At 46.7% G+C, this 121,896-nt stretch overlaps 1 protein-coding gene and 1 long non-coding RNA gene across 3 annotated transcripts; one reads left to right on the top strand and one right to left on the bottom strand.

The window, feature by feature from the left end:
* Positions 1-1,408: 1,408 nt before the first annotated feature.
* LOC140429200 (uncharacterized) lies at positions 1,409-13,872 on the bottom strand. Its single transcript, XR_011949013.1, has 2 exons — positions 13,196-13,872; positions 1,409-1,744 (listed from the first exon to the last, which is right to left on the bottom strand). It is a non-coding gene; the product is annotated as an uncharacterized lncRNA (long non-coding RNA).
* Positions 13,873-13,926: 54 nt separating this feature from the next.
* Positions 13,927-81,925, top strand: cfap97 (cilia and flagella associated protein 97). 2 transcript variants are annotated; one of them, XM_072515883.1, is made up of 4 exons: positions 13,927-14,879; positions 20,717-20,976; positions 67,134-67,263; positions 80,003-81,925. In XM_072515883.1, the coding sequence occupies exons 1-4, from the start codon at positions 14,093-14,095 to the stop codon at positions 80,056-80,058; spliced, it is 1,233 nt and encodes a 410-aa protein (XP_072371984.1). In that variant the 5' UTR covers positions 13,927-14,092; the 3' UTR covers positions 80,059-81,925. The 2 variants fall into 2 exon arrangements, with proteins under 2 accessions (XP_072371984.1, XP_072371983.1); XM_072515882.1 differs by having other exon boundaries at positions 13,927-15,143.
* The last annotated feature ends 39,971 nt before the right edge of the window (positions 81,926-121,896 follow it).

Below are 121,896 nucleotides of genomic sequence, written 5' to 3'. Positions count from 1 at the left end.
TTCATATAATCTTATCACATCAACTGAACATCAAAACGTTTATACGGTGACACGTTACTCCATTGATGGAGTCATCGAGGGTCTACTTATTTTGTGGTCAGGAATCATTATGCTTGATTTAAACAGCTTTCTCTATATAAGATTTTATAATTTTGTAACATCTTTTAAAATACTCTAAAATTCAAACGTCAGTTTGAACATGTAATATTCATCACATGGATACCAAAACTTGTAAATAAGTGCAATTCTATGAAAAACTACACAGCAAGTACAAACATTTGTTAACTCATATATGTGAAATAAAACCCTCTGATTTCAAGATACCTCAAGTTGTAACATAAAATTTACATTCAGCATAAATGTGCCATGCATCGTGTGTAATGAATTTAAAGAAAAAAATCCAAAGTAACTACAGTACAAGGACTGCTCCATTAGTGAAGGCCAGCTGGTCCCAGGCCCAGACAAAAAGGGAGGAAATACAAGAATAAATGTTCAATAAGGCAAATGGTATACTGGCCTTCATAGTGAGATGATTTGAATAGAAATGTTTTACTGCAATTGTATAGGGCATTGGTGAGGCCACGCCTGGAGTATTGTGTAGTTTTGGTGTCCTCAGCTGAGAAAGGATGTTCTTGCTATGGAGTGCAGCAAAGGTTTACCAGGCTGATTCCTGGGATAACGGGACTGTCATACGAGGAGAGACTAAGTTGGTTTGGGTTATATTCGTTGGGTTTTCGAAGAACGAGAGGGGATCTCATAGAAACTTATAAAATTCCAATTGGATTAGACAGGTTAGATTCAGAAAGAATGTTCCCGATGGTGGAGGAGTCCAGAACCAGGCCAGGGGTCATAGTTTGAGGATAAGGGGTAAACCTTTTAGGACTGAGGTGAGGAGAAATGTCTTCACCCAGATGGTGACTATGAATTCACTACCACTAAAAGTAGTTGAGACCAAAACGTTGTGTAATTTCAAGAAATTAGATATTGCTCTTGGGAGTAAAAGTATCAAGGGTGGGGGGGGGGGGGGGGGGGACTGGGTCAGGGCATTGAACTTGATAGCCATCCATGAGCATAATGAATGGGGGAGCCTGCTTCTATTTTCTATGTACCCGGCTATGAAAGTGCTATCCTAGCGTTAGAAAAAACAGAAAGATCGAGAGTCTGGAAGGCACTTCTTGCCATTTTGCATGTTCATTGCAGAAAAGTTAAATTGTTATTTTTTTTGAGCACTCTGGGTTGTTCACTGTGTACACAATACTACTCATGGCTTCCCATGACGAACCTTCCAAAGATTATCAGGTCGTATAATTCATCGCCAAATTTCTTTCTGTACTTCAAATGTATGTCCTGTCACAAGACTTCAAGGAACGGCAATTGGAGAAGGAAAAATTGAACAGCAGTATAAGCCTTATTGACAAGGTTTTTTTTGCTTTTATTAACTGCACAGCATTCATTACATCACTAGTAACACAGATAATTTGATGAATTCAGTTAATTCACAAAAGAATAAAAAGATATGCAGCAATTAACAGTCAAGCATATTTTGGTTCAGGCTAAGAATACTTGTTTTGCTGCTTCAGTCTTGGTATTTGGGCCAAAAGTGCTTCATTAGCTTCCTTCAGTCTTTACAAATGAATTTATAGTTATACTGCAGAAACTATTGCACGCCTCTGCCATGAAGATGTTGTACGATTGCTTGCTTTATGCTTCACTGCAACAAACTATCCTTCCTGGATGTCATGTCCTGAAAGTAAAAAAGGAGAAACCTAAAGATACAATGATGGGGGAAAACATTATCTTCAGGGCATTTGTGCACTCCATGAAATATTATCAGTTACTCCGCTTCACTATGCAAACATCAATTGAGGAAGAAAACATACATGGTTCCTTTTCAAATCTTCAAATAGTGTTTTAAAATTGCAGCTAATTGTAATACTTCTTAGTGTTCTATTTCATTTTAACTTAAATTAATTATTGCATTTTTAAAATAAATATAAATAAAAATTATGAGGGAAAAATACCTCACGAGATCTTCTCTTACATGGTGCAGCAATTCTTCTGGTTGCAACTTCAGTGTAAGAGACTTTCTTGTTATTTCCTTTGTTCCCATTTCTTATGTTTTATTATTTTTGGTCCATGGACCCATAATCAGAATGTGCCGTTAAGCAGAGGACTCAAGCTGAAGCACCCTGCTAATTAGGACAGTGTTTTGCAGGTTTTGTATTTTGGCAAGGAGACTCATTGGCACTGAGTAGAGCTTAAGAACCAGCTTTGGAAGAAATTGGTTTGATTGGCTGGCTGGCAACCTGTAGGTTGGCCAGGGACAATGTTCTGTTGACAACAGTAAGTGATTGGTTCCTATGCAATGCGTCTGAGAGAGCTGCGTAAAGTGATAACACCTTTAAAGGAGAAGGAACAGTCTCTCTCTCTCTGTTATTGCTGAAGTAAAGAACTGCTTTATTGTACTATAACCAGTGAGTGCATGGCACATATTTACTATGAAATACTATGAAATTTACATATTTATTTGAAATGATATTGAATTTACAGAGAAAGTAGACAACCTTTCCAGAGAAAATCATGTCAAGCTATGAAAGCTTGAACTCCAGAAGGACATTAACTGGAAGCCATCCTAGTGCAAAGATCCTTTATCCTTTTATTTTTATTAATATGTTCTTGACCTTTCAGCCACCCTTTCCCTCTGTGTGGTTTGTCTGTGTAGAGAATGTGTTTTCTTCAAGAAGAACAGGAAGGCTTCTCTTCAAATGCATTAACAAAAATGAAATCAGCATTGCCATATTATTTGATATTATGAAGTACTCATTGCGACTTCCAAAAGTATTATTATGGCTGCGTGGAGCATACACAATAAGGCTGTTGAATTAACGGCGCAAATTGGTAAATGGATAAGATATGATTGCGATGACAGAGACATGGCTGCTGGGTGACCAAGGTTGGGAATTGAATATCCAAGGGTATTCAATATTTAGGAAGGACAGGCAAAAAACGGAAAGGATTTTGGGTGGTGTTGTAAGTTAAGGATGAAATCAGTGCAATAGTAGGAGAAATATTGTTCAGAAAATCTAGATGTAGAATCAGATTGGATGTGAGTTGGCGAAGATTGGTTGGGGACTTCATTAAAAGACATGATGGTGGCTAGGCAATAGCTGACACTTAAGGAGAGTAGGCACTGCAACAGTTACACATTACTTTCTGGAGCAAAAACACAACACGAAAAGCAGCCCAATCATGGCTTACAAAATAAATTATTAATAATAATAATAATACTCGCTTCTTGTCACAAGTAGGCTTCAATTAAGTTACTGTGAAAAGCCCCTAGTCGCCACACTCCGGCGCCTGTTCGGGGAGGCCGGGAATTGAACCCATGCTGCTCGCCTTCTTCTGCATTACAAGCCAGCTGTTTAGCCTACTGTGCTAAACCAGCCCCTCAGACAGCATTAGACCCAAAGAGGAGTCATATAAAGTTTCTAGGAAAAGTAGTAAGCCTGAGAATTGGGAGCGGTTCAGAATTCAGCAAAGGAGGACAAAGAAATTAATCAAGGGTAGAAAATAAGTATGAAAGTAAACTGGCAAGCAGCATAAAAGTGGACTGGAAAAGTTTCGATAAACATAGAATTTACAGTGCAGAAGGAGGCCATTCGGCCCATCGAGTCTGCACCGGCTCTTGGAAAGAGCACCCTACCCAAGTTCAGCACCTCCACCCTATCCCCATAACCCAACACGAAGGGCAATTTTGGACACGAAGGGCAATTTATCATGACCAATCCACCTAACCCGCACATCTTTGCACTGTGGGAGGAAACCGGAGCACCCGGAGGAAACCCACGCACACACGGGGAGGATGCGCAGACTCCGCACAGACAGTGACCCAAGCCGGAATCGAACCTGGGACCCTGGAGCTGTGAAGCAATTGTGCTATCCACAATGCTACCGTGCTGCCCTAAAACTGGTACCCGTAAAAGTGGCCATGAAGCTATCACATTGTTGTGAAAAAGCCACCAGTTCAACAATATTCTTTCGGGAAGGAAACCTGCCATTCTTACCCAGCATGGCCGCCACGTAATAATATAATTATATAATAATCACTTATTGTCACAAGTAGGCTTCAATGAAGTTACTGTGAAAAGCCCCTAGTCGCCACATTCCAGCGCCTGTTCGGGGAGGCCGGTACGGGAATTGAACCCGTATTTATAAGTATATAAATAGGAAAAGACAAATGTCCTTATAGTCTGAAACAGGTGAATTTGTAATAGAGAACTAGGAAATGGCACAGCAATTAAACAACTGCTTCAGCGGGCAAGGCCCCGGGACCGGACGGTTACCCTGGGGAATTTTACAAGAAGTTCTCTGAGGTACTGGGCCCGCTGCTGGTGAGGGCATTTAATGAGGCTAGGGAGCGAGGTGTCCTTCCCCCAACAATGTCGCAGGCTTCGATATCACTGATCCTGAAGCGGGAGAAGGACCTAGAGCAATGTGGGTCATGCAGACCAATCTCCCTACTGAATGTCAATGCCAAATTGCTGGCCAAGGTTTTGGCCTCAAGGATAGAGGACTCTGTTCCGGAGGTGATAGGGGAAGACCTAATGGGGTTTGTTAAAGGCAGGCAGCTAACGGCCAATGTTAGAAGGCTTCTGAAGTGATCATGATGCCCTCCGAGGGGAGGGAGGCGGAGGTAGTGGTCACTATGGATGCGGAAAAGGCTTTTGACCGGGTGGAATGGAATTATTTGTGGGAGGTGCTGGTACGGTTTGGGTTTGGGCTGGGCTTTATTGGCTGGGTTTGGTTGCTATACCAGGCACCGGTGGCGAGTGTGCGGATGAGTGGGCTGAGTTTGCACTACTTTAAATTCCACCGAGGGTCAAGCAAGGGTGTCCTCTCTCCCCACTGTTGTTTGCCTTGGCCATAGGCGATGGCGCTGAGAGCATCAAAGGACTGGAAGGGGCTAGTCCGGGGGGATGAAACTCAAGGTCTCGTTATATGCAGACGACCTACTCCTATATATTTTCGACACGGTAGGGGGTTGGGGGAGATTATGCGGATCTTAGGGAATTTGGCAGTTCTCGGGGTACAAATTGAATGTGGGTAAAAGTGAGGTTTTTGTGATCCAGGCGAGGTGGCAGGAGAGGAGACTGGGGCAGCTGCCATTTGAAGTGGTGGGAGGGAGCTTCCGTTATTTGGGAATTCAGGTGGCACAGGGATGGGAGAAGTTACATTAATTGAATTTGACCCGGCTAGTTGAGCAAATGAGGGAGGACCTTTGGAGGTGGGACATGCTCCCGCTGTCACTGGAGGGTACAAACCGTACAATTGATGGTCCTCCCGAGATTTCTGTTTGTTTTTCAGTGCCTCCCTATTTTTATACCAAAGGCCTTTTTTAAGCGGGTGAATAGGGTGATCCCTGGTTTTGTGGGGGAGGGTAAAACCCCGCGAGTAACGAAAGTGTTGCTGGAGCGAAGCCGTGGGGTGGGGGTGGGTTGGCGCTGCCGAACTACTGGGCGGCAAATATAGCCATGATCAGGAAGTGGATAGTGGGGGGGGGGGGGGGGGGGGGGGGGGGGGGGGTGGGGGGGGTAGCGGCCCTGAGAGTCTGGGGGCAATGGTGGAAGCACATGGGAGTGGAGGGAATGTCGGTGTGGCCGCCAATTTGTGGTAATCACCTCTTTGTCCCGGGGAGGCTGGATGGGGGGTTTCAGAGGTAGCAGGGATTGAGAGGCTGGGGGATCTATTTATTGATGGGAGATTTCCATGTTCAGAGGATTTGAAGGAGGAGTTTGAATTGCTAGGAGGGAATGGGTTTCGATATCTACAGCTGAGGGATTTTGTGCAAAGGCAGGTTGCGACCTTTCCGCTTCTACCGCCACAGGAGATACAGGACAAGGTAGTTTCTAAAATGGGGGTGTGGGAGAGGAAGGTTTCAGATAGCTATAAAGAACTCATGGAACGGGAGGAAACACAGATAGGTGAGCTAAAGCGTAAATGGGAAGATGAGCTGGGAGGGGAGGTAGAGGCAGGTCTGTGGGAGGATGCTCTGAGACCATAAGACCATAAGACATAGGAGCGGAAGTAAGGCCATTCGGCCCATCGAGTCCACTCCACCATTCAATCATGGCTGATTTCAACTCCATTTACCCGCTCTCTCTCCATAGCCCTTAATTCCTCGAGAAATCAAGAATTTATCAATTTCTGTCTTAAAGGCACTCAACGTCCCGGCCTCCACCGCCCTCTGTGGCAATGAATTCCACAGACCCACCACTCTCTGGCTGAAGAAATTTCTCCTCATCTCTGTTCTAAAGTGACTCCCTTTTATTCTAAGGCTGTGCCCCGGGTCCTAGTCTCCCCTGCTAATGGAAACAACTTCCCTACATCCACCCTATCTAAGCCATTCATTATCTTGTAAGTTTCTATTTGATCTCCCCTCAATCTCCTAAACTCCAATGAATATAATCCCAGGATCCTCAGACGTTCATCCTATGTTAGGCCTACCATTCCTGGGATCATCCGTGTGAATCTCCGCTGGACCCGCTCCAGTGCCAGTATGTCCTTCCGGAGGTGTGGGGCCCAAAATTGCTCACAGTATTCTAAATGGGGGCTAACTAATGCTTTATAAAGCTTCAGAAGTACATCCCTGCTTTTATATTCCAAGCCTCTTGAGATGAATGACAACATTGCATTTGCTTTCTTAATTACGGACTCAACCTGCAAGTTTACCTTTAGAGAATCCTGGACTAGGACTCCCAAGTCCCTTTGCACTTCAGCATTATGAATTTTGTCACCGTTTACAAAATAGTCCATGCCTCTATTCTTTTTTCCAAAGTGCAAGACATCGCACTTGCCCACGTTGAATTTCATCAGCCATTTCTTGGACCACTCTCCTAAACTGTCTAATTCTTTCTGCAGCCCCCCACCTCCTCCATACTACCTGCCCCTCCACCTATCTTTGTATCATCGGCAAACTTAGCCAGAATGCCCCCAGTCCCGTCATCTAGATCGTTAATATATAAAGAGAACAGCTGTGGCCCCAACACTGAACCCTGCGGGACACCACTCGTCACCGGTTGCCATTCCGAAAAAGAACCTTTTATCCCAACTCTCTGCCTTCTGCCTGACAGCCAAACGTCAATCCATGTTAGTACCTTGCTTCGAATACCATGGGCCCTTATTTTACTCAGCAGTCTCCCGTGAGGCACCTTATCAAAGGCCTTTTGGAAGTCAAAATAGATAACATCCATTGGCTCTCCGTGGTCTAACCTATTTGTTTTCTCTTCAAAGAACTCTAACAGGTTTGTCAGGCACGACCTCCCCTTACTAAATCCATGTTGACTTGTCCTAATCCGACCCTGCACTTCCAAGAATTTAGAAATCTCATCCTTAACAATGGATTCTAGAATCTTGCCAACAACCGAGGTTAGGCTAATTGGCCTATATTTTTCCTTGTTCCCTTCTTGAACAGGGGGGTTACAACAGCGATTTTCCAATCCTCTGGGACTTTCATTGACTCCAGTGACTTTTGAAAGATCATAACTAATGCCTCCACTATTTCTTCAGCTATCTCCTTTAGAACTCTAGGATGTAGCCCATCTGGGCCCGGAGATTTATCAATTTTTAGACCTCTTAGTTTCTCTAGCACTTTCTCCTTTGTGATGGCTACCATATTCAACTCTGCCCCCTGACTCTCCGGAATTGTTGGGATATTACTCATGTCTTCTACTGTGAAGACTGACATAAAGTACTTATTTAGTTCCTCGGCTATTTCCTTGTCTCCCATCACTAAATTACCAGCGTCATTTTGGAGCGGCCCAATGTCAACTTTTGCCTCCCGTTTGTTTTTAATGTATTTAAAGAAACTTTTACTATCATTCCTAATGTTACTGGCTAGCCTACCTTCATATTTGATCCTCTCTTTCCTTATTTCTCTCTTTGTTATCCTCTGTTTGTTTTTGTAGCCTTCCCAATCTTCTGACTTCCCACTACTCTTTGCCACATTATAGGCTTTCTCTTTTGCTTTGATGCATTCCCTAACTTCCTTTGTCAGCCATGGCTGCCTAATCCCCCCTCTGATAACCTTTCTTTTCTTTGGGATGAACCTCTGCACTGTGTCCTCAATTACTCCCAGAAACTCCTGCCATTGCTGTTCTACTGTCTTTCCCACTAGGCTCTGCTCACAGTCTATTTTCGTCAGTTCCTCCCTCATGCCCCTGTAGTTACCTTTATTTAACTGTAACACCTTTACATCTGATTCTACCTTCTTTCTTTCAAATTGGAGATTGAATTCTACCATATTATGATCACTGCCTCCTAAGTGCTCCCTTACTTTCAGATCTTTAATCAAGTCTGGCTCATTACATAACACTAAGTCCAGAATGGCCTGTCCCCTCGTGGGCTCCATCACAAGGCTGTTCCAAAAAGCCCTCCTGTAAACATTCAATTAATTCCCTTTCCTTGGGTCCACTGGCAGCATTATTTACCCAGTCCACCTGCATATTGAAGTCCCCCATGATCACTGTGACCTTCCCTTTATGACATGCACTTTCTATTTCGTGGTGCATTTTGTGCCCCCGGTCCTGACCACTGTTAGGAGGCCTGTACATAACTCCCATTATGTTTTTTTTGCCTTTGTGGTTCCTCAACTCAACCCACACAGACTCCACATCATCTGACCCTATGTCGTTTAGTGCTATTGATTTAATTTAATTCCTAATTAACAAGGCAACCCCGCCCCCTCTGCCCTCCTCTCTGTCTTTTCGATAGGTTGTGAATCCCTGGATGTTTAAATGCCAGTCCTGAACCCCCTGCAACCACGTCTCTGTGATGCCTACCACATCATACCTGCCAGTCACAATCTGGCCATAAGCTCATCTACCTTGTTCCGTACACTGCACGCATTTAAATATAGCACCTTTAATTCTCTATTGACCATCCCTTTTTGTTTTCTTAGTGTGGTGGACCTTGGTTTACTGAGCCTTTCCATACACTGTGTCATATTTTGTGGGATGGGGACTATCGTAACCTCTCCTGAGTTTTGTCTTTTCGTGCTTTTTTGTATTCCTAAGCAGCTACGCTTCCCACTGATTACTTCACCTCTTGGTTCCCTGACTTTCCCTCCCCCCCCCCCCAATTTGAGCAGAGTCAACACGTCCTCATCATGTGCCAGGCTCAGCCTGATACAATTCAAGATGGTTCACCAGGCACACATGACGGTGGCCCGGATGAGCAAGTTTTGGGGGATTGAGGACAAGTGTGTGAGGCGTACAGGAGGGCCAGCAAACCATGTCCATATGTTTTGGCCATGCCCAAAACTTAGGGGGACACTGGCAGGAATTTGGGAATGTCATGTCCATGGTACTAAAAACAAGGGTAGCGCCGAGTCCAGAGATAGTGATTTTCGGAGTGTCGGAAGATCCGTGAGTCCAGGGGGCGAGAGAGGCTGACGTTTTGGCCATTGCCTCCTTGGTAGCGTGGAGGGACTCGAAATCCCCAAAAATCAGGGGTTTGGGTTAGTGACATGGCTGGGTTTCTCAGACTTGAGAAAATTAAGTTCGCCCTGAGAGGATCAACGTTAGGGTTCGTCCGGAGGTAGCAGCCGTTTATCGACTTCCTCGGAGAAAACTAAACTGTCAGCAGATTCAATAAGGCGGGGGGGGGGGGGTTATGGGGGAGTTAGGTTATTTTGTGTTTAGTGTAGGCGGGAACAATGGGAAATGGAGGGATGTTACGCACTGAACTATGTGTACATTTGTATTTGTATTGTTTATTGCTATAAAATCATAAATGCCTTAATAAAATGTTTTTACATTTTTTTTTTAAACTGCTTCAGTTCTACCTTCACAAAGGAAGACACAATAAATTCCCAGAAATGCTAAGGACTCAATGGTCTTGTGGGAAGGTGGAATTGAAGGAAACTAGTATTACCAGAAAAATTGTGCTAGAGAAATTAACAGACTGAAAGCTGATAAATCCCAACGGTCTGATAATCTACATCCCAGGGTACGAAAGGATGTGGTTATAGAAATGGTGGATGTGTTGATTGTCATCTTCCAAAGTTCTGTAAATTCTGGAACATCCATGGCAGATTGGAGGGTGGCAAATGTAACCCCACTATTTAACAAAGGAGGGAGAGAGAAAACGGAATTACAAGTAGGGAAAATGCTAGCGTCTATTATAAAAGGACACTTAGAAGACATCATGGTATTGGACAAAGTCAGCTTGGATTCATGAAAGAGAAATCATGTTTAACAAACCAACTGGAGTTTTTTGAGGACGTAATTAGATAGATAAGGGTGTATTTGGATTATCAGAAAGTTTATGATAAAGCCCCACTAAAGAGGTTAGTATGTAAAAGTAAAGCGGATGGGATTGGGGGTAATTCTCATGTATTGAGAATTGGTTAGTAGACAGGAAACAGAGAGTAGGAATAAATGGGTCTTTTTGAAGTGGCAGAAAGTGACATGTGGAGTCCCGCAAGGATCAGTGGTTGTAGTCCCAGCTATTCACAATATACATCAATGGTTTGGATTGGATAACCAAAGTAATATTTCCAAGTTTGCTGATAACGTAAACTTGGTGGGAATGCGAGTGGTGAGGAGGATGTTAAGAAGCTTCAAGATGATTTAGACAAGTTGAGTGAGTGGACAAATACATACCAGATGTAGAACGTGGATAAATGTGAGGTCATCCACATCAAAAAGAGAACTGAATGTCAGAGTATTATTTAAATAGTGGTAGATTGGGAATGTTGACCTACTAAGGAACTTGGGTGTCCTAGTACACCAGTCACTGAAAGCAAGTGTGCAAGTATAACAAGCAGTTAGAAGAAAAATTGTATGCCGGCCTTCATTGTAAGAAACCTTATTGCAACTGTTCAGGGCTTTGGTGAAACCACACCTGGGTACTATGTACAGTTTTGGTCTCCTTATAGAAGAAAAGATATACTTACCATAAAGGGAGTTCAATGAATGTTCACCATACTGATCCCTGGGATGATAAGATTGTCGTTTGAGGGGAGAATAGGTCGATTAGGCCTAGATTCACGAACGTTTAGAAGAATGAGAGGGGATCTCACTGAAATGTATAAAATTCTGGTAGGGTTGGACATTGTTTCCTATTGGCTGGGGGATCTAGAACTGGGGGTCAGTCTCAGGATATGGGTTAGGCCATTTAGGATTGAGACTAAGAGAAAGTTCTCAATCAGAGTGGTGAACTTGTGGAATTCTCTACCACAGAAGGCTGTGAAATCCAAGTCAGTGAATATATTTAAGAAGAAAATATATGGGATTTGCGGAGAGTGTGGGGGTATGGTGTTGAGATAGAGGATCAGCCATGACCATATTCAATCGCGGAGCAAGTTCAAAGAGCTGAATGGCCTACTCCTGCTCCTATGTTCAGTGTTGTCTAATTTTTTTGCCAATTTAAGCATCAAATAGATTGCAGTGCAATATTTGTCATGATGGGTAAAATAATGGACACCAAACTTTATAGTACACACAAAGTGCATGTGCTAACTTTCCAGAAAAATATGCATTGCCAGTTTAATGATTAATTCCTTAAACTAAGCTCAAAATTTGGGATGAAAATGTTAAATTATGCAACAGGAATATTTGTGACCTTCAGGACACCATGCAAAGAATATGAAATAAGCTGAACTTTAATTATAATTCCCATTATAATCATCTGAATAGAAATGCCAACAAAAGGATCATCAGACACGGTATATCAAAAGGGAAATAAATAGGAACAGCTGGAATTCACTTTCATTTTAGCCGATCCTGATAACGGTCATAACGGACACCAGCCCCAAGAATTGTTACCATGGTTTTACTCGTCTTGTATCTTGCCAGCCCTTTGTGACAAATTCATATCTTTTTTCAGGGCTGTTGACTGACTTACAGGCTGATCACATTGTTTTCTTATCAGATTGCTTGTTGCAATGCCTTCTAATATCTTAATGGCACTGAAGTTCTTTATTAAATGTCACACATTGGTGTCCATCTTTGATGAAAACTAGAGTGTAATTGAAACATCATGAAGAAAATAGTGTTTCAATATGCACAATATTCTCTCCATTGTACCTTTCATATATATTGTATCAATTGGTAAAACAATCATAATGTCTTATACTTTAACTTTTATATCAGGTCAGTTTTAAATGTAACCACTGGATTCTGTATTGAAAAATACAGTACTCATAGACTTGTCTGGAGGCAGCACAGCAAAGGCACACTAGAATTTGATTTGTGGTACAAGAGGGTTGTCCTATAACGAGAGGCTGAGTAAATTGGGTCTATATTATCTGGATGGGCAGCACAGTGGTTAGCATTGCTGCCTCACAGCGCCAGAGACCTGGGGTTCAATTCCGGCCTGGGGTGACTGTCTGTGTGGAGTTTGTATGTTCTCCCCATGTTTGCGTGAGTTTCCTCTGGGTGCTCCGGTTTCCTCCCACTGTCCAAATATGTTAAGGTTAGGTGGAATGGCCATGCTAAATTGTCCCTCAAGTATCCAAAAAGATGTGTAGGTTAGATTAAGGGGTTTATGGGATAAGGCGGGGGAAGTGAGCTTGGGTGAAGTCCTCTTTCAGAAATTTGGTGCAGATTTGATGACCTAATGGCCTCCCTTCAGAACTGTAGGGATTCTGAGAGTTTAGAAAAATGAGAGGTCATCTCATTGAAAGATACAAGATTCTGAAAGGGCTCGACAAGGTGGACTCTAAGAGGTTGCTTCCCCTGGCTGGGAATCTAGAACAAGGGGGGGTAAAACCTTAGGATAAGGGGTCAATTATATGGGATTCAGGTGAGGAGAAATTTCTTCACTCAAAGGTTTGTGAATCTTTGAAATTCTCTACCTCAGAGTGTTGTGGAATAGATTCAAGGCAAGGATAGATATATTTTTGATCTCTCAGGCAATCATGGAAAAGGAGGAGCGGGCTGGAAGGATGGAGTTCAGGCAGCTCAGCCATGACCATACTGAAATTGGAGCAGGTTCAAAGGGTCATATGGTGTACTCCTTGCAGCTGCAAGTAGGCACTATCTGTCCTCACATTGAGTGATTCACCACTGGGCTTACCTTCGTGGTTGGCTCAGCCTAGGGCCCATAAAGTTGCAATGTGGCTTAGGTACGTACATTTTCTGTGAAGTGATGGCAGCAAAGCGAGTCACAAGAAGCCTGCGACAACTTAACTTACCTGTTGCCATGAACCAGGAGGAACAGGACGGCCACCTCCTGATCGAGGAGCCAAGTGGCAGGGAGGAAAATGGTCATCAGCTCTGAAGAGGAGTCCAGCAGTGATTAATCTCCGAGGGAAACGTCTGGGGTCGCCAATACAACATTGCCACCCTTGAGATTCCCGATTTCAGTGCAATCATATTAAAATATAGGGGTTGGTTTAGCACAGTGGGCTAAACTGCTGGCTCGTAATGCAGAACAAGGCAGCAGCACGGTTCAATTCCTGTACCGGCCTCCCCGAACAGGCGCCGGAATGTGGCGACTAGGGGCTTTTCACAGTAACTTCATGGAAGCCTACTTGTGACAATAAGCGATTATTATTAAACACAACGACGAAACTCAGTGGCATCGGCCATTCGCACCCTCAGAAAAATACAGACACCAATAATCAGGCCATTAAACAAATCCACCAAACCGAGTGAAGCGAATTTCATAGAAGCGAGCTTCCGGGAATTGGCCGCGTTATATACTCTACTTCATGAGTCCAGGTGCGGAAAGTGGCTGCTGGAAATGGTCTCAGGGCGGACTGTTTCTTTCCACTCTCCGCCTCCTCTTATCGCCATTGAGGCGCCGCAGAGCCGAAGCGGAACGGTCGGCCTCCGCTCCCCCACTCGGGGGCAGACTGGGCGCGACGCACGGCGGAAAGGGAAGTGACGTCGCTAGCAGCGTTCCTAAGGAACCGAAGCGAAGCCGAAAACCATTAAAATAGAGAGAAGAGAGTGAAAGCCCAGCCCGGCCAGGCCCAGTGAGGCAGTGACGGGGTCAGAGAGGGAGTGACGGCGGGGTCAGATTGTGAGGCCTACGGACGGCGGTTGCCACAGAGAAGTCGGAGCGGCGGCACTGAGCGGCCGCCCCCATGGATAGCGACACGAACCTGGACGAGGAGGTGGATCACTCCTTCTTCGACAGCGACTGCGAGGGGCAGCCGGCCGGGGGCGTGAAGCGCAGCAGCCCCGGGCCCGCCGGCTCCGGGAAGCCGGGCAGCGCGCCTGGCGAGGGCCGTGTCGGTCGGAGCCGGCGGGGAAGCGGAGCGGCGGGCACCGACCCCGAAGACGCGGCCGGGGAGCCGGCTGGGCCGAGGAGCTCCGCCTCGTCAGCCCCGGCCTCCACGTCCCCCTCGCCCCTGGCCTCCCCGTCCCCCTCGTCGCCAGCTTCCCACTCGCCCTCGCCCCCCGTTTCCGTCTCTCCCTCGCCGCCGGCCTCCCCGTCCACCTCGTCCTCATCCAGTGGAAAAGGCGCCAACTTCCCAGAGGAGCCCCTGCTGAAAACCACGGGCTCCGCCAACAGTTCAGCAGATGAAGCGGGGAATGATGAAGAGAGGAAAGGGGATATTGGAGTTAGACCCAGTTCCCAGAGGACTGTTCCCGGGAGCCACCTCAGTTCTAATGAAGCTGCTGATTCCGATCCAGATTTGGACGTTGACGGGTCCAAGTTGGATTGTTTCTCCTCGTCTTCGTCGGAAAAACAGTCTTTATGTGTTCCCACATCCCATCGCAAACCCAAATCTTCCTCAAAGTCAAGAAAAGGGCAATTCAATGACTCCCGCCAGACCAAGAACCAGGGGGAAGACGCCGAGGGTACAGTAACTGACGTGATCGCTCTCTCGAGTCCAGATAGCAGCCCTATTTCTACTGTTCGCCGATGTAAGCAGTCAAAGGCAAAATGCCGTAGAAAGAAGTGCCACAATAAACAGGAAAATATTAGTCAGGAAATCTACAGCAGCCTGGACACGTTAAGCTTTGATAGGGAAAGGGGTCAAGGGAGGGAAAAGTCACGAAGGCAGAGGGAAGCCAAGTCTAGCAATCTGTCTTCAAAGTCAGATTCATTGGAGCCCAAGAGGTTTTGGAGCCCAAGACATAGCCAGAAGATCCTCAATGATGCTACTGACCTAAACCAGCTTCTGAAAGGTGAAACTTAAATGTTCCCTTTTGTAAAATGAAGGGTAGCTCTTTGCTATTAATAGTCTTTATTTCAGTTGTGGCATAGATTTGATGGGCCGAATGGCTGCCTCCTGTATCATAATGAGTTTTGAGAAATAGGAGCAGAAATAAGCTGTAATACCATGGCTGATCTTTGACCTCAAATCCACTTTATTGCCTGATCCCCATATCCCTTGATTCCCTTAAGTCTGAAATCTACCTCACTTTTAAATATACTCAACAATGGAGCATCATGTGGCACAGTGGTTAGCACTGGGATTGCGGTGCAGAGGACCCCGGCCCTGATTCACAGTCCATGTGGAGTTTGCACATTCTCCCCATGTCTATGCGAGCTTCAACCCCACAACCTAAAGATGTGCAGGTTAGGTGGATTGGCCATGCTAAATTGCCCCTTAATTGGAAAAAAAATAATAATTGGGTACTCTAAATTTATATTTAAAAAACAGTGGAGCATCCACAGCCCTCTGGAGTAGGGAATTCCAAAGATTCACAACCCTGTGAGTTAAGAAATGTCACCTCGTCTCAACCCTAAATGGCTGACCTCATCCAGAAGTTGTCAACCCCCCCCCCCCAATCATGGGAAAGAGCCTCTCAGCATTTACTCTGTCATGCTCACCATTTAAAAAAAAAAATGTTTCAATGCGATTACCTCTTAATTCTTCCCAACTCTAGGAAGATAGGCCCATTTTATTAAATTCTCCAAGAATGAGAGAGTTCTCCAAGTGAAATCTAATGAAGAATGAGAGGGTTCTCCAAGTGAAATCTAATGAATCTTTGCTGTGCTCCTTGTACGGCAAGTATATCCTTCTTTAGGTATGGAGACCAGAACGGTACACAGTGGTCCAGGTATAATCTTCCCTTTACAATTGCAGCAAGACTTACTTACTTTAGTACTCCAACCCTGGCAATAAAGGCTAACGCATTATTTGTCTTTCTAATTTCATATCGTACCTGCAAATTAACTGCATTTCTTGCACAAGGACTCCTAAATCCCTCTGAACACTAACATTGAATAGTTCCTCATTATTTAAGAAATATGCTGCTTCACTATTCTTTCAACCAAGTGAATAAATAACATTGCGTTTCTCTGCGTTATTGTGTTTCTCTGCATTATATTCCTCCTGCCACCTTGTGCAGTCACTTCACCTGACTATACCAACAGTAACAACTTGTATTTATATAGTGTCTTTAATCAGATGTCTGAGGGCTCTTCACTGACATTGTAATGCAAAATTGAACTCAGCCATGTTAGCTCCTATTGGGGAACATGGCCAGAAACTTCAGCAGTGGTAGATTTTAAGGAGTATCTTAAAGTAGGAAAGAGAGGTAGGAATGGGACATTAGGGAGGGAAATATTTACTCCTCACTGTTTGCATTTCCACTTAGCTCTGTATCGTCAATAAATTTGGATTTGTTATGCTCAATGCCTTCATTTAAGGTATTAATATAGATTTGAAAAAGCTGAGTCCCCAGCACTGATCTTTGTCTCCCTTCACGAATAACAACCTGCCAATCTGAAAATTACCCATTTATTCCTTAACAGCAGAACAATACTCGTCATCAGCCAACTGTGAACCCTGGGCATACAATATTGGCTGGTTTAGCACAGTGGGCTAAACAGCTGACTTGTAATGCAGAACAAGACCAGCAGCGCGGGTTCAAATCCTGTACCGGCCTTCCTGACCAAGCGCCGGAATGTGGCGACTAGGGGCTTTTCACAGTAACTTAATTGAAGCCTACTTGTGACAATAAGCGATTATTATTATTATCTGGGACTTGCAATCTGCAAAACCGTACTTTCTTGTGCAACAGTCTTGAGGAAATGTGATGTGCACCATTTGTACCCTTCTGCCAGTGATGCTACTGGATGGAGCACCTCAGTTTTGGATTCTCCAACTCCTTATCCTATACTGTAGAAAAACCCAGATGTTCCAACCAACTATACTTCACTGATTCCCAAAGTTTAATATTTTACTGTAATATCAAATCCAGGTGTTAAACTAAATTGGGTCACAATATACCATTGTCTTTAAATTAGGAACAGAAGTATATCTCTGTTTTGGTCCAATTAACCGTGTCTCAAATCGTTCCCTTATTCGTAAACATATTGTCACTGCAAAATGTTAAGAACAAAAATAGGAGCAGGAGAAGACCATAGGGCCTGTGGAGCCTGATCGGCCATTAAATATAGTGATGAATGATGTTGGATTTCCACTCCACTTTCCCACCACTCCCCATACCCCTTCATTCCCTGAGACCAATAGTCTGTGTATCTTGGCCTTAAATATGTCCAACACTGGATGATGCCACATCCACAATCTTCTGGAAAAGAAAATTCAGAAGATTTACAACCCTTTGAATGAAGACATTTCACTCAAATTACCCAATTTCAAACTGTCACCAGCTGTGTTGGGCTTATTACAATCAATACCTTATAAGGGGCAGGAAAGCCAGTATACTTTAATGATGTGCCAATGTTGTTTGTGATGTTTATTTAATGCCATAAAATGTTCCCACCGTTATCACCACCGATGCTGATGTACTGTGTTACCTTGTTCGAATACCCTCCTGACGTGCAGCAACATTTGTTGGGACAGAATCCAATTGTGCTGGTTAGTGGATAGTTTTAAGGTTTGAAATGAGCATATGAAATTTAATATGCTCGCTATTACAATGTGCTAAAATCTTGGTGATGTTAAATCCATCGATTAAACTTTTGCACTCACCATTTCATTTTACTAAAATTCTTATGGAAGCAGTGTCTAATTTTGCATTTGAGCATTTTACTTGGTAACCCAGATTGGCTGTGAAACATTTTAAATTGTGAATTTCAAGTAACATCAACTCTATTGCGTAGGGAGCTCGAAAGGAAACTAATGAGCAGCAACTCTAAGGTCTCTGGATTGCTCTCAATGCCACATGCTGCTGAGTAGAGAAATAGGAGGTTAGAACAGATAAATGTGTGGTTGGACAGATGGTCGAAGAGAGTGTGCTTTAGATTTGTGGGACATTAGAACCAGTTCTGTTGAAATAGGAATTGTACAGGCTGATGAGTTGCATCTCAACATATCTTTCACAAAAGTTTGATTGTGCTGTTGGGAATGTTTCAACTAATTTGGCAAGGGGGATCAGCACAAGGATATGGCATTAGAAAGGAGCAATGAAGTGCACAGGCCTGGGCGAGCCAGATAGCAGTAGAGAAACACATATTCAGTTCAGGTCTTGGGTGGGGTGAAACTAGGGCAGAATTCAAGATGGTCTAAATTAGGTTCACAGTGCTGAAACAAAGAAATATGGTTTATAAAAAAAAAAAAGTTGGTGAGCTACATGCCAATAGTCACTTGGCAATATCATGTTGTGGGGGTAAGAAGAGACCTGGCTCAAAAAAGGGCAGGACTGAGTACACTATATTGGCTTCAGGTGTTCAGGAAAGGAAGATAATATTACAGTTGGTGGGTGGGGGTCAAGGACAACATTTATCAGGTCAGAATTGAGAAACAAAAAAGGTGCCATAATACTACTGACTGCGTTCTATAGGCTGCCAGCTAGTGGGAAAGATATAGAGGAGCATATTTTTGAGGAAATTGGAGAGAGGTGTAAGAATGTGTGGAGTAGTGATAATGAAATGAAATGAAAATGAACTTCAGTTACCCTAATATGGACTGGGATAGTAATGTAAAGAGTAGAGGAGGGGGGGGGGGGGGGGAAGAGAGTGTCTGAACTGTGTTCAGGAGAATATTCTTGACCATTACATTTTCAGCCTAGTCAGGAATGAAGCATTGCTGTATCTGGTTCTGGGGAATGAGGTGGATCAAGTGTCAGTAGAGGAAAATTTAAGAAACTATAATTCGCGATAAATAGGTTTCGGTTCGCTATGGAAAAAGAATGAATGATATTGATTAAAAACAAGTTCAGTGGGTTGAGAGCTGATCTGCCCCGAGTAAATTGGAATCTAATATGGCAAAACAATAATTGGAAAATGGGCTGTCTTTGAGGAGCTGGTTTAGGTGCAGTTGATGAACATTCCCAGGAGGAGGAAAGATAGAGTGACTAAAACCAGAGCATAAAGAGGGAGTGCGTATGACAGATGTTAGGTTGATAATACAAGAGATCGAGGCTGAATACAGAAATCTCAGAGAGGAAGTGACAAAGAAAACAAGATGCAAATAGATGATTATGATTATAAGAGACTGGTAACTAACAAAAAGAGGAATCCTGAAGTCTTCTGTAGGCATATACCTAGCGTGGGTCAGTCATATCCATGGCCCATGATAGAGTAAAGTAAAAATGATCATAGCTGATCTGATTATGTCCTGAACTCCACTTTCTTGCCTGTGCCCACTGGCCCCACCAATCCTTGACTCCCTTGTCAATCAGAAATCTGACTAACTTAACTTTGAATATGTTCAATGACCCAGCCTCCACTACTGTCTGGGGAAGAGAATTCTGAACACCACCAACCCTCTTGAGAGAAGAAATTCCTCTTCATCTGTCTTTAATGGGCCCCCTCTCCCCATGAGAGGAGATGTCCTCAGCATCTGCCCTGATGAAACCCACTCAACCTTGTGTTTCAATATGTCTCATTCTTCTAAACTCCAATGAATATAGGCCCAACCTGCTCAACCTTTTCTCAGAATAGGCTTGTTAGCAATGTTAAAGCATGTACAGCAAAGGGACAGGAAACAGTCGTGGCAAATTATTGTTTTTTTGGACCGAAGGACAGGAGTGAGGACTAGGACCGCTGCAAGGCGCAATTTTTATCATTTGCAGGTGACACAAAACTTAACACGAGTGATAGACTTCAAGACAAGCTGGTGAAATGGCAGACCCAAGGCAAATTTAATTTAATGCAGTGAAGTATGAAGTGATTAATTTTGGTAGGAAGAATGAGTCAATTTAAAATACAGGGTACAATTCTAAAGGGGGTGCAGGAACAAAGAGACCTGGAGACATACGTGTACAAATCGTTGAAGGTGTCATAACAGGTTGAAAAAGCGGTTATGAAGGCCGATGGGATCCTGGATTTTATAACTTGAGGATTAAAGTACAATAGCAAGGTGACGTGGTGAACCTGTATCAAATACTGCGCTTCAATTAGGGCATTGTGTCCAGTTCTGGGTATCACAATTTAGGAAGGATGTGACTGCATCAAAGATGGTTTGAGGAACAAGGGCCTTCAGCTACATGGATAAATTGAAGAAGCTGGGGTTCTCCTTTTGAGCCGAGAAGGTTGAGAGGAAATTTGCTGGAGGTTATCAAAATTGTGAGGTCGGAACAGAGTAGATAGCATGAAATGTTGCTGGAAGGGTTGAGAACCAGAGGATGTAGATTTAAGGTGATTATCAAAAGATGAGAAATCTTTTTTTATACAGCACATGATTAGGATTTGGACTGCGCAATCCAGATTCAATTGTGGTTTCATGAGGGAATTATGGAAATAAAATTACAGCACCACAGGTAAAGGTGACATGGGAGTTGGGAGCACAGACTCAATGGGCATTATGGCTTCCTGTGCTGTAATCATTCTATGTTTCTTTCAGCTATGATGCATTTGGAAAGGCGAGAACTGCGAAAAATAGTAGCTGAATTTCCTGCACGGAAGCACAAGAAAAACTACACCTTCAGTAGTGAAGAAGCGAAGCGAATTGATCGTGAAAATCAGAGATTGTTACAAGAATTGACCCGAAAAGCCACAAAACCAGCAGCTATCACTTCAAAGTCAACCGAGCCTTCAGTCCGAGTCTATCACAGCACTCTGAACAGGCAACGGGAGCAGGAGAGAATCGAACGTGAAAACCTGGTGAGTTTTTGATTCCTAGTTATCATTAGACTTCTAATTCCAGATTTTTTGTATTCCAATTTCATGATCTGTCATATGGTATTCGATCCGTGACCCCAGAGCATTGCTCTGGGTCTCTGGATTGCTGCTCAATTTCTACACAATACCACCATGCCACTGCCTTCCTGATAGGTGTTCTACGTAGCCCAGAGGCAGAGAAGCAAGAATGCCCAGAAAATTTGAGACATTGCTAAAGGTCTCTGTTGAGATAGCTGGTCTTGGAAAGAGCGATGCTGTGAAGGGGCAGCACGTTAGCACAGTGGTTAGCACAGTGGCTTCACAGTGCCAGGGTCCCACGTTCAATTTCCCGCTGGGTCACTGTCTGTGCGTTCTCCCCGTGTCTGAATGGGTTTCCTTCGGGTGCTCCGGTTTCCTCCCACAGTCCAAAGATGTGCAGGTTAGGTGGATTGGCCATGCTAAATTGCCCTTAGTGTCCAAAAAGGTTAGGAGGGGTTATTGGGTTACAGGGAGGGCTTAAGTGGGTCGGTGCAGACTCGGTGGGCTGAATGGTCTCCTGCACTGTATGTTGGCCTCCTGCACTGTATGTTCTATGATTCAGTCAGTCAGTTTCAGCTGATCAGCGTACACGGAGTCTCCACTCACTGTGGTTGAATACTACACTGACACTCCATTTGGGCTTGTGTATGTGGAGTGATTGCTTGACTAAAACAACAGGGAAATGCTGTTGTGCAGAGCCCTGGTGTGGAATATGCAGGAAGATAAAGACAGGATGGTCAAATGGGCGGAACTTGTCAGATGGGGTGTAATTTAACAAGGAAATATACTATGAAATGTCTGACACTGTGATGTTCCTTCTTCTAGAGTACCCAATTCTTTATTTTCCAATTAAGGGGCAATTTAGCGTGGACAATCTACCTACGCCGTACATCTTTGAGACCCACGCAGACACAGGGAGAATGTTCAAACTCCACGTGATTAGTGACCCAGGGCCGGGATCAAACCCGGGTGATCAGCACCGTGAGGCAGCAGTGCTAACCACTCCACCAACGTGCTGACCCTGGGAAGTTGCGAAGAACAAAGGGCCCATGGAGTGTTTGTCCATAGATCTCTGAAGGCAGAAGGCAGGTTAAAAGGGTGGTGAAAAAGGTATTTGGGACACTCGCTTTTAGCAATCGGGGCACAGATTACAAAAGCAGGGAGGTCACATTGGAGCTATATAGAACTTTGGTGAGGCCACAGCTGGAGTACTGTGTGCAATTCTGGTTGCCACATTATAGGAAGGATGTAATTACACAGGAGGGGTTGCAGAGAAGATTCATCAGAATGTTGCCTGGAATGCAACATTTAAGTTATAAAGAGAGGTTGTATAAGCTTGGGTTGTTTTCTCTGGAGCAGAGAAGATTGACCTGATTGAGATGCATAAGATTATGAGGTTATGATGCGTTTCTGGAACATACCTCTTCATTCACCTGAGGAAGGAGCAGCGCTCCGAAAGCTAGTGACATCGAAACAAACCTGTTGGACTTTAACCTGGTGTTGTAAGACTTCGTACTAAGATTATGAGGGGCGTGGATAGGGAGCAGCTTTCTCCTTAGTTGAAGGGTCAGTTACGAGGGGACACAAGTTCAAGGTGAGGGGTGGGAGGTTTAGGGGGAATTTGAGGAAAAACTTTTTTACCCAGAGAGTGGTGATGGTCTGGAACACACTGCCTGGGAGGGTGGTAGAGTCAGGATGCCTTACATCCTTTAAAAAGTACCCGGAGGAGTATTTGGCACTCCATAACATTCAAGGCTATGGGCCAAATGCTGGCAAGTGGGATTAGGTGGCAGGTCAGGGCCTTTCATGCGTCAGTGCAGACTCAATAGGCCGAAGGACCTCTTCTGCACTGTAGTACTCTGTGATTCTGGGATGGTGTGGGGATCCTGAAGCAGTATGGGTACGGATGGAGTTGGGGTCATGTAGGGGGTCAGGGTTAAGGGCATTAGTAACGACCTCGCTGTCGTTTTCTCGGGGGAAGTATTCAGTGAACCCGGTGGTGGTCTCCACACTGAAGATATAGAAACATAGGGCAGCACAGTGGCGCAGTGGTTAGCACCGCTGTCGCACAACGCTGAGGACCCGGGTTCCATCCTGGCCCCGGGTCACTGTCTGTGTAGAGTTTGCACATTCTCCCTGTGTCTGGGTGGGTCTCACCCCCACAACCCAAAAGATGTGCAGGGTAGGACAATTGGTCACACTAAATTGTCCCTTAATTTGGAAAAAAAAACACATAGAAAATAGGAGCAGGAGGAGGCCATTCAGCTCTTCGAGCCTGCTCCACCATTCATTATGATCATGGCTGGTCATCCAACTCAATAGTCTAATCCCATTTTCCCTTCGTATCCTTTGATCCCCTTCACCCTAAGTGCTAAATCTAACTGCTTTTTGAAAACATGCAACGTTTTGGCTTCAACTACTTCCTGTGGTAATGAATTCCACAGGTCGACCACTCTGGGTGAAGAAATGTCTCCTCATCTCTGTCCTAAATGGTCTACCCTGTAACCTCAGACTGTGATCCCTGGTTCTGGACACGCCCATGATCGGGAACATCCTTCCGACATCTACCCTGTCTTGTTCTGTTCGAATTTTATAGATTTCTATGAGAATCCCCCTCATTCTTCCGAACTCCAGCAAATACAATCCTAACTGATTCAATCTCTCCTTATTTGTCAGTCCTGCCATATAGAAATCAACCTGGTAACCCTTCGCTACATCCCCTCTAGAGCAAGAACATTCTTCCTCCGATAAGGAGACCAAAACTGCACATAATATTCCAGGTGTGACCTCACCAAGGCCCTGTATAATTGCCATGATGTGGAGATGCCAGTGTTGGACTGGTGTGAGCACAGTAAGAAGTCTTACAACACCAGGATAAAGTCCAACAGGTTTGTTTTGAAACCAACCTGTTGGACTTTAACCTGGTGTTGTAAGACTTCTTACTGTATAATTGCAGCAAGACATCCCTACTCCTGTACTCATCCTCTCTCAATGAAGGCCAACATGCCATTTGCCTTCCACCGCCTACTCTACCGTCTGCTATACGTGCATGCTTACCATGAGCGGCTGTGTACGAGGACACCCAGGTCTTGTTGCGCATTCCCCTCCTAATTTATTGCCATTCAGATAATTGTCTGTCTGCTCTTTTTTTGCTACCAAAATGGATAACCTTGCATTTATTTAAATTATACTGCATCTGCCTTTTATTTGCCCACTCAACTTGTCCAAATAACACTGAAGGATCTCTGCATCCTCCTCGCAGCTCACTCTCCCACATGACTTGGCAGCAGGGTGGTATTATGGATAGCACAATTGCTTCACAGCTCCAGGGTCCCAGGTTCGATTCCAGCTTGTGTCACTCTGTGCGGAGTCTGCACATCCTCCCCATGTGTGCGTGGGTTTCCTCCGGGTGCTCCGGTTTCCTCCCACAGTCCAAAGATGTGCAGGTTAGTTGGATTGGCCATGATAAATTGCCCTTAGTGTCCAAAATTGTCCTTAGTGTTGGGTGGGGTCATTGGGTTATGGGGATAGGGTGGAGGTGTTGACCTTGGGTAGGATGCTCTTTCCGAGAGCCAGTGCAGACTCGATGGGCCGAATGGCCTCCTTCTGCACTGTAAATTCTATGATCTGCAAATTTGCAAATATTACATTTTGTTCCCTCATCTAAATAATTATTATATATTGTGAATAGCTGGGGTCCAACAAGTACCACTCCCTCTGGTACCCCACTAGTCTCTGCCTGATAATTTGAAAAAGACCTGTTAATTCCTACTTTGTTTCCTGTCTGCCAATCAGTTTTCTATCCAGCTGAATACACTACCCCCAATCTCCCTGCCCTTTAATTTTACACACTAATCTCTAGTCAAAAGCCTTCTGAATGTCCAAATATACCACATCCACTGGCTCCCCCTCGTCAATTCTACTAGTTACATCCTTGAAGAATTTCAGTAGATTTATCAAGCATGATTTCCTCTTCGTAAATCAATGCTGACTCTGTCGCCACTATTTTCTAAGTTCGCTGCTATAAAATCTTTGATAATGGATTCTAGAATTTCCCCCGTGACTGAGGTTGAACTTACTGGTCTATAAGAACATAAGAACTAGGAGCAGGAGTAGGCCATCTGGCCCCTCGAGCCTGCTCCACCATTCAATGAGATCATGGCTGATCTTTTTTGGACTCGGCTCCACTTTCCGGCCCCAACACCATAACCCTTAATCCCCTTATTCTTCAAAAAACTATCGATCTTTATCTTAAAAACTTTTAATGAAGGAGCCTCTACTGCTTCACTGGGCAAGGAATTCCATAGATTCACAACCCTTTGGGTGAAGAAGTTCCTCCTAAACTCAGTCTTAAATCTACTTCCCCTTATTTTGAGGCTATGCCCCCTAGTTCTGCTTTCACCCGCCAGTGGAAACAACCTACCCGCATCTATCCTATATTATGGGTCAGGGTTTAGAGAATAGGTTCCCTATCACTTGACATGATTGACAAAATTTAACTACATCTTTATGTAGTCCAGGCCAATAAAAATGTTTCTGGATTTTAGCTTGAGTTTTCCTTATTCCCAAATGACCTCCCACTGGTACCTCGTGCAACTCGCAACACCTCCTTTCTATACCCTACTGGCAATACTACTTGATGAACCTCTGCCCACTTTTCATCTGCCTGAATATGTAAAGGTCTCCATTTTCCTATCAAGACTTTTCCCATCACTTTTACGGTGATAACACTCTGGTATACTCTCAGATTCCTCTTCCGTGTATGCTTTCTGATACATCCGTTTTATTTTTATATCTTTCTGTTGTAACTCCGCCAATTTTCATGAACTAAAAATATCCGCATCATCCTCCACCTGTTCTTGTTCTTTTTCAACCATCTGGTCAAAAATTGTTTCTGATAATTGCACTTCAACTTCATCTTCACTCTTTGATTTCTCCTCTTGTCTTAACCTGTGACTTTGCGACCTTGTTACGACACAATCCGGAAAAATCCCAGGATATTCGTCCTTCAACACTTCAGTTGTCTGATTTTCCACTGGCTTATCAACCACAGTAGACATCACTCCCACCTGCGATCCAGCTATATCATTACCCAAGATAAACTGTATTCTTGGACAAGATAATTTCTCTTACTCCTTCACCACCTTCACTGGACTTTCCAACCTTACCTTGTATAATGGAACGCTACTCCTCTCACCCTGAATTCCACATATTACCACCTTTTCTGGCAACATTCTTCCCAAACTACGTAACGCCTCATCTCTTACCATTAAAGATTGACTAGCTCCCGTATAGCTCAAAATTGTGACTTCTTTACCTGCTCCTCCTGATACACATAGGTAAACTTTACCCACACAAGTAATTTCTGTAAAGACACCTGGCACCTTCTTATCAATCACCTCTTGATCAGGCTGTGTTTTTTGCACCTCGTTCGCTTCCCTTGGGTTTTCCTTTACCACTCTAACAAACCCCACTGTCTTATGCTGTTTTACCACATCAGCCTTCCCAGTGCTTTTCTTCAACCACCAACACTGTGACTTTACATGGCCTAATTTATTACAGTGAAAACATTTGAAACTTTTCATGTCTCTTCTACCCTCCTGGATTTCTTATTTAATCTGAGGGTACACTCTCCTTATTATCTCCCATCAGATCACCTTTACTTTTACCACTTGAGTATTTCTCATGTCCCCAGTTTCTATCCCTCACAGGCTGAAACTGATGTCGGAAACCAAGCTTTGATTTATGAACTAATTCATAATCATCTGCCATTTCTGCTGCTCACCTCGCAGTTTTAACCCTCTGCTCTTCCACATGAGTTTTCACTACATCAGGAATTGAATTTTTAATCTCCTCCAAAAGTATAATTTCTCTGAGAGCTTCATACGTTTGGTCTATTTTCAAAGCCCTTATCCACCTATCAAAATTACTCTGTTTGATCCTTTCAAACTCCATGTATGTTTGCCCAAATTCCTTCCTTAAATTTCGAAACCTTTGTCTGGAAACTTCAGGCACTAGTTCATATGCACCTAAGATGGATTTTTTCACCTCTTCATATGTCTCAGATACCTCCTCCGGTAGTGATGCAAACACTTCACTAGCCCTACCTACCAGCTTTGTTTGAATCAGTAATACCCACATTTCCTGCGGCCATTTCATTTGTTTAGCCACCTTCTCAAATGAAATAAAATACACCCCCCCCAAAAAAATACAACACTAAGTAACCTTGTAAGCTGTCCTTTTAACATCCAAAATAATTAACAATCCTTCAAACAGGAGCACATTAGGTTTACATTCAATAATGAGACCGTTTACAATTCTGGGTTCACCAAATGATCCATAGATAGTCTTTGGATGGCAGAGATCAACAGTATAGCTCACTGAAAAACACAGACACACCCAAGCTTTTTCTCAAACTGAAGCTAAAAAGCAGAAGTAGAGCTCCGCTCCACCCACACTCTGACATCACTCCAGTAACTTGAGCAGCTCCATTTCCTAAAGGTACATTTCTTAAATACCCATTTCTTAAAGGTGCTCTCACATGACACTATCTATTCCCTTCATAATTTTATGTTTCCATAAGATCCCTCCCACATCCTTCTGAATTCCAACGAGTACAGTCCCAGTCTACTCAACTTCTCCTCGTGATCAAACCCCTTCAGCTCTGGGATTAACCTAGTGAATCTCCTCTGCACACCCTCCAGCGCCAGTGTGTCCTTTCTCAGGTAAGGAGACCAAAACTGAACACACTACTCCAGGTGTGGCCTCACTAACACCATATACAATTGCAGCATAACCTCCCTAGTCTTAAACTCCATCCCTCTAGCAATGAAGGACAAAATTCCATTTGCCTTCTTAATCACCTGTTGCACCTGTAAACCAACTTTTTGCGACTCATGCACTAGCACACCCAGGTCACTCTGCACAGCAGCATGTTTTAATATTTGATCATTTAAATAATAATCCCTTTTGCTGTTATTCCTACCAAAATGGATAACCTCACATTTGTCAACATTGTATTCCATCAGCCAGACCCTAGCCCATTCACTTAACCTATCTAAATCTCTCTGCAAACTTCCAGTATCCTCTGCACTTTTTATTTACCACTCATCTTAGTGTTGCCTGGAAACTTGGACACATTGCACTTGGTCCCCAACTCCAAATCATCCATGTAAATTGTGAACAATTGTGGGCCCAACACTGAACCCTGAGGGACACCACTAACGACTGATTGCCAACCAGAGAAACACCCATTAATCCCCACTCTTTTTGCTTTCTATTAATTTACCAATCCTCTATCCATGCTACTTCTTTACCCTTAATGCTATGCATCTTTATCTTATGCAGCAATCTTTTGTGTGGCAGCTTGTCAGAAGCTTTCTGGAAATCCAGATATACCACATCCATTGTCTCCCCGTTATCTGCCACACTGGTAATGCCCTCAAAAAAATTCCACGAAATTAGTTGGGCACGACCTGCCCTTTATGAACCCATGCTGCGTCCGCCCAATGGGACAGGATCCATCCAGGTGCCTCGCTATTTCTTCCTTGATGATAGATTCTAGCATCTTCCCTACTACCGAAGTTAAGCTCACTGGCCTATAATTACCTGCTTTCTGCCTACCTCCTTTTTTAAACAGTGGTGTCACGTTTGCTAATTTCCAATCCACCGGGACCACCCCAGAGTCTAGTAAAATTTGGTAAATTATCACCAGTGCATTTGCAATTTCCCTAGCCATCTCTTTTAGCACTCTGGGATGCATTCCATCAGGGCCAGGAGACTTGTCTACCTTTAGCCCCATTAGCTTGCCCATCACTACTTCCTTAGTGATAACAATCATCTCAAGGTCCTCAGCTGTCATAGTCTCATTTCCATCAGTCACTGGCATGTTATTCGTGTCTTCCACTGTGAAGACCGACACACAAAACCTGTTCAGTTCCTCAGCCATTTCCCATTATTAAATCTCCCTTCTCATCCTCTAAAGGACCAATATTTACCTTAGCCACTCTTTTTTGTTTTTATGTATTTGTAGAAACTTTTACTATCTGTTTTTATATTCTGAGCAAGTTTACTCGCATAATCTATCTTACTCTTCTTTATAGCTTTTTTAGTAGCTTTCTGTTGCCCCCGAAAGATTTCCCAGTCCTCTAGTCTCCCACTAATTTTGCCACTTTGTATGCTTTTTCCTTCAATTTGATACTCTCCCTTATTTCCTTAAATATCCACGGTCGATTTTCCCTCTTTCTACCGTCCTTCCTTTTTGTTGGTATAAACCTTTGCTGAGCATTGTGAAAAATCGCTTGGAAGGTTCTCCACTGTTCCTCAACTGTTTCACCATAAAGTCTTTGCTCCCAGTCTACCTTAGCTAGCTCTTCTCTCATCCCATTGTAATATCCTTTGTTTAAGCACAAAACACTAGTGTTTGATTTTACCTTCTCATCCTCCATCTGTATTTTAAATTCCACCATATTATGATCACTCCTTCCGAGAGGATCCCTAACTATGAGATCATTAATCTGTCTCATTACACAGGACCAGATCTAGGACCTCTTGTTCCCTCGTAGGTTCCATTACATACTGTTCTAGGAAACTATCGCAGATACATTCTATAAACTCCTCCTCAAGGCTGCCTTGACCGACCTATAATTCCCTGTTTTCTCGCGATCTAATTTATGGCCATTCAGATGCAGTATAATTTGGAGAAATGCAAGGTTATCCATTTTGGTAGCAAAAAATGAGAAGACAGATGATTAATAATAATCTTTATTGTCACAAGTAGCCACTTCCTTTTAAGCACCCTGGGATGTAGATTATTGGGCCCTGGAGATTTATCAGCCTTCAATCCCATCAATTTCCCCAAAACCATTTCTCTACTAATATTGATCTCCTTCAGTTCCTCCCTCCTGTTAAACTCTGCATTCCCCAATCTGGTTTCTTATTTGTGTCCTAGTTTGTGAAGACAAAACCAAAGTATATGTTTAGTTGCTCAGCCATTTCGTTGTTCCCTATTATACATTCCCCTGTTTCTGAGTGTAAGGGACCTAAATTTGTCTTCACCAATCTTTTTCTTTTCACATACCTAGAGAAAAGTCAGTTTTTATGTTCCCTGCAAGCTTACTCTCGTACTCTGTTTACCCCTTCTAAATCAATCCCATGGTCCTCCTTTGCTGAATTCTTATCTGCTCCCAATCCTCAGACCTGTTGTTTTTTCTGGCCAATTTGTATGTCTTTTCCTTGGATCGAATGCTATCTCCAATTACCCTTGTAAGCCATGGATTGCCACCTTTCCTGTTTTACTTTTGTACCAGACAGGAATAAACAATTGTTGCAGTTCGCCCATGTGCTCGTTGAATGCTTGCCATTGCTTCTTCACTGTCACCCCTTTAGGTAATGCTTCCCAATCTATCATATCCAACTTGTGCCTCATACCATTGTAGTTTCCTTTATTAAGATTCATCAGGATCCTAGTCTCAGAATCAACTACGTCACTTGCCACCTTGATGTAAAATCCTACCATATGGTCGCTCAACCCCAAGAGGTCTCGCACAACAAGATTGCCAATGATTCCATTCTCATTGCACAGTATTCAGTTTGGGATGGCCTGCTCTCCAGTTGGTTCCTCAACGTATTGGTCCAGAAAACCATCCCATATACATTCCAAGAATTCCTCCTCTACGAATTCCTACTCTACTGCATTGTGGCTAATTTGATTTTTCCCAATCTATATGCAGATTAAAATCACCCATAATTGCAGATGTTCCTTTATTGCATGCGTCTCTAATTTCCTGTTTAATGCCATTCCCAACATCACCACTGCAGTTTGGGGGGTCTATATACGACACCCACTAATGTTTTTTGCCCCACGGTGTTTCCCAGCTCTTCTCATACAGATTCCATATTGCCAGTACTAATATCCTTCCTCACCATTGCTTTAATTTCCTCTTTAACCAGCACAGCCACTCCACTGCCTTTTCCTTTTTTGTCTGTTGTTCCTAAATACTCATAACCCTTGGACATTTAGTTCCCATCCCTGGTCACTCTGCAGCCATGTCTCCGAAATCCTGATTATATCATACTCGTTTACGTATTTTTGGTCAATGTGCTTTATTGCAAATGCTCCATGCGTTACGGCGCAAAGCCTTTAAGCTTGTCTTTTTAACATTACTTGTCTCGCTCCCAATATTATTGGCCCTGTTTGAATCTGGCCCTTGGTTTCTTTACCTATCACTTTTCTTATTCATCTTTCTGTCCTTTGTTTTTGGCCTTGTTTCCTGATCCTCTGACTCCTTGCATAGGCTCCCATACCCCTTCCATTTTAGTTTAAACCCTCCCCAACCACTCGAGCCAATACGTCCCCTAGGATATCAGTCCCTGTCCGGATGTGACCTGTCCAGTTTGTACTCGTTCCGAGTCGGTCCCAATGCCCCAGGAATCTGAAACCCTCCCCCTCACACCATCTCTTCAGCCACGTATTCATCCAATGTATCCTGTTATTTCTACTCTGACTAGCACGTGGCACTGGTAGTAATTCTGAGGTCACTACCTTTTGAGGTCCGACTTATCAGCTTTCTTCCTAACTCCTTATATTCTGCTTTTAGGACACATCCCTTTTTTTTAACCAATGCCGTTGGTACCGATGTGGCACCACCACAACTGGCTGTTAATCCTCCCTCCAGAATGTCCTGCAACGGCTCTGAGACATCCTTGCCCCTCGTACCAGGGAGGCAACATACCTTCCTGAAGTCATGTTTGCGGCCAAAGAAATGGCTATCTATTCTCCCCTTACAGTTGAATCACCAAAACTATTACATTCCCACACTTTTTGCTCCACTCCTCTGCAGCAGTCCCAGTTGTTGTTGCTTTCCCTTGAGAGGTCATTCCCCTCAACAGTATCCTAAGCGGTATCTCTTTTTTGCAGGGGAACAGCCACAGATAATTCCTGCGTAGTCTCAGCCTCAACAGGCAGGAAGGGAATGCGTGACCACCAGGCAGAGCAAGAGAGCTATGCAGGCAGTAGCTCTCATGCTCTGCCTGGTGGTCGCACATTCCCTTCCTGCCTGTGGAGGCTGAACCTGTGGTGTGACCACCTCTCTATATGTGCTAGCCACGATATTCTCTGTCTCACGGATGCTCCACAGTGTCCCCACTGTCTCTCCAGCTCCGAAACCCGGCCTTCCAGGAGCTGTAGCTGGAGACCGTTTCGGCAGCACTTTAAATTGGGAGTAGTATTGAAATTGGCGCCGATTTGTGCGAACCACTTGTTTGAGCTGGCGAGGTTGGATGCTAGGTTTAGGGGATGGGAGGAGAAGAGGGTGGAAGGGATGAGGGATTTGTTTTGGTGGGGTGATTTGCGAGCTTGGAGGAATTGTCAGAGAAATTTGGACTTTCACATGAGGATGTTTTTAGGTTCCTACAGGTTTGCAACTTCGCAAAGAAGGTCTTTCCGGCGTTCCCTGTGGTGCCTTTTTCCTCATTGTTGAAGAGGGTTTTGTCACTGGCAGGGATGGAGGAGGGGACCCCTTTGGGGATTTATGGTGGAAGAGGCGTCTGGAAGGGATCAGAGCTAAATGGGAGGAGGAGGAGTTGGAGGATGGGGTGTGGTGCGAGGCTCTGCGTCGGGTAAATGCAACTTTGTCCTGTGCGTGGCTAGGGTTGAGACAATTTGAAGGTGATGCATAGGGCCCATTTGACCAAATTCAGGATGAGCAGGTTATTTGTGGGTGTGGAGGATGAGTGTGAGCATTGTAGGAGGGGCTTAGCTAATCCTGTGCACAGGATTCTGGTTGTGTCTTCAGCACGTGGGGTTCTGGGTCTCCTTCAGCACCAAGTTGGTGATTCTACAGATTGAACTAAAGTCCTGTCCCTTGGGGGCCATATTTGGGGTGTCAGATCAGTCCGCGCTACAGACTGGGGCGGGGGGCTAAAGTTCTGGCCTTCGCCTCGCTGATTGCTTGAATGAGTGTACTGTGTACTGTTGAGGTGGAGGTCAGCTTCTGTTCGTGAGGGGGGGCCTTTCTGTCAGGGGGGGGGTCATGATTTCTTGTTTTATTGTATTAAAAATGAAATGAAAATCGCTTATTGTCACAAGTAGGCTTCAAACAAAGTTACTGTGAAAAGCCCCTAGTCGCCACATTCCGGCGCCTGTTCGGGGAGGCTGGTACGGGAATTGAACCGTGCTTCTGGCCTGCCTTGGTCTGCTTTCAAAGCCAGCGATTTAGCCCTGTGCTAAACCATTGTTTATGTATTAAATTTGAAAACTGAATAAAAGTGTATGTATATATTTTTAAATATATAACATTATTTGAAAATTTAATTAAATTGGTTTGCTAGCACATAAGTAGTTTCATTTTGATCAGCTAACTTGGAATTTTTTTATCGTGTTCCATGTCTTGTATGAAAACAAACTCAGTTACAAATCAAATGTATGTGATGGTTCATAATTTGGATTACTTACATTAACGTGTAGGGTAACTGTAGAAATGGTTGTTTGAATGTTTTTATACGCAGTAATAACATTGGCCTAAATTAAACCCAGAAGTTAAAAGGTAATCAGGTATATTATACTTGACGTTGGAAACTTCATCACTATAACCAGTATCACTACAGTGGCAGTGGCACTGTTGGAGTGTCTTAAACTTGCTACTTGTTTTAAGAATTAGCTTGACACCTCTGAATAGTGGATTATTCTCTGCCAATGTATTAAAAATGCATATAAAGCAGCATTTAAAAATTATATTCTTGTCTTAAGGTACAAATATGTTCAAGAGTATAATCATAGAGATGAACTAAAAACTATTGTTGAGGTATTTTAGACAATACGGCTGAGTGCTATATTCTTGGTTAGCAATAAGGGGTGCTAATATTAGACAAGCCAACGCTGTTTATATAAGTCTCTATGGAAGAGTATACAAGGATCAGTCATCTTTAGATTGCTGAGTGGAGGGAGGAGGTGAGAAAAATTCTTGGAGGTGGCAGAAATAGTGGGAAGACAAATTGTCGACCATGGAGTTCAGTGGAGTGGTAAGTGAGGAAATGGCAGTGGGGGAGAACCCCATAACATTCCTGAGAAGAGGGTGAGGACCAAAATACAGGAAATGGGATGACCAAGGGTCCTATCACCAATCTCTTTATTTCCTTCCACAGGAAGCCTCGTAGATAGAACCTGCTTTACTTCACCTGTTGCTCATACACCCTATTCCAATTACCTACCCATTTTGTTTTTCTCTCATTCTCTGTATCTTGTATGTATATTTTATTTCTCTAATGCCTCCTTGTCTCCAAGGCATATTATTTCTGTATTTTCTGGTCCCCACGATAGCACGCTATAGGTTTTTCTGTGAGTTTTCCTGTGGGTACGTTGACATTGGTCTGGATTTCTTCCCCTTATTCTGTTCCTCCTTAAATGCTTCCATATTTATCACTAGTGCAGAATGAGGCCATTCAGCCCATCGAGTCTGTACTGACCCTCTGAAAGAGCACCCTATTGAGGCCCACACCCTTGCCCTATCCGTAACCCTACCTAATCTACAAGATTAGAGAGGTAACGCTGCAAGATACAGAGAATGTGAGAAAAACAAAATTGATAGGTATGGGGGGCACGGTTGCACAGTGGTTAGAATTGTTGCTTCACAGCTCCAGGGCCCTGGTTCGATTCCTGACCTGGATCACTCACTGTGCAGAGTCTCCACGTTCTTCCTCTGTCTGCATGGTTTTTCTCCAGGTGCTCCGGTTTCCTCCCACAAGTGCCAAAAGACATGCTGCTAGGTAATTTGGACATTCTGAATTCTCCCTCCGTGTACCCGAACAGACACCACAATGTGCCGACTAGGGGCTTTTCACAGTAACTTCATTGCAGTGTTAATGTATGCCTACTTGTGACAATAAAGATTATTATTAATCTTTTAGACACTTAAGGGCAATTTAGCATGGCCAATCAACCTAACCTGCGCATCTTTGGACTGAGAGGGGCAATCGGAGCACCCGGAGGAAACTCGCGCAGAAACGGGACAAACCTACAAACTCCACACAGATGGTCACCCAAGGCTGGAATTGAACTCTGGCCCCTGATCTGATGAGGCAGCAGTGCTAACCACTGTGCCACCACACCACCAAATGGAAAATGCTGTTTGTACTGATTTTGTACTTCAAAAGTTAACTCAAGGGGCTGGTTTAGCACAGTGGGCTAATCAGCTGGCTTGTAATGCAGAACAAGGCCAGCAGCGCGGGTACAATTCCCGTACTGGCCTCCCGAACAGGCGCCGGAATGTGGCGACTAGGGGCTTTTCACAGTAACTTCATTGAAGCCTACTTGTGACTATAAATGATTATTATTATTCCTTCATGGGATGCAGGCATCGCTGACCAGGTCAGCAGTTATTTCCCATCTGATAGAAATCTAGTTTTAATATATGATAAGTTTAAAAAGAAGAAATGGTTCAACATCAAAATGGCTTATTAAAGTGGTTCAGGATTAAAATGATTCACTAAGATCACACAGTTCAAACAGACAAACAGTGAAAACTGCTGAATAGCATGAGCATGATCAGATTAAAACTCCAGACAGACACATACTTTAGTATGTGAATCTGGGCAAAGTTCCTAGTTCAGTGTTCATGAGAACTGATAAAAGTGTGGCGAGAACGGGATGTTACAGGCACCCCATACTAAAAATTTGATGGACAGCCATTTCTATCGAATAGAATGAACTATAATTATTCTGACTCAATCAGAGACAGAAAGGGGACAGAACAATAGCAATTACCTTAAAAATGGGTGCCGATTTGAGCAAATTATTCCGGAATCATCTTACTTCCTGTCTTTAACTATTTCCTGGGCTTTGCTCTGAAAGCCGCTATTTTGTTTATTTTCAACTTCTCTGTATTGTGTATTTTAACTTGAAGAAATCATCAAGAACCAGAATTTGTATTGAATTTGACTCGGTCATCTGTATTTGCTTGGACAAAACAAACTTTTAAAAACTCTGTATTTGCAAGCAAACTGACTTGAGCAAGAGACATCTGAAAACTGATTGAATAAAGCTTGAATTTACTTCACGCATGAAGCTCGGATTTAAGTTCTGTCGAGTAATATATAGTGCGGCGACACATAAGATATATTGACCAAAGTACAGATCTATCAACATCACTAATTTCCCTTGAAGATATGGATTGTCTTCTTGCACCACTGCAGCCCATATGTTGTTAGGGAGAGAGTTCCACGTTTTGACCCAGTGACACTGAAGGAACGGCGAAAAAGTTCAAAGATGGGGTGATGTGTGATTTGAAGGGGAACTTACAGGTGGTGATGTTCCCATATATCTGTAGTAGAGGTCACAAGTTTGGAAGATGCTGTTGAAAAATCCTTGGTTGGTTGCTGCAGTGCACCTTGCAGATGATACACACTGCCTCCACTGTGCGCCTGTGCATAGTGAATGAATGTTTAAAGTGGACACTGGGGTGCCAGTCAAGTGGCCTGTTTTGCCCTGGATGGTGTAAAGCTTCCCGAGTGTTGTTGATCGGATTATACAAAATCAGAGCAGGGAGAGATCACTTGGCCCATCAAATCTGCTCTACCATTCCAAACGATCACAGCTAGTCTGATTATGGTGTTAACTTTACTTTTCTGCCTTTCCCCTTTGAGCCTTAATTTTCTTGTCAATCAAAAATCAAACTCTGCCATGAATATACTCCATGAACCAGCCTCCATTACTGTCTGTGGAAGAGAGTTCCAAAGACTAATGAACCTCCTTATCTTAAACTGCAGACCCCTTATTTTTAAACCGTGTCCCCTAGTTCAAGATTCCCCCATGAGGGGGAAACAGTCTCTCAGCATCTAACCTGTCAAACCCCCTCAGAATGTTACATGTTACAATAAGATTAACCTTCATTCTTTTGGAGCTACACTCATTCCAGAAGGTAGAATATTCTATCATGCTCCCAACTTGCGCTTATAAATGATGGAGAGGCTTTGGGTGGTCAGGAGGTGAAGTACTCACCACAGAATATCCAGCCTCTGTCCTGGTGTTGTATTTATGGGGCTGGTCTAGTTCAGTTTCTGGACAATGCCAATCCCCACATGTTGATAGTGGGAGACTCATGAGGAGATATTAGATTATCTCTTGTTGAAGATCAGTGTTTTTCAAACTTTTTTTCTTGGTGCCCAAATTTGACCAACTGGCTGACCTTCACGACCTACCGTTGTTTCTTACCTTTAACGTGACAGCTGAGCCTGCTTGGTCCTCACAATCTCACTTGCTTTGTTATTCAATGTTACATTTCTGCTAAGGACTTCCGCTGACAATTTTGCCATGCTTAATCATTAAATGCCTTTAGGGTTTTGAGGGTTTTAAACTTTCATTCACCAGCATTTCCCCGCATATAACACACATGGGCTTTCCATTCTGATTTGCATTGTCACATTAACAAAGACATGCCTCAAGAAAGCATTTTTTTCCTGCTTTATTCCTGATATTATTTTTTTCTTTGTTGTGTGTTCATCAGAGGCCTTGGAGCTCTGCATACAGCTCACCCCAGCCCTACATTGTCCTGCCATGGACTCTCCTTCCAAGCTCTCTCCAGATTCAGTTCTGAGATCGTGGCCTGTTTGTCTCTGGTTCTCTCTACCTTATTACGAAATGACCTATCTTCAGTTCTTTACATCTTGATGCTTGCTTGCTGGCAACTACAAAATAAAGATTATTATTATTATAAAATGGAGGAATCTCTCCTGTGATTTTGTGCCCAAAGCACAGACGTATAGGGCGTGTGATGTCAGTGTACATGCCAGGCGCATGACCTGCTCACTGCCGTCGTTTCTGATGGGAAGACTCCCAACGTTTGTATTTAAAGACCGATCGCGGACAGCATTCTCAACTTAAAAGCTGGTCGCAGCTGGCATTCTTAAAAATGCTTCACAGTCGGGGACTTGCGGTTGCGGAGATGACCAGCTAAGCCGCACGTTTCGGCACCTCCCGTTTCAACGGACTTTTGGGCTCTTATCGCGAGCCCCAACGGAAATTTTTTACGGCCAAACCCAGTGTGAGGCGACAAAGGAAGGAGTCCCCCCCGGGTGTGGATGGAAAGAAGCGATAGTAGTGGCCAGATTGCAGAGGATCCTCTGGAGCAACGGCAGAGAAGAGAAGGGAGAAGCAAGATGGCGGCTGAGGGAGCCCAGATGGTCTGGGGCCGGAACAGCAGGAGTTCCTCCGACGATGTGTGAAGGAGTTCAAGAAGGAGGTGCTGGCGCCGATGTTGCTGGCGATTGAGGGATTGAAGGAGACGCAAAAGACCCAGACGATGGAGCTCCGTGGAGTGAAGGCAAAGGCAGCCGAGAATGAAGACGAGATACAGGGCTTGGTGGTGAAGACGGAGACGCACGAGGCACTACATAAGAGGTGCGTAGAAAGGCTGGAAGCCCTGGAAAATAGCTCTAGGAGAAAGAATCTAAGGATTTTGGGTCTTCCCGAAGGGACAGAGGGAGCTGATGTTGGGGCGTATGTGAGTACGATGCTCCATACTTTAATAGGAGCTGAGGCCCCGACGGGCCCCCTGGAAGTGGAGGGAGCATACCGGGTCCTTGTGAGAAGACCAAAGGCAGGGGAAATACCGCGAGCAATAGTGGTGAGGTTCCACCGCTACAAGGACAGGGAGATGGTCCTGAGATGGGCTAAGAAGACACAGAGTAACAGGTGGGAGAATGCAGTGATCCGTGTGTATCCAGATTGGAGTGCGGAGGTGGCGAGAAGGAGGGCGAGTTTCAATCGGGCCAAGGCGGTGCTCCACAGGACTAAAGTAAAATTTGGAATGCTGCAGCCGGCAAGACTGTGGGTTACACACCAGGGCAAACACCACTACTTTGAGACGGCAGAGGAGGCGTGGACATTTATTCAAAAAGAGAAGTTGGACTAGATTTGAGGAATTCATGTTTGGAAAGAAGTAGCGAGGTGGTGGCAAAGAAATGCAGAGAGGGGAGGGTTTATCTGTAAAACTGTTAGACGGGAGAAATTTTTTTTCTCTCCCCCCCCCCCCCCCCCCCCCCCCCATTGAGGGGACACACACGAAGAAATGTGGGCGCCGGTGGGGAAGGGGACAGGGAAGGGGAGAGGGAGCTGCGCCACTAGGGGCGGGGCCGAGAGGGAAGCGCATTTTTTTTTCCCGCGCTATGGAAATTGCGGCGGGAAAAGTGGCCGCAGGAAGGAAGGGGGCCTCACACGCAGGGAGGCCAAGGGTAAACTGGAGAAGCCGAGGTCAGCCAGAGTTTGCTGACTTCTGGAAGCAATATGGGGGGAGCAATAAAGCTAGAAGGGAATCTAGAGGGGGGGGGGGGGGGGGGACTAACTGGGTTGCTGCTGCTGAGGGTAAGGGGGAGCTGATACGGGATGGGATGGTCGGGACGGGAGGGTGCCGTCTGGGGGACAAACGGGAGCGTGGGACCCGGGTGAGGAGCTGGTTTAAAAAAGGGGATGGCTAGTCGACGATGGGGGGGGGGGTAAAGGGCCCCCCAACCCAGTTGATCACGTGGAACGTGTGAGGGCTGAATGGGCCGATTAAGAGGGCAAGGGTATTTGCGCACCTAAAGAGACTGAAGGCGGATGTGGTTATGCTTCAGGAGACGCACCTGAATTGGCGGATCAGGCCAGATTAAGGAAAGGATGGGTGGGACAGGTATTCCACTCCGGCTTAGATACGAAAAATAGAGGGGTGGCAATACTGGTGGGGAACCGGGTATCGTTTGAGGCTAAGACCATAGTGGTGGACAGTGGGGGCAGGTACGTGATGGTGAGTGGCAGATTGCAAGGTGAGGCGGTGGTGCTGGTGAACGTATACGCCCTGAACTGGGATGACGCGGGTTTTATGAAGCGTATGTTGGGGCGCGTCCCGGACCTAGAGATCGGAAATTTGGTAATGGGGGGGGACTTCAACACGGTGCTGGACCCAGGGCTGGACCGGTCCAGATCTAGGACCGGGTGGAGGCCGGCAGCGGCCAAGGTGCTTAAGGGGTTTATTGAGCAGATGGGAGGAGTAGATCCCTGGAGATTTGCTAGACCGAGGAGTAAAGAGTTTTCCTTCTTCTCCCACGTCCATAAAGTATACTCCCGGATAGACCTTTTTGTCCTAGGAAGGGCGCTGATCCCGAAAGTGGTAGGAACGGAATATTCGGCTATAGCCGTTTCAGATCACGCCCCACATTGGGTGGATCTGGATCTAGGAGAGGAGAAGGAGCAGCGCCCACTTTGGAGATTAGACATGGGACTGTTGGCGGACGAGGGGGTATGTGGAAGGGTGAGGGGATGTATTGAAAGATACCTAGAGGTCAATGATGATGGAGCGGTCCAGGTGGGAGTAGTATGGGAGACGCTGAAGGCGGTGGTTAGGGGGGGGAGCTGATTTCCATAAGAGCCCACAGGGGGAAACAAGAGGGTAAAGAAAGGGCGAGACTGATTGGGGAGATTCTGAGGGTGGATAGGCAATATGCGGAGGCCCTGGATGAAGGGCTATACAGGGAAAGACGGAGACTACAGACGGAGTTTGACCTGCTGACCACGGGTAAGGCGGAGACGCAGTGGAGGAAGGCACAGGGAATACAATACGAATATGGGGAAAAGGCGAGCCGACTGCTGGCCCAACAACTTAGGAAGATGGGGGCGGCGAGAGAGATCTGAGGAGTTAGGGAAGGATGGAGCAGAGAGCGGGGAGGGTGAACGGGGTGTTTAAGTCATTTTATGAGAGGCTGTATAAGTCCCAACCCCCCGAGGGGAAAGAGGGAATGATACACTTCCTGGACCAGCTGGAGTTCCCGAGGGTTGAGGAGCAGGAGGTGGCAGGTTTGGGAGTGCAGATTGAGGTGGAGGAGGTGATTAAAGGAATTGGGAACATGCAGGCAGGAAAGGCCCCGGGACCAGATGGGTTACCGGTTGAATTTTACAGGAAATATGTGGACCTAATGGCCCCACTCCTGATGAGAACCTTCAATGAGGCTAAGGAAAGGGGGACACTACCCCCGACAATGTCGGAGGCGACGATATCGTTGATCCTGAAACGAGACAAAGATCCGCTGCAGTGCGGGTCATACAGGCCCATCTCCCTCCTAAATGTAGATGCCAAGTTACTAGCCAAAGTGATGGCGACAAGGATAGAGGACTGTGTCCCAGGGGTGGTACATGACGACCAGACAGGGTTTGTTAAAGGGAGGCAATTGAATGCCAATATACGAAGGTTGCTGGGGGTGATGATGATGCCCCCACCGGAGGGGGAGACGGAGATAGTGGTGGCAATGGATGCAGAGAAGGCATTTGATAGAGTGGAGTGGGACTACCTGTGGGAGGTACTGAAGAGATTTGGATTTGGAGAGGGGTTCATCAGATGGGTTCAGCTCCTATACGGGGCCCCGGTGGCAAACGTGGTTACAAACAGGGAACGATCCGACTATTTCCGATTACATAGGGGCACAAGACAGGGGTGCCCCCTGTCCCCGTTACTGTTCGCGTTGGCAATCGAGCCATTGGCCATAGCGCTGAGGGGCTCTAAGAAGTGGAGGGGGGTGCTCAGAGGAGGAGAGGAACATCGGGTGTCATTATACGCGGATGATTTGCTGCTATATGTGGCGGACCCAGTGGAGGGGATGCCAGAGATAATGCAGACACTCAGGGAGTTTGGAGAGTTCTCGGGATATAAATTGAATATGGGAAAGAGTGAACTTTCTGTGATGTACCCCGGGGAACAGGGCAGGGGGATAGACGATCTGCCGCTGAGGAGAGTAGCAAGGGATTTTCTATATCTAGGGGTCCAGGTGGCCAGGAACTGGGGAACCTTGCATAAACTTAACTTGACGCGACTGGTAGAGCAGATGGAGGAGGACTTTAAGAGGTGGGACATGGTGCCCCTGTCATTGGCGGACAGAGTACAGGCGGTTAAAATGGTGGTCCTCCCGAGGTTTCTTTTCGTGTTTCAGTGCCTCCCCATACTGATTACAAAGGCCTTTTTCAAGAAAGTGGACAGGAGTATTATGAGCTTTGTGTGGGCTGGAAAGACCCCGAGGGTAAAGAGGGGGTTCCTGCTGCGCAGTAGGGACAGAGGGGGACTGGCACTGCCGAGTCTGAGTGACTATTATTGGGCCGCCAACGTGTCCATGATATGTAAGTGGATGAGGGAAGAAGAAGGGGCAGCGTGGAAAAGGCTGGAGATGGCGTCCTGTAAGGGAACAAGTTTAAAAGCACTGGCGACGGCGCCATTACCGTTTCCCCCCCCCCCCCCCCCCCCCTCCCCGAAAAAATACACCACAAACCCAGTAGTGGGGGCGACTTTGAAGATTTGGGGGCAGTGGAGATGACATAGGGGAGTGACGGGTGCCTCGGTGTGCTCCCCAATAAGGAACAATCACAGGTTTGTCCCGGGGAGGATAGATGGGGGATTCCAATCTTGGCAGCGAGCAGGAATTGGGAAGTCGAAGGACTTGTTCTTGGATGGGACGTTTGCGAGTTTGGGAGCATTGGTAGAAAAATACGGGTTGCCACCTGGGAATGCCTTCCGATATATGCAAGTGAGGGCATTTGTGAGGCAACAGGTGAGGGAATTTCCGCAGATCCAGGACAGAGTGATTTCGGGGGCATGGGTCGGTGAAGATAAAGTGTCCGATATATATAGGGAAATGAGAGACGCGGGGGAGACAATGGTAGAGGAGCTGAAGGGTAAATGGGCGGAGGAGCTGGGGGAAGAGATTGAGGAGGGGCTGTGGGCAGATGCCCTAAGTAGGGTGAATTCCTCGTCCTCGTGTGCCAGGCTTAGCCTGATCCAATTCAAGGTTCTACACAGGGCGCATATGACTGGAGCAAGGCTGAGTAGATTTTTTGGAGTGGAGGATAGGTGCGGGAGGTGCGCGCGAAGCCCGGCGAACCACACTCACATGTTTTGGTCATGTCCGGTATTGCATGGGTTCTGGGTGGGTGTGGCAAGAGTGATCTCAAAGGTGGTGGGGGTCCGGATCGAACCGAGCTGGGGGTTAGCTATATTTGGGGTTGCAGAAGAGCCGGGAGTGCAGGAGGCAAGAGAGGCCGATGTTTTGGCCTTTGCGTCCCTAGTAGCCCTGCGAAGGATTCTACTTATGTGGAAAGAAGCCAAACCCCCGGACGTGGAGGCCTGGACAAACGACATGGCAGGGTTTATAAAATTGGAGCGAATCAAATACGCACTAAGAGGTTCGGCTCAAGGGTTCACCAGGCGGTGGCAACCGTTCCTTGACTATCTCGCAGAGCGATAAGGGAAAACAGGAAAGACAGCAGCAGCAACCCAGGGGGGGGGGGGGGGGGGGGGGGGGGGGGTGTATTCGGTGTTTGGGTTTTTTTTTTTCCTTTCCATCCTAGTTGTTTATATTTATTATTCAGTATTATTTCTCTTTTCTTGTTCCTTTTCTGCACTTGTTGTTAGTTTAATATATTGTTTAAATAACAGTCAATATACATTTTGTTACAAAGTTGTAAAAATGGAAAATTCTTTTTGATCGAAAAACTTTAATGAAATATATTTCAAAAAAAAAAAAAAATGCTTCAGTCTTTGGGCGCTTCTCTCTTGATCGGGAACACTGCGGCGATCGCTCCCCAATCCTCCTGACACCCGCCTGCATCCCTGTGTTTGAAAAACCCTATTGTAGATGGTCATTTCCTGGTTGCACCGTGGCGCATTGGTTAGCACTGCTGCCTCACTGCATTGAGAACCCGGGTTCAATCCCGGCCCCGGTCACTGTCCGTGTGGAGTTTGCACATTCTCAGTGTTGCGTGGGTTTCACCCCCACAACCCAAAAGATGTCCAGGCTAGGTGGATTGGCTACACTAAATTGACCTTAATTGGGGGAAAAAAAGAATTGGGCACTCGAAATCTATTTTTAAAAATAGATGGTCATTTCCTGGCAGTTGCATGGCATGAATCTTACTCGCCATGTCAGCACAGGTCTTGCTGAATGTGAGCACTGGCTGCTTCACTTCAGAATGGTACTGAACATTGTGCAATCATCAGCCAACATCCCCACTTCTTATGGTGGGAAGATCATTGTTAAAGCAATGATTGAAGATATTGGGCTTAGAACGTTACTCTGGGGGGTCTCCTACAATAATGCTTAGGGCTGAAATGAATGTTCTTCAGCAACCACAACCATCACCCTCTGTGCTGGGTATGCCCCCAACCATTGGAGACTTTCCTTCTGATTCCTGTTGACTCCAATTTTACCAGGCCCACACTTGATCAGATACTTGATGTCAAAAGTGGTCACTTTCACCTGACCTCCGAAATTCAACTCTTTTGTCCGTATTTGGGCCAACACTCTAATGGGGTTTGGAGGAGAGTCACACTCATACACTCAGCTGCAGTCCTGGCAGAACCCAACTGAACGCAAGTGTGTTTATTTAATCCTTCTTAATAGAACTGTTGATGCCACCTTCCAACATTGTGCTGATGATTACGAATAGTGTATTTGGCTGGCTTGGATTTGTCCTGTTTATTTTAGACCAAACATATCTGGGCCATGGAATCCCTACAGTTCAGAAGGAGGCCATTTGGCCCCTCTAGTCTGTGCCAACCCTCTAAAAGAACACCCTACCTAGGCCCACTGCCCCATCCTATCCCTAACCCGCCTAACCTGCACATTCCTGGACACTAAGGGTCAATTTTATCACAGCTAATCCACCTAATCTGCACATTCTTGGACCGTGGGAGGAAACTGGCGCAGACACAGGGAGAAAGTGCAAACTCCACAGAGACAGTTACCCAAGGCCAGAATTTAACCTGGGTCCCTGGTGCTGTGAGGCAGCAGTGCTAGCCACCGTGCCGCCCAGTTTTCACATTGTGGGGTAGATTCCAGTGTTGTAAATTTACTGAAGCACTCGGTTAGAGGAATGACTAGTTCTGGTGCACAAAATAGCTGGTATGTTTTCAGGGTCTGCAGCTTTTGTTGTATCCAGTCTGCTCAGCCATTTCTTGTGATCATATGGAATGAATCAAATTGAGTGAAGGCTGTCATCTGCAATGCTTAGAGCATCAGGAGACGTGGATAGATCATCTAGTCAGCACTTTTAGCTGATGTTCGCTGCAAATGTACAAGATTATGTAGGGTTTAGAATAAATAGAAAGCAGCTGTTCCCCTTGGTTGAGGGGTCATTCACAAGAGGGCAGAGTTTTAGGGTGAGGGGCAGGAGATTCTGAGGGGATTTGAGAGAAACAAAATTCACTGAGGGTGGTGAGAATCTGGAATGCACTGTCCGGGAAGGTAATGGAGGTGTTTAAGGAGCACTTGAAGTACCATCACATTCAAGGATTTGGGACAAGTTTTGGTAAGTGGGAGATTAGCACGAGTTTAGGGGTAATTATTGTTGGTGCATACTTGATGGGCCGAAGGGCCTTTTCTGCACTGTCCGACACTGACTCTAGGAATGCTTTAGCCTTATCTTTTGTTCTCACATGATGGGATCTGCCATCATTTGAGAATGAGCATGTTCATGGAGCTGCCTCCCGTTAATTGTTTCATCGTCCACCAATAGTCCTGACTGAATGTGACAGCACTGCAGGGTTTTGATATCTTTTGGCTGTGGGATTGCTTAGCTCTGACTATGGCACCCTGTTTTCACTGTTTACTATGCATGTAGCTCTGTGGTACAGCTTCAGCAAGTTGACACCTCATTTTTAGGTATGTTTGGGACTGCTCCTGGCTTTTTATTGATCTAAGGTTGGCCCAATGATTTGATTCCAATGATAGATTGAGGAATATTCTGGGCCTTGAGGTTACAGATTGTGGTTGTATCCAATTCTGCTGATAGCTCACAACGCCTCATGGATGCCCAGTTTTGAGCTACTAAATCTCCTCTTGCATCTATCCCATTTAGCATGGCAGTAGCGACACACAATGAGGGTATTTTCACTGTGGGACTATATTTTCATCAGAACTGTCTGATGGTTCTCTTACCAATGCTATCATGGATAAGTACACCTGTGATAGGTGCTTTGAATAAACAAGGTCAAGAAGGTTTTTTCTTTTGTGTTGGTTTTCTCACCACCTGTGCAAGGCAGTGTCTGGCAGATATGTTCTTCAGTACTCAGCTAGCTTAGTCAGTCTTGGTGCTACCAAGCCAATCTTGGTGATAAACACTGAAGACCCCCACCCACACTGCATTCTGTGTCCTTGCAAATCTCAGTGCTTCTTCCAAGTTGTGTTCAGAATGGAGCACTGATTCATCGGCACATGTGGGGTTGTTGGTGGAGTATTTGATCAGATACAATGAAACGTCACGCAACCCAGGGGCAATATTGAGGATTCCCTTGCAACTATATACCACTATGCTGCCAGTTCTGGTGGTTCATCCTGCTCCAGGATGGTAACGGAGGATTCCAGAGAACGTGGCTGAAAAAGATATAATTTGGTAAGTTTGACTGTTCGGTGATTATTTGACTGGTCTATCTCTCCCAACTTTGACCCAAGTCCCTGGATGTTGGTTGGCACTTTGTAGTGTTGGCTGGGCAGGGCGTGTGCCTTTGTTGTGTCTGGCGCCTGAGATGTTGCTGGGTTTGCTGGTCCATCCAGTTTTATTTATATTGCACTTTACTGTTGCAGTTTGATACAACTGTGTGGCTTGCTAGGCCATTTCAGAGAGTCAACAACATTGCTGTGACTTTAGATCAGAATGAGTAAGGAGGTTAGATTTTCTTCTCTAAAGGAGATAATGAAACAGATGGATTTTCATGACAATCTGGTAGATTTCATGGTCACTGTTGCTAGGACTTGCTTCTTATTCCAGATTATTTTTTCACTGAATTTAAATTCCCCAGCTGCCATGGTGGGATTTGAATGTGTTTCTGTTCACTACTCTAAGCCTACTAGCTCAATAGAGTACTAACCGTTCTACCGCCAGGTTCTGTTTTCTCAATTCCTAAATGGCCAGCGTTCCTGGGGAGGACAAAGAAAACGCTTCAATGCCTCTCTAAAACTGTCATTAAAGCGCAGCTGCATTAACATTAATGACTGGTAGGAACTTGCTACCAATCGTTCACCATGGACGCACAGTAGCAGCAATGCACACCATCTACGAGATACACTGCAGCGTCTCGGCAAGGCTCCTTCAGCGGCACCTTCCAAACCTCTACCACCTAGAAGGGCAAGGACAGCAGATGCATGGGAACACCCCACCTGCAAATTCCCATGCAAGCCACACACCCTGACTTGGAAATATATCGCTGTTGCTGGGTCAAAACCCTGGAACTCCCTTCCTAACAGCACTGTGTGTACCTACACAATGTGGACTGCAGTGGTTCAAGAAGGCAACTCACCACCACAATTTCGAGGACAATTAGCGATGGGCAATAAAATTGCTGGCCTAACCAATGATACCCCATGTCATGTAAAATAATAATAAAAAAGGCAGCAACTTGTCCATGAATCTGAATCATGTTTTGGTTAATTAACTTAATGATGAGGCAGAGCAGTGGAAGAAAAGGAAGCAAATCCTGCATTCCAACTCCACTACGTCATTGCATATCCTGCCCCATGTGCCGAAAGATCTGTGGGGTCGAGAATTGGCCTGTTCATTACATGAAGACTTACAGCAGAAATTTGCAACCGTGAATAAATGTCATGCTCTAACTGAGGGGCAACTGATGACAACTGACGCACGTTTTCATTAAGGACGCCCAGTGTCTCCAGTGTTGTTCTTTATTTTCTGAAAATTGTAAATTCATAATGGTTTCCTAAGATAATATTCATGCACATCAAATTGACTGGAGCAAAATCCCTTACAATACTATGTATAAATTGAGAGGGGTTCATAACTTATGGACATCTGTTTTTTTAATATATTATGGAAATTTTTAAAACATCGCAGCAAAACCAGGAAAAAGTGAAAAAAGCCGTAGGTATCAATGTAAAACAGGTACAACAAACAGCAGGAGTCATTACAAACATGCAAAACATGTGCCCGTGACGGTACAAGACCCGTCTTCACCAAACTTGGACACTACCTACCGAATTACATCATACCCATCATTTCAAAGAAAAACACCAGAAGAAGAAAAAGAAACACGAGAGCCCCAGTGCTCATGGGAATTACACTCCATTGATACCCCACAATGCAAACCAACCCTTGCCCACGACAGAACAGACAATCATATGACTACAGTACCACAGAGAGGACTGATTACCACATGCCCAAACAAACCTCAGATCTAAAACCCCAGCCTGACCCAAGGTCTCCCTTCAAGAATCACGAAAAGAGCAAAGAGCGAGAAACAGAGAGTCAAACCACCAGCCACAACCCATCGGGCAAAACTGACAGAGGGATTGCTACATCAGGAGAAAAGGTAAATGTGACCCGAGGGAAGAGTCAGACCAACCCAGTCCTCATCAGGATAACATGCAGTCTGCCTGGGCCCAAAACAAATTAGAGTTAAAAGAGAAAAAAGAAAACCCAAAACTGATTAGCTCTAACTGGGGGTAAGGTCAGTCAGTGAGGACAAACTAACCCTTTCAACCCCAACCTTACACCCTTCACCCTGATCCGCCTCTGCTCACATTACTTTTATACAATTAAGATAAAGACTGTGCACAGAATTCCACATTCATAATATGAACTTGTAAATCAGGATAACCAATGGTACAGGCCATCTCACCCACGTTATATACTTCCCTGCAAAAAGAAAAAAATCAACAACAACATTATCGACAGAGAACAAAGTACAGTAAATCAACTGACCTGCACTGCAGAGCTGGGACTTTCAGCAACAACTGTGTCTTCGTTGAACACCACCATCCGTCGATGCACACCACACCCTCAGAGCAGGCGCCCCCTCACAAGCAACTACACCATCAAAAGCAGGGCCCTACCCCAACTCTTTCCAGCTGTAACAAGCGAGCAAGGATTCAAAAGATCTGTCTTGGTTCTATCCTGCAGGAATATCAGCCAACAATTCTCGGGACTTAGTACAGGCCATGTACACCAAGAAAAGACAAAATGAAATGTGCACAAGGATTAAAAGATGAGCAGAGCAGGAGCTCGCAAAAACACAACCACTCCTTTATTAATGTCACAAGTAGGATCACGTTAACACTGCAATGAAGTTACTGTGATTATCATAGAATTTACAGTGCAGAAGGAGGCCATTCGGCCCATCGAGTCTGCGCCGGCTCTTGGAAAGAGCGCCCTACCCAAGGTCAACACCTCCACCCTATCCCCATAACCCAGTAACCCCACCCAACACTAAGGGCAATTTTGGACACAAGGGAAATTTATCATGGCCAATCCACCTAACCTGCACATATTTGGACTTTGGGAGGAAACCGGAGCACCCGGAGGAAACCCACGCACACACTGGGAGGATGTGCAGACTCCGCACAGACAGTGAACCAAGCCGAAATCGAACCTGGGACCCTGGAGCTGTGAAGAAATTGTGCTATCCACAATGCTACCGTGCTGCCCTTTTGAAATAATTCCCTAGTCGCCAAATTCCGGCGTCTGTTCGGGTACACTGAGGGAGCATTCAGAAGGTCCAATTCACCTTAACAGGCGCGTTTTTCGGGACTTGGAGGAAACCGGAGGGCCCGGAGGAAACCACGCAGACACATGGAGAACGTGCAGACTGCACCCAGACAGTAACCCAAGCCGGGAATGGAATCCGGTACCTGGCGCTGTGAAGCAACAATGATAACCACTGTGCTACCGTGCCGCGCTCACATGGCTCCCATGGACATCTGGTTTTTAAAGAGCTTGTTACATGCATCGTTAAACTGTGTTCGACATGTCTCCATTGATGACGCTCTTGACTCTGGTCTTAAGTTTCCAGATGCAAGTTCCAGTCCAAGACTTGAGCTCTGAAATGGAGGCTGACACTCGTGTGGTACTGAGGGAAGCCCCTTTTGCCTGCTTGCGTGGATGTCGAAGATCTCATGGCATTATTCCGAAGTAGAGCAGGGGAGTTACCCTTGGTTTCCTGGCCAATATTTATCCCTCAATCACAAAACAGATAATCTGGTCATTAACACGTTGTTGTTAGTGGGAGTTTGCTGTGTGCATATTGGCTGCTGCATTTCCTACATTACAACAGTGACTACTTCAGAAAGTACTTCAGTGGCTGTGAAGCACTTCAGGCTGCCTGGTGGTCATGAAAAGTGCTATTTAAATGCTTGTCTGTCTTTTAACCCACTTTGTATGCAATGCTTGTGGATTTTAGTTGTAAGTTTAATTGCTGCTTGTTGCTGCAGATTTTTGTCATGCAGTCCTTTTAGATGACAGCAAGATGGCATGTTTTACAACACATGGTGATAATTCAGGGAAATAGTAAAATCAGGTGACATAATTGTTGCTTCAAATACTGAATCATTTTAGAGGGCTTAAATTGTGTGTGTTTTAAAATATAAATTTAACATTTTTTGATTTATAAAAAAAAAAAATCAGACACAACAGACCAAGTGCTATTTGTTGTGTTGGTCTTTTTATTTTGCAGTTGGAACTCAATTTCTTTGGTCTTCTCCATTGAATTGCTGCTTATGATTTGCCACCATACCCTGCAAGATCCTTCCCCTGCCTCTAACAGCAGGTTTTGTAGTTAATGCTGATGAGAGGTACACAACTGTGTAATTGAGCGGTGTGGAATTGGATCTAGTGTACAACAACGAGCAGGGAGTTGTGAAAATCTAAGCAACCTGACAATTCATTTATCTCCAGTTACTTCGATTTGTTTAACTTATAATGAAGCGGTTATAAATCTGATGAAGGTTTGTTTTGAGGAAGCTGTGACCTCGACCTCTGATATTTTTGAGCAAATGTTCACAACCAAATATTCTCGCGGTATGCTATTAGATATGAGAAATTTTTTTCCGTTTGCATTTTGAAATCTGAAATGTTAGTCCTAAAGATTGAAAAGAAATGAGTGACATTTGCCAAAATTGCATTTTGCTGTTGTATTTTGTAGTACCGTGGACAGCACAAGGATTATTTTAACACCTGTTTGTCTGAAGGTTGTCATGACCTTCAACAGACATGCCATACAGTGAGAGTTGATTTTGATTGGTCCATGTGACTTCAGACCTTTAAGGCTCGGTCATTATGGTCATAGCTTACAAACGGGTCACAAGATCCTTTCTATCAGGCGCACACATAAATCCTTTCAGGCCTGTTTTTGTGGTCTTCTGTTGAGGTCTGCTGAAAATTTTGGAAATTAATTTAGGCAAAAGATTTGTGTGAGATATAAGTGTATGAGAGTTGCATGCAAGTTTTTGGCTCTGATAGTACCACTCAATGTTATGTGGTATGAGTGCTACATTATAGAGGAAGTAGAGTCAACAACTGAAAGTATTATTAACTAACAACAGGAGTTGCAGTATTAAAATCTAAAATCTGCTTGATCAAACAAAACTGCCTTGTGTGTGTGTGTGTGATATATATATATCGAGGGGGAAACTGTCTACAACTATATAGGGTTGAATAACAGAATGGGAATTTTAATGCATTTAATCTTCATTTTATTCATTAGAATTAGGATTTGTTCTTGCTACAGCAATATATCTTTATTGTCACAAGTAGGCTTACATTAACACTGCAATGACGTTACTGTGAAAAGCCCCTAGTCCCTACATTCCGGCGCCTGTTCGGGTACACGGAAGGAGAATTCAGAATGCCCAAATTACCTAACAGCACGTCTTTCAGGACTTGTGTGAGGAAACCGGAGAACCCAGAGGAAACCCACGCACACACAGGGAGAACGTGCAGGCTCCACACAGACAGTGACCCAAGCTGTGAATCAAACCTGGGACCCTGGAGCTGTGAAGCAACAGTGCTAACCACTGCTACCGTGCCGCCCACGTTTAAGTGCCACCACCTACAGTTGATCTAGGAAAATAGCTTCGTACCAGAGTTTTGGTTCACTGACAATGTTGCTGTCATTTACACAGACCTTTCCACATTGTATATGTCATGGAAACAATTGCCACAGTACCTTGCAGCAATTATAGAAATCTACAACCAGGGAGCGTAGGTAGAGGGGAAATGATGAAAAAACCTTTTCACCCAGTGTGGTGAGGGTCTGGAATTATTAGTTGAGTCTGAAACACTCAACTCATCTAAAAGGTACCTGGTTCTGCACCTGAAGTGCTGTAACCTGCAAGACCATGGAGCGGGTGCTGGAAAGTGGGACTAAAATGAGAAGCTACATACTTTGGTCCCTCTCTTTGGCCAGTGCAGATAGGATGAGTTAAAAGGCCTCTTTCTGCTCTGTAAATTTTATGTGCTTCTAACCGAAACAAATCACTCAGTATGATGAGTGTACTGTGTGTCAGTGCTTCTCCTCCATATGAACCATCTCCAACTCTAATTACCTGTTCCCACTCCGCCCCATATATTCCACTAATCCCGTTTCCATTTATTTCTTCTTCCCTCATGTTGGACATCCGGGATAGTACTGAAGTTGCTCAAACAGATCTAATGTAACAGCACTGTGCTGCTGATCAAAAAATGAGAGTTGTGCTACAGCGTGGATATCAAATTTTAAACACATTTTAGTTAATGATGCAAACATCATTTGGCATTATGATTTATACAGGGTGGATATCAAATTTCAAACACATTTTAGTTAATTATGCAAACATAAGGTGGCATTATAATTTAGTATTAGTGCTCTTGAATAAAAACTAAATTTTTGCTTGGAGCAACAATGTGAATGAAGATCTCTGATCAAGTGAGTAATTTAAATGGTAATCTCAAATTGAATTGAAAGCAATTTTTATACGTAATACTTAACCCATTGCGTTTTGGGTCCCCGATTTCTGATGCAGCCTTAGAAGCATGATTTTACGTCAAACCTGACAGTTTGCTGGTTCTTTTAATCAATGAAAAAAAACATAGCTCTGCAACTGGAATGTTTAAAGAGAAAATTGACATAGCCAAATTATAAACTTATCATAAAGTCCATTACTTTATATAAAGGATATGATGACCTCATCGAAGGGGAGTGCCATGAATTTAGGTATTATGTAGGAGAGGAATTTCAGGCTATTAAATAGTCCCTATTACATTTTATGACCGAGAACAACTGGTGAGGAAAGCAAGGGAGGAGAATGTATTAGTTATCAGTGATATACAAAAAAAAAATGTTACAATTCGCAACACTAAACTACCATTGAAACTAAAATTTTTAATCCTTACTGAATACACAGAAAATTTCATTTGCATTGCTGTTCATGGCTCTGTTCTAAGATTAGTGAAACAGAATACGTGTGTTGGCCATCCTATGCAGACCCATGTGAATGCGATATGTCGTAATAATGTAACCAAGGCTGTTGCCTAAAATAAGACTGAAATTGCTGTTCAGTAAGAGCCTGATGGTGTATGAACAGCACTGTTCACTCTTGCTGGATTATATATCTTCTTTCCTATGCATATTTTGAAGTACAATGTGGAGTATGTTAGGATACTAGACCAGTCCTCAACGTTTGTTAGGATATGGTACAAGAACCCCAAACAATTTTTTAATTTGTAAAACTGTGGGGAAAGGATACTTCACTCCAGGAGTGATGACTTTGACCAATATGTTTATGTTAAAATAAACTTTAATTTAAACACAGAATTAACCACATCAAAGAAATAGCTTTACACTTATCAGTTAAACAGTTCTTAAATGAAAGTAAAAACTTGAATGAAAGAAAAAACTTGAACTTACTATTTACACCTGCGACTAATTCCAATTAAGCAACCCAATACAGTTCAAATGCAACTTATAACAAAACAAGTTACTTAGAGGGCAGCACTGTAGCATAGTGGTTAGCACAATTCCTTCACAGCTCCGGGGTCCCAGGTTTGATTCCCGGCTTGGGTCACTCTCTGTGCGGAGTCTGCACGTTCTCCCCGTGTCTGAGTGGGTTTCCTCCGGGTGCTCCGGTTTCCTCCCACTGTCCAAAGATGTGCAGTTTAGGTGGATTGGCTATGCTAAATTGCCCTTGGGTTAGATGGGGTTGCTGGGTTACGGGGATAGGGTGGAGGTGTGGGCTTGGGTAGGGTGCTCTTTCAAAGAGCCGCTGCAGACTCGATGGGCTGAATGGCCTCTTGCACTGTAAATTCTATGAAATCTGTGTAGATACTTTGAGAGAGACCTTTGCAAGAGCAGATTCTGTCTCGCCAGACTCAAATGCTATGGCAACCTGCTGTTCAACTTAAAATCCTATAACATACTGCGATTCTACAGTCAGACCTGGCTCCTCCCATTAATTACATTTGTATTCCACTAAGTTAAATGACCCGCTTAGCTTGGCAAAATACCATTCCTCAAATTATCCACACTCCAGCGAACGATCCAAAATATATAATGTTCTATTAGCCTTTATCTGTAACCAATTACGTGACTGGAATGAATGATTACCTTACCTTTTATGAATCTTTAATTACAGCTTTAGTAGACACGCTGCCTATATGTATTTTAAACCAGTGTTTTAATAACACTATTGCCACAAATAGTAAATATAACACAAGACCATTTCTACATTCATCACTTGTACCAGGTGCTCCTGACAATGGGATTTTTTTGCTTTTTTAAAATATAAATTTAGAGTATCCAATTATTTTTTTCTCCAATTTAGTGTGACCAATTCACCTGACCTGCACATCTTTGGGTTGTGAGGGTGAAATCCACGCAGACACGGGGAGAATGTGTAAACTCCGCACTGACTGACCCAGGGCCGGGATCGAACTTGGATCCGCAGCGCCGTAGGCAGCAGTGCTAACCACTGCGCCACCGTGACACCCAACGGTTTGTTTTGTTGGGAAGAAGGCAGGAACACATTTCTTCAGAAGAACAGGAGGAGGAGAGTGCTTGAACAAAGTCAATTTTGACCATATTTATTTTATTCAGAGAAGCAAATGAATTTTTAAGAAATTTTGATTCTAAAAATACAGTTTTCATTCAAGAAAAATAGAAACCAGAAGATTGTTTACTCTGTATTCTCTCTACACCAGGGTTTTTCAAAGTACGGGTTGCAGGAGTATAACGGAGCGATTGGCCATGGCATTCCCGTGGTGGTCCAGATCGCTGGAGAAGCGGCCAACGACCGCTACCGGCATTTAAATTGAGAACGGCGGGCACTAACTGCTTTTGAATAGGGAAAAAAATTAAGCTGTGTGCAGTTTTCCGACCATAAGTGGTAGCAGTGTGCAGGTTGCGTGCCCTGCACATACACTTGACATAAAGCACTCTGAATGGGAATGCTTTTGGAACCAAACCAGTGAGGAGAGCTTCTTCCATTTTCTAGCTGCTGGCAAGCAAGGCAAGAGGACTGTGAAGATGGATCATTTTGTTGCAAGAACGAGACGGTCAAAGACACAAATAGGCAGTATACCTAAAGGCCAGGATCTCATATCTGACTCTGCTGGAGAGAGCTGTTCAGGAGAATCTACAACAGGCAGTGCTAGTGTTAGCTCTGTACAGCGCTTCAGGGCCTCTGGTTAACCACCTTCAAAGAAGAAACTTAACTCTGGAATCAAGCAGTATAAAGATGATTTCTTGAGATATGGTTTTGCCAATTGTTCCAATGCAAATAAAGATGCAATTCTTGTATGTTTTCAAGAAACTGTTAGATATAGCACTTGGGGTGAAGGGGATCAAATGATAATGGTGGGAAAGCGGAATTAGGCTATTGAGTTGTATGATCAGCCATGATCATAATGAATGGTGGAGCAGGCTCAAAGGGTCGAATGGCCTCCTCCTATTTTCTATATTTCTATGTCCTGGTTTCCTAGCAGCCATGGCATACCAACACCATTTGGCTTCAGATTATAAACTCCAGAAAATATCACACTGGGCTTCATACAAGAGGAAATAAAAACATTTTTGGTTTGCAAGGCAGCATATTTGACTCCCTTCTGCTGCCTAGATAGCATGCAATAACAAATGAAATGAAGAAAAACAAACACTGGGACCAAACAGCACTGACTTGCAATTATATAATGCCGTTAATGTACAAAAACATTCTAAGCTGCTTCTCAGAGGCATAGAGAAATTATGAATCCTGAGCCGAAGGAAGAGTGATGGCCAAAGGAGTGATGAAAGAGGAGATGGTGTTTAAGGAGCTTCTTATTTAAGGAGAGGGAAGCAGAGAGAGAGGCTTGGGGACAATGAGGTTTAAGTGAAGCCATAGATTAGTGAGGTAAAGTGAATTGACTGCCTCAGACCTTGTTGGATGCCGGGACATTGAGTAAATTTGAGGAAATACACAAATTTTTCATTAGTAGTGGTTTGAAGGATTATGGAGAATGGGCAGGAAAGTAGAGTTGAGGGAGGAGTGGCTGAAGGCAGAGGGAGAGAGTTTGGTGAATTATAGCTCTGGAGGAGCTTATAGAAATGGAGTGGGATGAAGGCATATACAGCAATTTAAATACAAGAATGAGAATTTGAAATTTAGGGCATGAGAGAATCAGGAGCCAGTATAGATCAGCAAGGATATATGAGTGATGAATAAGCAGGATTTACAGGACCGTATAAAAGCAACAAAGTTTTGGATAGGTGGAAGTTTGTTGGAGGCTGGTTCAAGCCTAGGATTTTGGATTGAGTATAGTTGCGGAGGTCATTATAATTGACAGCAGAGGGCAGCACGGTGGCGCAGTGGTTTGCATTGCTGCCTCACGGCGCCGAGGTCCCAGGTTCGATCCCAGCTCTGGGTCACTGTCCGTGTGGAGTTTGCACATTCTCCCCGTGTTTGCATGGGTTTCGCCCCCACAACCCAAAGATGAGTAGGTAAGTGGATTGGCCACGCTAAATTGCCCCTTAATTGGATAAAATGAATTGGGTACACTAAATTTAAAAAAGAAATAATTGACAGCAGTTAACCAGGATTTGTCTTTTGCACATGCATTCCTAGTTCTCATAGCCTCTTGTGGCTTGGAAGTGCATATAAAATGCATCTTGTATTATAAGACCACAAGACATAGGAGCAGAATTAAGCCATTCGGCCTGTCGAGTCTGCTCCTCCATTCAATCATGGCTGCTATTTTCTCATCTGCTTTCTCTCCATAACCCCTGATCCCCTTATTAATCAAGAACCTATCTATCTCTGACTTAAAGACACAGTGATTTGGTCTCCACAGCCTTCTGCGGCAAAGAATTCCACAGATTCACCACCCTATGGCTGAAGAAATTCCTCCTCATCTCTATTTTAAAGGATGTCCCTTTAGTCTGAAATGGTGTCCTCTGGTTCTAGTTTTTCCTACAAGTGGAAACATCCTATCCACGTCCACTCTATCCAGGCCTCGCAGTATCCTGTAAGTTTCAACAAGATCTCCCCTCATCCTTCCAAACTCCAACGAGTACAGACCCAGAGTCCTCAACCATTCCTCATACGACAAGTTCTTCATTCCAAGGATCATTCTTGTGAACATCCTCTGGACCCTTTCCAAGGCCAGCACATCCTTCCTTAGATAAGGGGCCCCAAAACTGCTCACAATACACCAAATGGTCTGACCAGAGTCTTACACAGATTCAGAAGTACATCCCTGGTCTTGTATTCTCGTCCTCTTGACATGAATGCTAACATTGCATTTGCCTTCTTAACTGCCGACTGAGCCTGCATGTTAACCTTAAGAGAATCACAAGGTCAAATTTGAACTGATGGGAAGGATGGAGGTGTTCTACAATTCGTGGGCGTCATTCATTATGCACTTTCAAGAATTGGATCACATCGAATGTTAGTGGGTGCTGGGAGGGTTGGGGGGAGGGAGACTGTATGTATTAATGGTGACCATGGGTGATTCATGATTCCTTTTTGTCATTTGTTTATGTTAACATGCGGGCTAATGTTTGGGGTTTGGGGGGAGGATGGGATCGTTGTTATTGATATGGGGATTGACATTACATTCGTTGCTGATTATTGCTTATTGTTGGGTGTAAATTTGGGAGAAAATGTGAAAAAGTAGGAGAATTTTAAAAATATTTAAAATAAAAAAGCCTTAAGAGAATTGTGAACAAGACTCCCAAGTCCCTTTGTGCTTCTGATTTCCTAAGCATTTCCTCATTTAGAAAATAGTCTATGCCTAAATTCCTCCTTCCAAAGTGCAAAACGTCACACTTTTCCACATTGTATTTCATTTGCCACTTCACTGCCCACTCTCCTAGCTTGTTCAAATCCTTCTGCAGCCCCCTTGCTTCCTCAATACTAACTGTCCCTCTACAGATCTTTGTATCATCTGCAAACTTAGCATCAGTTCATTAATATTGTGAAAAGTTGTGGTCCCAGCACAGACCCCTGAGGCACACCGCTAGTCACCGGCTGCCATCCTGAAAAAGACCCCTTTATCCCCACTCTCTGCCTTCTGCCAGTCAGCCAATCCTTTATCCATGCCAGGATCTTACCCTTGACACCATGGGGCCTTAACTTATTCAACAGTCTCCTACGCGGCACCTTGTTAAAGGCCTTCTGGAAATCTAAATAAATCATGTCCACTGGTTCTCCTTTGTCTAACTTCCTTGTTACCTCCTCAAAGAACATGACTTCCCTTTGACAAAGCCGTGCTGACTCAATCCTATTTTACCATGCACTTGAAAATGAAACTCGCTTATTGTCACCAGTAGGCTTCAATGAAGTTACTGTGAAAAGCCCCTAGTCGCCACATTCCGGCGCCTGTTCGGGGAGGCTGTTACGGGAATTGAACCGTGCTGCTGGCCTGCCTTGGTCTGCTTTAAAAGCCAGCGATTTAGCCCAGTGTGCCAAATACTTCGCAATTTCATCTTTAATAACAGACTCTAAAGTCTTACCAATGACCAAAGTCAGGCTAACCGGCCTATAATTTCCCATCTTCTGCCTCCCTCCCTTAAACAGTGGTGTTACATTAGCCACTTTCCACTCCTCTGGGACCCTTCCTGTCTCCAGTGATTCCTGAAAGATCACCACCAATGCTTCCACAATGTCCTCAGCTATCTATTTTCAGACCCTGGGGTGTAGTCCATCCGGTCCAGGTGACTTATCCACCTTCAGATCTTTCAGTTTCCACAGAACCTTCTCGTTCGTGATGGCCACTGCACTCACCTCTGCCCCCTGATTCTCCTGGAGCTCTGGCACGTGCCGATTGGTGTTTTCCACCGTGAAGACTGATGCAAGATTCAGTTCGTCTGCCATTTCTTTGTTTCCTATTATTACTTCTCCAGCCACGTTTTCCAGTGGTCCAATGTCTATTTTTGACTCTCTCTTACCTTTTATATATTGAAAGAAACTCTTCCTATCTTCTTTTATATTACTAGCTAACTTACACTCGTATTTCATCTTCTAGGTCTTACGAGGAAAGGTTAGGTCTTACGAGGAAAGGTTAGATCTTACGAGGAAAGGTTTTGGGTCTTACGAGGAAAGGTTGAGGGTGCTAGGCCTTTTCTCATTAGAACGGAGAAGGATGAGGGGCGACTTGATAGAGGTTTATAAGATGATCAGGGTAATAGATAGAGTAGACAGACAGAGACTTTTTCCCCGGGTGGAACAAACCATTACAAGGGGACATAAATTTAAGGTGAAAGGTGGAAGATATAGGAGGGATATCAGAGGTAGGTTCTTTACCCAGAGAGTAGTGGGGGCATGGAATGCACTGCCTGTGGAAGTAGTTGAGTCGGAAACATTAGGGAACTTCAAGCAGCTATTGGATAGGTACGTGGATTACGGTAAAATGATATAGTGTAGATTTATTTGTTCTTAAGGGCAGCACGGTAGCATTGTGGATAGCACAATTGCTTCACAGCTCCAGGGTCCAGGGTTCGATTCCGGCTTGGGTCACTGTCTGTGCGGAGTCTGCACGTCCTCCCCGTGTCTGCGTGGGTTTCCTCCGGGTGCTCCGGTTTCCTCCCACAGTCCAAAGATGTGCAGGGTAGGTGGATTGGCCATGATAAATTGCCTTCGTGTCCAAAATTGCCCTTGGTGTTGGGTGGAGGTGTTGAGTTTGGGTAGGGGGCTCTTTCCAAGAGCCGGTGCAGACTCAGGGGGCCAAATGGCCTCCTTCTGCACTGTAAATTCAATGATAATCTATGATTAATCTAGGACAAAGGTTCGGCACAATATCGTGGGCCGAAGGGCCTGTTCTGTGCTGTATTTTCTATGTTTTCTTCTCTCCCCTTATTTCTTTTTTAGTTGTCCTCTGCTCGCTTTTAAATGATTCCAAATCCTCAGGCTTCCCACTAATCCTTGCTACTTTGTATGCTTTTTCTTTTGCTTTTATGTTGTCCTTGACTTCCCTCGTCAACCATGGATGCCTTGTCCTGCTCTTAGCCTGTTTTCTCCTTGGGATGAATTTCTGCAGTGCCACCCGACCCCCAAAAACTGCTGCCATTGTATTCGTCTTTCTCCTCACTCCTGTTCCCGATGCCACTAGCACATTATTCAAATACCATGCCATTAATATCATTACACATTTCTTCAGACTTTCCACTACTTTGTGCTTGATGTGACCACATCCCTCGTTTAAAACCCTGCAACTGCGGAAAGAGTCCTATGGACAAGGGACTCATTTCGTGCTTGCTATAGGTGTGGGAGACTGTGGCATAGTGGTAATATCACTGAACTAGTAATCCAGATCCTCCGGCTAATGCTCTGGGGACACTGGTTCCAATCTCACCACAGCAACTGGTGGAATTTAAATTCAATTAATAAATCTTAAATATAAAGCTAGTCTCCGTAATTGTTAAATTATAGATTTTTTAAAAACCCATCTGGTTCACTAGTGGCTTTTATCTGTCAATCTAACCTGTCTGGCCCACATGTGACTCTTGACCAGCAATGTGATCTTCGATGCCAAGGGGTATTAGGCCTTGCCAGTGATGTACATGTCCCATCAAAGAATAAAGTAAAAAATTGAAGGTGTCGCTGGATATGGTGGTATAATGGTTATGGTGTTGCTTTGACAACTTGTGCAACTAAATCCAATTAATTTGTGGGCAAACCACAAAAGCTGGTGATAGCTCAGATAGGTCAGTAACGTCCTTACTGGTCTAGCTGTAACCGTGATTAGTCCAAACTATGCGTTTTACTTTTAATGCCATTTGAGATAGTGCAAATAATGGGAGTGCCATTCTGACAGCAGCTGACATCACCATTTTAGGGTAACAAGGGATGGGCAATGGATGCAGCTTTTCCAGTGCCCCCACATTCTGAAAACAAAATTTAAAAATGTATAACCTGTGTTCCTGTGTGGTGATTGGGGATATTAATCTTGTGAAAGGCCTATAGATCAACTACATCTGTAATTTTTGAAATGGAGCATCTTGTCCTTATCCAGTCAGCCTACTTAGTGGTGGTTTGAATTGTGTTCAGACCAAGCAATAGCTATCTTCTCTTTGTTGCTTCATGGATGCCAATAAATAATGCTTAGGATACGCTTAATAATTCTCCCAGAACTTTTAGCATGTCCCTAGAAATTGGAATTAAGATGCTACCTTGTCAATTAAGAATTATTTACAGATTGTGCCTCAAGTCCATCCACCCTGTAATTGAAACAATTTCTGGTGTTTTAACTTTTGGTGTAACAACACAAAGTTCATTGTTCTCTTGTTGCTCAGTTTGAGATTCACTAAAAGATAATTAGTTGCTTGAGAGTTGGGATGTGTGCACAAGCGTTTAAAGCTTACTACAGTAGAGTAAGTCACATTTTCAATGTGTTCTAAGATTTCACATTCTGGAATGCACCACCTCCCTGTGCAGCCTATTTCAGGCAACAGCGCTTCCTCTGGCTTGTGCTTAGCTAGTTATTTCCATTTGACGCCAAAAGATCTGGCAGCAGACATGAGCACTTGTGACATGTACCTTCAGATCCAAAGTGATTTTAACTCTTGGTGTGCTGAGCACTTCTGAATTAAGAATGTGGCTTTTTAAGAATTAAGCACAATTTGTTTGTAGTTCTAGAATTAATTTATTGAATGTTCAATGAAATGTAGACCATAATTGTGTGTGGGGTGTGGGTCAGGGTATGTGGATGTCAGGGTGCTCACTCATGCAGCCGCCTACGAGCCATCACTAGGGCAGCATTTCTGCCACTTTGTGCTACCATTATCTGCGCAAAGTACATGAAATCAGCTGAAACAGCGCAAAAAATTGAGTAGTTTTAAACTTAACTTCCTTCAAGTTTCAGTGATCTTTTATGCTGGTCGAATCTAAAAGTCATTTTACTTGAAGCCCGCCCCAATACAAAATGGTCCCATCTCAGATAGAAATAGGCATGACAAGTTTCCACCAATTACGCCTTTACACTGATCCTCTTCAAATTGAACTTGTTTTTGAGGGAGGATAGGCACTAGTTGGAACGCTTCAAAGGTTTTCACAAATTAAGAAATATATAATTTACTAAAAAAGCTAACTTGTACACATCAGTGAAATTAATTAAATTGTCCAGCTTAAATATTTTGTCATTTTCTCATTAAAATCAACCAGACATTCGTATGAAAAAATCCTTTTAATTATTCAATCCATTATCTGCAGATTTAATAATCTTTATTAGTGTCACAAGTAGGCTTACAGTAACACTAATGAAGTTACTGCGAAAATCCCCTAGTTGCCACACTCCGGTGCCTGTTCGGGTACACAGAGGGAGAATTCAGAATGTCCAATTCGCCTAACAAGCACATCTTCGGGACTTGTGGGAGGAAACCGGAGGAAACCCACGCAGACACTGGGAAAACGTGCAGACTCTGCACAGACAGTGACCCAAGTCGGGAATCAAACCCGGGTCCCTGACGCTGTAAAGCAACAGTGCTAAGCACTGTGCTGCCCTGCTGCCCAATAAGACTGAACCAGGTTACCACTCTGAACTAAATGAGTATTTTTAATGCAAAGAGAATAAACTGTTACATTCTATTGCACTGACCGATTGTGTTGGTGGTTATCCAAAAATTGATACAAGTGTCTTTGTGAAAGAGTTTAAGCAGAAACTTGAACCTTAACTTCATTTCGGAAAAACAGCACAATTTCAAGCACAACTGTGCCTGTTTGCCAATTGCACGTACGGCAGAGACTTTCCCAAATAATTAAGTTTACTTTCTATTTAAATCTATGTGCATGCATGATTGACCTGCACAGAGTGTACTAAGTGGGGGCAGGATAGACTAGGGTTGTGCTTTTGAAGCTCACAAATACATTAATATATATAATAGTTCAGAACGTTACAGCCTCACTGTAATGGTTGAAGCGTCAACGTGTACAACCTTCCCTTCAGTGCATTATGACCCTGGGGTAAATTTGAAATATTTAGCTGAGAATTTAGAATATTGACAAACCCATAAGTCTGCCCAAACGTAACATGTAAATAAAAGCGAAGCTCTTATCAAGAGACTATATTTCTTCATTACAGTCAGCTCTGTCCCAATTTATTTTTTGAAACAAAAGAATCAATAATCCTGACCCAGATTTAGAGCATCACTCAGATAGTTGTTTTTCATTTTTAAATGGTCGAATTGAATTGTACATCCAATAATCAATTTGAGAAGTACCATCTAATCATAATTGCACCATAACTCAATGTAATGATAGTTGTGTTGATGGTTTTAAATTATCAATGCACTTAGACAAGTACAAGCGAATAAAAATCGACTTGAGGAGAAGACCCTTTATGAGAATATAAATACTCCTTAATTAGATGCTGTTCATTTGAATCACAAAACTACTGGTGTCAATGTTAAAGACAAACAGTTTTACTAATGGATAACATAAAAGTTTTTCTACAACCCACTAATTGGGGGCAGCACGGTAGCCTTGTGGATAGCACAATTGCTTCACAGCTCCAGGGTCCCAGGTTCGATTCCGGCTTGGTTCTCTGTCTGTGCGGAGTCTGCACGTCCTCCCCGTGTGTGCGTGGGTTTCCTCCGGGTGCTCCGGTTTCCTCCCACAGTCCAAAGATGTGCAGGGTAGGTGGATTGGCCATGAGAAATTGCCCTTAGTGTCCAAAATTGCCCTGAGTGTTGGGTGGGGTTACTGGGTTATGGGGATAGGGTGGAGGTGCTTATCTTGGGTAGGGTGCTCTTTCCAAGAGCCGGTGCAGACTCGATGGGCCGAATGGCCTCCTTCTGCACTGTAAATTCTACGAAAAAAAGTCTACGAAATTAAAATGCAAGGAAAACAGATGAGTAATTTAACTAAATCTTATTTTTACTTTAAGGTACTTCGAAGGAAGTTGCTTTACGAGTATTAAGTGCTACAGCCATGTCCCTTTTCCACAGTTTGAGTAATATTGTTTGGCATTTAACATCTCTGTTTATTTTGGTTTGGCTTGCATGTAGAAAATGAATTCATTTAAAAAAAAAAAAATCTACATTTATTTACCAGTTGATGAAATTGGCTGTTGTGTTAAATCGTTAATAGCATTGCACTCCACAGATACCAGATTATTTTTGGATATACCAAAACCTCTCTACACAGTCATGGGACCTAATTCTGCTACTTTCTCAATGGCAGCTACTGGATGTCCTCCAATCTGCAGCAAACATCTTCTGTTATAAGATTTGAATAATCATAACTTGACCATGAGCATCTGTAGCATAGTGTTTGTGATTACATGATATATTTTTTTTAATGTGTGCCTCCTTGCAGAAATTATTACGTTTCTTACTCAAATTCTTGGGTAACTACCTAAAATGAAACCAGATAAATGAACACCGTCATGGATGCGTATGAATGAATATGCTATAGCCGTCTCTCCAGTGAATAATTTATGTACTGTATGTTGTCCCTTCTAATAGCATGACACTGCATGTATCAAAATTAAATGCTATTTCCATTGTGTGGGCCTCTAAATCCTTTAGAATTTGATTGCCTTCCTCCTACTGTCGGAACCCTGGACAGATTTTCGATTGACCTCCTACTCCCAATACCACCTTCTCGGCCATTAATAAACACCTTGAAGGATAGCAGGCCCAGAACCTGGGACACTGCTGGTAACATGTCACCAAGCTGAGCCATTTTCATTAACTGCGTCTTTCTGATTGTGGAAAAGGAGCCAATTCCTGATTCTGCATTTCAAGTTTCCACTAATACCACAAGACTGTGAGAACATAAGAAATAGGCGTAACCCACAGGGCCCATCGAGCCTGCTCTGCCGCCTTGTAAGATCAAAGCTCATTCCAGACCTCAGACTCATTTTCCCATTCAATCCTTGATTCCTCTACAAATCGAAAAATACATCCATCTCCACCTTGAGTATATTCAACCACAACCCTCTTGAGATAGAGAATTCCAAAAGAATCATCACTCTGAGTGAAAAGATTGATCCTCATCTTGGCCCAAAATGGCAGTTCTTCCTTTTCAGAGATTACATCCCCTAGAATCTCCAGTCAGATGAAACCATTTCTTTGCATCTAAATTGTCAAGCCCTCTTAGTATCTTGCATTTCAATGCGATCACTTCTTATGCTTCTCAATTCCAGAGAGTATTGACCCATTTACTCCATCTCTCCTCATAGGACAACCCTCTCATACCTCTAATGAACCACTCCCTCTAATAGCAAGTATATCCTACTTTGGATGTGGACACTAAGACTGTACATAGTCAAGACCTTACATAGTGCTCCAGGTGTAGCCTCACCAAAGCCCTGTACAATTACAGCAATATTTCCTTACTTTTGTACTCCAACTCCCTTGCAATAATGATTACCATTTGCCACCTTAATTGTTTTATATCCAAATCCCTCTGAATATCAACATTTAAATCTTTTTGGAAACTATGGTTCCGACCCTGATCAGACAAATAAATGCACACTTACCTGCTTCTGGATTTTTCTGAACGATTTTCCGATGGAGGATCCTTGAAATTCGACCCGTGCCGCCAACCTGGTAGAGAGCAGCACACAAAATCCGCACATAAGCAATGATCCTTTTTTTTACAGCACTATGTCATATTTTGGTAAGCAGAAAGTTTGAATATCCCAATACTGCTTTGAAAACAGCAATGGAGAGAGGTTAAGGGGGTAGGGTAGCGGGTGGGTGAGGTGGTGCAACTGGATATGGTGGCAGATGGTTGAACCAGGTGGGTAATCGGGTTGGGTTGGGAGTGGAGTTGTGGGGTTAAGGGGAGTTGGGTGCGTCCAAGCCTAGTCAGGTTGGGATGGTCGGGGCTCGGGATGGGGTCAGTGGGAGTGATTTGGGTTGTGTTTTTTTTCCTGTTTAACATTTCATGTGGAACATTGGAAATAAGTTGGAACCGTCCAAACTTAATGCCGAGTTGGAGACTTTTTCAGAGCGTCCCAGGGAGCAAGGTAATTGTCCATTGGAAGTTTAAACTTGCCGGGCAACTCTTACAGAGCCCTTGAGTTGGGGTTCCTGAGCGTATCTTCTGGCTTATGTCCAGTCTCTTGACTAACCGGAGACCGGAGGATCAGGGTCATTCTTTTTTTATTCTTTCTTTTAAATATAAATTTAGAGTACCCAATTATTCTTTCCACTTAAGAGGCAAATTTAGCGTGGCCAATCCACCTACCCTACATATCTTTTGGGGGTGAGACCCACACCGACACCGGGAGAATGTGCAAACTCCACACAGACAGTGACCCGGGGCAGGGATCGAATTTTTAAAAATTCTACTTGCCAAAGTGAATAACCTCACAATACCCTTCATTTTACTCAACCTATCATCTTGTCCACTTACTGTCATTCCCTTTGCAAACTCAGCGTCTTCCTCACAGCTTACTATCCCCACCAGTTTTGTTTTACTAATTCTTTATGATTAATCTTTGTTTTCTTGAGACTATTAACCTCGTCTTTACAGTTGTTTCCACGAGACAAGACAAACCACAGGAAGCAATATGTGTATGGGCTCTTCTATTGTTGTTATCTGATTATTGTGGTAATTCAAGAGCTAGCCCTCGAGTGCGCATTCTAATGTACGCCATAAACTGTTGTCAGAAATGTTTCACTTTTTGTTCTTTGTTAAGATTTAAATACAGCTTAACTGATGTCAGTTCTATCAAAATTATTACATTGAATTCTCAAGAATGAATATAGGTGGAATTGAAGGTCACAGCAAAAATATTAACATTTCAATGATTTTTGTTTTGTGCACTCTAGTAATTCTAATCAGTAGTATGATGGAACAATATGTTGCATGCTCTGCATGTAAAATGACAAGTGCATTTGTATTAAACTTAGTTACCCTTATGAAAACTGCAGGCTTTCCTGAAGAGATTGGAGTCAGTGAAGCCAACTATGGAGCTGAGGCGCTCAAATCAACTGATGGATTACCAGCGGCAAATGTCATTCATGGAGTCATCCTATTCACAGCGAAGCAGGCCATCAACAAGTGGGTGCATGTTACGTTTGTACATTTACCCCACGCACACTAGAGTAGTAGCATTCCATAGACATTTAGCCATTCTTTGACAATTGATAATGAGTGATGATGAAAAGAGGGATATATTGCCAAAGCTTTTTGCCTTGCACACATCAGGACAAAGGCAAGAATACCAACTTTCAAATGATCACAACAATTTATACTACAGAAGAAAAGGGTGCTGATTGTTTGGCAAGCCAATTCTGATTGGCTGAGGTATTGCCATGGAGAATGCAACAGGGAACTAAAGGCTCCCCAATATTCCAGGAATTGTTTGCGGAGAACGTGTACCTGCGTATCAATGCATGTCTCTTTCTAATAAATATTAATAAGCAATGTTCCGAGCTCAATTGATTATCTTAAATTGATTCTTAGTGTAGCTGTTGGACATTCGGATTTGTTTAACAAATGCTGCCTAATCGGGGAAATTCATCTAACAGCAGTAGTTTTATTTTGGGTATTGGTTAGAATAAGCACAGTCTTGTCTATTACGAACAACTGAAGAAACGTGCTATTTAATTCAATCAGCCAATTGTTGGGACATATGGCCTATGTACCTCTCATCACACTGGCACTGAAATTCATACACGACGTTGCTCAATTGTGTGGTAGGCAGAATGTCATTTTGAACTGATGGCAGCATCCAGTTAGTGGAAAATACCACTCGCATAAGCACTGCATAGTAACAACGTGATGTTCAAGTTTTTGAGATATGTAACCATTCCAGGGTAATTTTAGGCAGACAGGACACTTTTCATGTCTGGAAGTGGCAGCCTTTGGCCCGTTTGCAAGTTTGTGCATTCAATGATACATGGAATACTCACTAGCAACTGGCTAAAGTAATTCACTCAACACATGTATGGGCTCCTGGAGACGCACATAAGAAATGCCCAATTGTGCACTATTTTATCAATGATTGGTTCAGTACAGCAGGAATTTGTTATTCGTTTGTTTGTTATTTGCAGCACAGAGGAGGCCATTCAGCCCATCGTATCTGCTCCGGCTCCCAGAAGAGCAACCTAGCTAGTCCAGTCGCAGCCCTATCTCCGTAGCACACTCAATCCATCACTTTCAAATATATATCCAGCTCTCTTTTGAAACCTATGGAATTCACCTCCACCACTCTCCTTTGCAAACCCCAACAACTCTCTGAATAACGAAGTTTCTCCTCATCTCACTCCTAACTCTCTCTCATCATAGAACACTTGGACACTGAGGGCAATTTAGCATGGTCAATCCGCCTAACCTGCACATCTTTGGACTGTGGAGGGCAACATGGTGGCACAGTGGATAACACTGCTGCCTCATGGCGCCGAGGTCCCAGGTTCGATCCCGGCTCTGGGTCATTGTCTGTGTGGAGTTTGCACATTCTTCCCATGTTTGCATGGGTTTCGCCTCCACAACCCAAAGATGTGCAGGCTAGGTGGATTGGCCACGCTAAATTGCCCCTTAATTAGGAGAAAATTAATTGGGTACTCTAAATTTATTTTTAAAATTTTTAAAAAAATCTTTGGACTGTGGGAGGAAACCGGAGCACCCGGAGGAAACGCACGCAGACATGGGGCGAAAGTGAGAACTCTGCACAGACAGTGACCCAAGCCGGGAATGGAACCTGGGATCCTGGAGCTGTGAGCAACTGTGCTAACCACTGTTCTACCGTGCCCCGTGGTCTTACTGACCTTGAAATTGTGACCCCCTAGTCACTGACATATCAATTAATGGAAACAGAATATCCTGCTTTGAACACCTCATTAAGGTCGCCTCTTAATCTTCCCTGCTGCAAGGAGAACAAGCCCAATTTCTCCATCTTTTCTTGTATCTAAAATTACTCATTCCTAGTATTCCAGTAAATCTCCTCTGCACTCTATCCAAGCCTTTAACGTCATTCCTTAAATAAAGTTTCCAGAACTGTGCACACTACTCCAAATGTGATCTGACCAATGATTTGTAGAGGTGCAGCCTCACCTTTTTGCTTATGCCTCTATTTATAAACCCAAGAATACTATAAGCCTTCTTAACAACTGTTTCAACTTGTATGGCCACCTTCAGAGAATTATGCACTTGACCGTCTGATCCTGAACTCCCCTCAAAAGGTGTACCATTGAACCTATATATGTCTCCCCATGTTTCTTCTACCAAAATGCATTACCTCACAGGGTAGTACAGTGGTTAGCACTGTTGCATCACAGCGCCAGGGACCCTGGCTTAATTCCGGCCTTGGGTCACTCTCTGTGTGGAGTTTGCACTTTCTCACCATGTTTCCTCCCACAGTCCAAAGATGTGCAGGTTAGGTGGATTGCCCAATATAAATTACCCCTTTGTGTCCAAAAGATTAGGTGGGTTATGGGGATTGGGTGGGGAATGGGCCTAGGTAGGACGCTCTTCCCAAGGATCAGTGCAGTCCCGATGGGCCGAATGGCTTCCTTCTGCACTGAGATTTTATGACTCGCATTTCGCTGCATTGAAGTTCATCTGCTAGGTGTCTGCCAATTTGGCCAACTTGGCAATGTCCCTCTGAAGTCACTCAGTGCCATCCTCATGATTCCTTATTCTCTCTAGCTTAGTACCATCTGCAAATCTAGAGATTTTGTCCTCAACACCCACTTCTAAATCATTTATATAAATCAGAAAAAGCAAGGGTCCCAACACTGAGCCCTGGGGAACACCACTTTCAACTAGTCTCCAGTCTTGAGAAATGTTCATTCATACCTACCCTCTGTTTCCTGTCTCTTAGCCAACTCCTAACCCATGGCCATTTCTTAGCAGGTTTTCTACTTGCAGTGAAGAATTTCACTTTTGCAAAGGCTATCAGTAGCCTACATAGCAATGCTCATTCGACATTGTGGGCTTATTTGCAGGTACGCTCCTGAAGGAAGCCACTGACACTTGCACCAGATCATTAGATTGCAACAATATAGATATGGCACCATTTCCTGAATTTTTATTAATTGAACTTATGAACTTCGCAACTCATGCAGTTGAGTTCAGTTTTAATAAGACCATATATGTCCAAGAAGGCGATATAGCCATGGGATTTCCTCTAGCTCCAGTGCTGCGTTGCATTTTTGTCAGTCTTGTAAGCCTTCTCTGCTCTCCCTCTATAGCAAGAACATCCTTCTTCAAATAAGGACACCAAAACTGCACACAATATTCCAGGTGTGGCCTCACCAAGGCCCCTGCATAATTGCCACAAGACATCCCTGCTCCTGTACTCTAATCCTCTCGCTATAAAGGCCAACATACCATTTGCTTTCTTTACTCCCTGCTACAGCTGCGTGCTTACCTTAGCGATTGGTGTACCCAGATCCTGAGCGAAGGACACCCAGATTTCACTGCACATTCCCCAGATTTCATTGCACATTCCTTTTAATTTTAATTTATAGCCATTCAGATAACCTACTTTCTTGTTTTCGCTACCAAAGTGGATAATTTCACATTTATCCATACTATACTGCATCTGCCATGCATTTGCCTACTCTCACAACTTGTCCACATCACACTGAAGCATCTCTGCATCCTCCTCACAGTTCTCCCTCTCACCCAACTTTGTGTCATTGCAAATGTTACATTTAGTTCCTTCATCTAAATCATTAATATCTTGTTACAACACCCTGGGCAAGTGCGCCATCAATTCCATCCCCCCTGGACCCGTAGTCAAATCACAAGTGAATTAACCAATAATTCTTGAAAAAATACCCTTAGTCTTTGGCCCTTGGCTGCCCAATGAATACAGTCACCAGGTTTGTAAGTTTAAACACAACTACTGTTTATTTACAACAAGAAGTATAGTGCAAAAATGCAGTAAGTACAACTGGCTAACTATCACCCACTGCCTACCCCCACACACAACACAGACAAGCACAGGGTGGGGGAGGTGAGAAATAATAAGAATGAACGTCAATAGATAAGAGTCTGTTTCAGATGGTGGTTCTTTAGCACACTTTCTTCACAGCATGCTTGTAGATTAAAGTCCTTTGTTCGCAGCCTGTAATCTTTTCTGTAGTTTAAAATGTCTTACTCAGCTTTTCCTGGAGAGGCCCTTTGCTTCACATCACTTTGCTTTCAGTTCATGTTTTATTTCCAGGCCTCTGCCTTTTCCGGAGTGAGAGTTGATCGGTTCACATCAGCCTTTGTGAGAGGTGGTCGGTTCTGGACTCTGCTGGCACAGTCTGTAATAATTCACCGGCACATATTTTCAGCCAGGCTCCCTGCCAGCTCAGAAACACAACCTTACTAGAAAAAAACTGAGGGGAGAGGGCAGCAGTCCTTCCTCTGGGCTGCCAGGAGTCAAACTGAAACTAAACTCAGCTCTTGAAGCTCTGAAAAACATTCCAATGGGATCAGATCCAATCACCACCTGTTACCAAGTAGAGCACGGCCAATTAATCGGCCACCAGCCATTCAATCAAACTGTGTCCCAGCCAATCTGTCATTAGTGCCGGTCAGTCTACAGCTCCAGTTTGAACCAGCACAGTGATCTCTCGTGCTGCTGAAATCCTCTACTTTAATTAAATGCAAAGTCTGCCTTAAAGACACATGTCCATTAAAACATCCATGGATCCAAAATGTTTCGGCAAAAATAAAAGGGGAAATAAGAGAATAAACCAGAAAGACCCTTGCAATATATAGTGAATAGCTGGGGTCCCAGCACCGATCCCTGCGATACCCCACTAGTCATCAGTATTCACCAAAGAGAAGGAATTGGTGGATGTTGAGTCTGGAGAAGGGTGTGTACATAGCATGGGTCACATTGAGATCCAAAAAGACGAGGTGTTCGGCATCTTGAAAAATATTACGGTAGGTAAGTCCCCAGGGCCTGATGGGATCTACCCCAGAATACTGAAGGAGGCTAGAGAGGAAATTGCTGAGGCCTTGACAGAAATCTTTGGATCCTCTCTGGCTTCAGGCGATGTCCCGGAGGACTGGATTACAGCCAATGTTGTTCCTTTGTTTAAGAAGAGTAGCAAGGATAAGCCAGGGAACTACAGGCCGGTGAGCCTTACGTCAGTGGTAGGGAAATTACTGGAGAGAATTCTTCGAGACAAGATCTACTCCCATTTGGAAGCAAATGGACGTATTAGCGAGAGGCAGCATGGTTTTGTGAAGGGGAAGTCGTGTCTCACTAACTTGATAAGAGTTTTTCGAAGAGGTCACAAAGATGATTGATGCAGGTAGGGCAGTGGATGTGGTCTATATGGACTTCAGTAAGGCCTTTGACAAGGTCCCTCATGGTAGACTGGTCCAAAAGGTGAAGTCACACGGGATCAGGGTGAGCTGGCATGATGGATACAGAACTGGCTAGGTCATAGAAGGCAGAGAGTAGCAATGGAAGGGTGCTTTTCTAATCGGAGGGCTGTGACTAGTGGTGTACCGCAGGGATCAGTGCTGGGACCTTTGCTGTTCGTAGTATATATAAATGATTTGGAGGAAAATGTAACTGGTCTGATTGGTAAGTTTGCACACGACACAAAGGTTGGTGGAATTGCGGATAGCGATGAGGACTGTCAGAGGATACAGCAGGATTTAGATTGTTTGGAGACTTGGGCGGAGAGATGGCAGATGGAGTTTAATCCGGACAAATGTGAGGTAATGCATTTTGGAAGATCTAATGCAAGTAGGGAATATACAGTGAATGGTAGAACCCTCAAGAGTATTGAAAGTCAGAAAGATCTAAGTGTACAGGTCCACGGTCTTGAAAGGGGTAACACAGGTGGAGAAGGTAGTCAAGAAGGCATATGGCATGCTTGCCTTCATTGGCCGGGGCATTGAGTATAAGAATTGGCAAGTCATGTTGCAGCTGTATAGAACCTTAGTTAGGCCACACTTGGAGTATAGTGTTCAATTCTGGTTGCCACACTACCAGAAGGGTGTGGAGGCTTTAGAGAGGGTGCAGAAGAGATTTACCAGAATGTTGCCTGGTATGGAGGGCATTAGCTATGAGGAGCGGTTGAATAAACTCTGTTTGTTCTCAGTGGAACGACGGAGGTTGAGGGGTGACCTGATAGAGGTCTACAAAATTATAAGGGGCATAGACAGAGTGGATAGTCAGAGGCTTTTTCCCAGGGTAGAGGGATCAATTACTAAGGGGCATAGGTTTACCGTGCGATGGGTAAAGTTTAGAGGAGATGTTTGAGGCAAGTTTTTTTTACACCGAGGGTAGTGGGTGCCTGGAACTCGCTGCAGGAGGAGGTGGTGGAAGGAGGAACGATGGTGACATTTAAGGGGCATCTTGACAAATACATGAATAGGATGGGAATAGAGGGATACGGACCCAGGAAGTGCAGAAGATTTTAGTTTAGACGGGCAGCATGGTCGGCACAGGCTTGGAGGGCCGAAGGGCCTGTTCCTGTGCTGTACTTTTCTTTGTTCCTTTTATCACTGCCTGCCAATTTGGAAAAAGACCCATTTATTCCCAGTTTGTTTCCTTTTTTTTTATTAAGTATTTTATTGAAAATTTTTGGTCAACCAACACAGTACATTGTGCATCCTTGACACAATATTATAACAACACAAATAACAATGACCTATTTTATAAACAAAAAAAAAAAATGAATAAATAATAAATAACAAAAATGAAAACTAGCCCTAATTGGCAACTGCCTTGTCACAAGTAACACTCTCCAAAAATATAATTTAACAGTCCAATATATAATTATCTGTAGCAACGACCTATACATACTATACAGTATATATTAACAACCCTGAGAGTCCTTCTGGTTCCTCCCCCCCCCCCCCGATCCTGGGCTGCTGCTGCTGCCTTCTTTTTCCCATTCCGTCTATCTTTCTGCGAGGTATTCGACGAACGGTTGCCACCGCCTGGTGAACCCTTGAGCCGACCCCCTTAGGACGAACTTAATCTGCTCTAGCTTTATAAACCCCGCCATGTCATTTATCCAGGTCTCCACCCCCGGGGGCTTGGCTTCTTTCCACATTAGCAATATCCTGCGCCGGGCTACTAGGGACGCAAAGGCCAAAACATCGGCCTCTCTCGCCTCCTGCACTCCCGGCTCTTGTGCAACCCCAAATATAGCCAACCCCCAGCTTGGTTCGACCCGGACTCCTACTACTTTTGAAAGCACCTTTGTCACCCCCATCCAAAACCTCTGTAGTGCCGGGCATGACCAAAACATATGGGTATGATTCGCTGGGCTTCTCGAGCACCTCGCACACCTATCCTCCACCCCAAAAAATTTACTGAGCCGTGCTCCAGTCATATGTGCCCTGTGTAATACCTTAAACTGAATCAGGCTTAGCCTGGCACACGAGGACGACGAGTTTACCCTGCTTAGGGCATCTGCCCACAGCCCCTCCTCGATCTCCTCCCCCAGCTCTTCTTCCCATTTCCCTTTTAGTTCATCTACCATAGTCTCCCCTTCGTCCCTCATTTCCCTATATATATCTGACACCTTACCATCCCCCACCCATGTCTTTGAGATCACTCTGTCCTGCACCTCTTGTGTCGGGAGCTGCGGGAATTCCCTCACCTGTTGCCTCGCAAAAGCCCTCAGTTGCATATACCTGAATGCATTCCCTTGGGGCAACCCATATTTCTCGGTCAGCGCTCCCAGACTCGCGAACTTCCCATCCACAAACAGATCTTTCAGTTGCGTTATTCCTGCTCTTTGCCACATTCCATATCCCCCATCCATTCCCCCCGGGGCAAACCTATGGTTGTTTCTTATCGGGGACCCCCCCAAGGCTCCAGTCTTTCCCCTATGCCGTCTCCACTGTCCCCAAATCTTCAGTGTAGCCACCACCACCGGGCTTGTGGTGTAGTTCCTCGGTGAGAACGGCAATGGGGCTGTCACCATAGCCTGTAGGCTAGTCCCCCTACAGGACGCCCTCTCTAATCTCTTCCACGCCGCTCCCTCCTCCTCTCCCATCCACTTACTCACCATTGAAATATTAGCGGCCCAATAATACTCACTTAGGCTCGGTAGTGCCAGCCCCCCCCTATCCCTGCTACGCTGTAAGAATCCCTTCCTCACTCTCGGGGTCTTCCCGGCCCACACAAAACCCATGATGCTCTTTTCAATCCTTTTAAAAAAAGCCTTCGTGATCACCACCGGGAGGCACTGAAACACAAAGAGGAATCTCGGGAGGACCACCATCTTAACCGCCTGCACCCTCCCTGCCATTGACAGGGATACCATATCCCATCTCTTGAAATCCTCCTCCATCTGTTCCACCAACCGCGTTAAATTTAACCTATGCAATGTGCCCCAATTCTTAGCTATCTGGATCCCCAACGAAAGTCCCTTGTTACCTTCCTCAACGGTAGGTCCTCTATTTCTCTACTCTGCTCCCCTGGATGCACCACAAACAACTCACTTTTCCCCATGTTCAATTTATACCCTGAAAAATCCCCAAACTCCCCAAGTATCCGCATTATTTCTGGCATCCCCTCCGCCGGGTCCACCACGTATAGTAGCAAATCGTCCGCATACAAAGATACCCGGTGCTCTTCTCCTCCCCTAAGTACTCCCCTCCACTTCTTGGAACCCCTCAACGCTATCGCCAGGGGCTCAATCGCCAGTGCAAACAATAATGGGGACAGAGGGCATCCCTGCCTTGTCCCTCTATGGAGCCGATAATATGCAGATCCCCGTCCATTCGTGACCACGCTCGCCACTGGGGCCCTATACAACAGCTGCACCCATCTAACATACCCCTCTCCAAAACCAAATCTCCTCAACACCTCCCACAAATAATCCCACTCCACTCTATCAAATGCTTTCTCGGCATCCATCGCCACTACTATCTCCGTTTCTCCCTCTGGTGGGGCCATCATCATTACCCCTAACAACCTGCGTATATTCGTGTTCAGCTGTCTCCCCTTCACAAACCCAGTTTGGTCCTCGTGGACCACCCCCGGGACACATTCCTCTATTCTCATTGCCATTACCTTGGCCAGGACCTTGGCATCTACATTTAGGAGGGAAATAGGTCTATAGGACCCGCATTGTAGCGGGTCCTTTTCCTTCTTTAAGAGAAGCGATATCGTTGCTTCAGACATAGTCGGGGGCAGTTGTCCCCTTTCCTTTGCCTCATTAAAGGTCCTCGTCAGTACCGGGGCGAGCAAGTCCACATATTTTCTATAGAATTCGACTGGGAATCCATCCGGTCCCGGGGCCTTTCCCGCCTGCATGCTCCTAATTCCTTTCACCACTTCTTCTACCTCGATCTGTGCTCCCAGTCCCACCCTTTCCTGCTCTCCGCTCCCCGCTCCATCTCTCCTTCCTCATCCCTCACTCCCCCTATTTCCCTCGCTGCTCCCCTTTTCCTCAATTGGTGTGCCAGCAACCTGCTCGCCTTCTCCCCATATTCGTACTGTACACCCTGTGCCTTCCTCCATTGTGCCTCTGCAGTGCCTGTAGTCAGCAAGTCAAATTCTACATGTAGCCTTTGCCTTTCCCTGTACAGTCCCTCCTCCGGTGCTTCCGCATATTGTCTGTCCACCCTCAAATGTTCTTGCAGCAACCGCTCCCGTTCCTTACTCTCCTGCTTCCCTTTATGTGCCCTTATTGATATCAGCTCCCCTCTAACCACCGCCTTCAACGCCTCCCAGACCACTCCCACCTGGACCTCCCCATTATCATTGAGTTCCAAGTACTTTTCAATGCACCCCCTCACCCTTAGACACACCCCCTCATCTGCCATTAGTCCCATGTCCATTCTCCAGGGTGGGCGCCCTCCTGTTTCCTCCCCTATCTCCAAGCCCACCCAGTGTGGAGCGTGATCCGAAATGGCTATAGCCGTATACTCCGTTCCCCTCACCTTCGGGATCAATGCCCACGCAGCTGTATCTCCCCCAGGCGGTGCCCCCCCGCCCATCCTCTCCCATACCAGCTCCCCCCTCTCCCCAGCAGCAGCAACCCAGTAATTCCCCCCTCCCACCCCCCCCGCTAGATCCCCCGCTAGCGTAATTACTCCCCCCATGTTGCTCCCAGAAGTCAGCAAACTCTGGCTGACCTCAGCTTCCCCCTGTGACCTCGGCTCGCACCGTGCGACGCCCCCTCCTTCCTGCTTCTCTATTCCCGCCATGATTATCATAGCGCGGGAACCAAGCCCGCGCTTCTCCCTTGGCCCCGCCCCCAATGGCCAACGCCCCATCTCCTCCACCTCCCCTCCTCCCCCCCATCACCACCTGTGGGAGAGAGAAAAGTTACCACATCGCAGGATTAGTACATAAAACCCCTCTTTGCCCCCCACATTCGCCCCACCACTTTGTTCGAACGTTCTTTTTAATAACCCGCTCATTCCAGTTTTTCTTCCACAATAAAAGTCCACGCTTCATCCGCCGTCTCAAAGTAGTGGTGCCTCCCTCGATATGTGACCCACAGTCTTGCCGGTTGCAGCATTCCAAATTTTATCATCTTTTTATGAAGCACTGCCTTGGCCCGATTAAAGCTCGCCCTCCTTCTCGCCACCTCCGCACTCCAGTCTTGATAAACGCGGATCACCGCGTTCTCCCATTTACTGCTCCGAGTTTTCTTCGCCCATCTAAGGACCATTTCTCTATCCTTAAAACGGAGGAATCTCACCACTATGGCTCTGGGAATTTCTCCTGCTCTCGGTCCTCGCGCCATCACTCGGTATGCTCCCTCCACCTCCAACGGACCCGCCGGGGCCTCCGCTCCCATTAACGAGTGCAGCATCGTGCTCACATATGCCCCGACGTCCGCTCCCTCCGCACCTTCAGGAAGACCAAGAATCCTCAGGTTGTTCCTCCTTGCGTTGTTTTCCAGTGCCTCCAACCTTTCCACACATCGTTTCTGATGTGCCTCCTGCGTCTCCGTCTTCACCACCAGGCCCTGTATATCGTCCTCATTCTCGGCTGCCTTTGCCTTCACGACCCGAAGCTCCCGCTCCTGGGTCTTTTGTTCCTCCTTTAGCCCTTCGATCGCCTGTAGTATCGGGGCCAACAGCTCTTTCTTCATTTCCTTTTTGATCTCTTCCACACAGCATTTCAAGAACTCTTGTTGTTCAGGGCCCCATGTTAAACTGCCACCTTCCGACGCCATCTTGGTTTTTGCTTGCCTTCCTTGCCGCTGTTCTAAAGGATCCACTGCAATCTGGCCACTCTCTCCTCCTTTTTCCATCCGTATCCAGGGGGGATTCCCTTCTGGTTTACCGCACAGTGCTTTTAGCCGTCAAAATTGCCGTTGGGGCTCCTATCAAGAGCCCAAAAGTCCGTTTCACAGGGAGCTGCCGAAACGTGCGACTCAGCTGGTCATCGCCACACCCGGAAGTGTCCCCAGTTTGTTTCCTGTCTGCTAAACAGTTTTCTCTCCATCTCAGTACACTACCCCCAATCCCATGTGCTTTAATTTTACACGCTAATCTCTTGACTTGTCAAAAGACTTCTGAAAGCCCAAATAAACCACATCCACCAGCTCCCCTAGTTACATCCTCGAAGAATTCCAGTAGATTTGTCGAGCATGATTTCCCTTCAGTAAATCCATGCTCACACTGTCCGATTCCCCACTGTTTTCCAAGTGCTCTGCTATAAAATCTTTGATAATGGACTCTAGAAGTTTTCCCACTACCACGTCAGGTTGACCGGTCTATAATTCCCTGTTTTCACTTTACCGTGCCTGATTTGTTGAATTTTTCACATGGTCAATATGGATCCCCCTTGACTCCGTAACCGTCCACCTGCCAACCCGAATGGGCTACCTGCTCCTGACCAAACAGGACGACCACCAGACCTGACTACTCAGTCACCCACTCTAGCTACCTCACCCATCCTATCTACTCACCCACCTTACCCATTCATTCACTCATCTACTCGCTCTCATTCACTAACATTCAGACTAGACTTTAAACTTACAGCTGGTGGTGTAAAATGGATCCCCCCCCCCCCCCCCCAACCCACCCCAGATTCTACTCTTCTCCAAGCAATGCAACACTGTACATTTCTCTGACAGTCAGGATTAGAAGATCCCAGAGGAAACGCGCAGCAGCATCGGGTCAGGGTAATTTTCAAACGCAGTAGAATTCCCACCTTATTGTTGCGGCTCAGCAGATCCGGGCCATGGAGTACAAAAGGAAGGAGGTTATGCTAAACCTTCATAAATCACTTCTATGTCTCAGTTGGAGTATCATGTGCAATTCTTGTTACCACGCTTTCGGAAGGAAGTCAGAACCTTTAAGAATCTGCCTGGGAGATTTACTGGTAAAGGCAGGCTTTGGGTTATGTAGAGAGACTCTGAGAAGCTGTGACTGTTCTGAAACTGCTTCCACTGGCAGAAGTGTTGGTAGCCAGAGAACACAGATTTACGATCATTAGCAAAAAAAAATTAGGGGAGATGAGAAATCCTGTTTTTTTTTTTTGTTCTAGTTTCTCATATTCAACAAGAAACAAAGTAGGCAGGATATATCCTGCATTGTGTGAAGATTCTGAACCCTGGGTTCAAATCTGGGCCTTTACTGACACTGACTTCCATTAGAAAGCATCTCATCAAATTAACATTAACTGCACGGAAGATAATGTCTCACTTTGTATATCCAGCAGTTGGTTTTGGAGTGATACTGATAGCAGCATTGCAGTTTATGCCCAGTAGCTACCAATCCCTCCGCTAAAGCTGAAGTTACACAAGTTGCAAAGAATAAAATGGATCAAAACAAACTCCAGAGTTAAAAATCATGTTCTATTTTAGATTATTTTCATGCTACCTTTTAATACACATTTTTCTCTTCACTTTAGGAATTAGTTCAAGATCATCCAGCCGCAAGAATATTCTGTCTAATTCAAGTACCTGAGATTCAACTCCATCATCCAAACCTCTTGAACAGCCTGGGCATAAATGTTTAACTGGGCTTAGCTTATTGCTATTGTTAAGTGATGAATTCTGTGGCAACATACTCCATTCTTAAACTGTATTTTAAACATAAATCAAGCTTCAATATTTCTGTCAAATTGAGGTGTGTTTTAGGTGTGCAATGTGATATATCTGCTAATAGGTTTTGTATAGTAATTGACCCGATCCTGAGTATTTTTATAATTGGGCATTAATTTAAATAATTAAGCCAATATTATTTTTTAATAAAGTGTGAAATTTACAGTAATTTATTTTTTTGGAAACAATGTTTGCAGTAGACCATGGTATTATGCACAGTTGAAACATTTTAAATTGTTCTGAGACTCGATTGTATATGCAATTATACCCAATTACCCTCAACTATACCGATAATCAGCAACAAAATGATTCTGTCAGTAATAATTGGAGGTACTATTTTAAACACTGACATAATGGTACGGTGAACATTATGCCTGGAGTTCAATTTGTGCTTCTACAGATTGAGCAGCCTGGACTGTTCTTGCTAAATAATCTAATTATCGAATTGTTACAGCACAGAGGGAGGACATTCAGCCCATCGTGCCTGTACCAGCTCTCTGAATGAGCAAATCACCTAGTGCCATTTCCCAGCCTTCTCCCTGTAATCCTGCAGGAACTTCCTGTTCAGATAACAGTTCAATTCCCTTTGAATGCCTGAATAGAACCTGACTCCTTCACACTGTCGAGCAGTGAATCAGATCATAGCCACTTGCTGCGTGAAAATGTTTTTCTTCATGTTGCTTTTGCTTCTTTTGTAAATTGCTTTGAATCTGTGCTCTCTTGACCTTGATCCCTTCACGAGTGGGAACAGTTTCTCTTGTCTACTCTGTCCAGACCCCTCATGGATTTGAATATCTACTCTGTCCAGACCCTTCATTTTTTTAATACCTCCATCAAATCTTCTCTTAGCCTTCTCTTCAAGGAAAACACACGCAACTTCTCCAGTCTTATCTTCATAACTGAAGTTCATCCCTGGAACCATTCTCATAAATATTTTTTGAACTCTTGTCACATCCTTCCGGAGGTGTGGTGCCCAGAACTGGATGCACTACTCCAGCAGACACTCGACTAGTGATTTATACAAGTTCAACATAAGTTCTTTCAAAACTTTTTTTAATGTGGAAAGGCATTATATTATCTGGACATTTGGATACTGACTGGGAATTTTTTTAAAGAAGGGTCACAAACTGGGAGCAAACCTGCCTTATTCTAAGAAATCACCTGACCAGCAGGGTACTTGTGGGGAAATTAGCTGTTTGTTTTCAACTGGAAACACATTAATTGATGGGGGGGAAACTGGCAAAGGCTAGTGATTTCCAGTTAATCACATGGTTTTGGACCTGTGGCTTTTGAAATTTGTTTGTTTTGTGGAATAAGCTGAGAAAGAAGGTTGCCCTAACTTGCCCTCCCTGCCTTGCCTGAAATTCGGTCTGTGGGTATTAACCTGCTGCCAGAGAATCCTCATCTGAGTATAACTTGTCTGCTTTTGGAACCCTGAAAAGCTGAAACATGGAGAATTGATCAAGCTCTGTTGGTGAGAGCTTCCAGACATCTAATGGTATCAGCCTGCCTTCATATGAGGGAACTCAAGATTGATAGCATCAAAACCCTGCAAACTTTATCCTTTATTTTATAAAGGCCATCTCTGCAGAGACCCTGTTTGTCTGTTGTTTATATGTGTGTGCGCTGGGGTATCTTTAAAAAGGGATCGATCTGTCTGTATACCAGTTATTGCAACTTGTTTCAAAAAATAAGTTTTGTTTTATAATAAATGAGTTTACTGAAAGAAACCTGGTTAAAGTCTCTTTTATTCTGGGTTTTACAGCAGCAACAGTAAGTAAGTGGCCATTTTGTGATTACATTGGACTTTTAAATGAATGGTGTAACCTGTAGAGTAGTGAGGCGAGATTAACTGAGCAGTTATCCCATCCCAGTCGTAACAACATGCAGGTCCCTTGCTCCTACATCCCCTTTGAGTTTATCCTTCTTGTCTCTCCATGTTCTTCCTATCACTTTGCATTTTTCCACACTAGCGTCTTCTGCCACTTGTCTGCTGCTTCCACCAATATGCCTATGTCCTTTGGAAGTCCTGCACTCTCCTCGCAGTTGACAATGCTTCCAAATTTCTTATCATCCACAAATTGTGCCCTGTACACCACCAAGGTTTAAGTCACTGAAAAGTTGCTAAAATAGAATTCCAGCTAGTGCAAATTTGAATTTCAACAGGTAGATTTTCAATTTGATGCCTATGTAAAACTGACATGATCGATGGGCCAAATGGCCTACTTCTACTCGTACGTCTTATGGTCTTGCATGTATCAGAAAGAGCAAGGGTCCCAACACTGACCCCTGGGGAACTCTATTACAAACCTTGCACCAGCCTGAAAAACATCCATTAACCAATACTCCGTTCCCCAACACTTAGGTAATTTTGTATCCAGGTTGCCACTGTCCCTTTTATTCCATGAGCCATAACATTGCTCACAGGTCAGTTGTTCAGCACTGTACCAAATGCTTTTTGGAGGCCCCTGTAGACCACATCAACAGTATTGCCCACATAACCCCCTCTCTGTTACCTGTTTACAAAACTCCCAACAAGTTAGCCAAAAGAGATTCCAACAAAGAAAAGTACAGCACAGGAACAGGCCCTTCGGCCCTACAAGCCTGCGCCGACCATGCTACCCGTCAAAACTAAAATCTACACTTCCGGGGTCCGTATCCCTCTTCCCATCCTTGTCAAGATGCCCCTTAAACATTAGACCTTCCAAAATGCATTAGCTCACATTTCTGAGGTTTCCCTTAACAAATCTGTGCTGGCTTACCTTTATTATGGTCCCAGACCAGACCCCAACATTTGCTTGGATACCGGACAGATACCCCAATATTTTATTTAATTTACTGGACTCTGGGACTTCCAGTTGTGGCATGTGGAGATGGCAATGTTGGGTGGCTCCTGCCAGGGCTGTCTTTTATGGCCTTTTTAGTCCAGCTTTGATGAAGATTTGTTCGTGAGGAGTGGTGGGAAGATTTAGGGAATGTTAGAATCGTCAAAAACCGGCAAGACTAATCCAAGGAGGAAGACAGCGAACTAATGTCCACCGCCAATCGTGGTGAGGGGTGTAGCAGGAGGAAAGATGGAAGGAGAGAGCCTGTTGGGTTGGGCTTCGCCTATCACGGAAAAGATGACAGAGGTGATGGCTGGGGAGTTCAAACGACTGTTCTCGAAAGATTTCGAAAAACATCAGGTGGTAATGTGGATGAAGGTAAAGCAGTGGATGTAGTGTACATGGATTTTAGTAAGGCATTTGATAAGGTTCCCCATGGTAGGCTTCTGCAGAAAGTAAGGAGGCATGGGATAGTGGGAAATTTGGCCAGTTGGATAACGAACTGGCTAACCGCTAGAAGTCAGAGAGTGGTGGTGGATGGCAAATATTCAGCCTGGATCCCAGTTACCAGTGGCGTACCGCAGTGGGTCCTCTGCTGTTTGTGATTTTCATTAATGACTTGGATGAGGGAGTTGAAGGGTGGGTCAGTAAATTTGCAGACAATACGAAGATTGGTGGAGTTGTGGATAGTAAGGAGGGCTGTTGTCGGCTGCAAAGAGACATAGATAGGATGCAGAGCTGGGCTGAGAAGTGGCAGATGGAGTTTAACCCTGAAAAGTGTGAGGTTGTCCATTTTGGAAGGACAAATATGAATGCGGAATACAGGGTTAACGGTAGAGTTCTTGGCAATGTGGAGGAGCAGAGAGATCTTGGGGTCTATGTTCATACATCTTTGAAAGTTGCCACTCAAGTGGATAGAGCTGTGAAGAAGGCCTTTGGTGTGCTAGCGTTCATTAACAGAGGGATTGAATTTAAGAGCTGTGAGGTGATGATGCAGCTGTACAAAACTTTGGTAAGGCCACATTTGGAGTACTGTGTGCAGTTCTGGTCGCCTCATTTTAGGAAGGATGTGGAAGCTTTGGAAAAGGTGCAAAGGAGATTTACCAGGATGTTGCCTGGAATGGAGAGTAGGTCTTACGAGGAAAGGTTGAGGGTGCTAGGCCATTTCTCATTAGAACGGAGAAGGATGAGGGGCGACTTGATAGAGGTTTATAAGATGATCAGGGGAATAGATAGAGTAGACAGTCAGAGACTTTTTCCCCGGGTGGAACAAACCATTACAAGGGGACATCAATTTAAGGTGAATGGTGGAAGATATAGGGGGGATGTCAGAGCTAGGTTCTTTACCCAGAGAGTAGTGGGGGCATGGAATGCACTGCCTGTGGAAGTAGTTGAGTCGGAAACATTAGGGACCTTCAAGCAGCTATTGGATAGGTACATGGATTACGGTAAAATGATATAGTGTAGATTTATTTGTTCTTAAGGGCAGCATGGTAGCATTGTGGATAGCACAATTGCTTCACAGCTCCAGGGTCCCAGGTTCGATTCCGGCTTGGGTCACTGTCTGTGCGGAGTCTGCACATCCTCCCCGTGTCTGCGTGGGTTTCCTCCGGGTGCTCCGGTTTCCTCCCACAGTCCAAAGATGTGCAGGTTAGGTGGATTGGCCATGATAAATTGCCCTTCATGTCCAAAATTGCCCTTCGTGTTGGGTGGAGGTGTTGACTTGGGTAGAGTGCTCTTTCCAAGAGCCGGTGCAGACTCAATGGGCCGAATGGCCTCCTTCTGCACTGTAAATTCAATGATAATCTATGATTAATCTAGGACAAATGTTCGGCACAACATCGTGGGCCGAAGGGCCTGTTCTGTACTGTATTTTTCTATGTTCTATGCTCTTATGTTCTATGTAATGCTAGCCTCACTTCAGGCGTGTGTGGGAGCGACCCTTGCCCCGGTGAGAGAGGAGTTGGTGAGAACTTCGATGACGGTGCGGGAGCAGGAAGAGAAAATGAAAGGGATGAAGGAGGCCTTGTCACGGCATTGTGACCGTTTCACCTCTGTGGATGAGGAGCTGCGGCGGGTGGGAGAGATCAACAGAGGGCTGAGAACCATGGTGGAAGACCTGGAGAACAGTTTGTGAAGGCATAACCTGAGGATCGTGGGTGTGCCCGAAGGAGTGGAGGGCGAGAGACCGAAGGAATAATTGCCGATATGATGGGGAAGTTGATGGGGGAGTGAGAGGAGCTCTCCCAGTAAGAGTTGGACAGGGCCCGCCAGTCACTCTGGCCGAAATGGAGGATGAATGTGCCACTGAGGGCGGTGATCGCCTGTTTCCATAATTCTCTGGTGAAGGAGCGAGTGCTGAGGTGGGCAAAGCAGAGGCACGAGGTGGAGTGGGAAGATAAGGGAGTACATATTTACCAGGGCAGCACAGTGGTTAGCACTGCTGCCTCACAGCGCCAGGGTCCCAGGTTCAATTCCGGCCTCTGGTGTCTGCGCAGTTTGCATTACCCCCCCCCCCCCGGGTGTCTATATGGGTTTCCTCCAGGTGCTCCGGTTTCCTCCCACAGTCCAAAGATGTACCGGTTAGTAGAATTGGCCATTTGCTAACGTGCCCTTACTGTCCAAAAGATTAGGTGGGGTTGTGGGATAGGGTTGGATCATGGGCTTAGGCAGGGTACCCTTTCCAAGGATCAAGCAGACTCGATGGGCCGAATGGCCTCCTTCTGCACTGTAGAGATTCTATGATTCTATTCTATGAATTGACGAATTGGCAAGGAGGAAAGTAGCCTCCGCATGGGCTAAGGCGGCATTGTAAAAGCGCAACATGCAGTTTTGCGTGGTCTACCTGGCGAAGCTGAGGGTCACATACAATGGCAGAGACTATTATTTTGAGGTAGAGGCGTTTGTGAAGGCAGAAGGCCTGGGAGTATACTGAATTCGGACTTTTGACGGTTTTTGACTGAATATTTTCTTTGTTTCTTCTGAGTTGGGTTCTCTTTGGATGTTATGGATAACTTTGTTTTGGGGTTTATTTGGATGTAATGGGGATTGGAGGGGTGAGGGAGGCATGGGGTTTGTGGGGTTTTGTTTTGGATGAGGGGGAGAGGGCTCTGGCAGGGGGCATTGTGCCAATAAATGCAATGTTGGCTCCTGAACGGGAGCAAAATGGGGATGGGTCAGTAGTTGGAACCTATATAAGCAGGTTTCGATGGGCCTGGAAGGTGTGAATGGTGGGGGGGTTTCAAGAGGAAGTGGTAGTGGCGGAGGTAGTTTTCAGCTACATAAACTAAATTTGGGGTCAACTGCATAAACTAAATGTTGGCAAGGTGATTGAGCAAATGAAAGGGGACTTCCCTAGGTGGGACGTGCTCCCGCTGTCACTGACTGGGAGAGTACAGACTTTGAAAATGACAGTCCTCCCGAGATTGTTCGTGTTTCAATGTCTTCCAATCTTCATCTCCAAGGCATTTGTTAGGAAGATGAATGCAGCGATCTTGTGTTTTATATGGGCCGGGAAAGCCCCGAGGGTGAAGAAGGGCGCGGGGAGGGGGACTTGGCCCTTCCGAACTTTATTACTAATGGGTGGCTAATATATCGATGGTTAGGAAATGGATAGTGGGGGAGGGATCAGCGAGGGAGCAAATGGAGGCGGCATCTTGCAAGGGCACGAGCCTGAAGGCTTTCTTAACGGCACCTCTGCCGTTCTCGCCTGCCCAGTACTCCACAAGTCCAGTGGTAGTGGCAGACCTGAGAGTGTGGGGACAATAGAGGCAGCACAAGAGACTGGAGTGGTCACCGATCTGTGACAATCACCGGTTCACTCCGGGTGGGCTGGACAGGAGCTTCAGAAGGTGGTGGGCAGGGATTGAGAGATTTGGCGACCTCTTTATTGAGGTGTTTCCCGAGCTTGGAGGAGCTAGAAGAGGAGTTTGAGTTGCCAGGTGGGAATGGGTTCCAGTACCTGCAGGTACTGGATTTTGTTCGGAGGCAGGTCCTGAACTTCCCTCGCCTCCCACTAAGGGGACTACAGGATAAGGTGTTGTCTAAAACAGGAGTTGGGGAGGGGAGGGTCTTCAAAATATATAAGGAACTGATGGAGTGGGAAGGGGTCCCTATTGGGGAGATGAATAGGCAGTGGGAGGAAGAGCTGGGAGGGGAGTTGGAAGTGGGTTTGTGGGAGAAGGCCCTGAGGAGAGTCAATGCATCCTCGTTGTGTGCCAGGCATAGCCTGATCCAGTTTAAGGTGGTCCACAGAGCTCACATGACTGTGACCCAGATGAGCAGGTTTTTTGAGGAGGTGGAGGACAGGTGTGGGGGAAGTCCTATGAACCATGTACATATGTTTTGGGCGTGTCCGAGGTTGAGAGGATTTTGGTAGTGAATTTCAGATGTCATGTCAGAGGTCCTGGAAGGGAGGATGACTCCGAATCCAGAGATGGCAATATTTGGAGTATCGGAAGATCCGGGAGCTCAGGGGAGAGAAAGGCCAACATTTTGGCTTTGCCTCTCTGCTGGCCCGGAGACGGATTTTGCTGGGATGGAGGGACTCTGAGCCTCCAAAGTCAGATGTTTGGGTCAGTGGCATGGCAGGGTTTCTTAGGCTAGAGAAAATTAAGTTCGCCTTAAGGGGTTCGCTACAGGGGTTCGCTCGGAGGTGGCAGCCGTTCATCGACTTCTTCAAGTAAAATTGACCGACAGCGGGGGGGGGGGGGGGGCGGGGGAAGGGGAGGCATGGAAGTGACGAATAAAGGCAGGGAATCTAATGTGTGGGTAGTTTGAGTTTAGGGATGGGGGGAGCTGGGTGTGCTATTGTGGGATTTTTGTGTGTGTTGGATCTCTGTTTAGAATGTTAAAAATGTTAAAACTATAAATGCCTCAATAAAATATTTTCTAAAAATAAAGAGGAAGTGGTGGAATGGGTTGCTGGGGAGGAGAGGGAGGGGCGGCAGTGACTAGGACCGGGACAGGGTCCTGCTTGCGAGGTGGAGCCTAGAATGATGGTCATGGCGGGTAGGAAGGGCAGGGGTGTGGGTGAGAGTCCTTTGGTCAGAGTGGTGGCATGGAACATACGGGAATTAGGGGGACTGATGAAGAGACAGGTGGAGTTTGGCTGTTATCGGCCCATTTCTCTACTGAAAGTGGATGCCAAGATACTGGCGGCGGCGGTGTTGGTGGTGAGACTGGAGGTGTGTCTTCCGAAGGTGGTGGGGGAGGATCAGACGGGGTTCGCCAAGGTCAGGCAGCTGTCGTCAAATGTGTGGCGACTGGTGGAAGGTTGCGAAAGCTTTTTTTAAAAAAAAAATTTATTCTCCTTTTTCACATTTTCTCCCACATTTACACCCATCAACAATAAACAATAATCAGCAAGATGTCAGATCCCATCCGCCCACCAACCCCCAAACCTCAACCTGCATGTTTACATAAACAAATGACAAAAAGGAATCAGGGATTACCCGTAGTCACCCTTAATCTTACTCAGCTCCCCCCCCCCCAAGGTCTCCAGCTCTCTCTCCCCCCCCCCCCCCCCCCCCCCCCCCCCCACCCCCCCAGGTCTCCAGTTCCTCCCGTCCACTGCCTCTTGTAAAACTCCTCCTCCCAACCTCGGTTCCTTCCCCCCAACTTTCCACCCCGGCTAGACCACTCGGACCCTGTTCTACCAGGCTCCGATGGCCGCAGCCCCTCCCCCCCACCTCACTCCCGTTCACTGGCCGGCTTAAACCGGCCAGCGTGGAGGCCCCCACCCGGGTCCCTTTCCGACTTGCCCGGCCCTAGGAAAGCCCAAAGATCCCCTTTTAGTACACAAACCCCGCATATCCACCTACACCCCAAAGAACCCTCATTTCGAGTGAAAGTCTCGTCCCTTCCCTTGTCCAAATATATACCACCTTGGCTCCTTTAGTCTCTACACTCGCGCGCAGTGATACAAAAAAGAAGAAAATACAGTCATGAGGTTACATCGGCACATGGCCATTCCTCAATTTGTCAGTTCTGCCACAGTCCTTCTTGCTTTCGCAAACTCCTCCGCTGCTTCCACTGTTCCAAAATAAAAGACCCTGAGCTTGTAAGTCACCCTCAGCTTCGCTGGATATACAGTGCCGCACCACACCTTGCTAATGTACAGTGCCCTCTTCACCCAGTTGAAGGCAGCCCGCCTCCTTGCCAGCTCCACTGTAAAGTCCTGGTATGCACGTATACCAGCTCCAGCCCATTGCACCACCCGCTTCTGCTTGGCCCAGCTCAGGACCTTCTCCTTCACACTGTACCTACGGAAGCACAGAGTCACTGCCCTTGGCGGTTCACTCGCCTTTGGTACAGGCCTCCACGACCGATGAGCCCGATCCAGTTCATATCGGGAGGTATCCTCCCTCTCCCTCAATAGTTTTGTCAGCATCGCGGCAAAATACTCAGTCGGCTTCGGTCCTTCAACTCCTTCGGGCAGCCCCACAATCCTCAAATTCTGTCGCCTGGATCTGTTTTCCAGGTCTTCCATTTTTCCTCGCAGACCCTTGTTAGTATCCATCACCTTCCGCATCTCTTTCCCCATCGAGGCAAGTTGATCACCGTGCTGCAATAACGTCTCTTCCACTTCCTTCAGCGCCTCCCCTTGCTCTCGCACCTCCGCCACTGCGCTCGCCACCTCCGTCCTCACCGGGGGAACCGCCTCCTCCACCAGCACACTCAAAACCTCCCTCATCTCCTTCCTCACCGTCTCCATGCATTTCGCAATCTGCGCCAACTGCTTTTCAAATTCCGCAGCCATCACCTTAGTTATTTCTTCAGCCGTAAGCAGTGCGGCCTTCCCTGGTGCTCCAGCCTCCATTTTCCTTGGTGACCCCGCAGTGACCTTTCCACTCCCTGACGGACCTTCAGCTGTTTTTTTTCGGCCGTTTTTTTGCTCACCCTCGACATTTTTCTTTGGGTTTTTTTTCCTCCTGTGTCTTCACTGTGCCTCCTCCGTGCCTTCTCCCTCCTTCTGCCGCCTCCGTGGACCCTGGGACCGGGCTTAAAGCCCCGGAAATGCCGTTCCTGAACGGGAGCCCTCCATTGTGCGGCCGCCTCCCGCCCGCCATCACCGGAAGTCGCCAGGTGTCGAAAGCTTTATGGGTGCGGATCAAGGCGGTGTCCTGTATGGGATCGGGGTCACGGGCACTGGCAATGGCGCCGCTACCGCTAGCCCCAGGGAAGTATTCTGGGAATCCAGTAGTGGTACTCACGCTGAGGATCCGGATGCAATTTCGACAGCACTTCACGTTGAGGGCAAGGTGATGCCGATGAGAGGGAATCATGGGTTTGAGCCGGGGTGGACGGATGTGTAGTTTCGGGGGTGGGTGGAGAACGGGGTGAAAGAGGTGAAGGATATGTTTCTGGAAGGGAGATTCCCAAATTTAGAAGAGTTGGGGGTGAAGAATGGGCTCCAGCGTGAGGAAGACTTTAGATATGTACAGGTGCAGAATTTGGCAAGAAAGGCTTTTCCGAGTTTCCCGGTGGTGGTGCCCTCCTTGTTGCTGGAGGAGGTGCCATCAGTGGGGGTGTTGTCTTAGCGATTTATGGTAGGATTATGGAGGAGGATAAGGAGTCTATGGAAGCGATTAAAGCTAAGTGGGAGGAAGAGCTGGGGATGGGGCTGGAGGAAGGATTATGGGGCAAAGTTCTGCGAAGGGTCAATGCCTCGACCTCGTGTGCCAGGCTAGGGTTGATCCAGCTAAAAGTGGTGTATAGGGTGCACATAATGAAGGCGAGGGTGAACGTGCTGTGTGAGGGGGTGGAGGATAGTTGTGAGCGGGAAGGCCCCAGCCAATCATGTTCATATGTTCTGGTCCTGCTCAAAGTTGGAGAGCTATTGGGGGTCGATTCTTAGCACCCTGTCCAAGGTTCTGCATATGGAATTGGAGCCGGGTCCCCTTGAGACCATATTCAGGGTGTCAGACCTGCTGCAGACAGGAGCGGGGGAAGACATCATAGCCCTCGCCTCATTGATCACTCGCAGGCAGGTCCTGTTTGACTGAAGGTCATCTCCCCACCCCCCCCCCCCCCCCCCCCCCCACCCCGCCCCCAGTGCCTCAGCATGGCTGGGGGACCTATTTCCTTTTTTGGCTTTGGAAAAATATTGCTCTTAGAGGGGTTCAACCTGAGATGGGGGTTGTTTATTTTGCACTTTGGAGACCTGGTTGCTGCCAAGAGGGATTGGGCTGTGGGAGGAGGGGGGTGCACGGATACTGCTTGTGTAAAAATGAAAATGTTGAATAAAAATATTTTTCAAATAAAAACAATTTACAAGACTGTGAGGAACAGATACTTTGCTCCAGGAGTGACTACACGTGCAAATAGGGATATGGTATATTAAAACAAACTTCATTATTAACACAGTATCAAACTAACTTTAACATCCTATAAGCAATAGCTTACAATTACCAGTTGAACAATGCTCAACAATAAAATGAACACTAACTCCCAACTACTATCTTTTTGTTTCCAAACAAGCAAAACCCGCCCCAGTCAAAATCTACTTTTAAGTACAGTTAGCAAACACAGGAATACTTTCTATACAGCAATGTCTTGGGGAAACAGCTTTGAGAGAGAGATATCCTTCAGGAAACAGCCTATGGATTATTGCCTGTGTCAAACTACTGTTTAACGTCACAACTAACTTCTTGTTCTGTTCATAGCAAAATCTAAACTGAAACTCAACACCTGACTGCTTCAGCCTCTGGCTCCTCCCCTTAACTACATTGTCTGTCCCGTGAACTAGGTTATGACCATCCTCCTAAGGCTAACCACAACCCCTCAATTATCTAAACCTCAGTGAACCTTTGTTCTATAAATAAACTCCCATTAGCCCTATTGAGGTAAAAACTATACCTGGTTGGAATGAATGATCTTCCTTTTATGATGCTTTAATTACCCCCTTCTATAGCCACAGTGTCTGTCTGTCTTTTAAACCAGGATTTTTAACAACCTTACTGCAGAACACACACACACACTAGCCCAGGCGTTTAACCATTACTGCACCAGAATGATTTGGAGGTGCTTGATACTGACATTGGATGTTGTAGCCAGAATCAGTCGATCAGACGTGTGGCCTGGTCAATGACCAGCTGTTTATTGGTGACTTGAGGATGGGAACGCTCAGGGTCAGCTTTATACAAGAATTCGATACAGCCAGAATTACAAATCCCACGAAGGGTCATCATGACGCTAAACCTTAACTATTTCTCTCCATAGATCTTGCCTGACCTAAGTATTTCCAGCATTTTCTAGTTGTACTACAAACCCCATGTTGGGAGGTAAGGTGAATTTGACATTTCAGTGCAGTACTAAAAACTGTTTGGAGATGATATCCCTCGGTTTATATGTTATTCTGCCTGTTCAGATGGACGTTAAGCATCCTCTTTGTTTTATATAATAAAGTAATATATAGTAATGATACATTTCCTGTTTAAATCTCATTGTGACAATGTTTCCCACTTTGATCAGATAGTTCAGCTGCTGTATCAAAACTGATCAGTCTCCCTTAAGATTTGCTTGGTTATGGCCGTTGGTATATTGTTTATAGGAAATTGCTGGAAGTCTTCTGATTTATTGCCAATCTTCTCATTTCCAGGGCCAAAAATCTGATGTCAGGATTGTTAGAGTCCATAATTAAGGATGAGGTAAATGAACACCTTACATTTCCAGCTGATCAGAGAGAGCTGGCAAAGATTTGAAAGAGGGTAGGTCATACCCGACAAAACGGATTGAATGTTTTGAAGAGGTGACTAAATTAGTGGACAGGGATGTCTATGGATGACTTTTTAAAAAATATATTTTTATTCGCAATAATTTTCATCATTTTCGCCAAACATAAATAAAACCTAAAACAGAGACTCATAAAACAAAGACGAAGGTACAGGGTGGAGAAGCTGACCTCTGTGGTGATCTCTGTAGGTGCATGCACACAAGGGGTTAATGGGTAGATAACAGCATCACATGATCACCAGATGGCTGGACCAACAGGGGTATGAAGGGCAGCCATACGGGGTCTCTGCCTCTCTCTCTCGTGTGCTGTGAACAGGAAGCATCAGAATCACATAGATAGTTAGTGGAGTTACATTTAGTTACAATTGTTAAATCTTGTTATCCAATTCCTAGTTCCAATGTTAAGGTAAAGAACTCACGCATTAATAGTTATAGTTACTCAATAAATCTTTGTTGTTACTGGACGAGTTCGAGTCTTCAACAAGATTCAAAGGACCTCACCATCAGCCAAGGATTGAGTAACACGTGTTATCAACCACGCAGGTAACACTACATGGTACCACGGGGTGTGTTGGCCTTAACAACGAAAATAGAAACTAGCTAGCTTAGGTTCGACAGACAAGAGAAAAAAAAAGAAAAAAAACCTCGGATAAGATATTCGGCCAAGGAAGGCTTCGCTACACTCGGATCTCTCGGGCACAAACCGGTAAGATGGAATCACTTCCAGAACACCTCAGAACCTCTGGTAATCTCCAGTATAATTGGAAGATTTTCCTGCAACAATTTAATTTGTTTCTGGAAATTAAGGACATGACCGCTGCGCCAGATTTAAAAAAAATTGCAGACCTCTTAGCTGCGGCAGGGAAACCGGCCATGGAGATATATAACTAATTTACATATGCCGAAGGGGAGGACAAGAATAAGTGGGACACAATTATTAAAAAATTTGATACCCACTGCAAATCGGAGGTGAATGAAACATTTGAACGCTTCAAGTTCACCAGGTGTATACAAAGACCAGGAGAATCGTTCAGCAGCTTTCTCACTGACTTAAAGCTGCTGGCCCAATCCTGTAATTATGAGACCCCCCGTGACTCCCTCATCAGAGACCAGATTGTCAGTGGCATTTCTGATGAGGGACTCAGAAAATCTCTCCTTAAGCACAGAAATCTTGATCTTGAAATGGCTACACAACTATGTTCTGCTCATGAAATCACAATATCAACAGTTTACTTACCAGGACCAAGGCCTCCACCACGAGGTTGGAGCAGTCAAAATGGTGGCCCAGGCTTCTCGAAGGCGCTCCTCCACCGGCAATCCCGCGCGCTCGAATCTGCAAGTGGCCCACACACATGCGCACGGAGACTGGAACCGGCTGAGAACGCTACTGCGCATGCGCGAACGTGGCAGGACGGCGTCATAGAACATAGAACATAGAACAATACAGCGCAGTACAGGCCCTTCGGCCCACGATGTTGCACCGAAACAAAAGCCATCTAACCTACACTATACCATTATCATCCATATGTTTATCCAATAAACTTTTAAATGCCCTCAATGTTGGCGAGTTCACTACTGTAGCAGGTAGGGCATTCCACGGCCTCACTACTCTTTGCGTAAAGAACCTACCTCTGACCTCTGTCCTATATCTATTACCCCTCAGTTTAAGGCTATGTCCCCTCGTGCCAGCCATTTCCATCCGCGGGAGAAGGCTCTCACTGTCCACCCTATCTAACCCTTCTTGTCATGATGTGTCATAACTGTGGACACGCCCACTTAAAAGGGCAATGTCCAGCTTATGGCACACAGTGCCTGAGGTGTGGAAAGTACAACCACTATGCCTTCAAATGTTGAGCTGTGCTACAGATGACTTCCACGGGTCAACAACTAAGATCCTGCGACATTCAGAACGTGGCATCTATGGACCACCAACCAATATTCAGTGATTACCTGTCCGAAAACGATGACCTTGCCTATGATGGCTCCTACGGTGTGGACACGGTTACAGTAACAGAGGAACCTTACATCACCACGCCTCATCCAAAATGCCCGAAAGTGAACAAAAAGGGGTTTAAAGTCTCAAAACAAAAAATTATTTTCCCCAGCGACAGAATGAAGCTCGAGCCTCCACTTACAGTTAAAGATCACTGCCGCAGCACCCTGAAACATACCGTTTACAACACCCAAATGGAAGAGCACAATGACAAATCCATAGCAAAAGATTTGTTCATTGACGATGATTACTCAGGGGATGAGTTCCTCATTGGGCAAATAGAGCACCATGGCACATCCGTGACAAGAAGCAATGATTTGCTCTCTGACGAATGCCACTCAGCCGTGGATCAGTTCTCCAGATCTGATGGTCATTGCAGCAGCAACCCGGGTGCCCAGTCCCATATGAGTCTCATGGTGGGAGAATCCAGTACCATGACGACATGGCAGCGCGTCGACAAAATGGATGACAACCACATATCATATATCCTAGCAGAAGGCGACGCCAAACAGAGAGCACAGATTGACTCCACTGAGGGAGTGATACCGGCCTCCATAGCGAGCTCGTTGACAGGTTCCAGAATGGCCACAAGCGACGGCTCCGGAGCGACAGCCATGAACGAGGAAGACTATGATGGTCTATCTGCCTTGTATGAGCAGCCAGCAGCAGACAGTAAATGTCTACCCACTGTTGATCTAAGCAGTGAACAAAACCACAACAACAACAACAGATCTCGTGATTTTGTGTCTGCGCCGCAGCAATCACCCAACCCAGCTTGCAAAATAGATGACATACGGGGTCAACACTGCAAGCACAAAAGAAAGTCCGCTACTAACGTCAACTTACTTCGACCATTCCGATGTCTTATGATGTCCTCATAGACACACATAAACACTGACGGTCACAACGACATGGCGACATCAACACTGCCACCTCAATGACAGGCGAAAGGATCAACCCACCTGATCAAACGCATAGTCTGGACACACAAAGTTTTTAGTTAGAATTTGACTTTTTAAACGTTGATTGACTTTGTACAGTCATTAATACCATCCCATTCTGTACACAGCGTTACTTGTTTTATTTGTTCCCAGTTGACTTAATACATTATGTTTGTTTAGTTTTCATTACATCATGCAGAAAACCTGTAGCACATTAAAAAGGGGAGATGTGGTGATCTCTGTAGGTGCATGCACACACGGGGATAATAGGTAGATGGCAGCACCACATGATCACCAGAGGGCTGGACCAACAGGGGTATAAAGGGCAGCCACACGGGGTCTCTGTCTCTCTCTCCCGTGTGCTGTGAACAGGGAAACATCAGAATCACATAGATAGTTCGTGGAGTTACATTTAGTTACAATTGTTAAATCTTATTATCCAATTCCTAGTTCCCATGTTGTGGTAAAGAACTCACGCGTTAATAGTTATAGTTACTCAATAAACCTTTGTTGTTACTGGATGAGTTTGAGTCTTCTTCAACAAGATTCAGAGGACCTCACCATCAGCCAAGGATTGAGTAACACGCGTTATCGACCGCGCAGGTAACACTACAACCTCCACCCCAACAGGACCCGCCTGCAAGCAATCAGTGAGGCAAAGGCTAAAATGTCTTCCCGTGCAGCCGCCTGCAACTCGGGCCAGTCCGACACCCCGAAAATGGCTTTTAGGGGACTAGGCTCCACATCCTTATGTAAAACCTCCGAGATTGCGCTAAATACATCCCGCTAATACATTTCCAGCTTCGGGCAGGACCAAAATATATGATAATTTTTATTAGTGTCACAAGTAGGCTTACATTAATACCACAATGAAGTTACGGTGAAAAGCCCCTAGTCGCCACATTCCGTCGTCTGTTTGGGTACACCGAGGGAGAATTCAGAATGTCCAAATTACCTAACAGCACGTCTTTCCGGACTTGTGGGAGGAAACCGGAGCACCCGGAGGAAACCCACGCAGACATGGGGAGAACGTGCGGACTCCACACAAACAGTGACCCAAGCCGGGAATCGAACCCCGGGTCCCTGGTGTTGTGAAGTAACAGTGCTCACCACTGTGCTGCCGTGCATTTGCAGGATCCCTCCCACATCGCTCACAGGTATTCCCCACCCCCTCAAACAACCGGCTCATCTTTGATTTTGTGAGGTCTGCCCTATACACAACCTTCAATTGTATCAGCCCCAGCCTCGCGCAATATTGAGGCGTTCACCCTTTGCAGCACCTTACACCACAGTCCCTCTTCCATCGCTCCCCCCAGCTCTTCTTCCCACTTCACCTTAACCCCTTTGATGGGTATCCTGTCCTCCTCCAGGATCCTACTGTAGATCACTGACACAACCTCCTTCTCCAACCACCCCTGACGATACTGCATCCAGCAACGCGGATGCCGGCGCTATCGGGAATGTCGGTAAGGCCTTACTTGCAACATCTCGAACCTGCAGGTATCTAAACCCTTCTCCCTATGCCCAGTCACAACGCCGATTTTGCGATTTTTAAAAGCACAAGTGAACTGGGTCATTGGGAACTCGGCCCGTCTGAGGCGGAAAATCGCGGAGGCCACGGAGAATACCTGGTCAGACCCGCTAATGCCACGCAAACGGTGTTTACTGTACGTCCGTTCCGGATCACATTGTCGCCGCAATCGGGATGACTGAAAATTGCAATTTGGCATCAAATCGGCACGTACCTCGATATTTGCGCGGAACCTATTCTCTGCCCAATTACGTTTCCCGATTTCAGCGTCAGCCAACGGAGAATCCTGCCCATGATCCCCCCTAATCAGCATCCCCCCTGACCTGGCCCCCAGCTTAAAATGTTGCCTGAAGTGCCAGCGATCTGCAAAGTGGCCACCACCACTGGACAGTCACATACCTAATACTTACCCGGTGCCATGGGGATCGCCGCCGTTACCAATGCCCGCAACCCCAACCTCCTACACGAACCTTCCTTTATCTTAACCCATCGGGTCTCCCCCCTCCTTAACCCAGCCCTGCATCTTCTCAATATTCGCCGCCCAGTAATAGTACAGTAAGTTTGGGAGGCTTAGCCCCCCACTGCCTGTCGCCCTCTCTGCAAGACCACCCTCCTACCCCAAATAAACAAGGTGATCAATTTGTTCACCGTCTATGGATGATTTTATGTGGACTTCCTGAAGGCATTTTATAAAGTTTCTCATAAACTGTCAGCTCAAGTTGAAGCTCATGGAATGGAGGCAAATTACTGACCTGGCTACAGAGAGAGACTGGATAATGGCAGGTGCTCTACTTGGCAGGATGTGACTACTGGTGTTCTACAGGAATCTGTGTTGGAGCCTCTGTGATTCACTGTATTCGTTAACAACTTAGATGATGGGATAGAAGGTTATGCTGTCTACTGAGTACACAGATAGGCAAATGTTAGCAATATAGACGGAAGTATAAAATTACAAGAGGTATTGAGAAATGAAGTGAATGTTCAAAACTGTCAAATGGATTTCAATGTAGAAAAATTTGAACTCATTCACTTTATTGTACTCCAGATAGTCTGGCAGTGAAGCAGAGAACTCGAGCCTAATTTTACACACTTGGAGGCGTATATTTATAGAAATGCACATTGCAAACATACACCTCCTAACCTCAACCACCACAGTTTTGTCTGCTCCTATATATAGGAGCACAGTGAATGCAGTTAATGCCCATCACATGAATACAGTTAAACAGAACAGATACCCTTCCTCTTTCGCAAGAACAATTAGAACTCACGTACAACTAAAAATCGAAAAGCTTCCATTTCCATAATACCCCTTGTGAGACTTTGCTTCTGTAGGGCCGCTAACACTTTCTTCATATGTACATTTCTTTTCGTGAAACGATCTGACAGTTTCTAACTTGAATCCACCATTTAATTTTGGAGATTTCCATTCTCTGCAGCAGTTGTTTTGATCAGGCAATGTCAAACTATGACCCTTTCTCACTCAAGCCTGACGTCCATTTTTAAATTCTACTCCAATCTGAATAAATTTTCATCGTGTTTTTTTAAAAACTTTTAACAACCTTCTTTTAAAATATTTTTTTTACTTCCCAAGCTAAAGGACAATAATATGTCCCATTCTGACCCATCAGAAATACTGGGCAGGATTCTCCATTTGGGAGACTATGGACGGGATTCACCGTTCCCCGATGCCGATTTCCTAATCAACAATCAGGCGGAAAATCCCTTTTGACTCCGAAATTGGGGGCGGAGCCTGTTTGACCCAGGTTTGTATGCCCAGCCCCCTCCGAAACAATGTCATCATGTCACGTGTCGCACGCCCGTTGGGGCGGCCTTCGCACATCACCTGAAGGCCCTCCCCGACGCTCCGCCCCCAGGTTCCCGAGCGCGCGGTTGACGTGTGGTCTCTGTGGTCGGGAACCTGGCGTGGCGGCTGCAGACTGTGTCCAGCGCTGCCACAGTTTGGCGGGAGTAGTGCTGCCAGCCCAGGGGGGGGGGGGGGGGTGCTTCTGCGAGGGCTGGGGGGACTGGTACAGTGGTAGCCCGGGGATGGTGAAAGGGTGCCCGGGGGCACTATAGAACATAGAACATAGAACAATACAGCGCAGTACAGGCCCTTCGGCCCACGATGTTGCACCGAAACAAAAGCCATCTAACCTACACTATGCCATTATCATCCATATGTTTATCCAATAAACTTTTAAATGCCCTCAATGTTGGCGAGTTCACTACTGTAGCAGGTAGGGCATTCCACGGCCTCACTACTCTTTGCGTAAAGAACCTACCTCTGACCTCTGTCCTATATCTATTACCCCTCAGTTTAAAGCTATGTCCCCTCGTGCCAGCCATTTCCATCCGCGGGAGAAGGCTCTCACTGTCCACCCTATCTAACCCCCTGATCATTTTGTATGCCTCTATTAAGTCTCCTCTTAACCTTCTTCTCTCCAACGAAAACAACCTCAAGTCCATCAGCCTTTCCTCATAAGATTTTCCCTACATACCAGGCAACATCCTGGTAAATCTCCTCTGCACCCGCTCCAAAGCCTCCACGTCCTTCCTATAATGCGGTGACCAGAACTGTACGCAATACTCCAAATGCGGCCGAACCAGAGTTCTGTACAGCTGCAACATGACCTCCCGACTCCGGAACTCAATCCCTCTACCAATAAAGGCCAACACTCCATAGGCCTTCTTCACCACCCTATCAACCTGGGTGGCAACTTTCAGGGATCTATGTACATGGACACCTAGATCCCTCTGCTCATCCACACTTTCAAGAACTTTACCATTAGCCAAATATTCCGCATTCCTGTTATTCCTTCCAAAGTGAATCACCTCACACTTCTCTACATTATACTCCATTTCTAGATCCACTATCTGGCAGGTCTGGTCCGCGCGTGGCTGGTACCATGTTTTACGGTGCGACCGCTGCAGGTCGTCGCCGTGCGCATACGCAGCCATGGACACAGCCATTCTCCGGCAAGTTTATATCATGGGAGCTGGGAGTTTTACGTGGCGCAGCTGCTGGCTCCTCACCGGTCGCAGGATCAGTGAGGGGGAAACACAGAATTTTTTCACGTAAAATGGCACAGATCCTCCGCACTTAACCTCAAAAACAATGAATACAGCCCTAGGTTCTCCCGCCAGAGCTGAATCACAACTGATTTGCGCTCACGCTGCGAGCACAAATCAGGAAGTGAGTCACAATCCTTTGTCATGCAAATGCATGCATGGGCCAGATTGTGAGGGATTCCCCATTTTGAGTGTGCGGCCTACTAGTGAGGTCTAACGGCTGGGTCCCCCTCGTCCCCCGCAACGCAATGCAGCCCCACTCCCCCGGGATTTTCTGGGTCAACCCCTCCCACAGTATGAGGTTGACACAAGCCCCCACCAGAGGCCTCCTAATTAGAGAGACACCCATAAGAGAGACCCTTTCCTGGAAGCCCCCCATAAGAGCGATGCTTGCCTGGGAGCCCCCATAATAGAGACGCTTGCCTGGGAGCCCCCCATAAGAGAGAGCCTTTCCTGGAAGCCCCCCATAAGAGAGACGCTTGCCTGGGAGCCCCCCGTAAGCGACCCCAGCCGGAGGCCCCCCATTTAGAGCGACCACTGCCTGGAAGCCCCCTTATAAGAGAGACCCCTGTCTGGAAGCCCTCATCCAGGGCTCTCTCTTATGGGGTCTCCCTGGTTGGGATCTCTCTAATTTGGGGTTCTCTGGTGGAGGGTGTGGTGGGGACACAAGTGGAGTTGGGTGGGCAGGTCAGGTCTTGCATTGTGGGAGGGGGGGGTGGGGCAGAGGGGGGCCCTCCAATGGACTTTGGGGTCAACTCCCTTAATGAGTTACCCCCTTGGCCAACACGAGGTCCATCACATCAGGATCACATTTGTTAAGACCAGCACTAATTCTCACCCATGTGATTCCCTGCCCAGAGAATCATGCGGTCCCAGGGAATATAATAGGATGCAAATGGGTCTTAATAATCCATTTGCATCCTCCCGATGGCACAGGGCACAAACCTGGATCCGACACCAGCGTGGGACGAGAGCATCGGAAACGGGTTGGCGCCCGGCACTGATCCTGTTTTGTGCCTGACGTCGGATTGTCCGCCACATCAGGAATTCTGCCAGCAGCGGTGGTCAGCGGAGAATCCAGCCCACTATGAAACCAGCTACACTAATTTTTTTTCAAGACTCGTTATTGTCACAAGTAGGCATACATTAACACTGCAATGAAGTTACTGTGAAAATCCCCTAGTCGCCACATTCCGACACCTGTTCGGGTACACTGAGGGAGAATTTAGAATATCCAATTCACCTAACAGCACGTCTTTCAGGACTTGTGGGAGGAAACCGGAGCACCCGGAGGAAACGCACGCAGACACGGGGAGAACGTGCAGACTCCGCACAGACAGTGACCCAAGCCGGGAATCGAGCCTGGTACCCTGGCGCTGTGAAGTAACAGTGCTAACCACTGTGCTACTTCACAGCGCCACTCTGGATAGTCAGAGGCTTTTCCCCAGGGTAGAGGGGTCAATTACTAGGGGGCATAGGTTTAAGGTGAGAGGGGCAAGGTTTAGAGTAGATGTACGAGGCAAGTTTTTTACGCAGAGGGTAGTGGGTGCCTGGAACTCGCTACCGGAGGAGGTGGTGGAAGCAGGGACGATAGGGACATTTAAGGGGCATCTTGACAAATACATGAATAGGATGGGAATAGAGGGATACGGACCCAGGAAGTGTAGAAGATTGTAGTTTAGTCGGGCAGCATGGTCGGCACGGGCTTGGAGGGCCGAAGGGCCTGTTCCTGTGCTGTACATTTCTTTGTTCTTTGTTCTTTGTTCTACCGTGCCGCTTGATGAAAATCCAGTTTCCTCCCACAGCCCAAAGAAATGCAGGTTAGGTGAATCGACCATGTTGAATTGTCCCTTCGTGTCCAACGATGTGTAGGTTGGGCGGGGGAGTGGGCCTAGGTAGGGTGTTCTCTAGAGAGTTGATGGAGGCTCAATAGGCCAATTGGATCGTTCTGCATTGTAGAAATTCTATGATCCTATGAAACTTCAAACTTTCTCCAACTAACTGGCTCGCTTTGTTTATCCTCCTGAATTCTTATAATCTGGTGTCATTAGTAAATGCTAGACAAAATAAAAAAACCTCAGGTTCACTTCAGGGAATTCTGGCTCAGTAAATTACGTCGACTGATTTTCCAAAAATAATTAAAGAAAATGCTGAATAAACTCAGCATTCTGGCAGCACGCCGCCGGGAAACCCCCGGGCTGATGGCATTCTGGCAGCACGCCGTCGGGAAACCCCCGGGCTGATGGCATTCTGGCAGCACGCCGTCGGGAAAACCCCGGGCTGCCGGCATTCTGGCAGCATGCCGTCGGGAAACCCCCGGGCTGCCGGCATTCTGGCAGCACGCCGCCGGGAAACCCCCAGGCTGCCGGCATTCTGGCAGCACGCCGCCGGGAAACGCCAGGCTGCCGGCATTCTGGCAGCACGCCGCCGGGAAACGCCCAGGCTGCCGGCATTCTGGCAGCACGCCGCCGGGAAACCCCCGGGCTGCCGGCATTCTGGCAGCACGCCGCCGGGAACCCCCGGGCTGCCGGCATTCTGGCAGCACGCCGCCGGGAAACCCCCGGGCTGCCGGCATTCTGGCAGCACGCCGCCGGGAACCCCCGGGCTGCCGGCATTCTGGCAGCACGCCGCCGGGAAACCCCCGGGCTGCCGGCATTCTGGCAGCACGCCGCCGGGAAACCCCCGGGCTGCCGGCATTCTGGCAGCACGCCGCCGGGAAACCCCCGGGCTGCCGGCATTCTGGCAGCACGCCGCCGGGAACCCCCGGGCTGCCGGCATTCTGGCAGCACGCCGCCGGGAAACCCCCGGGCTGCCGGCATTCTGGCAGCACGCCGCCGGGAACCCCCGGGCTGCCGGCATTCTGGCAGCACGCCGCCGGGAAACCCCCGGGCTGCCGGCATTCTGGCAGCACGCCGCCGGGAAACCCCCGGGCTGCCGGCATTCTGGCAGCACGCCGCCGGGAAACCCCCAGGCTGCCGGCATTCTGGCAGCACGCCGCCGGGAAACCCCCCGGGCTGCCGGCATTCTGCCATAGGGGCTGGTTTAGCTCACTGGGCTAAATCGCTGGCTTTGAAAGCAGACCAAGGCAGGCCAGCAGCGCGGGTTCAATTCCCGTACCAGCCTCCCCGAACAGGCGCCGGAATGTGGCGACTAGGGGCTTTTCACAGTAACTTCATTTGAAGCCTACTTGTGACAATAAGCGATTTTCATTCATTTCTGGCAGCATTTGTGTAGGGAGAAACAGAGTTAATTAATGGGCTGGATTCTCCGCCTTCGGGATTCTCCGTTTGGGGCTGGTTTAGCACAGTGGGTTAAACTGCCTGATTGTAATGCAGAACAAGACCAGCAGCGCAGGTTCAATTCCCTTACCAGCCTCCCCAAACAGGCGCCGGAATGTGGCGACTAGGGGCTTTTCACAGTAACTTCATTGAAGCCGCCTTGTGACAATAAAGATTATTATTATTATTATTTTGCTGACAGCCCGGGGGTTTTCCGACGGCGTGAGGCTGCCCCACAATGGGAAACCCCATTGACCAAATGTGTCACCCCATTGTGCTGTAACAGAAATGTGTCAGGGCGGAGAATCAAGCCCAATGTTTCAAGTCCCTATGACTTCTACAGAACTGAAAAGGGATTGAAATGCAACACATTCTGCTATCTTACCTTGATGCCACTATTAGCACTCCTTCAGTCTTTAATACCACCGTTAGCACCCCTTTTGCTTATATCCATGACATCTTTGTCAATCTCTCATTAGCCCCAACCTATCCCTTGCTTTGTTCTGTGTTGTGGCCATTGTAAAAATGCACACAGAACATCTAAATCTTTACCAGTGAGATAGTTTACTGACAAAATGAACATGTGGAGAGATAACTAACAAACTATAATACAAACGCTAATGAATATAAGTGAATTCTCCTGGAGCTACTTCTAATGTAACTGCCCTCCAGTACGTCTTACTACCAACTGCTCAATCTGTGGAATCACATGGTGGATCACCATCCCCACCTGTTGGTTGGAGGTTGTACATCCAACTATACGCATTGCTATGCATATGAATATCACCACATCCCCCTTTCTTTGGAAGTGTGAATGTTTAACAACTATAACTGCTTTACGAAACATGATATGCATAATAATTTCAAACATGTCACATATACAAATCTAACTGCTTTACAAAACATGAAATGCATAACAATTTTGTGCATGTCCCTTGTACAGTTCATTACACCTTAGTCTTTCAGGTTAACAACATCTCCTTGTTGGTCTCCTGAACCTTGACCGAATACGTGATCTTGTTTCATCTTTCGAAAGACCGGTTTTCTGGCTGGTCTTTGAGTCACCAACTCTTTCAGCCTTTTGAAGCGATGCTTCCTACTCCGTGTGTGTTTTTGTATATTGGCCTTATTGCCGATGCTTGTCTCTTCACTGTCACGGCTGCTACCCGGTCGACTAACTGTGTCCTCGACTCTTCTCTTACCCTACCTTCTCTTCTTTAGAATCAGCTCTTTCCTTCTCCTTTTCTTCTTAGCTTTAGTGGCATCATCCACGAGGTTGGTGCGGTTCACACTCACATCTGCCTGCGCACCTAGAGCATCATTCTTGCTACTTGTCTCGGCCAAGGGATTAGCTGTTTCTGGATCTTCTGCTGTAGTAGCTGCTTTTGCATCTGCTGCTGTAGTAGCTGTCTCTAGATCTGCTGCTGTAATTGCTGTCTCTGGGTCATCTGCTGTGAAAGCTGTTTCTGGCTCTTCTGTCGCAATAGCTGATTCTGGAGCCTTTGCTAGATTGAGTAGGTTTGGTTGATCTATGGTTCAAATGCTGTACTGCATGCCCATCAACTGGTGAGGCATCCAATGTTGGCATACCTTTGGAGGCTTTTGCAGTTGCAGGCAGGTTTGCTACTTCAGGAATTTTCTGTAAATCCTCGCATTCCAGTATCCTAGCTGGATCAATGCCCTCAGCATTAGGCATTACTTCTTCACTTTGTGTTTTGATCTCAATTAGTGGCTTGTCCTAATCTGATACATGCTTCACCTGTTGTTGTAGAACTGCACAAAGATGTATCCATCTGTTCTTGCTGCAAGTTTCTTGATGGACTGGCCTCGAGTACTTGGGAATCCACTGCAGGAACGATTCCGTGGGCATAGGATAATTCATCGTACTTCTCTGGAGCCAATTTCGCCAAAATGGGGATTATTTCTTCAGTTACCAGTTGGCTATTCGCAGTTCATTTGCTCCCAGCTAATTTGTCTGCTGTTGCAATCTCACTTGCAGCCTCTGCACACTCCATCTTAGAGTTTTCACACTCACCGTTGCCCTGCACAGATTGGATGCTACTTGTTATCACCTCTTGACTAATGCTGAATAAACTAAATAAACGTTCATAGTCTTCCTCTTCTGGCTCATCATCTGATTCTTCACTTTCCTCATCGTAATCATCATCATCGTGATTATCAACATCGTAATTAGCATCATTGTAGTCATCATCATCGTAATCATCATTGTAATCATCAACATCGAAATCATCATCATCATAATCATCATCATCATCATCTGCAGTAGCTTCTCCTGTGAAATATGACACTGCTCGCGGAATTGTGTGTTCATGCAAGTGACCAATTTCAAAGTCAGCAGTGAATCTTGCTGCACAACCTTCATCCAGCTCTCCATGCTCTGGAACTTCAGGAGTACTAAAGCAATTAAAGAAAGAGTCATCTGGTACAGCTTCCATAACTGTTCTACCCTTATGCTTCTGTTTTGTTTTAATGTTTTTCACTGTGATGTATTTTCCTTTCTTCCAGTCAATCTGGCTCCCTGTGCATCCTGTGATTTCTGGTTCATCAACCTTAAACCTGTCCAGGATCTGGAAATTTCACCTGTAAATCTTATAAATGCTTTAAGATAGGCTCATCATGCTCCTGTATCATGTCACTGAGTAAATCCTGATTATTGAAGACTGTCAATCAGAATTCTGGAATTCCTTTTGGCTCCTCCATCTCTTCATCTGGTTCATTTTCCTCCACCTTGACTTTTGCGTTTGTCTCATCGGATAACAGCTCCACTTCATCTCGTTGCCGATTGCAATGATCCTCTGTCGCAGCGCTGTCTGGAATGTACAGCAGCTCAACTAGGTTCAGTGCCTCACACGCTTTCCCCCTTATGATGGACTCGCATTCCGTGTCCACAATGGAAAATGTTATGGGGTGACTTCCGTTGTGTCCCCATGCTTCGAGCTCACATGCGCCTCACGTCGCAATCTCCTTCCCATGTAGTCTCTCAGCAGACTTGTTTGATTGACGATTGTCGGTTTGACTTGTAGCCTGTTCAAATCTGACAAACTGATAAGGTTGGTCCCCGCTCCCATGTTGAACTAACATTTGATCAATGTGCCATTCAGCATCAATGGATTGTCCATCTGTCTTCCATGGTATCAGCATCACCATCACTATTCACATGATTATTCCCACTATTCTTATCGATCATGTTGACTGGTCCTGTTTGGTCGCCTATTGGATGTGAAAAACATGTCTCATAAAGTGATTTGTTCTGCCACACTTTGAACACACATTCCCAAATGCTGGACATTGCCGTGGCCCATGTCGATTGCCATATCGCTGGCACAAAATGGTGGATCTGGTCGGCCGTTTAAAATGGCCACCCGCACTGGGACCACGTTTCTTATTGGAATGGTTACTAAGCTTATGGCGCTGGCGTCTTCTTCCACGTTGGCGCCAAAATGTTTCAGGTTGAGCGTACTAATCAGCTGTGCAGCTAGCTCGCTTGCATGACAAACCTTGATAGCGTTTTCTAATTGAAGCGCTTGTTCCCTTAATAGCCTCTCGCCTACCTTACATTCGATATCCCAAACACTATCTGATCGCGGATCATCGACGACTTTAACGTACTAAAATTGCACGACTGCGACTTCAACCACAAGTCAGTTAGAAAACTATCGAAAAATTTGCCCACATTCTGAGTATGCATGCGAAAGATATACTGCTTTTCTTTTCGGGGAGCAATGGCAATCAAAGTATTTTATTACTTCATCGAAGGTTTTGCTTTGTGCTTCGCTGTCAAACATGAAGGTATTGTAAATTTCAATGGCTTGAGGACCTGCTACCGTGAGCAGCAACACAATATGCCTCTCGTCAGGCTGGACCTGCAGGCCAAGGGCTGCAACAAAGAGTTTGAATTGCTGATTAAAAACACGCCAATTCTCGTCTACATTACCGGTGACTTGAAGCTGGTGTGGTGCCTTTAGACCTTTCATCTCTAACTTCACAGTCTTTCAAGTTGATTTCCAGTTGCCCGTAGTTTACCAGGTAGGTGGAAGAATTTTATTTTTTCTTTCTTCGGTCTGTTTTGTACCATCTTCTCCGTAGTTATTTTCTTTTTTTTTAATAAACATTTTATTGAGGTATTTCTTTGGCATTGTAACAGCAACAAAATCAACAATGCACATAACAAGGAAAATATTAACATAGTGCAAATACCGCCTCCCTCTCCCACAGGTCCTACCATTGCTTACCCCCTAATCTACGCTAGCCTAACCCCGCCCCCCTTTTGTCTGACGATTAATTATCTGTGAGGAAGCCGACGAATGGTTGCCACCTCCGGGCGAACCCTAACAGAGACCCACTCATGGCGAACTTAATTTTCTCCAGGCAGAGGAAGCCAGCCATGTCCGATAGCCAGGTCTCTGAATTTGGGGGCTTTGAGTCCCTCCATGCTAGTAATATTCGCCTCCGGGCTACCAGGGAAGCAAAGGCCAGAACGTCCGCCTCTTTCTCCTCCTGGATTCCCGGATCCTGCGACACCCTGAAAATCGCCACCTCTGGACTCATTGCCATCCTTGTATTTAATACCGTGGACATGACGTCGGCAAACCCCTGCCAAAATCCCCTCAGCCTTGGGCATGCCCAGAACATGTGTGTGGTAGTATGTATTGGGGGTCATGTGGGACTGGAAGCCCTAATGTCATTGGCTGACAGATCCCGGGTCCTGGTTGGCCGTTGACCTCAAGCTCCGCCCTGAAGGCGGAGTATAAGAAGCCGGTGTCTTCCCCCGCAGGCCAGTTTACTACCGAGCTGCTGGGGAACAGACACGCTTAATAAAGCCTCATCGACTTCACTATATTCGTCTCACGGAGTCTTTGTGCGCTACAATTTATTAAGCGTGCCTAAAAAGGACTATGGAGCTCAGGATCATTCCAGAATGCCTGAGGATCAGCCCCCACGCAGTGAATGCGGCAGCAGCCTTCAAACACTGGCAGACTTGCTTCGAGGCCTACATCAGAACGACCACCGGCCGAGTCTCAGAAGACCAAAAACTGCAGGTCCTGCACTCGAGGGTGAGCACGGAGATTTTCACCCTCATTGAAGACACCGACGATTTCCAGACGGCGTTCGCAGCACTCAGAAGTCTCGAGGTTCGCCCAGTTAACCAAATCTACGCTCGCTACCAGCTACTACTCGCTACCAAGACGGCAAGCTCCCGGAGAATCGATGGACGAGTTCTACGCCGCGCTGCTGATTTTGGGACGAGCCTGCAGCTGCCCGTCGGTGAACGCAAACGAACACACGGACATGTTAATGCGCGACGCTTTTGTGGCAGGTATAAATTCCTCCCAAATCCGCCAAAGACTTCTAGAAAAAGAGTCGCTAGGACTCTCAGAGGCACGGGCCCTAGCAGCCTCCCTAGACGTGGCCGCGCGTAATACCCGTGCCTACGGCCCCGACCGCGCGGCAGGCCATTGGGCCCCGTACGTACCCGTCGCGGCAAACCCCCCCCCGGACACCCCACAGGCTTGCGCGGTCCAAACGCCGAGTCGCACCGGGGGCGCCCGCTGTTATTTCTGCGGCCAGGCGAAACACCCCCAACAGCGCTGTCCGGCCCGCGCAGCCATCTGCAAAAGCTGCGGGAAAAAGGGCCATTATGCGGTGGTGTGCCGATCCCGCGTGGTCGCCGCCGTCCCGGGAGCACAGGGAGCCCTGCAAGCAGTCTATGCGTCCCAACCCCCCCAGCACGCCATGTGCGACCCGCAGGCGCAGCCGCCCTGGGTCCCGACCACCGCGGTCCCGGGAGAACTGGGAGCCCTGCACGCCGCCTACGCTCCCCAACCCCCCTCCCCGCAGCCCATGTGCGACCCGCCGCCGGCGCTACCGCTTTGGGTCCCGGCCAACACTCTCCACGGAGAGGAGGGGGTTTTTCGCGTCCCTAAAGCCACCCTCACCCCCGTCCCGCGCCCCACGCCTGACCCGCCGGCACCACCTACTTGGACCCCGACCACTGCTGTCCCCGGTGAGGGAGCTCCTCGCGCTCCTTGCGCTCGCGGCCCCACGCCTGACCCGCCGGCGCCGCCGACTTGGGCCCCGACCACCGCTGTCCCCGGTGAGGGAGCTCCGCGCGGTCCTAGCGCTCGCGGTCCTAGCGCTCGCGGTGAGGGAGCTCCGCCCGGTCCTAGCGCTCGCGGTCCTAGCGCTCCCAGACCCCCCAGCACACCATGTGCGACCCGCAGACGCCGCCATTTTGGGTCCCGGCCACCACGAGGGGAGGAGGGGCGCCGTTGTGCGACCCGCAGACGCCGCCATTTTGGGTCCCGGCCACCACGAGGGGAGGAAGTGCGCCGCCATCTTGGACCACCCCAGACCTGTACGACGCATGGGGGCGGCCATTTTGTCCACCCCCGCCGCCATCTTGTGACCCCCCAGCCACGTGCGATGTATGGGGGCTGCCATTTTGTCCATCCCCGACGCCATCTTGGACGGCAATAACGGACCCCACCCCACTACTACAACCATGGCTCGCTTCGGTTACGCTCGATCAGGCTCGGCCCCGGACACTCTAGACGACGACGACAACGGTCCTAATTAACAGCCACGAGACGCCATGCCTAGTCGACTCCGGGAGCACGGAAAGCTTTATACACCCCGACACGGTAAGACGCTGTTCCTTGACCACCTATCCCAGCGCACAAAAGATTTGCCTAGCTGCAGGATCCCACTCCGTACAGATCCAGGGATTCTGCATAGTTACCCTAACGGTGCAGGGGAGGGAGTTCAAAAACTATAAACTTAACGTCCTTCCCCAACTCTGTGCCCCCACCTTGCTGGGATTAGATTTCCAATGTAATCTACAGAGCCTTACGTTTAAATTCGGCGGCCCCATACCCCCACTCACTATCTGCGGCCTCGCTACCCTCAAGGTGCAACCCCCGTCCTTGTTTGCGAACCTCACCCCGGATTGCAAACCCGTCGCCACTAGGAGCAGACGGTACAGCGCCCAGGACCGGACCTTCATTCGGTCCGAAGTCCAGCGGCTACTAAAGGAGGGCATAATCCAGGCCAGCAATAGTCCCTGGAGAGCGCAAGTGGTAGTAGTGAAGACAGGGGAGAAACAAAGGATGGTCATTGACTATAGCCAGACCATCAACAGGTACACACAACTAGACGCGTACCCTCTCCCTCGCATATCCGACATGGTCAATCGGATTGCCCAGTATAAAGTCTTCTCCACCGTGGACCTCAAGTCCGCCTACCATCAGCTCCCCATCCGCCCAAGTGACCGCAAGTACACAGCCTTCGAGGCAGACGGGCGATTATACCATTTCCTACGGGTCCCTTTTGGCGTCACAAACGGGGTCTCGGTCTTCCAACGGGAGATGGACCGGATGGTTGATCAACATGGGTTACGGGCCACGTTCCCGTATCTCGACAATGTAACCATCTGCGGCCACGATCAGCAGGACCACGACGCCAACCTCCAAAAATTCCTCCAGACCGCCAAAACCTTGAACCTCACGTACAACGAGGACAAGTGCGTTTTTAGCACCGACCGGCTAGCCATTCTGGGCTACATAGTACGCAATGGGATAATAGGCCCCGACCCCGAACGTATGCGCGCACTCATGGAATTTCCCCTCCCGCACTGCCCAAAAGCCCTGAAACGCTGCCTGGGGTTCTTTTCGTACTACGCCCAGTGGGTCCCCCAGTACGCAGACAAGGCCCGCCCCTTAATACAGACCACGACCTTCCCTCTGTCGACAGAGGCTTGCCAGGCCTTCAGCCGCATCAAAGCGGACATCGCAAAGGCCACGATGCGCGCCATCGACGAGTCCCTCCCCTTCCAGGTCGAGAGCGACGCCTCCGACGTAGCTCTAGCGGCCACCCTTAACCAAGCGGGCAGACCCGTGGCCTTTTTCTCCCGAACCCTCCACGCCTCAGAAATCCGCCACTCCTCAGTGGAAAAGGAAGCCCAAGCCATAGTGGAAGCTGTGCGACATTGGAGGCATTACCTGGCCGGCAGGAGATTCACTCTCCTCACTGACCAACGGTCGGTAGCTTTCATGTTCGATAATGCACAGCGGGGCAAAATTAAAAATGACAAGATCTTAAGGTGGAGGATCAAGCTCTCCACCATCAACTATGAGATCTTGTACCGGCCCGGAAAGCTGAACGAGCCGTCCGATGCCCTATCCCGCGGCACATGTGCCAACGCACAAATCGACCGCCTCCAAACCCTCCACGAGGACCTCTGCCACCCGGGGGTCACTCGGTTTTACCACTTCATCAAGTCCCGCAATCTCCCATACTCTTTAGAAGAGGTCCGTACAGTCACAAGGGACTGCCACATCTGCGCGGAATGCAAGCCGCATTTTTTCAGGCCAGATGGAGCGCACCTGATTAAGGCTTCCCGCCCCTTTGAACGCCTCAGTCTCAATTTCAAAGGGCCCCTCCCCTCCACCGACCGCAACGCATATTTTATTAATGTAGTGGACGAATACTCCCGCTTCCCTTTTGCCATTCCCTGCTCCGACATGACCGCGGCCACAGTCATTAAAGCCCTGAACAGCATCTTCACACGGTCCTGTTACCCCGCATACGTCCACAGCGACAGGGGGTCCTCTTTCATGAGTGACGAGCTGCGCCAGTTCCTGCTCAGCAAGGGCATAGCCTCAAGCAGGACGACCAGCTGCAACCCCCGGGGGAACGGGCAAGTAGAAAGGGAAAACGGCACGATCTGGAAGGCCGTCCTACTGGCCCTACGGTCCAGGGATCTCCCAGTTTCACGGTGGCAGGAGGTCCTCCCGGACGCTCTCCATTCCATCCGGTCGTTATTATGTACAAGCACTAATCAAATGCCCCACGAGCGTCTCCTTGTCTTCCCTAGGAGGTCCTCCTCTGGAACGTCGCTGCTGACCTGGCTGGCGGCCCCAGGACCCATCCTGCTCCGAAAGCATGTGCGGGCACATAAGGCGGACCCGTTGGTCGAAAGGGTTCACCTCCTCCACGCAAACCCCCAGTACGCCTACGTGGAGTACCCCGACGGCCGACAGGACACGGTCTCCCTGCGGGATCTGGCGCCCGCCGGCACCACGCACACCCCCCCGACACCATCAACCCAACCGCCCCCCTTCCTACCACCGCCGCACCCCGCGACCGCCCCCTTCCCAGGAGGATCAGTCCCCCTCCCCTTTGCACCGACAGCTGAAACCGTACGGCTCCTGGAGGCGACAACACTGGTACAAGCACCACCACCGCCGCCGGGGCCGAGGCGATCGACACGGACGACCAGACTGCCCGACCGACTCGTGGCGTCGATGTAAAACAAAGATGGACTGTTCAAAGAACATTTTGTTTTTTTCCTATACCCTCTGTAAATAGTTGCAACAGGACGAAACTGTCCAATACTGTACTACCATGTGAATGTTCTATCCTCCCAGGACCAGCCCTGTAAACCCTTACCACCATACGAAGCATCACCCCGCCGGGTTCATTTTTGACAAGGGGTGAATGTGGTAGTATGTATTGGGGGTCATGTGGGACTGGAAGCCCTAATGTCATTGGCTGACAGATCCCGGGTCCTGGTTGGCCGTTGACCTCAAGCTCCGCCCTGAAGGCGAAGTATAAGAAGCCGGTGTCTTCCCCCGCAGGCCAGTTTACTATCGAGCTGCTGGGGAACAGACACGCTTAATAAAGCCTCATCGACTTCACTATATTCGTCTCATGGAGTCTTTCTGTGCTACAATGTGGACATGGTTCGCAGGCCCCTCCGCACACTTCGCACACCTGTGCCCCACCCCAAAGAATCTGCTCATCCGGGCCATTGTCATGTGAGACCTGTGAACGACCTTAAATTGGATCAGGCTGAGCCTGGCACATGTTGCGATCGCGTTGACCCTACCCAACGCGTCCGCCCAAAGGCCCTCCTCTATCTCTCCCCCCAACTCCTCCTTCCACTTTTGCTTCAGCTCCTCGGTCTGCGTCTCCTTTGATCCCATAAGCTCTTTATATATGTCTGAGACGCTCCCCTCTCCTATCCATCCATCTAGAAGCCACACTATCCTGAAACCCCCTTAGTGGCAGGAGTGGGAAGGTTGGTACCTGCCTCCGCAGAAAGTCCCGCACCTGCAGATATCGGAATTCATTTCCCCCTGCCAATGCAAGCTTCTCCTCCAGCGCCCTCATACTTGGGAAGCTCCCTTCTATAAACACGACCCCCATCCTCTCAATCCCCGCTCTCCATCAAATTTGCAACCCCCCATCCATCCTCCTCGGGGCAAACCGGTGGTTATCTCAGATTGGGGACCACACCGACGCCCCCTCTGCTCCCACATGTCTCCTCCACTGCCCCCGGACTCTCAGGGCCTTCACCACCACTGGACTGGTGGAGTATCGCACCGGCGGGAACGGCAGAGGCACTGTTATCAGCGCCCCCAGACTTGTGCCCTTACAAGAAGCCGCCTCCAAGCGCACCCACGCCGGATCCCCGCCCCACCAGCCACCTCCACACCATGGCTATGTTAGCCGCCCAGTAATAATTGCTGAAATTCGGCAGCGCCAGCCCACCATCCCCCTGACTCCGCTCGAGCATTGCCCTCTTCACTCGCGGGAACTTGCCCTCCCACACAAAGCCCGCAATAATTTTATTGATCCGCTTAAAAAAGGACCACGGGATGAAGATGGGGAGGCTTTGGAAATCGAATTGGAATCTCGGGAGGACAGTCATTTTTACAGTTTATACTCTGCCCGCCAGAGACAACGGGATCGCATCCCATCTCCGGAAATCCTCCTTCATCTGATCCACCAGCCGGGCCAAGTTTAATTTACGTAGCCTCTCCCAATCCCTCGTCACCTGGATACCTATGTACCTGGAACTGTCCCCTACCACTCTGAATGGCCTTTCCCCCAGTCACCTGTCCTGACCTCTCGCCTGGACCACAAACATCTCGCTCTTCCCCATATTAAGCTTATACCCCGAAAACCGGCCGAATTCCCCTAAAATTCCCATAATTTTTTCCATCCCCTCCATTGGGTCTGAGACATACAACAGTAGGTCATCCGCGTACAGCGAGACGCTATGCTCCACCCCCCCCCCAACCCGGATCATCCCCTTCCAGCACTTTGAGGCCCTCAGAGCAATTGCCAGCAGCTCTATCGCCAGCGCAAACAGCAGTGGGGAGAGGGGGCATCTCTGTCTCGTACCCCGGTGCAGTCTTAAATAGTCCGAAGTTGTCCTGTTTGTCCGTACACTTGCAACCGGAGCCCGGTACAGCAACCTAACCCAGTCAATAAAGTCCCTCCCAAAACCGAAGCACTCCAGCACCTCCCCACTCAACCCGGTCAAAGGCTTTCTCCACATCCATCGCAACCACTACCTCAACCTCCCTACCTTCCGGGGGCATCGTGATCACGTTTAGCAGCCTTCTTATATTGGCCACCAGCTGCCTGCCCTTAACGAACCCCGTCTGATCCTCCACAATAACACCTGGTATACAGTCCTCAATCCTGGAGGATATGATTTTGGTCAGAAGTTTAGCATCTATGTTCATCAAGGAAATCGGCCTGTAAGACCCATATAGCTCCGGGCCCTTGTCCCGTTTCAGGATGAGCGAGATCATGGCCTGTGACATCGTCTGGGGCAGCACACCTCTTTCCTTAGCCTTGTTAAAGACCTTCATCAGCACCGGCCACAATGTTCCGGAGAACTTTTTACAGAACTGGCTGGGTGCCCGTCCAGTCCCAGGGCCTTACCCGACTGCAAGGCCTTCAGACCCTCCACTATCTCCTCCAGCCCGATCGGGGCCCCCAGCCCTTCTACCAGCTCCCCATCCACCTTCGAGAAAGTCAGCCCCTCCAAGAAGTGCCTCATTCCCTCCGGCCCCGCAGGGGGTTCCGACCTATACAACCTGTTATAGAAGTCCCCCGCCGAGTCCCCATCTAAGTTCCCATCCCCGTCAATAACTTTCCCTATTTCTCTAGCTGCCTCGCTCTTTCTGAGCTGCTGTGCAAGCATCCTGCTGGCCTTCTCACTGTGCTCGTAAATCGCCCCCTTCGCCTTTCTGAGCTGTTCCACTGCCCTCCCTGTGGTTAACAAACCAGATTCCACCTGTAGCCTCCTGCTTTCCCTTAAAAGCCCCGCCTCTGGAGCCTCTGCATACCTCCTATCGACTCGTAGAATCACTATTTTTAAAAAAATATATGTATTATTCAAGATTTTTTGGCCAAACATAACAATACGTAGTGTTTCTTTTACACAACAATAAAGCAATATAAATAACCGTGGCCAGTTTTAAACAAATAAATAAATAATATATAAACAGAAACAAAAACAAAACTAAATGGCAACTGCCTTGTCCAAAATAAATACTCTCCAAAAATACAATCCAACAGTCCAATATACAATTACATATACCAAATGTCTATACATATACAATAACATCCCTGAGAGTCCGTCCGATTCCTCCCCCCCCTCCCCCCCCCCCCCCCCCCCCCCCCCCCCCCCCGGGTTGCTGCTGTTGTCTTCTTCTTTTCCATTCCCTCTATCGTTCTGTGAGGTAGTTGACGAACGGTTGCCACCGCCTGGTGAACCCTTGAGCCGAACCCCTTAATACGAACTTAATCCGTTCTAACTTTATAAACCCTGCCATGTCATTTATCCAGGTCTCCACACCCGGGGGTTTGGCTTCCTTACACATTAACAGTATCCTGCGCCGGTCTACTAGGGGCGCAAAGGCCAAAACATCAGCCTCTCTCACCTCCTGCACTCCCGGCTCTTCTGCAACCCCAAATATAGCCAACCCCCAGCTTGGTTCGACCTGGACCCCCACCACCTTCGAAAGCACCTTTGCCACCCCCACCCAGAACCCCTGTAGTGCCGGGCATGACCAGAACAATTGGGTGTGATTCGCTGGGCTTCTCGAGCATCTCGCACACCTATCCTCTACCCCAAAAAATTTACTAAGCCGTGCTCCAGTCATATGCGCCCTGTGTAACACCTTAAATTGTATCAGGCTTAGCCTGGCACACGAGGACGATGAGTTTACCCTACGTAGGGCATCAGCCCACAGCCCCTCCTCAATCTCCTTCCCCAGCTCTTCTTCCCATTTCCCTTTCAGCTCATCTACCATGATCTCCCCCTCGTCCCTCATTTCCCTATATATGTCCGACACCTTACCATCCCCCACCCATGTCTCTGAGATCACTCTATCCTGCACCTCCTGCGTCGGGAGCTGCGGGAATTCCCTCACCTGTTGCCTCACAAAAGCCCTCAGTTGCATATACCTAAATGCATTCCTTTGGGGCAACCCATATTTTTCCGTCAGCGCTCCCAGACTCGCAAACGTCCCATCTAGGAACAGATCTTTCAATTGTACTACCCCAGCTCTTTGCCATGCTCTAAATCCCCCATCCATTCTCCCCGGAACAAACCTATGGTTATTTCTTATCGGGGATCGCACCGAGGCTCCGTCCTTCCCCTATGCCACAAACAGCTCACTTTTCCCCATGTTCAGTTTATACCCTGAAAAATCCTCAAACTCCCCAAGTATCCCCATTATCTCTGGCATCCCCTCCGCCGGGTCCGCCACATATAGCAACAAATCATCCGCATACAGAGATACCCGGTGTTCTTCTCCTCCCCTGAGTACTCCCCTCCACTTCCTGGAACCCCTCAATGCTATGGCCAGGGGTTCAATCGCCAGTGCAAACAATAACGGGGACAGAGGACATCCCTGCCTCGTCCCTCTATGGAGCCGAAAATAATCAGACCCCCGTCCATTCGTGACCACGCTCGCCATCGGGGCCCTATACAGCAACTGTACCCATCTGATATACCCATCTCCAAAGCCAAATCTCCTCAGCACCTCCCACAAATAATCCCACTCCACTCTATCAAATGCTTTCTCGGCATCCATCGCTACCCCACTATCTCCGCTTCCCCCTCTGGTGGGGGCATCATCATTACCCCTAGCAGCCTCCGTATATTTGTATTCAGCTGTCTCCCCTTCACAAACCCAGTTTGGTCCTCATGAACCACCCCCAGGACACACTCCTCTATCCTCATTGCCATTACCTTGGCCAGAATCTTAGCGTCCACATTCAGGAGGGAAATGGGCCTATAGGACCCGCATTGCAGCGGGTCTTTTTCCTTCTTTAGGAGGAGCGATATCGTTGCCTCTGACATAGTCGGGGGCAACTGCCCCCTTTCCCTCACCTCATTGAAGGTTCTCATCAGTAGCGGGCCAGCAAGTCCATATATTTCCTATAGAATTCAACTGGGAATCCGTCTGGTCCCGGGGCCTTCCCCGCCTGCATGCTCCCAATCCCTTTCACTACTTCCTCCGTCTCAATCTGTGCTCCCAGTCCCACCCTCTCCTGCTCCTCCACCTTAGGAAATTCCAGCTGATCCAGAAAGCACATCATTCTCTCCTTCCCATCCGGGGGCTGAGCTTCATATAATCTTTCGTAAAATGCCTTGAACACTCCATTCACTCTCTCCGCTCCCCGCTCCATCTCTCCCTCCTCATCTCTCACCCCCCCCCTATCTCCCTCGCTGCTCCCCTTTTCCTCAGTTGGTGGGCCAGCAACCTGCTCGCCTTCTCCCCGTATTCGTACTGTACACCCTATGCGTTCCTCCATTGTGCCTCTGCATTACCCGTAGTCAACAAGTCAAATTCTACATGTAGCCTTTGCCTTTCCCTGTACAGTCCCTCCTCCGGTGCCTCCGCATATTGTCTGTCCACCCTCAGAAGTTCTTTCAACAACCGCTCCCTTTCCCTACCCTCCTGCTTTCCTTTATGTGCCCTAATAGATATCAGCTCCCCTCTAACCACTGCCTTCAGCGCCTCCCAGACCACTCCCACCTGAACCTCCCCATTATCATTAAGTTCCAAGTACCTTTCAATACACCCCCTGACCCTTAAACACACCCCCTCATCTGCCAATAATCCCATGTCCATTCTCCAGGGTGGATGCTGTTGTTTTTCCTCCCCTATCTCCAGGTCCACCCAATGTGGAGCGTGATCCGAAATAGCTATAGCCGTGTACTCCGTCCCCGTCACCTTCGGGATCAGTGCCCTTCCCAAAACAAAAAAGTCTATTCATGAATAAACTTTGTGGACATAGGAGAAAAACGAAAACTCCTTACTCCTAGGTCTACTAAATCTCCAGGGGTCTACTCCTCCCATCTGCTCCATAAAGTCCTTAAGCACCCTAGCTGCAGCCGGCCTCCTTCCGATCCTGGACCTCGATCTGTCCAGCCCTGGGTCCAGCACCGTATTAAAATCTCCACCCATTACCAACTTCCCCACCTCTAGGTCCAGGATACGTCCTAACATACGCCTCATAAAGTTGGCATCATCCCAGTTTGGGGCATATACGTTCACTAAGACCACCGCCTCCCCTTGCAATTTGCCACTCACCATCACGTATCTGCCCACACTATCCGCCACTATGGTCTTTGCCTCAAACATTACCCGCTGCCCCACTAGTCTAGCCACCCCCCTGTTTTTTGCGTCTAGCCCCGAATGAAACACCTGCCCCACCCATCCTTTGCGTAGTCTGACCTGGTCTATCAGTTTCAGATGTGTCTCCTGGAGCATAACCACATTGCCTTAAGTTTCTTTAGGTGTGCGAGTACCCGTGCCCTCTTAGTCGGCCCGTTCAGCCCTCTCACATTCCACGTGATCAGCTGGGTTGGGGGGCTCTTTACCCCCCCCCCCTTGTCGACTAGCCAGCTCCTTTTTCAATCCAGCTCCTCACCCGGTTCCCACGTAGCCGTATCTCCCCCCAACGGCGCCCTCCCACCCGACCACCCCACCCCATACCAGCTCCCCCTTCTCCTCAGCAGCAGCAACCCAGTTAACACCCCCCCCCCGCCCCCGCTAGATCCCTCACTAGCGTAATTGCACCCCCCATGTTGCTCCCAGAAGTCAGCAAACTCTGGCCGACCTCGGCTTCCCCCCGTGACCTCGGCTCACACTGTGCGAGGCCCCCTCCTTCCTGCTTCCCTGTTCCCGCCATGATTACCATAGCGCGGGAACAAAGCCCGCGCTTCCCATTTGGCCCCGCCCCCAATGGCCGGCGCCCCCAGCTCCTCATCCTCCCTCCCCCCCTCCCCCATGACATGGGGATGAGAGAAAAGTTACAGGGTCGCAGGATTAACAACTTGGGAAGTCATCTCGTCCCCCTTTTCCCCCCCTTCACCCCACATATTCACCCCACCACTTTGTCCCAAACGTTCTTTTTCTAGCCCGCTTATTCCAGTTTCTCCTCGACAATAAATGTCCACGCCTCTTCTGCCGTTTCAAAGTAGTGGTGTTTCCCTTGATGTGTGACCCACAGTCTTGCCGGCTGCAGCATTCCAAATTTAACCTTCCGTTTGTGCAGCACCGTCTTGGCCCGATTAAAGCTTGCCCTCCTTCTCGCCACCTCCGCACTCCAGTCTTGATATACGTGGATCACCGCGTTCTCCCACCTACTGCTCCGAGTTTTCTTTGCCCATCTGAGGACCATCTCTCTGTCCTTATATCGGAGAAATCTCACCACTATGGCTCGAGGAATTTCTCCAGCCCTCGGTCTTTGCGCCATAACTCGATAGGCTCCCTCCACCTCCAGCGGACCCGTCGGGGCCTCCGATCCCATTAACGAGTGCAGCATCGTGCTCACATATGCCCCGAAGTCCGCCTCTTCTGCACCTTCGGGAAGACCAAGAATCCCTAAATTCTTCCTCCTCGCATTCTCCAGCACCTCCAGCCTTTCCACACACCTTATGTGCTGTGCCTCGTGCATCTCTGTTTTCACCACCAGGCCCTGTATGTCGTCCTCATTCTCAGCAGCCTTTGCCTTCACGACCCGAAGCTCCTGCACCTGGGTCTTTTGCTCCTCCTTTAGCCCCTCAATCGCCTGTAATATCGGGGCCAACAGCTCCTTCTTCATCTCCTTTTTAAGTTCTTCCACGCAACGCCGCAGGAACTCTTGTTGGTCAGGGCCCCATATTAAACTGCCTCCTTCCGACTCCATCTTGCTTTGTGCCTGCCTTCCTGGCCGCTGCTCTAGAGGATCCACCGCAATCCGGCCACTTTCCTCTCCTTTTTCCATCCGTGTCCAGGGGGGATTCCCTTCTGGTTTACCGCACAGTGTTTTTAGCCGTTAAAATTGCCGTTGGGGCTCCTACTAAGAGCCCAAAAGTCCGTTCCACCGGGAGCTGCCGAAACGTGCGACTTAGCTGGTCATCGCCGCACCCGGAAGTCTCTCGTAGAATCACTATTACCAGTCGGTCGGTTTCTGCCTTATCCATCCTGTCCCTGTGGGCCCGGATCGAGATCAGCTCTCTTCTCACCACTGCCTTGAGCGCTTCCCAGACCACCGCTGCTGAGACCTCCTCCGTATCATTTACCTGCAGGCAATTCAGCATGCACTTCCTCAGCCTCTCGCACACCGCTTCGTCCGCCAACAGCCCTACATCCAACCTCCATTGCGGTTGCTGCTTGCTATCCATACCCACCTGCAGGTCCACCCAGTGTGGATCATGGTCCGAAATCGTAATTGCCGAGTACCCAGTGTCCACCACCCAAGCCAGTAGGGCCCTACGCAAGACAAAGAAATCGATCCAGGAATACGCCTTATGTACGTGGGAGTAAAAAGAAAATTCCTTCGCCCTCAGCTGCCTAAGTCTCCATGGATCCACCCCCCCCCCCCCCCCCCCCCCCGGCCACCCCCCCCCCCCCATCTGCTCCATGAACCCTTTCAGCTCCTTTGCCATTGCTGGCACCTTGCCCGTTCTCGAGCATGACAGGTCCAGGCCTGGATCAACAACCTATTGAAAACCCCTCCCATAATCAGCTTGTGCGAGTCCCTAGCACCCTCTTTATAAAATCCCCGTCATCCCAATTTGGTGCATTTACATTGACCAGCACTATCTTCATCCCCTGCAGCTTGCCACTAACCATGATATTTCGACCTCCCACATCCAAAACTATTCTTCCCACCTCAAATGTCACCCGCTTGTTAATCAGAATCGCAACCCCTCTAGTCATTGTCTCCAGCCCCGAGTGGAAAACCTGACTAATCCAGCCTTTCCTCAAACTGACCTGGTCCACTACTCTAAGGTGCGACTCCTGCAGTATTACCAGGTCCGCCTTCAGTCCCCTCAGGTGTGCAAACACACGTGCCCTCTTTACTGGCCCATTTAGCCCCCAGGTGATCAGCTTAGTTGGGAGGCAAAGTGCCCCCCCCCCCCCCCCCACCGATCAGCCAGTCCTTGCTTGGGCCCACCTCCAGTCCCTGCACGGCACCTCCTCCGGTCCGCCCCATGGTGGCCCCCA

The sequence above is a fragment of the Scyliorhinus torazame genome, chromosome 9, assembly GCF_047496885.1.
Source record: "Scyliorhinus torazame isolate Kashiwa2021f chromosome 9, sScyTor2.1, whole genome shotgun sequence".
In the NCBI taxonomy this organism is placed as follows: domain Eukaryota; kingdom Metazoa; phylum Chordata; class Chondrichthyes; order Carcharhiniformes; family Scyliorhinidae; genus Scyliorhinus; species Scyliorhinus torazame.
Note: the sequence above shows the minus strand (reverse complement) of the source record. Positions and strands in the feature narration are given on the sequence as shown.

Excerpts from the sequence above, each read along its gene's own strand:
- cfap97 (XM_072515882.1), top strand. The coding sequence starts at position 14,093 with ATGGATAGCGACACGAACCTGGACGAGGAGGTGGATCACTCCTTCTTC. Across the intron at positions 15,144-20,716 it reads CCTAAACCAGCTTCTGAAAG|CTATGATGCATTTGGAAAGG; the intron begins GTGAAACTTAAA and ends TGTTTCTTTCAG. Across the intron at positions 20,977-67,133 it reads GAATCGAACGTGAAAACCTG|GCTTTCCTGAAGAGATTGGA; the intron begins GTGAGTTTTTGA and ends TGAAAACTGCAG.